Source organism: Malus sylvestris, chromosome 7, assembly GCF_916048215.2.
Source record: "Malus sylvestris chromosome 7, drMalSylv7.2, whole genome shotgun sequence".
NCBI lineage: Eukaryota > Viridiplantae > Streptophyta > Magnoliopsida > Rosales > Rosaceae > Malus > Malus sylvestris.
In genome coordinates, this window is record NC_062266.1 from 30,096,874 (window position 1) to 30,211,946 (window position 115,073).

The window sequence follows — 115,073 nt, forward strand, 5'->3', positions numbered from 1 at the left end:
GACAAAAGCAAATAAAAAGGGGGAAAAAGTCACTGTAATATAATTTTAGAAAATCAAAAAGAGGAAAAAGAAACAACATAAAAAAGTAAAGTTACCAACCAAAACGAAGTTTCCATCAACTTTAAAATGTCAATCATCACCTCTACTGGGTAATGACTTTCCCAAAAACCGCAAATCACGCTCACGATCCAAAGTAGGGCTGGAAAAAAATCCCAAAAATCCCAAACCAAACCGAAAAATTCCCAAAACCAAACCGAAAAAATCCCAAACCGAAATTCCCAAAAATTTCGGTACCCAATACCGAACCGATCCCGAAATTTCGGTACGGGAATCGGTCTCAAGTTTTTGGGATTTCGGTATTCCCAAACCGAACCGAAAAAAATATATATATATTATTTAATTTTTAAATATATATTTAGATCGACAAAGTCCATAGAAAATGAAGGCTTCAATAGTTGCACATATTTATGTATGAATGATTTAAATCGACAGAGTCTTGCAATTGTAGCATCTACATTTGAATCCAGATTGGCAGTCTTGCAATTGTAGCATCTACATTTAAATTGACATAGTCTTGCAATTGGCACATATTGCAACGGGCTTCTTAGCAGATTGCAGACCAAAATTGTTAAAAGGTTCAATTTTAGCCTAAAAACATAATATTTTAGTCCAAAAGCCCAAAAGCCTAAAAGCCCAAAATCATTTTGGGATTCCCGATTTGTCCCGAAATCCCGAAACTATTTTGGGATTCCCGAAAATTGGGATTCCCGAAAATTTGGTTTGGGATTGGTATTGAAATTGGGATTCCCGAAATTTTTCGTTTGGGAATCGGGACAAGCGTTTCGGTATGGGATCCCATACCGAACCACCCCTAATCCAAAGCACAAAAAAGAGACTAGTCAACAACCACATTTTATGTCCTCACTGATAGTGGCGGATCCAAAATTTTAATATCGAGTAATTTGAATATACACAACAGATTACAACATTTCATTTATATCTTTGTGCAAATAACATTACAAACTATAAAAATTAAATTTGTTCACGAATGTCAGACTAGGTGCTACACTGCTAGTGGTAGTCTTCGATGGTTGCCAGGGGAGGGGGAAAAGGGATCCTCTTCCTTTCCACCTAAGCCACCTAATCTGTGATCCAAGCCGTTGAAATTTGATCAAACGGCTACAAACATGAGACATCTTCAAAAGTAATAATAATTGTAGTTGTTGAATCAAATTTCAACGGCCCGATTCTCGGACTAGATGGATTACCTTTCCAGGATGGGGAATGAGGAATAGCCAAAAAAAAAAAAAAAAAAGGAATTATAATTTAGTAAAGTGAAGAAGTAAAATGGGATTGGGTTGGAATTGGTGTCTGACTTTACTTAAAAGTCGTTTGGGTTTTTTTTTTTTTTTGTTTAAATGCTTTGAACTCTGAATTAAAATGGAGTATTTTTGCTCACCATCATAAATTATGGTGTATGCTCACTATACACCTAATCAATTGACACGTGTCATTTCACTTAATCTTGTTTAATTTTTTTTTTCAAAATTGAAAAACTAACATTTAATGTGAAAGTTAATTAGAATTAAGTGAAATGACACGTGTCAATTGATTAGGTGTATGGTAAGCATACACCATAATTTATGGTGGTGAGCAAAAATGCTCCCGAATTAAAAATGGTGCTACTACTAAATGCTCTCTCTCTTGGATGCGAAGGGTCTTTCATGTCGTTGTGCTTTTAATTTTAGGAAAACTAATGAAAAGGGCTTGAAAACTTTGAGTTTTAATGATAAGGACAAAATAAAGGGTAAAGTGAATAGTACCAGAATTGACTTTTTAGTGTAAAAATGTGGTTTTTCGTTAAAGTGAACAATACCAGGTGCTTTTCGTTAAAGTTCCCTTTAATTTTTTGTTTAAATAACTTGTTTCAAAACGACTTCGTTTTGGCTAAGTCATTAAAAAAAAAAGTCTTCTTCTTTCTCCTTCTATTTTGTAGAACCTGCAGTATAAACTGCAATAATTGCTACTCTTCTCCTCCACCACAGTCCAGACTTGGGTGGTCCTCGAAGGTCCTCAAAGCCACTTATTCGAGTTTCCGGGTGGTCCCGGAAATACGGCCACTACACTAACTATCATAATATAAGTGGTTGGACAATTTTTTTTCTTCAAGTATCCAATTACTTGTATAATAACATTTGGTGTACCATACTATGTTTTGGTACATTAACAAAATCTCTCAATTTATAACTTGAGTGTATCGCTATTGTAGCATCGTGTATTCTTGTGATGATTATATAATATCATTTATAATATTTTTACACATAACATTATACTATTTGCGTCATAAAAATCCTCATCCCTTCCTCACCCGAAATCCTCAATTCTCATTTGAACTTCTCCGTTCATTTGCTTTTACGATCTTGCATCATGATTAATTATAAGTATAGTCTATTTTCTAAAAATTAATTATGCCAAAAATTTCAAATTCAAAATCATTTAACTCTTCAATTAGCATTGGTACAATCTTAATATTTTTTTAAGGGGACTAGCGAGTGGTTTACTACGTCAATTCACATTTTTAAGAGCCGAAAAGATTCATAGAGGAATTTCAGCATTTTCCTTGCCATCATCATGTGAAACATAATTCAACTATTATTTAAAACAACTGTTAATTTACAAAACACATTTGGTTTATAAGAAAGTTAAAATTGAAAGTGAATTTTAGATCTCTTATTTGCACAAGTACATAAACATTAGTATATCCTAAAACTTTTTTTTTATGAACGATAACGTTAATAAATTAGACAATTCAACTGATTTTCCCTCCAGCCAATCTCTCGTTCGGCACGTCGTTAATAATAACCCCCCATCACTTGAACCCCACTCACACTTTTTTTTTGGTCAAAAAAATCCCCACCCACACTGAAAACCAAAAAGGTCCTCTCTTTCCCGTTTCCACTGCAAAGCTTTACTCACCGAGTGGACCCAGCTGTACCGACCGAGTCACAACTCGGTCCCCCACCACCACCAGCTAAAAAGAATGTTTGGTTTTTCCATCACGGGCCTGCCCAAAATCTCCTTTTTAAAGCCTTCGTCTTGCTGCGAAGAACTGCGCTTCAACAATTTCGAAGCTTTCCGCAATGGCCGCCGAAGCGGTTCCGGGTACTCCCGGCATAAACGAAATGAGGCCCGAAACCGGGACGGAGTTCCGTTTTAACAACGGTTCGGGTCATGGACATGGAGCTCCCGGGTCCCCATGTCCGCCGGGGATAAGGAGGGTGGGTTTAAGGGCAGTGATTGATACGTCCCCGCCTTTCGGGTCGGTCGAGGAGGCTGTGACCCGTTTTGGCGGGAGGGGGTCTTGGATACCATTCTACAAGCTCGGAGAAAACTATGTAAGCCTACCTTCTTGCCTTCTTATATTTAAATTCTGGTTACATTGATACCCTATGAAATGCAGAAATTCTCGGTGCAGGACGTTGTTCGCATATTTTGTATTGATAATCTCGATAACGTAGACAATGTATGTCGACATTTTTTTGTAGTGACATGTAGTTTACCAAAATTGTTGCGATACTATACTGACCGTTCATCATTTAATATTAGTAAAGAACGAACGTCTTGTCCAGAGAATAACTAACGAGATCTATATACTATGTACATTATAGTACATATTTCTTCATATATCCTACTTAGTTATGATAATTTCTGCTTCTCGATCATGTTTGCTTCTTGAATTATTAAGCATTTCCAAAGTTTTTCGGGTGTTGAGGTGATTTTAATTCACATGTACAATAACATTGTGATAAGCAGAATGGGGTTGAGGAATTTGACCTGAAGAAAGTGGAGGAGCAGGCAGCTGAGTTGGAGAAGGATCTGATTGTGAAAGAACTGGAGACTCTTGATGTTCTTGAAGAACTGGCAACAACAAAAAGGATTGTGGAAGAGCTCAAGCGACAGCTGCAGAAAGAGGCATTGAAAAGCTTGACAGTCTCGCCGCAAGATTCCCATTTGGAAGAACACATGTTATCATCCCCTGCCATCAAAGAAATGAACAAGGAAATTTATAGGACTCCGGGAAACAACCATGAACACGTGATGGGAAATTCGAGTCCCTACCCGAATTCTCCTGATCTGATCTTGATGGAGTTGAAGCAAGCAAAATTGAACCTCGGTAAAACGATCAGTGATCTTGGGGTGATTCAATCTTCCGTCGAATGTTTGAATAAGAAGATGCGAAGCGAGAAAGTGTTACTTGAAAAGACCCGGGACAGGCTGACTTCGCAGTTTGCAGGGGTTTCGTCACTAGAGGAGGAGATGAAGAACATTAAGGTGAAGGCACAAATAGGCGATGATGCAGAAACAAATACTAAGAGTGGCTTTGGCAATTCAGCATTTGTTTCAAGGGAGCATATGCAGTTTAGTAAAATAGTGGAAGCTGCGAACTTTGAAGCATTTGGGGCAATGTCAAGGAATGGGCATTCCAAGAACATTATGGAGACTGCTGAAATGAGGTGGATTGCAGCTAAAAAGATGGAAGAAGCGGCAAAGGCAGCAGAGGCCGTTGCTCTTGCTGAAATCAAGGCTTTAACGAGTGGCGGGAGCTCGTCAGGGTACGTCCTTCCAGAGCCCGAGAAAATGAGTTTTAGTTCCCAGATGAAATCTCCTCTAAACTCGAAAGCTCAAGAAGCTGAGGGCTGGTTCAAGAAGAAGCTAGTGGATGCCATGCGCCAAATCGATGAAGCTCATACTTCTAAACTGGCTATATTGAGGAAGCTGAGAGAAGCAACGGAAGAAGTTAAACACAGCAAACAATTCTTGGAGGAGGCTCTGAACAAAGTAGAAATTGCTAATCGAAAGCAACTTGCTGCCGAAGAAGCTCTTGAGAGTTGGGGACCCGAGCACCATCAGAAGGGACAAGCAGCAGCCTACAACATTCACAACCTAAACAATTTCCGATCACCAGATTATAACCTGAACTCTCCGATGAATGAGATGAACAAGTCAGTCATAGTAAATGATAGCCCGAAGCCAGTTTTAAGGTCAACATGCTCGATGAGAGATGTACTTAGCAGGAAGCAAGTTCTCCCCGAAGATTTTGTGGCAACAAAGGAAGTGGATCGCGGCCAGACTGACACTCACAGAGTAGCCTTGAGTGAAATGCTTCATGCTCTGAGGGAGGATTTGACATTTCCTTCGAAAGTCGAGAAGGAAGGAAATGATCAGAAGCCGGTTTTAGCACATAGGAAGAAATTCGGGTTCATCCAGATTTCGCTTCCCTTGTCGAGGCCGAGTAAGAAAAAGATGCAAACTTCGAATGCAATGTGACACCATTAGATTGTTTAACTGTTTCTATCCAGTTCTTTTGCTCTTTGAGTTATGGTTTTGCCTATGTCTGTCTTGGAGGTGTTGTTTTATTGTTTGGCAGTCTGTATAGGTGATTTTATTAATATGTATTATGCAGTGAGTCTGGACATTTATTTTACTTTGTTTGATGGATTGGAGTGAAGTTTTTTAATAAAATACCTTCACCTTGTACATGTAATTATATTTCTTAGGTTGTACTTAAATTCACATGGGTTTATATAGATACAGAAGGCTTGGCGCAAAGCCGAGCGCATTAGTGTTTTAGAATTCATACAATTGATCTTATTTAGTGAGATAAAACTTGGTCGTTGTTGCTGTGTATTTATATAGATGATATGTTTACTTACGAGGATTGAGGATGGTAGGGAATCATAAAGCTTGTAGAAAGTAACAAAATGTGAATCAAATCAACTACTCCCGCGACTTGATTCCCCTTCTCAATTTTGAGAGTGTTTGATTACTAATTTTAAAGCGAGACTCACATCTTTAAGTGTTTAGTAAATGCGGAAGAAGTTGGGAATTTGAATCATCTTTTTCTTAGTGTATCTAATTCTAGTAAGTAAACATGGTCAAAGACGACACGTTCACTATAAAAAGATAAAATATGATGACTCATTCTTGACAAGTTTCTCATTCACTAGTGAAAAATGAGGTCTTATTATCACTTTGAACTTGATCTAAGTCCAAAATTTTCAGAACATCAATAACATATATTCATAAAAGTTTGTAAATTCTTTGATTTATATAAGTTATTGTGATGTATGTGTATTCTAGTAGATAAAGTGTTGGGTTTCCACTTATGCACAGTGACGAAGCCAACATAGGATCATTGGTTGTTGTGTATGTATATAGATGATAGGTTTACTTACGAGGATTGAGGACAGTAGGGAATCATAAAGCTTGTAGACAAAGAAAGTAACAAATGCGAATCAAATCAACTACTCCCACTGCTTGATTCCCCTTCTCAATTTTGAGAGTGTTTGATTACTAATTTTAAAGTGAGACTCACGTATTGATTCTTTAAGTGTTTAGTAAATGCGGAAGAAGTTGAGAATTTGAATCATCTTTTTCTTAGTGTATCTAATTCTAGTAAGTAAACATGCCAATAAGATTTTGTCCATTCGAGTGCTATGCTTATTGTACATGCATCGATAGTCAAAGACGACACATTCACTATAAAAGGATAAAATATGATGACTCATTCTTGACAAGTTTCTCATTTACTAGTGAAAAATGAGGTGTTATTATCACTTTGAACTTGATCTAAGTCCAAAATTTTCAAAACATCAATAACATATATTCATAAAAGTTTGTAAATTCTTTGATTTATATAAGGCATTGTGTCATATATGGTCTATTATCCTAGTAGATAAAGTGTTAGGTTTCCACTTATACGCAGCAACGAAGCCAGCATAGGATCATTGGTTGTTCATAACCTCAATAACTTCAAAAACCCTATGTATATTGTATTTGACCTTATAAACAGTTATGGTAAACTTAATTACAACCTCCTCCTACTTCTTCTTCTATTTTTTTTTTTTTATCACCCATGCCTTTCTTTTCTCATTTCTTGTGTGTGACTCTATTGTGCACCCCAAATGCTCAATATGCTTTAGTGGACAAGTCTTGTTAATCTTCAACATTACTTTATCTTTCCATATAGCCACCCTTGATAAGCCTTTACATAATAAGTCTTCAACGGATATTGGCAAGAATCGACATGCTCCTATCAAATGCTTGACGAAGTGGTCCAATGAAGCCTTTTTTTAGTCCAAATCATAATCCCATTATTTAATTTGCCACTACTCATGCATGCTAAGTTCAAAACACTCATATTTCTTAAGTTATTGTAATAGCTTTGAACTTGTCCTATCTCTTCAATAATAATAAAATTTTAAAAGGCATCGTGGCATTGTGCTTTCACACTAGTCACTAATTGTCGTTAAAAATCATAGTGCTCCATGCCGCCATTTCCACTTTGCGCGCATTCTAAGATTACCGCGGGAAACGTACTTTTTGTAAAGTGAGGATTCTCGTCGGAGTCTCTTTGTAAGAATTCCAGAATATTTCAATCACATTCGTTCATCGTATATCGTGCGGTTAATTTTTGTCATGTACTATTTATATTCAATTTTAAATATAAAAAAAATTCAATAATTTTTTATTGTACGATATACGATTAACGAATATGATTGAAGAATCCCTAAGATCCTCACGAAGAGAATCTGAAGAGGATCCTCCCAGCTTTATGTATTTTACCTCTCTTTTCAGGTAACTTTTCAATTTTACAGCAACCCCGCCCGCCCAAAACCCGCATGCAAGTTGGCAATCCACATAGAACTACACTAAACTCCGCTTCTACCCTAGGGACCACAACACGTGGGGAGAAGAGAGATTTTTCAATGTGACCGGTACATAGATGGTACATCACGTGTCATTTTACAAATGATAGATATGTGTGCTAAAAAGTTAATAATTTAAGAAATAAAATTTTTCACAACTTCTATTAAAACACGTGTTGTACCACTTATGTTCCTGTCACAATTAAAAATTTCTCTATAGTGGAAAAAAACTGCAAGTGGGTTGGCCCACAAAATGCATACTTATGTGCGCAATTTCTTCCACTAATTTACGCGAGTCCTATAAAATACCTGCAAATTTAACGTCAAAAGTTGCAGAGTTGCAGGGTGGTCCTTCAATGGGGAATCCGAGAAGGACCCGGAAGAGGGTTCGTGCAATCCGTCGAGCTCCCGATGGAAGTGTCTTTCAGAAACGGTGCGGCATAAAATGCATTATTTTTCTTTAATTTTATTTGGGTTTAATTACATTTGATTTTCTTTTGTAATTTAATTTGGATAATATTTTGGGATTTTGATAAATTGTTTGTAGCAATTCCTGTGGGGCTTCGGTCCCCATTGCTTTGGCTGGGATGCACGAGTGTGAATTCAACGAGAACGTGAAGAGGTTCAGAGGCGTTAGCGTGGATGTTAAGAAACAGAGCATTTGGGACCAGCTTGTAATCAGGGCCCCTTGCCATTTCTTCTTGTAAGTTTTTTTTTTTTTTTTTCTCAATTGATTCAGTTATTTGTAATTGCTTATTTAGAAAACAGTTACACTCATAATTACTTTCGATAGAAGTGTTTTTATTAGAAGCATGTTGATTTTTTTATTGAAATTCCTAGTGCTTCGTGCAAAAATATTGGGCACTAGCTTAATAGAAATCATTTCTATACGAGTCAGAAGCACTTTTAGGTATTTTTGTTGAACGCAATCAAGAGCACTTGTAATCCTTCGGTAAACAATCTCAAACAAAGCCGGATTTGTTTGGAAGTGATTTTAACTGTAGTTAAACCAAAAACACTTCTTACAACTTTGTTTAGGAGAAAGTTTAAAATGCATATGGGTTGCATATGTACTTGTAAGTTTTTTTCAAGAAGTACATGATAGGACTTTCAAGTGCTTTTTTAGGAATCACTTGTGTTTTTATTAAACCCTTATTTTGTGGGTTTATCAGGAAAGAGCTTACCAAGACAAGCAAGGCTGGAAATTGGGTTGCCATTAATCGAGAAGGGTTTGAGGCATGGAAGAACAAGTCCGACAAGGTAAAGATTGGATCTTTAATATTTATGAGTCCTCCCAAAGATTGGATCTTTAATATTTATGAGTCCTCCCAAGTTGTTATATTGTGGGATTCATGTGTTGTATTGTGTTCATTTGGAGTCTTGTTTTGTTAGGAGAGACAGCCATATGTTGCCGAAGCTGAAAAATCGACAAGGCTTACCTGAAAGCTTTACTTGAAGAAGCAAATGATAAGTTTAAGGTAAATTCACTGACATGAAATTACCAACTGTTTATGTAGCATTGGCTCTTAGCATGATCACTTGGGGAGAAACTTACCTATAACGGGGTTCCCACTGTAGTTTTATCTCATGCCAATAATGTATTTTTCGGCAAGGAAATGAAAATAATGACAATACGTGATTGGTTTAAACTACCATCATTGGGACATTCCCGTTCTAATCCCCAAATGATATCATGTTAGCAATGCCAAAATACAGCCTTCAATATGTAAATCCTAGTAAACTGAATTAAGGACGAGGTCATTGGTTGTAACTTGCAGGTAGATGATGAGGCAGATTCGGCCGCTGTCGGGAACAATGGGAAGCCTGGTGAGGTGTGTTTTCTTTCTTAAATCTCAGAATACAATTTTGGTCACGCATTACTGGTTGGTTTATACTTTAATCATCATATATCTAGTTTTAATTGTTCATAATATGGTTTAGCCACAGTTTTCTGAAGACTATGAGAATTCTGATGGCTCTCATGTATTTTGGGATCACTCTGCTACAACTGGATCTTGGCACACCTACCATAGGTCTCTAACTCTGCTACAACTGGATCTTGGCACATCTACCAGGTCTCTCTCTCTCTCTCCCCAATGTGTGTTTATGTTTGAAGCTGAGCGGATAGTGATTTTCACACTCCTAGTTTTTCTTTTAGGAAAACTAATGAAAAGAGTTTGAAAACTTTGAGTTTTAACGATAAAGACAAAATAAAAGGTAAAGTGAATAGTACCAGGATTGACTTTTTAGTGTAAAAATGTGATTTTTTGTTAAAATGAACAGTACCGAGAGTTTTTCGTCAAAGTTCAGTTTTCCTTTTGCACTACTCTGCTTGTTCTTGTCCTTTAGTTCTCTTTAACCCTAATTGTTAGTAAAAAGGCGACGAGTGCTGGAGGAGAACATAAGAGTGCAAAAATCACTTCCGAATGTATCGGTCTTGTTTCTTATTCAACATTGTCCTGCTAATTCTCTAAACTTTGTTACCTCCCGAAACAGGCCAATGGTGCATGAGTTCACCTCATGGAACTGGAAAATGGTGCATGGATTTTGAGGATTCGGAAGCTAAGAAATCGCCTTTTTTAGCTGATCGTTTTTGGGGGTAATGGAAGCGCCTCCAATCGATCAAACAAAAAAAGTGATTCAGTCCGACTCAAGCGAGTGAGCGAAAGGCGTGGCAAGAGAGCGAGTTCGACTCGTCATTTCTGAGATTACCTTTTTCCCATTACCTGTTTCTTCAAAGGCAAGTCATTTGGCTATCGTATAGTAAGTTAGTAACAAAGGGGTGGTTAATTTCCTATGTAGAGTTGAAAAGGTTTCACTTTTTGATGTGAAATACATGAGACCCAGAAGTTTTGTGCTCATAATATGGTCTCGAGAATGTTTTGCCTCGCACTTATGTAACAAGAAGTTTCAAATTTACTGCATTTGACTGTGAATCTCTATGATCATATTTATGATGTTCTTGGTACGTGGTAAATTTAACCTCTCACTTTAGAATCGTGCACGTAAAATTCCATTTTAATACAAATGTTTATATGTGACAAAGTTAAACCACTCTAAAATTCATTTAGAATTGGTTTTAAAGTAACTGAAAATGCTTTTAGAGAAAATATTTTTAGATACAAAAGCACATGAATTGCTTTTTAGAAGAATGGTGCTTCTTCTAGCAATCTTTAGTTGTTTTTTCTGAATTTACTTGCATTTTTTACTAAGGATTGATTTCAAAAATATTTTAAATACAACATTTTCAGTTATTTTAAAAACGCTTTTAAATGAGCTCCTAATCTACGAAATGAAGATGCGAAAGCAAGGGCACTAGGGATTTGGGACATTTCATCAAATTTCTGAACACGCTGGCAGCCTCGGTTACTAATTTTATATATAAAGGAGAGATTTTTTCTTATAATTACAATCAAAACATAATTTTAATAGCGTTACTCGTTATAGTTTTAGTAGCGTTACTCGTTTAAGGCATAGCAAAACTTCCCCTGTGAGAAGAAAATAGGGGACAAGGATTGTGTGCCCTCCCTATGCTCTTCTGTTTTGTGTGGTCACGGTTAAGCCACGTCAATATTTATATTGTTTTTTTATAGATATAAAAAGATAAAAATCAATAGTAATATAAAATATTAACGTTGCTTAACCGTGACCACACAAACAGAAGAGCACGGAGAGGGCAGACAATCGTTGTCCGAAAAAGGGTTTGGTGAAATGAGGATAAAAGGGAAGAAAACAAAAGAAGGAAAATTAGAGATATTCTCTTTTTTGTGCGAATTAAAATGACAAATATTTCATTGGAAAAATGTTGAAGTCGGCCCTGGGAAAAACAAGATAATTACACAAAATTAAAAATATGAAAAAAATACCAAATAAACAATAAAAATTGTAAGTACAGCAAAAGCTTGTTCGAAGGGCTTTCTAGGCTCCCTATATTCGTCTCTGATGGACTGTGCCTGCAGCAGTTTCAGAAGCTCGTCTTTGCTCCTTCCATGGCGATCCCCATCTCCTCACCCGCACTCCTCCTTCCCTTCCAAGCTCAAATTGTTGGTAAGCCTTCCTCTTTCTTTTGCAATTCTCGCTTTAATTTGTTGCTGATTGCTTCGATTTCACAGAGACTGAAGCGTTTGGGCACGGCGAAGTATCAAAGGGTGGTCAGGAGCTCTTGCGGGTTCAACGAAAATGGCTCCGTAAATGGGTTTCCTGCCACACCCAACAAGCTTTTCATGCAGGAGGTAGCGATTTCTCATGCCCCTTTACATGTTTTCTTTATTTGTTGGGTTTTTGTGTTTTATATGGTTTATAAAGCTTGGAAATTTTCCGTTTTCAATTTGCAGTTTTGCCTTAGTTTGCAACTTTTATGGTATTTGGAAACTAGAGCTTCTGGGTTTTGATTATTTTCCATTTTAACTAATTTTTGGGTGGTAATTTTGATGTGTTTTTCCTTCGCTTTTCGGTGTTTTCAGGCAATTGGAGCTGAATATGGAGAAGGTTTTGAGACTTTTAGACCTGATGGACCTCTCAAGGTTGATGTGGTAAGGAATTTATGGAGCTATGTGTCTAGTGGACAAATTGTTATTTATATTCTGTCGAATTTAATCTACTGGTTATACTTTCTGTTGCTATGACCTTACTACTGTTAATTTATACTCCGAGTAGGATTTTTTGAATGACAAACTGCAAGAAGGTTTCCTTAAACGAATACGATATGCCATGAAACCGGATGAAGCTTATGGTCTTATATTCTCTTTTGACAATGTCGTGGTAAGTTTCTATAACACTCATTAGTTATGTGTTTCAGGTTCTGATGGTTAGAAATAAAAATGTAATGAAGTGTGGAAAATCGTATTTATGATGTCTTACTTATCAAGAAAAGATTTCAATGTGCAATTAATAAAAGGAGATCTGATTGCGTAAAATATGTGTTTCAGGCTGATACTCAAACTTTGAAACTAAATGCTTGGAAGCAGCTTGCTTCCGAAGAGGGTACATATCCATTTATTCTCTTTAATTTGCACATTGCATGGCTTTCCATTCATGGATTATATGTTGAACTGGTATGTGATGATTTGTGTGCTTGTAAAACCTTTCTTTCATTCCCTAAAATTTAGACTCTTGGTCAGGAAAGGAACTTCCCGAAGATGGAGTTTTGCAAAGACGGATGCTTTATGCAGGTGCTGATCATGTGTTGCATAAGGTGTGGGATTAGTGTTCATTTCAGAAGTTGTGTTTGATTGTGTTTATCTATTTCTACTCAAATTTATGATCATTTTCTATAGTATGAACCATCAGTTCTTGATACTTTCATTGACTATAGCTCACAAGTTTCCGAAAACTTTCAGCTTTTACTGTGGGATAAAGCAGATGGAGAACTGGATAGATTGTCTTTGAAGTTTTCGCAATTATACTATGATAATCTTCTCAGGGTGAGTGCTAAGCCACTTGTAATCTTTTTAAGGGGATTCTATTTGTCTGTTAGATGCAACGATCTTACCGGCCTTTTCTTGTTTTTCAGCTCAGTGAACCTGTGGAGGGGCTCAAAGAGTGGCTAGATGCTGTATCCACAGCTCGTATCCCTTGTGCTGTAGTTTCAAGTCTTGATCGGAGAAACATGACAGAAGCCCTAGAACGAATGGGACTCAAGAAGTACTTTCAGGTTCATGTCCTTCTGAATTGCAGAAATGTTTCCGATGGAAGTTACCACTGAGTTGAATGCTTTCATAATCACGAACCGTCACAACTTCCACTTTTGATTTCTTATTGAGACGTAAACGATAAACCAAGAATCATTCATGTGTTTTTGTTGATTCGACTTATATGAACGATTTCATCTTTGTGCGGATACAGGCAATTGTGACAGAGGAAGATGGAATGGATTCAATAGCTCATAGGTTTCTTTCAGCAGCTATGAAGGTATTGTGCAACTTGCTACTATTAATTTACAAAGTATGGATTACGAGTGTCACTCTTGAATTGGAAGGTTGGATCTTCACTTAAGGCAGGCTCTGCATGTCTGGAGTCAGTCTGTCAGTCTATATATGTTCACGTGTTATAGCTTACCCAATTATTCCTGGTATCATTCTCTGACGAAAGTCATTCTACTTGCAGCTGGATCGGAAGCCATCCAAGTGTGTTGTGTTCGAGGATGAGCCTAGGGGTATAACCGCTGCTCACAACTGTACAATGATGGCTGTGGCATTGATTGGCGCCCACCCTGCGTATGTATTTTCATCCGCTTCACCCTTGATAGCGCTCTTTGTCTGTCTGATACAGAAGTTTTACTTATTATTAATACTTACAGAATAGACATTGGAAACGCATGTACTCATGTCCAAATATGCATACGTTAACTACTCCTTTATGAATGTTCAAAAGCGCGGCTCTGTATTGTACCGTGCTATCATGTATACTGTGAGATTGATTGAGATCGACGGTGGCAAATGCAGGTATGACCTGGTGCAGGCCGATCTTGCAGTTGCTAGCTTCAATGAACTTTCCGTGATCAATCTTAGAAGACTATTTGCAAACAAGGGTTCTACATTCATGGACTTGCAGAAGCAGATTATAGAGAAATCTCCACCGAAGCGGAAACTTACGATAGATACTATTTTCTGAATTCATTTTTTCCCTTTCTGATTCATCCTCTCTACCTCTCTCCATCCCTAATCTTAGAGTCTAGCAGCTGATCATCTTCTTTTCCCTTTTTTGTTCCTTGGTTTGTAATTGATCTCATAAATTTGTTTTTGTGTTCTTGATATACCAACTTGTTATAGCGAAAAACGTTCATTTCTTATGTGATCAAAGGTCTTCAAAGAAATCCTTATCAACGCCCCATTCTTCAAGTGGAAGACTGATTAGACTAATTGGCTAGAGCAGTGTGTCCGCAGGGCCGCAACTTTATACCCAAGTTCAAATCATCTCTTTATAGATTAGAATAAATCACCGATAAAAGTCTCAATTTTATTTTAGTATAAGAACAAACTATATGTAGTCCCCATTGATTTTGATTTGTGACTGACTAATTGTCCCTCTTTTCTCAGTGTCATGAGAGATTTTAAGTTCGATTTTCTTCTCGATATAAGATGTTTGAAGTTTAATTTGCGCTCCTTACATGAATCATGTAATTGATATAGTGACATATTCCAATTCAATAACACAATGATACATATTAGTGTCGCTTCACATGATATTTCGTCTCAATTCAAATTGTTATAGTACGGCATACGTAAAGCTATGTGAGTTGCTCTCGAAAACAAAACAACGGAATACGTATTTCTTGAGTCAATTGGAAATGGATAAGATTGGGGGGGTCCCAAATCTCGCCGTTCTTTAGTAGGGAGCCTAGAAAAACGGCACGTCGCAATAGCTTTAAACGACAATGGTCGGAACGCTTTCAATTTCGTTACCGTTGACCGTTGGTGACATGGCAAAAACCAACACCGGTGGGAAATTTCCTCTTATCGTTATTGTCATCCACCTCTGACTCCCCCTTCTTCTCCGCCTTGGCTGAGAGAGAGAAACACCAGAAAAAGCTTCCAGAGTTTCAGAGAGAGATGCGAAGAGATTCGGATTAGAGAGACTTCCAATCCAATTCCTCTTATGCATCCAATCATGTCTTGCATTCACAGCTACGGCTCCATAGCTTCCATCTCTCTCCCCACCTCCCCTTCCTTCACTCCAAGATCCAGATGCGTCCCCAGGCCTCGCTTCCTCTGCGCCGTCGGAGGTATTTCCGCTACATGATGTCGTTTGAATGCTTAATTTGGAGCTTTCGACGATTGGGTTCTGTGGGATATGGTCTGGTTGGTGTTGGGTTTGCTCCAATTTGGGTTCTTTGTTTAATGCTTAATCGTGTACTTAATGCTTGCTAATCAAGTTTGATAATGCCCACGTCCTTAATTTGGAGCTACTCCAGCTGGGTTTTGTGGGATATGGTGTAAGTGATGTTGGGTGTGTTCCAATTTGGGTTCTTTACTTACCACGTAGATTGTATGCTTATTGCTTAATGATTTGTTACGTTTGATAATGCTCAGTTGTCGCACTGTGTGGTTCATTTCAGGAAGTGTGGCAGAAGCCCAAGTTGCGTCCATTGCTGAGCCCCTTTTGCTCAATGCAGTTCGTGGGGACGATGTTGAGAGACCCCCAGTTTGGCTCATGAGGCAAGCAGGGAGGTACATGAAGGCAGGTTTATGCATATATCAGATTACTATCTAAGTCTCTGTTAATTAGTTCGGACTTTAGTGTAAATGCACCTACTAACTTATTTCAGCATTTTGACATGACAGAGTTATCAAACTCTCTGCGAGAGGTACCCTTCGTTTCGAGAAAGATCCGAAAATGTTGACCTCGTTGTTGAAATTTCGCTACAGCCCTGGAAGGTCTTCAAGCCTGATGGAGTAAGATGCCACTCTGGGATACAGTGTTGGTGGTTTTTCAGTTTAGCCACTTACCTGTTATAATCTTGTTACCCCTTCCGTTGGGTTGCTTGTTTATTTTTTCTCACAAGTCTCCCATGTGTTGTGACAGGTCATTTTGTTCTCGGATATTTTAACTCCTCTTTCTGGGATGAATATACCATTTGACATTGTAAAAGGTAAGGGTCCTGTAATATTTGATCCTCTGCAGACTGCCGATGATGTTGTTCAAGTAAGAGAATTTGTTCCACAAGAATCAGTTCCATATGTTGGGGAAGCGTTGACAATCTTGCGAAAAGAGGTCTAACATTTTCCCTACTTATTTCTGTTTCAACTTTGATTATCTTCTTCCTTTCATCGTAACCTTGGAATAGTTACATGTAATTCACTAAAAGTAGTACCTTGCCAGTTGCCACAATGGTGTTAATAATATTGCTATAAAAGGAAGCAAAAAGAGGAAAATATATCACATGGAATTTGGAAGCTAAGATCTGATCTTTTACAAAAGTGTCAAGGGATCCATTTCAGTCCTTACGATATTATGTTAGACTGCAGGGACCTTGAATATATAACACTGCATACCATTGTTATGAGTCTGAAAATGCTAAAATGCTGTAATTTAATTTTGAAGCTTAGTAGAGTTTGATATCGGATGTGATTTGAAACGGTTTCTTTGCTTCAGTCAGCATCATAACCTTTGGTATGCTCACTGATATCTTCACTTTTCCAGGTAGATAATAAGGCAGCAGTGCTAGGTTTTGTCGGGGCTCCTTTCACCCTAGCATCATATGTTGTGGAAGGTGGTTCATCAAAGCATTTCTCAAAGATAAAGAGATTAGCCTTCTCTCAACCGAAGGTAACTCTTGTGCTTGCTATATTTGGTGTACACAACTTTATGGGGTGTATAATCATAAAATGCAACATTAAAAATGTGTTTCAGTGGTCTACCATGGTGATACAACATTGACTACTTACTGGGGCTAATAGTATCGAGGGTTGTCGATGGTTGCAGCATTTTCTGTTTGGGTTGTTTTTTGTTGTGTGACTGGAGGTCTGAAATTAGATGCAAGTTGTTCCCCTTTTTATTTTTTAATCTTGTTTTCTAACTTGTTAATATCATGGTCCTTTAGCATCCATCTTTCTATCCATTTTTACGATAGTTCTACTTATGGTTTCACCTTGTCAATTAGTTAGTAGCTCCCAGGGTATTCCCACCTTCATTTGAAACCCCTCTTGCGATGTATCATTAAAAAATTTGATGTTTTTGTGGCCTGTTACATTGTTAACAAAGGGGTGATTATCCTTCTTATCTTTCTTATTCCAACTTTGTTGACCTTTAATTCTTTCTTCAGGTCCTTCATGCATTACTTCAAAAATTCACAACTTCGATGACAAAATATATTCGATACCAAGCTGATAGTGGAGCTCAAGCCGTTCAGATCTTTGACTCATGGGCCACAGAACTCAGCCCTGTGGATTTTGAGGAATTCAGCCTGCCATACTTGAAGCAAATTGTGGATGCTGTGAAAGAGACCCATCCAGATCTCCCTTTAATCCTTTACGCAAGCGGATCTGGGGGTTTGCTCGAGAGGCTGGCTCTGACAGGTGTTGATGTAGTTAGCTTGGACTGGACTGTTGATATGGCGGAAGGTAGAAGGCGACTGGGACCAAATATAGCAGTTCAAGGTAATGTGGATCCTGGTGTTCTCTTCGGTTCAAAAGAATTCATCACCAGCAGAATAAACGATACAGTGAGGAAAGCCGGTAGAGGGAAACATATTTTGAATCTTGGCCACGGCATTGTAGTAGGTACACCCGAGGAGAACGTTGCTCATTTCTTTGAGGTCGCTAAAGATATCAGATACTGAAAATACGTTTAGCTTGAATGGATTTTCTCTTGGTTGAGCTCTTTCCTTTGTAATTCTTCGTTCCAATTTTAGTTCGTGTTAATTCTTTGCTTAATTTATACTGCTCTTTGTAATTTGTTGAGGCCTTGACAGGCAAAGAGAGAAATCCAATCTCGATAGTAATGTTTGTATTTGTGTTGAGGCTCTGTTAGCACCCACTTAACTTGTGTTTTCTTTATCAAAAACGCCTTCAGCCATTTTAAAATACCTTCAAACGAGTAAGCTACTGAAACTAGCATATCAAAATTGTCAAAGATTTTTATACCATGGCCCCTAACCAGCACTCAACGACTCCTTATAATCCAAAAAAATCGTGTGTAATAATACATTTTATAATGATGATTAAAGCTATTCAATTGTTGATTGATTTGCTTAATGTGTCAGCCTTGTAAAATATTATTTAGGAAATAAATAAATTGACTAAACAAACAATTCATAACCCAACTGGCCTCGAACAAAAGATTTGTAACTTGAGTGGTTAAGAGTTTATAACATACACTCACCATTAACCCTAATTCATAATTTCATGTTAATTGAAGAGAAAATCCCAAATCACTAGCACAGTTCAAGTGGTTAGAATGATGCAAACTTCAATTAAGGCAATATATTTACTAGTTAACTTATATTAATTTAAGATGGAATTGGTAGGTTTAGGTATTTCTTAATCTCACCGTAGACTTATAATCAATGTGAGTTTTAAAGTTTGTTTCGAATTAAAATTATTACTTTCTAGTATCAATTCCTTGTCCTAATTTTATTCTGGAAGACAATCTTAAGGAGGGTCTCTTTAAAAATTTGGCACAAAGTCTTCGAACTCTCAGAAACAGCCCTGAATTTGTTCTTGTAATTGTTTATTGTTACAGCTAGGCTCAATTGGTTTTGTAAGGTTGAAGTGAAATGTGATCTCCATATTGTTCCCTTATATCAAAGCCCATGATTTGTTGGGCTTAGCCTTTATGGGCTCATACCATAAATCAGATTATCGGACTCATGATGTTGTTATAAGCATGTTTAAAATATCAAGTATAGATGGAAATATTGATATTCAAATTTATGGAAATATAGATGGATATATCGAATATCAATATCGATATAGGTTGTTTTTTATAGAAATGATAAAAATTTAAAATGAAACTGTAGGAATTTGAACGAAATATAAGAGTTTCCTCGATATTTAACAGATGTGTCAGAAATATCGATGATATATATCGATTTTAGCCTAAACTTAAGAGTTTCTCCAATATGAGATGATATTTAGACTTCACCCCCCATTTCCATATTTTTCTATGATTTTTTGGATATTTTCATGGAAATATCGACCCCATAAAAAATAAAAAAAATAAAAAATTTACACACTGATTATAAGTACCCATTTTAGTAAGGGTAGATCTTTGAACCGGAAAAAGATGAAGCACGGCAGAACCGAGCCAGAAAAAAAATCTAAAAAATTGATTTCACATGATCTCAGCTCGGTTCTTAGTTTTACCATGTAAAAACCAAACTAGACCTAATTTTTCTTCCAAATCTAATACCAAAACCCTTGCCTCCTTCACCTCAGTCTCCCTCACTTCCCTCATCTGAATCAGTCTCAAGCCTCCATCTCTACCACCGTCTCGCCACATCATTTATCATCGTTTTGTTGTTTCTCGTTGAGTTTGTTGATAGATAATAGATTTACGTAGAGGAGTAGAATTTTAGGTTTAGGATTCATAAGAGATGACGAGGCAAACCCAACAAATAAATTCGTCCAAACTAAATAGAGCTTGTCAAACCGAATCGAAATCGAACCATACCCGTTATGTTATTCATTTTAATTTTATATCAAGGTGAAGTATACTTAAACACATCATCCATGATACACACCACTACATTTTACGCATCCTTCTTGTATTAGTGCATGCATGCATTTCAATAAGAAGCCAGTTTATTACGCAAACCCTAATAGTAAGCATTAGGTATAGATACGAGTTGGATGGCCTTCACACATGCACTAATTGATACAGAGTACATCTAATGTTAGGGTCTGATAAGATAAATTTCACTTCGATGCATCACTTTCAATATTTAAAATATCGATATAGGTGAAAATGCAATATGCAAATTTATGGAAATACCGATAGATATATTAATATCAATATCGGTTGTCTTTGACGGAAATTATGAAAATTTGTAATATGTAGGTATATCAACTCATTCAAATTTAGTCAAAAGTAGAGAAAACTTGCTATAAAAAAAATCAAAAATTCGAAATCTGCAATGGATTCCAACAATTTTGCTATAGTAAATCGATAAATATCGTCGATGTTTATTGATTTTTCCTATATCTCACCGATATAGGATAAAGTTTGCATTTTACCTCTGCTTTCCATGTCAATTCTTAATTTTTTTGGATACTCTGACAGTAATTTCATGGATATTTTAAACATTGTTGACTTGTCAAGTTGTCATCATAAAGGTACCTAACTTCTATCATCATCATCATCATTTGGAGCAGCTGGCATGACCCCATGTTAGCATATTCCAATATTGAATGCTGCAGGGCACCGAAATGGAGCGAGACGCATAGAAAAAGAAATGCACAAATTAATACATGGAATCTTAACGAAACAATTCTGGTACTATTTATGTTTAACGTTAATAATTTTTACTTTAAAATGTCACTTATGGTACTATTCACTTGCAACATATTTTTGTCATTTTACTTAAAATTCAAAGTTTTCAAACGTTTTTAATTAATTTTCCTTTAATTATATTGTGAGGAAGCGAAGGATAAAACATATTTTCTGTTTTTGTTTTGCCACCTCTGAAAGTCCAGGAACTTAGAGGCCAACCATTTTTCATTAATCAGAATCTGGTCTACCTGAATCGACATGGGATCACATGCTTCGGCCACGTGACCCTTGGTGGAATAGCGGCAGGTATTTTGCTGTAAGCCTGTAACCCACAGGGATTTGACTCATGATTCAAATTCCGATTCGGAATTGTTTTTTCAGTATTCAAATTAATCAAAAAGGTTAGGGTTTGTCCTTTTGGAGATTACAGGGAAAAAGATTATCAACAGTTAGCAGTATCATTATTACTATGTTTACCATATTCTTAAGATTTTCGTTTTACTAAATGTAGGTTAAACTAGTTGGTTATGTTAAGTTCAAATCACCTTCCATCTAAATTAAAGTACTTTGTACATTGCTTTGCTAAAATAAAATTTTCCATTTCTGGAATGATTATAAACATTTATCAGTATCATTATTATTACGTTCATGTTCTTAAGTTTTTCCGTTTTAACAAAAGTAAAATTAAACTAGTTGATCAAGACATTGTGTTTATTTAAATTCGAATCATCTTCTCTATAGATTTGTTAAGAGAAATTTTCCGGTTCCATCAATGGGACTAATTACAATTAGATTAGAGGGTAATGATGAGCGAGCCCACATGATTTCTTCCATCATACAAAATGCTTTAGAAAAACCATAGAATAAAAAACAAAACTTGGTTCTCCACTGTCCCATTGGAGATGGACAAAGAAGACAGGAGAAAGAGATGGTATAAATATATCATAATTATCCTAAATTGTCTCCAACCCATAAGCCATGAGGGGGTTCTCCACTTGCTAAAGCTATAGCATCATTCAGTCTCTCCTCTCTTGAGTTCTAATCTTTTGATATGACATGCATAAGACACATATCACATGCATTATACTCTCTTTTTTCATCTTTTTTTTTTGTTTTTAATATGGTCCATGAACATAATTTACTTTAATTTAAAGATAATTAATATTGAAATAGATGGAGTGACTAAAAAAAATATTAAAAATTGGGCACTTGAAAATGTATAGAATCAATGGATGCATGAAACTTGACCTGCTTGATGTGAATGGGCTCTACTACTTTTATCTTAAAAGATTGAAAGTTTGAGTAATTGGTTTTGTAGGGTTAATTTGTTTCCTTAGTTCTCGAACTCAAAAATCAATGAATTCCATGATGTTTATTCTCTTGATTGTCATGTCACATGTGTAACCATCAGGCTACTATAAGTTATAACCATTTTAGCTATTATATAAACCACCAAAAAACGTTTGTTCCAAAAATAAAATAAATAAAAAAACACGAAAAACGTAGTTGCCAAGCAAACGACCGTCACACATTGAAGGAAGAAGCTACACCTCTTCGTTATTATCAGACGTCTTAGTTCTAAGCATCAAGCCCTAACCTTAGGATCGGAGTTAGTGGAGCAGATTAGAAAGAACAAAAAAATGAGTTAGAATTAAATTAGGTAACGATCTGCCGTCTAAACTTTGATAAAATGAAAAATGGTTAGGATTATAATGGATTGTAGATCCGATCCAATATTGTTTAAAAAGAAAAGTTTGGATCTTTAATTTGGATGGTCGTGGCTGGACGCAACAAATGGGATCGAGTCCTTGAGAGATAGAAAGATTGTGATATTTGGAGCAACTTGTACTTCAACATCAAATCACCTTTCACTAAACAAAGGAAAGCCGAAAGAGCTTTGTCCTGCTGCATGCTTTCAAAGATATGTGTATATAAGATGTAGAGTGTGGACTGTGGAGTGCCACAAAAAAATAAAAAGATAAACAAAACTCTTACTTCTTCTTGGCCATTCAAAGTCCCACACCATGGATGAATCAGAGAAAAGTGCCACAGTATGGAAATTGTGGGTCCAATACCAAGTGTGTAAGTGAATTTCTTTTTCTTTTTGTCTAAATTGGTCGGGAAATTCAGTGAAACTCCTCTGATTAGGGAATAAAAAATGTTTCTTAAATTAAGCACATCTCACTTAATTATGTAGTATGAACGAACTTTGCCTTATACAATGTGATAGTGTACGTACACATATATAGAGTGTGAAAATGCGTAAACTTATCACCAACCGTTGATGTATGCAAATGTTCAATAATTATACATCAAAGCGTAGTCGATGAAAGTGCAACCAATCGTTCATTTAAGTTTAACAATTATATCATCAAAATAAAGCACAAATTAATTCGCTAAGTACCTAGATGCCATGATTATACAAGTGGGCAAAAAACGGGGGTCCAGGTAACTAATGATAGTATGAGATGTCATTTTTCACAAACTAACTAAACTTCATGTATTTTTTTATTGTGCTCCATCAGTGTCCGTTAGACATTTAGCAGGAAACTTTGTACAATGTATTTCTCTTATTTTCTGGGGCTTTGAAAACCTTGAAAAGTTCCTCAAATGGTGGGTTGCTGGCACCCAACCTTTCATATCAAGAAAGAAATTACTGCTTAATCCGAAATCTAATCCTATGTGCTTGTCATGATCATCTAAAGGAAATTTCATATCACCTAAAGGAAATTTTACATTACCTCCATATAATTTATATATAACCCCACAGAAAGTAGCAAAATAATGCTATCCAGCTTAAGAAGCATAACCAATCATGCTTTGATTGCATAAACCATCTTATTATATAATTAATTACGATGGAAGCAGGTAAAAATGATTTGCCCGTGGAAAGTCGCGGAACAGGTTGGTCGGTTTGGCATGCATGGAAATTAATGGGCTCCTTCTTTTCTGAATGGTGTTTTTTCAACATCACTAGCTGGCAGCTTCTTAGGGTTTCTTTAACACACGAGAAATTTTTATTACTGGAAATACAAGTCACATGGTGTATTATTTTTACCTGTTATAACAAAGGTGGAAGATGTGGTTGATGCATCATACTTTTAATGTATATTAACAAAAAAAACAAGTTCACGTGTTATATAAAGTAATAACGCTAGTCACAAGGAGTTGGTTTAGTGCAAAACAAGCAAAGGTTTGAAACTCTAAACTCGAGTTCGACCTCTCATGAGTGCATTCCTTATGGCCACCATAGGCCAAAAGTACTCTACCATCTCATGGTTTATCTGGACTACACGAAAAAAAGATTGGCTTGCCATTAATGCCACGTGGTCATGCTTCGATACATAAAAAAACTGCTCAGAATACACCTAACTCGCACAACCTTGAGCCCGATTCATTTACTATACTCTTTTGGTCATATACTAATATGTACGTACATGTTTCTGAGCTGCTGGGTAGCTAGGACATAAAACCATATAATGCAATTTGATCTGATGAGAGACACAGAGTCTTCTTTTCTTGCCATATCTGGTCGAGTTTCCTATGGAAGTAGATGCAGCATTCAATACTGAAAGCCACTGTGCCCTGACCAACTAGGACACTACTGCTCTCGTGAAGTTGTCACCCAATAATTGAAGACCAAGCTTATCTTTACACTTGATGATGATGAATATCTGTTTTCACCAATTCAAATAATTAGGGTTTAAGGGCCATTGGTTAGTATTGGCTCTCATGAATCATGTTACGTAGTCGTAACTTTGCATGAATTACGATACGGAAGATTTCACTCCCAATTTGTCTTCCATAAAGCTTTGGAAGAGTGCATGGCTAATGACATTTAGCCCTCCAGTTAGAAATAAATTTGGTTGTAAACTGATTAAATTGAACAAGATTATGGGAACTATTATTAGCACGCTAGAAATCTAGTTGTGCATTACTTATAAGAGTTTTTTTTTTTTTTTTCCTTTCGAAAAATATAGAAACTATGGAGTGTCAATGTTAATTCCCAAGATTATTTGTATAGACAACTGACACTGTGGCATATGCATGTTTCGGACACGATACGACACCTTAATACAACTTGAAACATGCACTAATATATATGACTTATTGCATGTGGTTAATAATATTAACATTGTTTAATTAATACAATATATAAATAAGTAAACTGGAATACAGCCCATTGTCACGAGAGATTATTTCTTGCAACTAGTGACATCACGTGACAATTACATATCTAACGAAATATAATGTACTATTTGAATACATGATAATAATCTATTTCATCACTGGTGCCAATAAGATAATGCAAAGTGTATTCACACACCCATTTTTACATCTCATACACCCTTGTTAATTTTTGGTCATCGATCTTTTTCATTTCATTCGACCTGATAGCCGAACATTGAGAGAGATGTGTGAGAAATAAAAATAAGTGTGTGGATAACACTACCCTAAAATAATATATTGATGTCAAGATAAATTCTCTCCATTGCCACCCCTTTCATCATGCTATCATGATCAGTTCATAGAACGCGTTTTACTGGTTAATTAACAGCTTGGATTAAGAGTTAAACAATAACGTGGAATCCACTACTAGATCCTTGAAAGGTGGAAATCATTGCACATTGACCACTAGCTTTCTCTCTTTGCTTAATTGGACCACTTTATTATATATAGCTCCAGCCTCCTGGCTCCATCTGTGCACTGTTGCATGCGTTTGCAAGATGCATCATTTTCTTTAAGCAAGCAGCTAAGATTCTTAAGCAGATAATTAAGGTTTGATTCCGATTGGTAATTAGGCTTAAATTAATTGCTAGTGTTCATTTAAAAAATAAACAAAATACTAATAATAATCAAGACTATCAGCTGTTAAGAATTGAATATCCCCCATTCCCAATCCCGTTTAATTTTATAATGTGAAAAGGAAAATAATACTATTAGGGAGTGTTATCCAAGTTGTGTATAAAAGCCGCGTAAAAAACAAACATGCCGTAGTTTTCTTAACGATTTTTGGAAGAAAAAAAAATGTTAAATTAGTAACAAGTTTTGGTCGGCATTGTCTTCCGGAAATGTCTACTTGCCCAACGGAGTCTGAAATTCCTCAATTAAAATTTTTAAACTCCGATTTTGTGCAACAATTTTTGCCTGATAAATGTCCATCGCCTTACATGTTACACAACAAACCACTAAAGTAAACCACTGTACTTTAGCGGATGAATATTTTTCGTTCACAAGTGGTTTTTTTTGTAGTGAGTAATATATACATATATACATATGTGTGTATATATATTTATATGTACCGAATATCAAAAGGAAATTGTGGTACAAATTTTTTTTTTTGGGGGGTGGTGGGGGAGGTCAACTTCCACCTCAAGGTACTGCTGTGTTTTATTTGTCCCCAACTGCGATCACTTTTTAAAAATTTGGGGACAAAATTCGGAACTGGACAGCGGCAGCCACTTTGCTACGTCCTCCCACATTCTATGAACCAAAACCAGTACGTGGTTTCTTCTTTTGATGGTCAACACGAAAAGTAGTGGTTGAATTCTACTATCATGGGAAAATGAGAACATGAAACACAAGTCACTAATTTTTTTTTTTCTAGTATGGAGTGAGATTTAAGTGTTAGGAGTAGGTTAAATTTTTGTTTCGTGCAATATTAGGCTTGAATTTTTCACGGCATGCTTATTTTAACATAAAAAATTCTCATCTTTTAAAATTTAGGGTGTGCTGGAGCCTAAGACAACTACTAGCTGACTCCATTCTTGAGTCACGTGATATATTACTTTACGTGTTATAATAAAAAAGAACAACAAAATTATTTTGTTACGTTACCGCATTCCAAGTAAAAATTGAGAAAGATACCTTAAAAAAAACTAAAAAGTCCTAAAATCTTTATCAATGTGGGTAGGATGGATCATACTTTGACTTTCAACATTTTACAACCTTTGCCGTTATATAAACAAGCAGCGATTGGTCATAGGTTCTAGGTGGGTTTGGTCACTAATTTCATAAATCATTTAAAAGTTCGATTGGGAAAAAAGTTATGATGATGCTCCACATTTTCAAAAGAACTGCTAATATTGTTCACACCACATTCACACATGAAGAAAATTAAGTTACGTTACGTTTTTCTTTGAAGTGACTATCTATGCATTACTTCAAAGAGAAATGCTAAAGAGACTCCACGGATTCTCCGTTATCTTATCTATGCATTACTGCAAAAAGCCTACTTGCATGCATGACAGAACGTTGCAAGCACGAACCTTGAACGCAAAATCAACGCTATCCAACATAAATACCATTTTATCTCGGAGATACTTTTCACTGCATGAAAGATCCCCTCTCCCTCTCGGATTCTTATTTATATAAGAAAATGTTTTGACTACTATATTTTTAAATCATATTTTGCAGATTATGTGATATTGCGGTTAATAATTGAATTTTTTTTCAAAGTGTCACCTCATGTATTCAGCAAATTTTAATTCAGATTAGATAATCTCTCTAACATCACTAATTTGAGAAAATATTTTATTGTGCCGAGAACACGGCTCGGTACACAAACTGTCATAATACATGTGGTTGTAAATTTTTTTTTCAAATATTCAACAACTTGTATTATGACATTTGGTATACCGAACCATATTTCCACAAAATCTCTCCACCCATTTATCTAAAACCCCACACATTTAAAGGTGTCTTTAGCATCACACATTTATAAATAAAACCCCACACATACAAATTACAATACAAAACAACCCCACATCGACATCTCAATGTATAAACCTACCTAAACAAACAACCTACTCCCTAGCACTAGCAGAGGCTTCCGAGCTATCAATCTCTCCTAACGGAACAAAACAACAGAAACTTCGATGGACATGGAGGCTCACGAGTCGCCGCCACCGCCTTCATCCCTAACTCGGCTCAACAACTACGTCGCCAAAACCCGAGTCGGCAAGCACTTTAAACTCGCCGAGCGCAACTCCACTTTCACCACCGAGCTCCGCGCCGGCACCGCCACGTTCCTCACCATGGCCTACATCCTCGCAGTCAACGCCTCCATTCTTTCCGACTCCGGTGGCACCTGCTCCGTCTCCGACTGCATCCCTCTCTGCTCAGACCCAACCCAGTCCCTCCAAAACTGCACTGGGTCGGTCATCCAACCGGACTCCACGTGCAAATTCGACCCGGTCAACCCGGGCTACTCCGCCTGCTTGGAAAAAGTCCGAAAAGACCTCATCGTTGCCACCGTCGCCTCCTCCCTCATCGGCTGCTTAATCATGGGCGCCTTCGCGAATCTCCCGCTCGCTTTAGCTCCGGGTATGGGCACCAACGCCTATTTCGCATACACCGTCGTCGGGTTTCATGGGTCGGGTAATGTCTCTTACCAGAGCGCATTGGCCGCCGTGTTTATCGAAGGCTTGATTTTCCTCTTCATCTCCGCAATCGGGTTGCGCGCCAAGCTCGCGAAATTGGTTCCAAAACCGGTTCGGATCAGCTCCTCCGCGGGTATCGGACTCTTTCTGGCGTTTATCGGGTTGCAGAACAATCAGGGAATCGGGTTAATCGGGTACAGTTCATCGACGTTAGTGACGCTCGGAGGCTGCCCCGCTTCCTCGCGGGCATCTTTGGCTCCCGTCATGACAGCAGTTAACGGCACCGTTAGTTTGGTCCAGGGTGGTGCCGTTTCGGGGGATATTATGTGCCTCCGAGACCGAATGGAAAGCGCCACGCTTTGGCTCGGCTTGGTCGGCTTCGTAATTATTGCGTATTGTTTGGTTAAAAATGTGAAGGGGGCGATGATTTACGGGATTGTTTTCGTAACGGCCGTTTCATGGTTCCGTAACACCAAAGTAACGGCGTTTCCCAATACGGATGCAGGAGACTCGGCGTATGAATACTTCAAGAAGGTGGTTGATATACATACGATTGAGAGTACGGCCGGGGCACTAAGCTTTAAGAGTATCGGGAAGGGGTATTTTTGGGAAGCACTAATTACGTTTTTATACGTAGACATACTAGACACGACCGGTACTCTCTACTCCATGGCCCGGTTCGCCGGATTCTCAGACGAAAATGGCAATTTCGAGGGTCAATATTTTGCTTTCATGTCGGATGCTTCGTCTATTGTGGTGGGTTCCTTGTTGGGCACGTCACCCGTGACAGCATTTATCGAGTCCTCTACGGGGATACGGGAGGGTGGACGTACTGGGCTAACGGCGTTGACGGTGGCGGGGTATTTCTTTTTGGCGTTTTTCTTCACGCCGCTACTGGCTTCGATACCGGCTTGGGCGGTGGGGCCGCCACTGATCTTGGTTGGGGTGCTGATGATGAAATCAGTGGTGGAGATTGAGTGGGACGACATGAGGCAGGCGATTCCGGCCTTTGTGACGTTGATTTTGATGCCGTTGACTTACTCCATAGCGTATGGGCTGATAGGTGGGATCGGAACATTCGTAGTGTTGCACGTAGGGGATTGGGGCCATGAACTTTTGGTCAAATTAGGGTTTTTAAAGGGGGGAGGAGGAGGAGGTGTTGTGGTCAATGGGGCACATGATCAAAGCAGAGAAAAAGATGCAAAAGTGCTAGAAATTGGAGTTTGATATTTTTAATTTCACCAAATGTAACAAAATTGGGGTGGTTCATGGAAAAATGTACATATTTTACATATTGTTTCAAAGGTCTTGCTAGACTTTTTGGATTTATGTTAATTTTATTTTTCGGAATTGATAGTTATTTTGTTTTGTATACAAACGATGTTTAGTTGATTCACGTTAATGTTACTCACTTGAGCTGTTAGTTTTATTTTTCTTTTCATTTTGTATTTGGGTTGTTTGCATTGCTTTTATAGTAATGAGTGTGTTCATAAGCGCTCAGTTAGAAGATTTCATTATAAATATGTAAAAAATTTATTTTCAAGTGCTTCTTAGAAATGCGCTTGGAATCTCTAGAAGTGGTTTTACGATCTAAACGCGCTTTAGATTTTATCTGCAAAATATAGCTAAAAGCGATTTGGTTCTCTAAAATACTTTTAACTATTTAAAAAAAAAAGAAAAAAGAAAAAAAGAATACAATCACGAAGAAGCCCTTAATTATGTTCTATGACTTGGATCTTTTTATCTATTTGGTTTCTTTTTAAATCACCCGTGCTTATTTTCCCAAAACCAAGAACAAACCGGATTAAGATATTTATCGTTTGATCATCAAAATAAGTTGTAAAATCCTCATGACAATTGGTTTTGAGTCTCTCCCATGGTTATTGAGGTCTGGCAATTTCGTACACGATTCGTTAATCTGACATGAAAATAACGAATTTTAAGTATACATGTTAACTAGTCGGGTCGTTATCGAGTAACCTATTCAAAACACGTTAACGTGTTCAGTTGTTATTGGGTCATCTATCAAGAACTAAATAATATATTGTTTGTCAGATCTAGACATAGTAGAAATTGACATAACACAATCTGTTAACGAATTAGATCGTTCTTGGATCACTTGTTACGAACCTGTTAGGATACCTGTAGCATAAAAACGACCCAATCATGATAAACACGACCCATTTTTCAGGTCTAATTACTATATTTCCAAGGAGAATATAATAATGCAAAAAATATATATTTCTATATATGTATTTTTCCCTTTCTTTTATCCAGTACTATTTATGGGTTCTTCTTTGCCATTGCCTTTTTCTAGTAATTAACTATATCATATAATATTAAAAATAGAAAAAGAAGTTTCGCATAATCCATAAAGTAAGCTTTTTTAATTGCAACAAGATAAGATTAATGACATAAAGTATCTACTTAAACCAAGCAAATAATGGCACTAGCCACTTCTATCGGGCCAAGGCCAACCAGGACACGTGAAATCAAGTTCATATTCCGTGTAACAATTGATTCTCATCTCAAGGTTTCTCGACAACACATCCACATCAGAGTTTGACCATCGCAGACGAGCCAACTATATTTAGGTTAAACTATGTATCAATCGTACTTTCGTGTGAATTGGATCTGAGACTTCCTCTAACCATATGAACATCCAGAATAGTGCTCGACATAACAATAAAAGAAAACCGTATTTAGGATGACTGTTTATATCGATCAGACATCCTTATGAATAACACATGAGACTTTTTGTAACCAAGCGAAGACAATCGTTGTTTGAAATTTTTTCGATACAGTCAAATTTTCATGGAAATATTGAAAAAAAATCAGATAAAGATATGAAATATTTAGGATGACCGTTTATAACGATCAGACATCCTTATGAATCACACATGAGACTTCTTCTAACCAAGCAAAGACAATCGTTGTACGAAATTTCTTCGATATAGTCGAAATTTTCATGGAAATATCGAAAAAAATTAGATAAAGATAAGAAAAGGGGGTGAAGCCTAAACTTCACAAGATATAAGAGAAACTCTTAAATTTCGGCTAAAATCAATAGATTTCGTCAATAATTTTGACATGTTAAATATCAAGAAATTACATATACATTCTCTAAAGTTTTATTTTAAATGTCTACATTTTTTTAGCAAATTTTCACTATTTTTATCAAAGACAACTGATATCGATATCGATATCGATATTTCACAATTTTGTGTATCGACATTTTTATCGATACCGATATTCTAAACAATTTCTGCCACTAGATCAAAGTATGATTTGTGTATCAATATTTTTATCTAGCTTAGTCAATGTTCTAAAAATCCCCGCCTAGCGCCGCCTAGGCCCTAGGCGCTAGAAGGCTGGCAACCACGCCGATTTGTTCTTGAGCGTTTGAAAATTAAAAAAGTGCGCCTAGAACCACTTAGGTGTCCGTCTAGCCCGCCTAGGTCCCGACTCTCACTTAGGCAAAAAATCGATAACTTTCATGTTGCATTTTATTTTGTCAATAAATGTAAGAGACTTGTTGAATACTTGAATGAACACTAATTATATGTGTGTTCCTTATATTTTCAATATGGTCTAGTACTTCATGATCTATATATCATTTTATTTATCAATTTATGTATCTCAATACAATTATGTGCTTTTTAAGTATAAATGGGCACTTTTTATATAATATATCATAAATTTACTTAAATCCGCTAGTCCGCTTAGACCCTGCCTAGCCACCTAGAAGTTAGATTCTAGTCCGCCATCTAACTAACGCCTAACATCTTTTACAACCTTGAGCTTAGTAACTTTTGCTTATGCTAAATGGACTCTATAAACCACAACTTAAAATGCTCTTGAAAGGGGACCGACCATCTAAATCAAGCAGTCAGTGTTTATAGTGGGCGATTTTGATACCACTCCACTGACCAGACATCTGTCCTGTGTTGTTCTAGTGGGGATTTAACTGATTGATCGAAAAGTATGCTCCAAAGTCACAACCAGATAATTAATCCTCCTTTATTTTCTTCCCTTTTTTACTGTGTACAAATAATTGAGACTCAGATTATTTATATGTACAAACGTACATTGGCAGGAGACTTTGGATAGATCATTGGCTAGTTTAGCAGATAATTGACAGATGATAATATTATTCTTTTTGCTACTGCATGATAAGTTAAACTTGGTCCGTATAAGTTTATTTTATGTTGTCAGTTTCAAATTTGGATAAAAGAAAAGAGGAGGACGTCAGGCAGTCAACAACTTGTACTCCAAAAAATATCGTCCATATACTTTTATTTCAATTTGGTATGAGGACTTAAAGGATTGGAATAGAAAAATGCATGTTAAATGTACCTATAATGGCGTTCAATTATCAGAAAAAGAATTTCTCTTTACTATTCTCTATCTATTTTTTGTCTAAATTAGACTCCAAAAAAGGGGGAGGGGTAAAAATCATTAAAATATTAATAAGTACAATAAGGTACATTTCCGTTCTCACAACAAATCCTTATGATAATGAATCATAAAAGAATTGCAGTAAATTTCAACTGATTCTATTTAGTAGGATAATTCTTTGTTGTTGTTTGATAACCCTAATTGTTTTTGTGAAGTGAAAATTATAGAAGGAAAAAAAGGTTAGAGAGGATTGCAAAGTAGGGTTTCCAGAACATATTCTTGTGTTGATATGACACGAAACATCAAAACATGTTGGATGTGTTCCCTCTAATTCTAAAACAGTCATGTTTTGGAGGTTTTTTCCAAGACAAATTAGATTGTGATTTGATGATTTGTAGCCACAGTAGTGCAGGTGTGCAGGAAGTTTCATGTGAAATGACCCCAGTTTTGTTAGACATATGTTTTTTAGTGTTTCTGACACTAACTTGATGGTCTCCAACGGAATCCGATCCCCTCCGGATCCATATATACTAAACTTGTTAAGTAGGTGATCCGGACAGTTGAAATATGATTCAACGGCCACAATTATTATAACTTTAAAGGGCCTCCTATTTGTATTCGTTAGATCAAATTTCAACAGCCCAGATGACCTGCTCAGCATGCTCAGTTTTATTGGATCCAGAGGGGGATCTAGTTCCATCTCCAACCCTCCTGATTAATGGTTAAATTATATTAATTTATGGGTTTGGGTTTAATTTAAGGGAATTTTAACGAAAAACTCTATGTACTGTTCATTTTAATGAAAAACCACATTTTACACTAAAAAATCAATCATGGTACTATTCACTTTACCCTTTATTTTATCTTTATCGTTAAAACTCAAGGTTTTCAAGTCATTTTCATTAGTTTTCCTTTAATTTAATGATAACACAATCAAATTGCAGCACGTCTGTACCTATATGTGTGTAATCACATGCAGACTAAAAATTAATACTTGTTCTAGTGTTGACCCAAAACAGTTGAAAAAAGCGAATGTTATAGATTTCTGATGGTGTTAGCAATGTCTTTGTTGATGTAAAAATCAGGTTAACTTTAAAACAACGTAAATTGTTAAGGTGTGATTTTCATAAGATTGCTTCGATTCCAAAGTGAGTATAATATGTACAAAGAAATAGAGATAGAAAAGCTAATTAGAAATTCATTAGTATCTCGGGGCACATATGTGCGATATCTAACCATGAAGCATGCACCTTGGGATATATAAGAAAGTCCCTCGTGTGCAGGTGAAGCTTAGTATTTGCCATGCAAGTCGAGGAAACTTGCATCAAACATCTCACATTTACGTATACAATCATGTCATACTCACATAATGTTGTAAACACGAGAAAAACATCGCAGGAAAAATCCGTGCTTTATCAACTACTGTATGCAACGATTTAGAAAAGTTATAATATTAGATGTCAACCATTTCATGGCTGTAGACAAAAGGTGAAGACTTGAAAGCCACATGCTCAAATAGAATGATGAAAGGTTTTGGTTTTTAGCGAACCAATAATATGGTCCTGTTGACCCTAGAAATTACAAAGCCTACGTGGCGCGCAGGCCGAGTATATTCTAAGCTAACTACGTCCTTCGGTGATTGCGGGGCGTGCCAACTCGTCGGCCGAGGCTCGGCCGAGGAGTAAATTTGATGATGCTGCGTTGGGTCGCGCTACTGACTTCTGCGTCTTGCGATTGCGGCCGAGAAAGGAACACGTCTCGGCCTCTTGGGTTCTCGAGCCTGAAGACAAGGCTGCTATTTCTTACAAAGTTCACGAACCGAATTCGGCTTGCAATATGCCGAATGTAATAACTGTGACACCTCACCTCGCCGAGAAGGCTAATGAGATGACCTCGACCAACAAGGATTCGAAAACCCTTCTCGACCGAGACTTGGATAGGTAATCGACCGTTCTCGCCGCAGTGCTGTTGATGCCAACGGAAGATACTGCGAGACCGACCGACTCTACGGTGACAGAGCTATCTATGCCGACTTAAGATATCACCGGTTGCTTCCACAGTGCTGTTGATGCCAACGGAAGATGTGTCAGCGAAAAAAGGAAAAGAAAAAGATCTCAAGTTGTGAGAGTTTGCGCAGGGCAATTTTGTATTGATTTTGTCGGGCTTTTCCATTGCTGAATGTCTTGTATTTATAGAAGCAGAACACCGAGCCCGAGTTCTAATCCTATTCGAACTAGGTTTCCTTCTCCGGATTAACGTTACCTCAATCAGTCCTACCTCTGCTAGGACTACGAATCTAGTCCTTAACTGAGCCGGATTCGCCTTCTAGTTTTACTGATCTCGTCGAGGGTCCCTATTGTATTAGGACTCGACTTGCACTCTGATTTAACCGATCTAGGCCTAGAAGCCCATGAGCTGAAGCCCCCATGACTTTCTCGCCGTAGTCTTCCCGGGCCGAAAGTGATACCTCCCTCGGCCCAACTGCTATTTTGGGCCCAAACATTGCCCCCTCGCTTTTGAGGTCCTCGGCCTGAAACCTTCGGCCGAGTTTCGGCCTTGAAGAAGCGAATCTACCACTCAGGATCCCAATACCCGAGTTCCAAGGCGTATTTATTGAACATGCTCGCACGATCTTGATCCTGCTAAACCACTCGCCACGTGGCACCCCCTAACATGGCCAATCCCCGATAATGACGTCTGAAGCGTGCGCCTGCCCGAACCGTCTCGTCATTATGACCACTATCTCAATCCGCGAGCCATTTCATCAGTCCGTAAGCCCTCCTGTCATCGTGCAGGCGTCGAACCGTCTTTCGTCATTAACTTCGCCGTCACACGCGATCGTGCGCCCCCAAAACCTAAAACCGTCGGTCTTCTCAACCGCATTCCCCAAATGCTCATCATGATCAATGATTCCTCCGGTCGATTTTGCCCTTTGTTTTGAATTTCGAACGATTGCTCTTCCTCCCATTACTCTATAAATACCGAAATTTCCTCATTTGTATTTTACGTTCTCAAACTTCCTGAAATCCCCTACTCTTGCTCTCAAGTGCATTCCTCCATTCCAAGCTTTCGTCCTCAAATCCCCAACCCAAAAAACCTCCTTACGCTGTGCTTTTACAATGGCCTCCTTCATCTCCAAGCTTTCCCGGGAATGCGACCAGCATCAGAAAATCCTTGATCGGAGCTCGATCAAGAATATACGGTTCGAGAACGACATGAGCACCGTCCACCAAATCCTGGGTCCTCTCTTCAAGGCAACAATCCCGCCGACCATCACTGGTCTTCTCCAGGAACACTGCCTTACACCCTTGCTCCAAGGGTTTGAATGGTCGAGATGGGAGGCGGCAAAGCCCCAAGGCTCCTGGCCCTCGACGACCACCACCTGGGCGACCTGGGTTGTCCGAATGGAACGGCTCTTCGGCGAAAAATGGAAAATCCTGGGCATCTACGACGCCATCCTCCTTTCGTCGATGGACATTGTCCCTGACAAGGAGCTGCTCCTAGCCGCTCTATGCTTCTGGTGCTCAGCCACCAACACAATGGTCCTTCCCCTTGGTCCCATTGGTCCCACCATCCTGGACATCACCGCCATTTTGGGGACCTCGGCCACCGGGATCCCTATCGACGCGACCCTCTCCGGGTACCCGTCGAATATCGATCTGAAGACGCTCTTCGACCGTCGAGCCTTCGAGACCCTGAATAGTGACGGTCACATCCCGTCGAGGGATGAAATACAGAAGCTCCACAAGAACTTTCTCAACTACAACACCCTCTACCTTCACTTCGCCGGTCGAGGGGAAGAGGACCTGCGAGAAGGAGAGCATGAAGCCTTCCTCTTCTACTGGTACAATAAATACATTTGTTGTACCAAATCAAACAAATGTTTGGTCGAGAATATGCCAGTGGCCGAAGCCCTGGCCAGTGGTCGCGTCCTGGCGCTAAGTTCTAATATTCTTGCCCACCTCTTCCGTTGCCTGGCCGAGGCGACTCTCCACACGGTGGACCCCCACCAGAATGGCCCTCTCTGGGTCTTCCAGCTCTGGTTGCAGGTGTACTTCGCCTCCCTTCGGCCGGCTATAGCTGATTTCTCAGCAACAGAGGCTCTTGGTCCTCAGCTAGCCTCCCGACCAACGCCTCCTCATCAGGCCGAAGAGGTGTTTAGGTACCTCTTTGCCCTTGACGATCTCACAAGCGACGAATTCCTGATTTGTCGTCGTCGTGATTACCCCCCCTCCATCAAACTGCCTACCTCTACGTGGGCGGCAGATGAGGACGCCGCTCTTCGCCGAACCTGGGGGTCGTTCGTGCTTGCTCGCGACCTTCCTCTCGGCTGCGACGGGAAACGGTCGGGGTGGGAAGTGTACCATCCGAACTTCTTTGCCCGTCAGCTCGGCTATCTTCAGGGCTGTCCCGTCCCCCTTCTCTCTTCCCGCACAGTATTGAGCCGCGGACGCGAGCCTCGCTCTTCAGAGAACGAGTGCAGGACTGCCGCGAAGGAGTTTCAAGAGTACTGCCAAAGATTTCGCCTACGACCGGCCACCCCAGAAACCCATTGCACTGACACCTTCGGTGAGTGGTGGGAAAATTACACTCAAGAGTTCTTCGGTGCGCCGGTCGAGGATGTACTAAACAGGCTCTTCGGTAACCGACCTAAGAAAGCCCCGGCCCCCCATTCTCAAGGTAGTTGTTCAATTCCCCCTTTTTCTTCAACCTTGCCTGTTGTACGCCTTACTGAATTGTCTTTATCCTTTTAGGTAGTCGGCCTTTGAGAAAGACAGAGGTAGTTGCCGCTGCTATGGCCGGGAAAAAATCGGTCGTAGCCAAAAAGGACAAACCTGCTGGTAGGGCCGGGCTGACCAAACGGCCTCGCCAAGAGGCCGGGCCGGCTATCAAGCCTTCCCCGCCTGCCAAGCGGGTAAAGCAACTGGCGAAGAAAGGTGTACGGGAGATCCACGTTATTTCCAGCCACACGACGACTCCCAGTGCTTCCCCTTCTCCCGCCGCCGGCCATTCTGGGGTCAAGAAACAGCCGGCTTCAGCCATAGAGACGATCCCAGCGCGGCCTGCTTCTGTGGCCGGCGAATCAGTCGTACCTCCCTCTGTCGAGAAGGCACCTGTCTCACACCAGGCGGTTCCTACGACCGAGGAAACCTCTCCCAAGAATCCAAAGCCCACGGTCTTCGTGCTGGAAGAGAGTGAGGGGAGCGACGAGGTCCCGCTGGCGCGTCGTCCTCCTACTCGTCAACGAACTCCTCCAGTATCCGAGATGGCGGTTCAACCCGGCCCCTCCTCGGCTAATCGTGGCAAGCACACGGTCGAGGAACCGACCCCGGCGGCCGAACCTCTCGTTCCTTCTCAAGACCAGGACGTCCCTGCCTCCACTGAAGCAGCTGCGCCAATCGGCCCATCGGCAGCCGACCGTGGCAAACGCCTGCTCGAGGAACCCGAGGCCACGGCGGAATCGCCGATCCATCCTCAAGACCAAGGCTTCCACATCCCTCCACAAGAGGTTACCTCGGCTTTTGTAAGTACCTTCGATTTTCCTCCTGATTGCTTTTCTGCTTTAGAATTCTAAACAAGGAAAAACTAAATGTCAGGTGCCTGTACATTCTTTTCACCGTCAATTCTATGCGCCGAAGGGCGTTATCTATATTTCCTGGCCGCCTCAGTGGCCATCAAACGTAGATAACCTCCATCGGCCTCGTGAAGTGAGAAGCAATCTGAGACACTGGGCTCGGCCATTGAGTTCTTTAGGTTCGAGCAACGACCCTGGGGACATGGCCGAGGTCTCCTCTCAGCAGGTTAAAAAAAACGACACCTTCTTGCTATTCTTGTCATGACTTCCTTTAAGCTTAACCTTGTTTATTCGTGCAGGCTTCATGGGAGGTTGAATTCAAAGCTCTCCTCTCCAGTACGACTGCAGAGTCTGGCCCTTCGGCCGCTCCAACTGAGGCTGCCGATCCAAGCGCCCTAACCCAGTTGCGAGAAGTCCTGTCGCTCTCTTCATCGCAAGTACTTGAGCGCAACGGTCTTGATCTGCTCGGCGTGTGTCTGAACGACCTTGGGGCCGACGGTCGCCTAAGCGGAGATGCCATTGTTCGGGCATCGTCTGCTTTGGAGCGCGTTCGGGAGACATTTGGCATCTTCCAGACTGCTCTGAAGGCCGAACAGGACCTGCAAGCCGCCACGGCCGTTCAAGACACCCTCCGTCCGAAGATTGACGATCTACGGGCAAAAGGAGAAGCGTTAGCCGAGCTCGACCGTCAGATGGCCGAACTAACAAAACGTCGGTCGGTCATTGCTTCTGAACTTGCGAGGGACTTCGAGTCAGGCGGGAAGGATCGCCTAACTGAGTATGCGGCGGCCAAAAAACGGGTCGAGCGCCTGAGGCTAGACAAAAAGAATCGGCAAGCCGAAGTCATCATGGCCGACGTGCGGTGGTTGGAATTGAAAGCTCTGCTCAGCACTCTTCTTCCCTCGTCTCCTTGAATGTATTTAGACCTACTCATTTTTGTAATACCTGTCAATTTTAATGGAATGACTTTTCCTACAACAAACTTTTTATTCACGCATTTCCCATGTGACCGGATAGTATTTCTTCAAGAACTTCCCATTAATTGGTAATTTGTGAACTACTCCAGTCCGGTCTTTAAGATGATACGCCCCTTTACCGTATACCTTATGCACAATGAACGGCCCTTCCCAATTCGGCGACCACTTGCCGAACCTAGGATCTTTTATTCCTACGGGCAACACCGTTTGCCACACCAATTCACCCTCGCCGAACGTTTTCTGTCGTACCTTTTGGTTATAGGCTCGCTCGGTAATCTGTTTCTGTGCCACCAGTAAGTTATAAGCGTCAAGTCGCGCTTCTTCCAAATCTTCTAGTTCCTGTCTCATGGACTGATTATATTCGGCGCTAAACAAACTACTTTGTTCAATTAATCGCAACGAATTTATGCTCAACTCGACTGGTAACACCGCATCGTGTCCGTAAGTCAATGCGTACGGGGTTGTTGCAGTCGCCGATCGGGACGACGTTCGGTATGCCCATAATGCCTCGTTCAACTTCAAATGCCACATGCCAGGCCTCTCTTTTATTATTTTTTCGAGGATGCCAATCAACACTTTATTACTTGCCTCGGCCTGCCCATTCGCCTGTGGATAATACGGTGTGGACTGTTCCAGCCGAATTTTCAAATTGGCCGTGTATTCCTTAAACCTTTCGGCTGTGAAGATTGTTCCATTGTCGGTTATGATCGTTTCTGGCACACCGAACCGGGTCACAATGTGTTCCTCCACGAAATCGCAAACTTCTTTAGACGTTAATTCGGCATATGATTTTGCTTCGACCCACTTAGTAAAGTAATCAGTTGCGACTATTATCCATGCATGCTTAGCAGCTCCAGAAGTCGGCGTGATTTTGCCGATTACGTCCATGGCCCATCCTCTAAACGGCCACGGCTTAATGACCGAATGTAGCGATTCGGCCGGGACCCTTTGTATAGGCCCATGGATTTGGCACTGCACGCATCCTCGTGCAAACTCGATACAATCTTTCAGTATTCTCGGCCAAAAATAACCGTGTCGTCGGAGTAGCCATCGCATTTTCCGTCCAGACTGGTGAGCTCCGCATACCCCTTCATGAACCTCTGCGATCGCTCGAGCACTCTCTTGAGGGCCGAGGCATAGCAATAACAAACCATCTTCACCCTTTCGGTACAACTCGCTCTGGTACGTGACATAGTTCGTGGCGTGAGCCCGTGTCCTGCGACTGTGTTTTCCGTTAGGATTGTCAAGGTACTGCATAATGGGCTTTCTCCAATCATCTGGTACTGCCTCGGCCGCGCAAATTTCTATAGAGTCCTGGTCCTGCCGATCCAACAACGAAGGCAAGGACATGACCCTGGTGCGTATCACATTGTCTCGACGGAGGATTTGCTGATCAACCAAGGCCGGGTATAATTGTTGTAATATTGGTATCTCCCGGCCTAGCTTGCCCCCCAGGAGTTGTGCACCGGAGGCGATTTGAGCCAACTCGTCTGCGTCGGTATTATGAACCCGAGAAATATGCTCGAATGTAATGCCGTCAAAGGACTCGGCCAAATAGCTGGCGATCATGTGGTAAGGCGCCAGAGTACAACTCATGCAGCGAAAAGACCCATTAATTTGGTTAATTACTAGTTCAGAATCCCCGCAGACGAGGACACGAGTGGCATGTAGGTCAAGAAGGAGGCCTAGACCAATGACCAGAGCCTCGTACTCGGCCTGATTATTGGTACAGTCAAAATCCAATTTGAGCGAAAAATACCAACGATCGTTGTGAGGAGACTGAATGACGATGCCTGCACCGGCCGAGGACGAAGTACTGGAACCATCGAAATACATCGTCCAATAGTTGTCGCGGGTCACCACCATGCCAATCTCAACATCAGCACCCCCGAAATCATAAGGCGAAGGGTGCTGGGCAAGGAAATCGGCCAACGCCTGTCCCTTCATAGCTTTTTGCGGCACGTATTGCAAACTAAACTCGGACAACGCCATCGTCCATTTCCCAATTCGGCCCTTCACAATTGGCCGGGTAAGCATGTACCGGATAACGTCGGTCTGGGCAATGACTTGGGTGACCGACGGGAGCATGTAATGCCTAAGCTTGGATGCAGCGAAGAACACGGCGAGACAGAGCTTCTCAACGGCGGAATAATTGATCTCCGGAGGACTCAGATTACGGCTGAGGTAGAAGATAGCCTGTTCCCGGCCGGCATCATTGTCTTGCGCGAGGAGGCAACCGATGGACTCGGCGGCCGCCGAAATGTACAGCTTGAGAGGCTTACCGCGCTGAGGAGGGACCAGGACAGGTGGGTTTGTAAGGGAAACCTTGATCTGTGTGAACGCCGCCTGGTGCTCCTCATTCCACATGAACTTATCGGAGTCATTGAGCTTCAAAAGTGTGGAAAAGGCTTTCATTTTACCTGCCGAATTAGCAATAAATCGGCGTAAAAAATTGATCTGGCCGAGTAAGGACTGTAATTGTTTCTTCGTTGTTGGGGGTGGGGCGGTGATGATTGCGCGTGCCTTGTTCTCATCGACTTCAATCCCACGATGATGTACGAGGAAACCAAGAAAATTCCCGGCCGATACACCGAAGGCACACTTGGCAGGATTCATCTTGAGGTTGTGCTGACGCATACGGAGAAAAGCCTGTCTGAGATCGTCCAGATGTGTCTGTCGGCGTTTAGATTTGACGACAACATCGTCGATATAAACTTCGACGATGGTGCCAATTAAATCATGGAAGATGGTGTTCATCGCCCGTTGGTACGTGGCGCCGGCATTCTTGAGGCCGAATGGCATGACAACCCATTCGTAAGTGCCGAGTGCCCCCGGGCACCGGAAAGCAGTTTTGTGCACATCGGCTTCGGCAATAAATATTTGGTTATAGCCGGCATGTCCATCCAGAAAAGATAAGATCGCATGATTCGCCGCGGCATCGATTAACAGATCTGAAATCGGCATTGTATACTCATCTTTGGGCGTTGCCAGATTCAGATTGCGAAAATCGGTACAGATGCGCAGTGCACCACTTTTCTTTAATACAGGAACAATATTCGCCAACCATTCGACATATCGAGCTGTCCGAATGAACCCGGCTTTCAAAAGCCGAACTAATTCGTCCTTAACACTGAGTTGTACTTCGGTCGAGAATCGACGAGGTGGCTGACGGAAAGGCTTGAATCCGGGCTTAATACGTAATTCATGCTCGACCAAAGCACGATCTAAGCCGGGCATTTCATGATAACTCCAAGCAAAACAATCTTTGAATTCCGTAAGCAAAGCCCGCAACTCGTCCTTCATTTGTTGAGGAAGTAACGCACTAATAAACAAAAGTCGTGGGTCATCGGCCGTCCCAACATTAATCTCTTCCAAAGGGTCCTTGACAAGGGGCCGATAATCTTCGAGCTTGGCCGGGGCGGCTCGAATTTTATCAAAAGATAATACAGGCCCATTATCTCCCTCAGCAAGGAACTCGACGAGGTTGACACCCGAATTTGGTTGTTTGGATATCGTATACCAATGGGCCAGCAGTCGTTCCATAGTAGATGAAACCGCGGCCCTACGTGCTTCCCGATCGGCGTCAAACATCGGTTTCGGGGAGAAAGTTAGCTAATCCGAGTCTCGCCGAATCCTGCTGGACAGTCTCGGCGCCAACCTCGATAGCTTTCTGAACGGAAATCCGAGTCGGCCGTCCTTCTTCATTGAAGCCTTGCAACGTAATATAGCCGACGTGATCGTCATAATACCGTGCTTGAATCATGTTGGCTTCGAAGGGCTGGCTATCGGCCGGATGAACAGTGACCGATTTGCCGTCCCAAAAGACAAGCACTTGGTACAATGAGGAAGGAATACAGCTGGTTTGATGAATCCAATCTTGGCCGAGCAAGGCATTATACTCGGTTTTGGAATCAACCACAAAAAAGGCGGTCATATGGGTGCGACCGGCAATATTCACAGTTAACGGAAGCACACCTTTGGTGTGGGACTTGTCGCCGACAAAACTGCTCATTGTGATCCCTGACGGAATAAGTTCGTCATTGGAACGGCGTAAGGCCTTCATGATGTTCAGGGGCATGATATTGACAGTAGCTCCACAATCGACAAAAACCTTAGAAACCGGATATCCCTCGATGTGTGCCGTTACATACAATGGCTTTAAATGGTGAAGCTTGGCCGATGATAAACGAGGGAACAATTCGGCCAAAGCGGCCTTTAGGCTATCATCTCTTGCTGTTGACTCGCCTTCAGCAATCGATATAAAATCAACATGACCAGGTTCCTCGACAACCACATCTCCATCGAGGAAATTTGGTTGAGCCGTGCTTGATTGAAAATCGGCAGGTAATACATGAACCATACTAATTTCCATATTATCCAGGACGGACGGGCCCATCTGGTCGAGACCCTCCTCGTTCGGTTGGTTAGCGACTACGGACTTGGTTGTCGTCAGAGTCGGACAACGAGATTCTTCCGTCCCTTCAACAATGTCACCCGGCGGAGCTGCTTCGGCCACTTGTTGGCTCCGCGTGACCGCCTCAGGTAAGGTCGAGATTGACAATGAGCTTGGGGTCAAGTCCTGAACCTGCTCCTGGTAGTGTAGCCGAGCATCCCTAGTGTCAAGATAAGCATCAAGACGGGCAATACGGGCGATTTCATCGGTCGTAAGGCCGAAGAGAGAAACTGCTGAAAATACTTCAAAGTGATACCGTAAATACTGAAGGTCCTCTAGCGAGAAAGGAAGGTCAGCGACATCGATATCGGTATACGGGTCAACTTCAAATCCAAAGACACGAGCTTCTCGTATGTGCTGGAACCTTGCTTTCAATCCTGGATCTGAGGTCTTCTGGATGATCCGCTCAGCATCCGGACAAGCCAAGACAAGATCAATGGTGTCCTGACATGCCTTCGGCAAACCATACAAATCGTTGGCCGAATGTTCCTTATGAAATTCTCGCATATATTCCAAAGACTCCCCAAGGAACGGGGGGTGCAAATTCCGTCGAATTTTGACCAAAGGCTCTTGGATAGCTATCGGGGATAATTTGCTTTCGGCCTTTTGCCTGAAATGTTCAACACGTGCCTTCATTTCCCCTGGTCGAATGAGAAGTTTGATCCGCTTATCGGCTTCTTCAAACATGGTCTCGACGTCTTGACCGACCAGCCGTTTTCCCTGAGCCAACTCTGTCATAATTGGTGGAGGTGGTCGCTTTTCATTAGTGGCAACTGTATCCTTCGGTCGCCACTTAGGGGCCGAAGTTTCTTGGGCTGCTTGTCGGCGAGCCATGTAATCCATCCGTTGATGCCGGCGTTTCTGAGATTTGGACAACGCGGTATAGACGCCCTTCGAAGAATGGTACGTATACCAACGTTGATCTCTAGGCTCAGGAGGCTTGAAGGTCTTTTGACTCCGTGATGATCCTGAACTGCTAGAATTACGCTTATAGTAATCATCGTCATAAAATGAAGCATCAAAATCGAGGCGCCGCCTGACCGGGGGTGTTTCTTCCATCCGTACTTTAGGACCGAGCCTCCCAAAAACCCCATGGTGTTGGTCTTCATTGGCTATCTTTTGCCGAGTTACGGCCACGGGTTGCGAAGAAGGTTTCTCTTCTGGTTCACTGTCGACCTTCGCTTTACATTTCCTGCACAGAACCGCTGTCCCACTATCTTCATCGGCGCTATACTCCGTCAAAGATTTGACAATAGCGGGCCCCGTTAAGGCCGCAGATAGTTTATTTGAACGCGAATCGGCCATGAACCGTGGCCGAACATTCTGATTCCGCGGGCGTTGTGTCTCAACCACTTCAGCCTTGCCTTTCCCTTTGTCCTTGGGTAGGTACGCGTCGACCATATTTACTGTTGCCGTGGGGAACGGATCAGTATCAACACTCATCCTCTTCTCGGGGAACTTCAGTTTGCCATTATCAATCCAGCTTTGGACGTTATCACGAAATACGACGCAATTGTTTGTCGTGTGTTTGCTCGAATTGTGGTATTTGCAATACACCTTTCCTTTAAGCTCCTCGGCCTTAGGAATGTTATGACCAGGCCGAAGCTTAATGATTCTTGCTGATAACAGTTGGTCAAAAATTGCGTCAGCCTTGGTAATATCAAAAGTATAAACCTTTGACGGTTTCGATGTTCCTTCAGTGGCCGAGCGACTTTTGGCTTCTCTAGAATCAACCTGAGTTAATGCCTTGCAAATGTATGGTTTATCTATTACTATCTCAGCCGCATCCACACTAACACATTCATCCTCGGTTGATGCATAATTGACAGTAGGGTTCTTGTAAATCGTTCCCCGAGTTGGAGTCTTCGAAGTCTTTTCCTCGCGGAGCAAATAATCGTACTGCTCGACATGCTGGGCCAATTCGTACATGTCCCGAAAATTTGCCCCCAAGAATTTCTTTTTGTATTCGACGTCAAGACCATTCAAAGCAAGTCTGACAAATTCGACTTCGGGTAAGGGCACTCGGCACCAATTCCTAGCCGATTTAAACCTAGTAAGATAATCCATTGGTGACTCATCAGACGCTTGAGCCATCCGTGCTAATGAAGAAACTGACATCTCCATCCCCGGCCGATAAAATTGCTCGTGGAACTTCTCGACCAACTCCTCCCAGTTTTGGACGGAATTAGGCGGGAGATTGATGTACCAGGCAAATGCCGAGTCGGTCAATGAAAAATTGAACAGCCGTAACTTGTGGAAATCACTATTCACATCTCCACATTGCGCGGTGAAACGAGCCACGTGCTCCAACGAAGACAGGGACGATTCACCAGCAAAAAGACTAAAATCTGGGATCTTGAAGCCCTTCGGGTATCCAAACGTCTCAACGTAAGCTGGGTATGGATGAATAAACTTGGGAAACTTCGGCCCTTTCTTCATAGCGGAGTCGATCATCCGCTGAACTTCGGTCATATCAACAGATGCTGCTTCGACCCTTTGGTCGGTCCCGTCTGACCTACTGTTCGACCCTCCTCCCTTCTCTAAGTTAATTGTTTTGAGCGGGGAAAGAATAGGCCCGGCCGGTACAATCGGTGCCGGGTTGTTTTCTGGCAAGCAAGTTTGGCGAAGATCGAAAGGCCTGCTGCCACCAACTTGGCTAACCAGCATTTCGAGCAGTTTGGTTTGCCGATCATTGGCACTGAGTATCGCGTCCTGCAGCTTGTCAATGCCTCGACTGAACGTCTGCTCGACTGACCGAGACTGCTCGTCCAGTCGCTTTCGGAGGAATGACCTCGTTGGTGGGTCTGTTCTTTCACCACCATCCTCATCACATTCCTCTATTATCCCTTCATTGAGAACGCATGTGTTTCTGTTTGGGATCTCTAAACCACGGAGTTGACCGCCGAGATTAAGTTCTCTCTCTCGGCGAGTCGCGCTCGTGGACTCAGGTGTACCAACGCTAAGGGGATTCTGCGCCTGTGGCACACTCTGTCCTATGCTCTGACTCGGTAAATCGGCTGTCGACTTTCCCATAGCTGTTTTTTTTTTTACCGATCGTGTTTCAATTGGCATGAACTTCGTAGTTTAGCACTGGGTCCCACTGGGCGTGCCAAAATGTTGACCCTAGAAATTACAAAGCCTACGTGGCGCGCAGGCCGAGTATATTCTAAGCTAACTACGTCCTTCGGTGATTGCGGGGCGTGCCAACTCGTCGGCCGAGGCTCGGCCGAGGAGTAAATTTGATGATGCTGCGTTGGGTCGCGCTACTGACTTCTGCGTCTTGCGATTGCGGCCGAGAAAGGAACACGTCTCGGCCTCTTGGGTTCTCGAGCCTGAAGACAAGGCTGCTATTTCTTACAAAGTTCACGAACCGAATTCGGCTTGCAATATGCCGAATGTAATAACTGTGACACCTCACCTCGCCGAGAAGGCTAATGAGATGACCTCGACCAACAAGGATTCGAAAACCCTTCTCGACCGAGACTTGGATAGGTAATCGACCGTTCTCGCCGCAGTGCTGTTGATGCCAACGGAAGATACTGCGAGACCGACCGACTCTACGGTGACAGAGCTATCTATGCCGACTTAAGATATCACCGGTTGCTTCCACAGTGCTGTTGATGCCAACGGAAGATGTGTCAGCGAAAAAAGGAAAAGAAAAAGATCTCAAGTTGTGAGAGTTTGCGCAGGGCAATTTTGTATTGATTTTGTCGGGCTTTTCCATTGCTGAATGTCTTGTATTTATAGAAGCAGAACACCGAGCCCGAGTTCTAATCCTATTCGAACTAGGTTTCCTTCTCCGGATTAACGTTACCTCAATCAGTCCTACCTCTGCTAGGACTACGAATCTAGTCCTTAACTGAGCCGGATTCGCCTTCTAGTTTTACTGATCTCGTCGAGGGTCCCTATTGTATTAGGACTCGACTTGCACTCTGATTTAACCGATCTAGGCCTAGAAGCCCATGAGCTGAAGCCCCCATGACTTTCTCGCCGTAGTCTTCCCGGGCCGAAAGTGATACCTCCCTCGGCCCAACTGCTATTTTGGGCCCAAACAGGTCCATGAGCAACCTGATTTTATGATCCCAAACCAATCTGTTGTGTTAGAAAATATCATCTTGGAACTTGGAAGATCCACTGGCCTCACATTAGGAATTTTAATTGAATTGTAAGGAGCATTTTGGACAAACTATCTGCATGGTATGATTCTCTGGTTCCCAGAGGGAGGAGGAGAAGAAGTACTGGAGAGAAATGGCAAGTGTAGGCAACAGTTGCTTTGGCTCAGTCTTCATAGCTCCGCTTGAAAACGATGCGTTTTAAAGGTCTCCATGCAATTATTTAATGGGTTCCAATAATTCCCAGAAACCCAACAAATTTATTGTGGATTCCCAGAAACCCACAGCAGCAGACCCTCCAGTTCCAAGAACACGATGGAGGAGTACAACACTGCCATGAAGAAGATGATGAAGAACCCCTACGAGTACCACCATGATCTGGGTCAGTCTCGTAATTTCCCCACGTTTACATTTCTGTAATTTCGGCTTGCTTTTCACTTTTGATGGATTGATGATTCTGTATTTTGTTATCTTTTGTGGGCTTTTCTCTATTTTCTGATTAGTTGTGTGGTTTGATCTAAAGATTGAAACTTGAAAGCGCTAAATGCAATTTTTATACAAACCAAATTTAAGGCTATGTTACAACAACAACCAAGCCTTATTCTACAAAGTGGGGTCATTTGAATGAATTCTAGAACGTCACTGCGCTCAGTTTTGCATCAAGTCTTCCGTTAGCTCTAAGCACTCCATGTCTTTTAGTCTCTTTCAAAGTCTTCTTAAGTCTTCCTCTCGCCTTTTTGCTCTGACCCTCCGTCTCATAGTCGTATCTTTTAACTGGAGCATTTGTAGGTTTTTAGTTCATGTGTACAAACTTTAGATTATATATTATAACTCAGTTGCACACTTTTGATCTCTACTTAAATGTAGGATTAGTGCTTTAAGATACTAACTATTAACTTTTCATTGCACCTTTTCTGTAAGAAATTCTGGCACCAGTTCAACTTTTATTCCCCTAATGGAGGAGCGGGTGTCACAAGAAGAAAGTATGCACTGCATTGCAGAAACTGTTTTTCCTTTTCTTTTCCTTCTCTTTGGTCCAGAAAACTGTTTTTGTATCTGATAGGCGATGCGAAAAGTTCAGTACTTTGCAGTAACTTCGAATAATTAGCTACTTACGATCACATCAGATATCAGTCTGCGTAGATTACCACGATTTTGAGCAGCAGCACTGACATGTTGCTGAAGTTGTCGAGGATTAGGACGTTTCTTTTTGTAAGTGACTAGTGATTCAGGACGTCTTTTTACGAATTTGGAATGACTAGGGACAATGGTGATAAGTGAAGTTTAAGTGACCGGAATTTCAGGTTTTACATTTGGGATAAACGTTGAAGAAAATGAACAAATACGGTACTACGTAAGAGTAGAGAAATTAGTACCTTACTACCATGCAATCGATTCCAGTTGCTTCAACTAACGTGATTGCTCGTGTTCAATTTTCAGGCATGAACTGCACACTGATGACCGATGACTTGGAATCCGGCTCATGAGGAGACCCATATTTATACTAAAATGACCGGCATAACATAATCTTTCTTTCCTTGCAGAATGGTCTACCTAAAGCAGTTGCATCGCTCGAATGGGCCGTCTCCAAGGGAAAAGGAAAAGTGTGTGCGCATTGCACTGCTGGTTTGGGAAGGGCTCCGGCTGTTGCAGTTGCTTACATATACTGGTTCCTTGGAATGAATGTGAGTCCTTGTTTCTCTACATATTTCTGCTTCTTTCCATCAAGAAATCGCACAATGCCGGACCCTTTTACGGCCGTTTTAGTGTTCCGGACTTCCAGTGAAGTATTGAGGCCTCGATGAAGTCTAAATGGCATTGAGATTTTCCGTTTCTTCAGTTAACGAATTGTTTGAAATTGATAGCTACACAGTCAGTCTTACTTCCAAGAGACCTTGCGGGCCAAGTAAGATGGCGATAAGCGGAGCTACCTACGATCTGACCAAAAAAGATCCATGGAAAGAGCCCCTTGAGAATCTTCCTGAGTATGCATTTGAGGACATAGCAGATTGGGAAAGGAACTTGATTAGAGACCGCGTGTGTTCTCTCCGCGGAACTTGATCATTTCGGTAAGTACTTCTCGTCTTAAACTTCAATTTATAACCATAGACAGTGTGCTCAGGAACATTTGGGCCATGTCCGAAGACACTGGTGCCGGAAATTGCCCTGAAACATACTTTTTCGCGTTGTATGATTTCCGGCGTTCTCTACGCATGAACGAACAATGGCCTTTTTAAAGAAACTTAAAGAACAGAGAGATTATTTCTATCTTAATATTCCTCTTCTCATTTACTTTTCACAACTCATCTTTACACTTACATTTCGATAACTATATATAGTTAAGGCTATGTACCAAAATATCTATGACAGCCTGTAAACATAACCACCTAACTAAACTATACAATTGTAATAATACAGTTATAACAAGAATGATTTTCTAACTACAATTATATGAACTGTTATGACTTGGCATCTTTATCTTTACACCCCCTCAAGCTGAGCTTGGAAAGACTAGGAGTGCCAAGAGAGAGCTTGGATTGAAGGAAGAGAAACCGATGTTTAGACAGAGATTTGGTGTGAATATCGGCGATCTGATCCTGACTACAAACATACTGAATTTTAACCAGATTAGCAAGGACCAGCTCCCTGATATAGTGGTAATCGATCTCCACGTGCTTAGTGCGGGCATGAAAAACAGGGTTGGATGCAAGTGAAATGGCAGAGATGTTGTCGCACCAGATGGTAGGTTGGAGCGGGAGGGGGAAACCAAAATCTCTGAAAACCTTGCAGATCCAGGTAATGTCAGCGGCAGTGTGAGCAAGAGACCGATATTCAGCCTCAGTAGAAGAACGAGCTACTGTAGACTGCTTTTTAGCACTCCAGCTGACTAAATTGGAGCCAAGATACACACAAAATCCACTCGTGGATCGTCTATCAAAAGGGCAGCCAGCCCAGTCGGCATCAGAGTAAGCTGATAGAGTAAGAGGACCCTTAAGAAACCAGATGCCATGAGAAGATGTACCTTTGAGAAAACGCAAAATTCTCTTGGCAGCTTGCAGATGTAAGTCAGTAGGAGTATGCATAAATTGGCATACTTGGTTGACGGCAAAGGAGATATCAGGCCGAGTCCAAGTGAGATACTGAAGACCTCCCACAATGGATCGATACTCGGTTGGATTTGCCAAAGGTGTACCACTGTGATCCAGTTTGACAGTACCAAGAGGTGTCGAACAAGGCTTAGCACCCTCCATTTTTGTCTTGTGCAAAAGATCCAACAAATATTTCCCTTGATGTAAAAATAATCCGTTTGTGGTGCGTTGGACTTCAAGTCCCAAGAAGTAATGTAAGGGTCCTAAGTCTTTGACAGGAAACAAAGAACTTAGCTTCTGAATGAACAGATGGCAGGCTGAAGAATCCGGACCACTGACCAAGATATCATCTACATAGACAAGTACAACCACAAGAACTGGAGCCTTGAGAACAAAGAGAGATGCATCAGAGGAGGACTGAGTAAAGCCGAGAGACTGAAGAGACTGAAACAGCTTATCAAACCATGCCCGTGGAGCCTGTTTGAGTCCATACAGGGACTTTTTCAATTTACACACATGATTTGGATAGTTTGGATCACTGAAACCAGGTGGCTGATGCATGAAGACTTCTTCCTTTAAATCCCCATGAAGAAAAGCATTGCTAATATCGAGTTGATGAAGAAACCAATTAAACTGGACAGCAAAGGTTAACAGTATGCGAATGGTGACAGGCTTGGCGACAGGACTGAATGTCTCTTGATAGTCTAGACCCTCTTGTTTGTGAAAGCCCTTGGCAACAAGCCGGGCTTTATACCTGTCAACTGTTCCATCAGGCTTCTTTTTGATTCGAAATACCCATTTACAGCCAACAATATTCTGATTGGAAGAAGGAGGAACCAAAATCCATGTACCAATGGATTGGAGGGCATTAAATTCGGCCTGCATTGCAGTTCTCCACTCAGCAAACTTAGAAGCTTGATTGTAAGTGGTGGGGATATAATCAATAGAGGATGAGAGGGGATGTTTGGTAGCATTGTAGGCCCGAGGCTTAAAAATACCATTTTTCGATCGAGTGACCATTGGATGTGTGTTATGACTTGGCAAAGGTGGAGGAGGTGATGGAGATTGAATCGGGACTTGGGAGACAGGAGCAGTAGGAGAGGAAGCAGGGGTAATAGGGTTGATAGGAGGAGAGCATGTTGGAGCAGAGGTGAGGGTAGAAATAGGAAAATGTAGATCAAAGGTAGGAGAGATAGGAAGGGTAGAAGAAGAGAATGAAGATGTCTTGGTAGTGAAGGGAAATGAGTTCTCATCAAATTGGACATGCCGAGAGATGTAAACTCGGGCAGTGGCTATGTCTAAGCACCTATAACCCTTATGTTGTAAGCTGTACCCAAGAAAAACACACTGCTTGCTTTTGCCATCAAGTTTAGAGTGAACATAAGGTTTTAACCATGGGAAGCAACTACACCCAAAGACCCGTAGGCGAGTGTAGTCAGGGAGTGTGTGAAATAGTAACTCCCATGGAGATTTTAGAAGACCAGAAATGGGTAACCTGTTGATCAAGTAAATGGCAGTGGAGAAGGCTTCAACCCAATAAACTGAAGGGACTTGAGAAGCGACTAACAGTGTTCGTGCTGTTTCTACAAGATGTCGATGCTTGCGTTCTACACATCCATTCTGTTCAGGTGTATGTGGGCAGCTGTACTGATGAGAAATGCCATGCAAATTGAGATAAGACTGAAAAGAAGCACTAGTGAACTCACCCCCTGAATCAGAACGTATAGTCTTTATTGGATTGCCAACAGATTTTTCCACATAGTTCTTGAAATTTACAAAGGTAGAAAACACCTCAGATTTTCTTCTTAATGGAAAGAACCAGCTATATCTGGTGTAATCATCTACTAACAACAGATAATACTGAAAACCACTCACAGAAGTCACAGGGGCAGGTCCCCATACATCACAATGAATTAAAGCTAAACTATGAGGAGTTGATGACTTAGCAGGAGAAAAGGGCAGTTTGTGATTCTTAGCAATGGCACAATCTGAGCAGAAGAAGTCAACTGAGGATTTACCATGCAGTGCAAGACGATTACTAGAGATTACTTTCCGAAAAATGGTAGAGGAGGGATGACCCAATCGACTGTGCCAAATCTTCACTGGAGCTTTAATACTGACAAATGCTGATGAAGAAACAGAAGAGATACCTCTGGAAGGAAAGCTTTGCAAAGGATAGGATCCATCTCTAACGGGTCCCCGCAAAAGCATCTTCCCCGTAGAACGATCCTTTACAGAGGATCCATCAGAGTCAAGGGTTAATGAACATGAATTGTCATTAACAAATTGAAAAGCAGACAATAAGTTGTGCTTCATTTGAGGAACATGAAGTACATTGTTCAATTTAAAGGAATGATGAGGAGCATGTAACAAAGAGGAACCAGTATGAGTGATGGGAAGACCTTTACCATCACCAATGTAGACTTTATCTTCACCAGTATAAGGAGATGGAGACGAGATGTTGGAGATGTCATTGGTTATGTGAGAAGTTGCTCCAGAATCAATGAGCCAGGAAGGAGAAGAGGACTTGGCATGATAGTGCGCACACATTGCAGCAAGCTTTGCTGGAGGGATTTTACCAGAAATATCTGGATTCATGCGATCAAAGCAATCGATTGCCTCATGACTTGTATTCCCACAGATCTGGCAGGAATTACGAGCACCCGATGAAAATGAACCACGAGAGGAGGAATGCTGACCACGATTGGATCCAGAAGTGAAGCCATGAGTGTAGTTGCCCCGATGATTGCCTCTATGACCTCGATTATTAGAAAATCGATTATTCCGGCCACGATAGGAGTTATATCGAGAAGAGTTATGGAGAGGAGGCTGTTGAGCAGCAAAAGCCTGAGGTGGTGTAGGAAGAAGAGGCGGTGAAGCGTGAACCGAGAGAGCATGAAACGGTTCAGTAGGTGCAGAAGAGGCAAGTTGCTTCCGTCGATTCATGGAAAGCTCTTTGGTGAGTAATAATCCGTGCAACTCATCAAGAGATGTGGAAGAGAGACGAAGCATGATGGAGTCGATGAATGATTCGAACTCATCAGGAAGACCAGCCAGGGTAGCAGCAATTAGATCTCGATCTGAAATCGAAGCGCATGCTGCAGTGAGTGAATCTGAAATTTCTTTGATCTGCTGCAGATAATCCGCCATTGATTGAGAGTTCTTCTGAATGCACTGAAGGCGAGAACGAAGCTGATGAATGTGCGCATCAGAAACACCACCGAAGCGCTGCTCAAGTTTAAGCCACAGATCTCTGGAAGACGAAACACCGACAGTGAAGGGAATGACTTCTTCAGAAAGTGTTGAATTGAACCAGATGAGAAGATTCTGATCTTTCTCATACCAAATCTCGAAAGCAGGATTAATCGATCGATCTGGTAGAAATGGCGCCGGACAGGGCTCAGTGCCATCAATGAGTCCGAGAAGCTTGTACCGGCGAAGAATAGGGGCAAAGAGAGCACACCATGGTAGGTAATTCGAACGCTTGAGCTTGATCGGCACCATGCTGCCAATGTTCTGAATCGTGAGAGAAGCGTACGAATTGGACAAATTAGGGTTTGAAGAAGAGAAATTGGGATTCGGAGTCGGAGAAGAGGAACCGGTGGGCGACGCCATCAGATAACAAGATGTAAGATCCAAGATGCGAGATCGAAGAACAACACTAGTAATATCTCACAGATCGAAGATGAGATGAGTGAACGGAGACGAGAGCACGGCGGAAGAGAGGATGATCGAAGAGAGCGTGAGGCGGCGGCGATTAATACCATAAAGAAACTTAAAGAACAGAGAGATTATTTCTATCTTAATATTCCTCTTCTCATTTACTTTTCACAACTCATCTTTACACTTACATTTCGATAACTATATATAGTTAAGGCTATGTACCAAAATATCTATGACAGCCTGTAAACATAACCACCTAACTAAACTATACAATTGTAATAATACAGTTATAACAAGAATGATTTTCTAACTACAATTATATGAACTGTTATGACTTGGCATCTTTATCTTTACTTTTCACCTTTTACAATCTCCTGCTTGTTAATATTGTGAAGGTATGCCGATGATTGACAGGTTCCCATGCCATTAGAAGCTGAAAACATTGTTGATCAACGCAATGCAGCATAGAGTTGGTACAGGGGATAGGCGGCGGGTTAATTTCTGGGCAATACTCGATCCGCCGGACGCCTTTCAAGAATTTTAACTGCAGTTTTGTTCCCAGTACAGTTTCGTTTCAGTTTAGAACTAGTGATCCAACGGTGACTATTCGATTGCTAAATTTACTCACACATGAGCTGAAAGAACTTGCATTTCGTACATCATCGTACATCTATCTCCGAGCCAACATGCTCGATGTTATTTTCGGTTTTTCTTACAGTAGATAAACAGCAAAAAAATGTGTTCAAGAAACATTAGGAAGTGGAATGTGTCCGGAGTTTTGCGAGTTCAGCTTGACGGCGACCTAAATGAAACGCAATAACTATCCATAGCAAACAGACCTGGAGAAGAACAAGGAGGATCAGCATTAGTTCATCGTTGTTCGAGATAAATAACCCGAAACAAAAAAACTGCAAATGCTTCAAAATTCAAACATACAGGCAGGCCGTAGAGAGAGACAGTTGGCGCTCTTCCGTTAAGAGTGCTGAAAAGTAGCTTGTACATTCCTGCTGCTGTAGCATCTCCTAGTCGTTGAACAAACACATCGATGCAAACCTGCAATATAACAGACTCGGTTAATAATGTTTCAAATTGTTGGTGATCTGCTTAAAATTTCACGGTACATGATTAATGCAATATAGGGCACCAATAAGAAATCCTCGGTAGATGAACACGCTTGACAAAGAAATCAAATCGAAATTATTTTAAATGTCAAAAAGAATTCAGAAACTCGTGCCTTGGCTTTGTATTTTTCATCCTGCGAGACGACAGTAAACAGGAGTTCTCTACCTGGTCTGGTCAGAACATAAGTAACAAACTGCACAGAAACACAAAAAGAAAGCCGTAAGATCCAACTTCGCACTCCTCTCATATGAGATTTTGACCATCGTTTTTATCCAAATGAAAGAAAGTTCACCTATGCTTATTACATAAAATTAACATTTTTTAGCAAATTACATGCAGATGTCATGGTTGGATTAAGCTATAAGATAAACTGTGAAAGGGAAATCGCAACTCAGAAGTTAGAAAATACAAACCTTCCGCAAGGTCTCAGACACTGCGATGGCTACCCAAGTTGGCCAGACAGCAATAGCAACCAAATTTAAGAAGGCAACAAATGGAGCCGCGCATATAGCTGTAGTAACCCCCACTATAGTTAGAAAACGCCCCTGTGATAAAACACACGAAGTGATTATACCCAAATACCAATATTGATGTATGATACAAAGCATACACATCTGTGGAAACATTTGTTGGAATTTCATGACAGTAAATAAACAGTGTAACAACGTCGTAGATCAGTTGCATTGCACTTTCAAAGCAAAATTCATTCTATAACCACTACCAAAACCAAAAAGTCAGCACTATAACCACTCTCTAATTTGCTTTCAGAATTTTTAATTTTTCTTGTGACACCTAGAAATAGGAACGTGTTGATCATAAGTCATCCTCCTCCAGGCCTGAGACAAGCTTTCTTTCCTTCAGAAACATAACAGGATAGGACACTAAATTGACTTCAGCAGGAAAGCAGAAAAGTGATAATGTTAAAAGCAGCTGCATACATGAAACTAACTAAGGACCCGCTTTTAGCAAGCAATGAGCTAAGAAAATATTCTACAAAGGATATCTCACGTTAGTTACCATAGAAACTAGACAAAATATCAACTATAAAACAAAATCTCCGAAGAACAGCCTACTGTTATGGTAAGTTGTCCGGCAAGGATAAAAACAGCAATAAAGCTGTTTATCTGAGCCAGCAATTTTCTTCTTCCAAGAGAGGTAGTAACAGTCATGGCAATTACACTCACTTTCTGCAGTTACAAAAAATCAGAGATAAAAATCAGCTGAAAGACAGAAAGAATGAAAGACGGAACACAGAAAACAGGAGAAACGGAAAATAAAAATATATGGGGAGAGCAACATATCCGCAGACAAGAATCCATTTTGAGTCAAGTCAGGTAATATAGTATCAGATAGAGACGCTAATTTAGAATTAAGTTAGACCTTGTGACGTCTTACCTGAAAATAGAAGAATGAAGAGATAACTGCACTCAACCACAGGAACAAGGACACATACAACAAGTAAGATGATGACAATATAAGCCAAAATCCATCTAAAATGGTCCACATCTGAGGCTTCACCACCGGAGTAGGGGACTTGGGAGAATTTCCCTTGTTGTGCATGGTTTGCCCATCAGACTCATTCTTCCGATCGGGGTCAGATTCTCTAACAATGAAAAAAAGAAACCATGTCAAGAAATAAAGTTATATAACAACTTATATATTGTACATGTTACTTCAAAGAATGCAAGCTTATAGTTTTTTCAGGATTGTTCAACTGCAGTTGGGCTGGAAATAGTTTGAAAGAAAATTCACTAAATAATTTGAATCCCAATAAATTTCAAACTTAATTGGCACACGAAAATTCACCGCATGTCTGAACCCATGAAATAACATTCCAAGACAAGATCACTTACGACATTCTAATAGCTCATAATTTACTTAATATGGAGAAACAACAGATATTATTACAAATTGTAACAGAGAGTTCAGTGTCTTGACTCTAGGCTGTGCTTTATAAAATATTTAGTTTTTTCATGCAACAATATCGCAGATTCCAGTGCCAAATGAAATTGATAATATGATTTAACCTGATGGGAGATAATTCTCAGGGAAATGAGATAAATCCAGGGTTATCCCTTTTGATGACTGGGCAGCGAACTCCATTAATAAAGCAGAAAATAGCAGTAGAACTGCAACAAATCAATCCATGGTTTAAGACATATCACACACAGGTACTATCAAATTCCAAAAGACTGAATAAGAAAACATACATGGCCCCAACCTAGCCATTCCCGTCGCAAACAATGACCCAAAAAGCTGGCCTAGTGTGGCACCGGCACCAATAAAACCAAATAATCTTGAACCTGACTGAATACACATCTAGTTACAAGTGTAACAAAAATTCGTATTGCAATCACATTTGTGTGGCAGGGATAGGATACATACCTCACAGTCCATGACATCGATTATTCTAGCCCAAGTCGAGGAAATTGTAATTAGATTAAGTAGGGCAATCTTCAAAATAAAGCATAAATTTTTATCACTACATAAAGTTTGATAAACAAATTACTTTACATATCCGAAATAGATCCCAATAGATATTAAAAAAAAGCAATTAGATATATTCATCATACCCAGAGGAACAATGCAATTCTGACCGAGACATAGAACCGGCCAAGGTTCTCCCATGCTACAGAATATGCTGTACCAGCTTGATTAACAACTACCTTTTCGTCATTTACTGACGCGGTGTCTATACTGACCAAGCCCTAGCCATACACAAGGGAACCATTCGGTACAATACAAACATATTTCAAGAGTGTAAAAAGCAAACAAATCAGAAACAAACTGTACCCTAATGAGATATCATCTCACCTTCACCTCAGCTTGTGATCCAGCTGACGAAGCACGCCATAGAAAGAAGAATGCAACAAGTGATACACTAAAAAACCTGAGCATCAAAACCAAAGCCTGGAATTTCAAGAAGCAACTATTACAGAGCGATACGCAAACAAACACATATCGAAAACCTGGCACGAACCAGCTATACCCTTTTACTCTTCAACCAAAAGTTATCAAGTTACAGAAGCACCCCATATCAAAAGAATCAATTTTTATCACAAAAACAACAATTTCGAACTGCGCATGTCGTAAAATGGCGGAAACACACGCATATCAAAATCTGGCATGAACTAGCTACACGCTTTTGCCTTTGAACCAAAACTATAAAGTTACAGAGACACCCCATATGAAAATAATCAAATCTTTACCACAATTTCGAACTCCCTATATCGAAAAAAAATGGCGGAAATACACACATACCTTGCCTTTCGAAACGTTGGGCAAAGAGAAGATGAGAGTTGCAACTGGTGCGGCAATCGATGTGAGGACCAATGACCCCACAAACAGGCTCGGCAGGTTCGACAGGCCTAAGGAAATTGCACCCTCATCGCGCAGCGGGAGCACTACAAAGTAAGCGCACAAAATCTGCATTGGGAAATCAAAATCTAGCTGAAAGAAAAACAACACAGTTTTCGAAATTTAGCAAAGGGACTGGAGAATTAGGAGAGCTTACGAAGAAGAAGCAGGATGAGGAGTGGAGGAGAGCTGAGATCTCGTGAGGGTGCACCACGACGAATGTGGAGAGGATTGTATCCAATCGGGACCTGCTCATGGCTCCTGTGTAAATGGAGGACTGGATTTGTTCGATTAGTGGTGTCTGAGAGAACGAAGAAGAAGAAAAATGAAGAGTTAATTAAAATTTGGTCCCTGAAATCTGCGGTGGTTTTACTTTGGCCCTCAATCTATTGTTTTTGTCTCAAATTGATCCATGCATTTTTTTTAAATGTTAAATAAAAACAACAGTGACGTCAGTTTTAAAATCTGATCACATTGACTTGTTGTTAGATTAATCACTTCTTAATTTAAGTTGTAAGCGACTGACTGATTGACAGATTAATCTCTTCTCAACTATCATATTATTTCAGATATTCGTTCGATGAATCAACCACAGTACATTTATCTAAAATTAAGGAGTTTGTGAATGACCTAGGGGAGGTATGTATGCTTGTATCCTACATTTTCATGGATGAATTTGTGGAAGGCCTTACTAATACGATCAATCCCTTGATCAATTGAATGTTCTTGAAAACTCACGGGCATTTTCATTCGATATTCGTTGCAGGTGCACTTTGTTTGGTTCGCGGATGATGTTTGCAGTGTTTCAGTGAACAAGGTCAATCAATTGTTCAGAGCCTAACAGTACCGCGCAACGAACTTTATGTCGTCGTATGTGGATGCAAAACTTTCTGACTTGTAAGACGGATCCAGAAATTTTTTCTAGTGAAGGCAACCGAAAACAACTAAGAAAACCTTATTATAGTATGGTTATACACAATATGATATTAAGGATGATTTCAAACGATGATGTATCACAATTTCAATGTTACAAAAATTTCAATATAGTAGTGAAAAGTAGCAAAGTGATGAGAAAAATATAAGTACATAATAGGTGAGAGAGTTTTTTTCGATTTGAATGATAGAACAAGAGCACTATTGCTCACATAACATTTGATATAGAGTATAAGTAGAACGAATGTATGTTGGATATTTGATACATATATTTTCTTCAAAGTTAACTTATATGTATTATATAATTGTAGTCTACAACTAAACAAACGAATCACTCGAGTGGGGGCATCTGCCACTAGTGAGCCTTAGTTGGCTCCATCCATGCTTGTAACCGCAACGAACTTTATGTCATTGTATCTGGATGCAAAACTTTCAGACTTGTACCGTGCAACGAAATGGTGAAATTAAGCATATCATAGATTGCCAATTGAAATGTTCACTCGTTGAAGAATACCTCAAGTTTCATATCCTGACGGAACATGAACGAAAAGAATGGAAAATTATGCCAGGCCTTGCATGAGGAAGCGGCAGCGAAGTATGCAACATATCAATGACTTTATAACGAAATATCAAACCTGACAGTACGATATTGATGACTAAGCGTCTGAATCTAAATGATCCGGATTACGAATCTTTGTCCTTGGGTACATTTCTGGGAAGTTTGTTGAAAACACCATCATCCACTATTTTATAATGCTTTGAAAACTGCCGGTGGATCTTTCCGCAACACCTATCCACGGTCTCTTCATATTTGCTGTATAAGGCTGGAAGTGTTATCGACAAGATTGAACCTGCGACCACGAAAGAACTTTCTTTAGTATAAAACGTCACAAGGCACATGAATGTATTCAGACCTGAACGAATAGTAAAGCAAAATCAGGAAGGGAGAAGTTCTCCCGGAGAACTGTCATACAAACATTGCATATAGCTACATGATATGCCAAATAATACCAATAAAACCCCATACAAGACATCACAGATCATTCATTTGATAGTCCCAGGAGGATGAAGCACACACCGATATAGGCAAGCGTAAAGAAGGAGAAAAAGCTGCCAATGACGGACAAGAGCCACAAACAAACCACCACCTGTCAAAAATATAGTAGCTTGGTAAGACAGTAATAGCTACAGATGCAAAGTAGCATGTGAACACCTTGTAGTTTCAGAAATAAAATAGATCCTGCAAATATAATTCAAACCCAGCGATTCCTGTATTATTATCGTAACATTAATACTGACCTTGAAGAATAGTCTAAAGTCTTTGCCAAGAGTGATGTCATGAGCCATAAGCAGCACATTGTTGATTTTAACACGGAACGACGCTGCAACATTATGAACCATTTCCTCTGATACAACTAGCTCCGGTAATGTTTGCAGTTGTCTACACAAAGAATATGATAGTTATCCTAATTGAAAACAGTCCCAATTCTAGGGAATATGATAGTTATCCTAATTGAAAACAGTTCCAATTCTAGGGTAATAAAATACCAGGGAAGAGGGTAGAAATTCTTACTTATTTCTGAAATCAGCATAGTTGGCACAAAGGAATAAGAGTACAACCAAAATCAGCAAGACATCTGCACAAATTGATAAGAATGATAGTCCAGACCGCTCGAACACAAGCCAAGAAACTGTAGCAACAATGATAGTGCCAAAGGAAACACGCCCCCGCTTCCACAACAAAATATCAGCAGCTAAAAAGAAAAAGAGATACAGTGAAGAAAAGAATAAAGACAATGTTGACAAATCAAGATAGGCATATATGCAAAGACACGCTGCAGGTAAGAAATGATGTAAGACAGTGATATTGGCAGCCAATTTCATGTAAACTAACTTGATACTTTCTATTTTAACAAGTGAAAACCATTCTCGGGTCAGTCACTACAATATTCAGATACTTAAAATCCAACTCCTACATTCAAGTTGTTCACATATGCATGAATGAATAACGAGGGAACAACAAGCCTAGCCATTTACAAAAGACTCTTCAGGAAGAGCAAATGTGACAGGAAAAGAACCAGGCAATTTGTACACACATACTGAGAGGCAAATGTGATATTCCAAACAACTGGACAATGGGGCATACTGGGTGAGCACAACTAGAAGCCTAGGATATATCTACCAGATTCAAACTTGTCTGCATGCATCAGATCATAACACAAATATGCTGTGCTTAAACCTTGCATTATGGAACGATGGCATTTGCTCCTCTATCACAGATTCACGATACTTCGACTCTTGTAAGGAATGTGCTGGTAGAGTCAATACGATGCAAATTAACTCAACGAAACGAATAAAGTTAGCTTGCTCTTCTGTTTCCCCAAGTCTAACACATAATTCAAGGAGCAAGCTTTGCGACACAGCGCTCTCCTACAAAAAAATGCAAGTGATTCCGCTCCAAGAATGCCATTAAACCCTCCTTCTTCCCCTCTTTAACTCTCAGGCATCCTTTTTCCTCCAGCAGTTGCAACTAACCACACATTCTTTTCAACTAAAGAGCACAATAATCAACTGCCCGCTTTACCGCAACCTCTACATTACGCCTTTACTCATCCGTTGACTCTCGCCATCTAACGCCGGTCTAATTTCTAATCAACCGGCAACATAGACACTTCAAGACAAACCAGAACTACATTCAAGTTGACCATTCAATTCTACAAACTAAATGCAACCCAATATTGCTTCATCTCACATAATTAAGAACCCAAAAGGCATAACATTTTCGTTTTCGCAAGAAGCTAAAAACACAACATTTTCATTTTCGCAGATTATCAAGTGACAAAACCCCCAAAATTTAAAAGATGGAAAGGAAATTATAGAGATACCCCACAAACCCAAATTCCAGAAATGTTCTAGAAGTTTCAATCTTTCAATAATTAAAGTCAAAATAAAACAAAAAGTTTCAATCTTTGCCCACCTCGACCGCCGCCCAAGCAATTGTGCACTGACTCTTGACGGCCAAACAACCGATACGCAGCGCCGCAGGATGCGGCGGTGTAAGAAGTGGAAGGCACCGCCTTCCGTCCATCCCCATCTCCCTCTGTGCTGCATAATTCTTGTGAATTCTCCATCAAGCAAAGCAACGAAGAGTACGCAGTTATGAAATTCGTCGGTGTTCCTCGAATAACTGAAACGGAGAGAACAGGTTCCTCTGTTATGATCTAAATCATCTGACGTTTGAAGACTTTGGTCTGCACGGGATTCTTTGCCGGGACACCTGTCCAATTGAGTAACGACAAAAACAGGGTACCAAAAGAAATTTGGAAAAATACAGGAACTTTAACGAAAAGCACTCGATACTGTTTACTTTAACGAAAAACCACATTTTTACACTAAAAAGTCAATCATAGAACTATTCACTTTACCCTTTATTTTGTTCTTATTATTAAAATTCAAAATTTTCAAACATTTTTCATTAGTTTTCCTAAAAATATATCTGTAAGTTTTTAATCGAGGTCTCAGAACTCAGGTACCTGGCACGTGGATGGGACGGAAGCAGTGGGACTTGATTTTAGTCAAGTTATCTGGAATGCATTGTTTCGTGGAATAGATTTTAATCAATTTTTTGTACCTTTTTTCCAACACAAAATTATAATTTTTTGGATAACAATACTTCTCTACTTTTTCATTAATTTCACTGTCTACTAAGGGTGTATTTTTTTGCCAAATTGCCGTACCAACCGTGCCATACCAATTTTTTGTACCAATCAGTAATGGTACGGTATTGTACCGTACCAAAATTTCATGGTACGGTATTGGTAATGGATACTATTACCACGATATTACCGTACCATACCGAAAATACAATATAATATATCATTTATAAATTATATAATAGATAATTATATAACACATATTTATAATATTCCAATAATTTGAAAATAAAACCCTACTTATATTAGTATTGTTGTTGATGACTTTGATCTCTTGAAATTGTGGAAATCAAACACAAAAGAGTTCCTAATTTTTTCACAAATAGCCAAAATATCTTTGTAACCTCCACTTCTACTGTTGCTAGTGAAAATGCATTTAGCCTAGAGAGGAGGGTTGTGGACCCTTTTAGGGTATCCTTGACTCCTAAAATAAAGGAGGCACTAGTGCGTACTAGTGGTTGGCTTAGGGCAAATGAAGTAAACTTTTACAAGGAACCAACGGAAGATATGCTTCAATTTTACAAGGAAATTGAAGAAGAGAAAACAAGAAAGATATGCTTTAATTTTTTCAGTAAAATTGTTATTAAATGGTTTTCAACTTTAATTCTTCTTGCTACTAATTAATATGTTTTCTTTGTTTGTAATGTAGGCTTGACACAAACTCAATCTTCTACAAGTTCAATGCCTCCTCCAAAAGCTTTGACATCTCAAGCTTGAATAACTGATCAATGAATTCTCCTTTTTAAAGTTTACTTCCAATTTTCATTTGGTTTGAAACTTTAATTTCTATTTGGATTATTAACTTCTATTTGTTTTGGTTCGTAACTTCTATTTGGATTGTAATCTTAATTTTCATGATGAATCTTGATGCATCATTTGAATTATTATGTGTGTGAATTGTGAATGATGAATTTAATCTATAATGTATGATATAAAGGTACCAAAAAAAAAGTTTTGCCCTTGAATTGGGTTAAAAAAACAAAAACAGATTTTGTCTCAAAACAAAATGGCAATTACTATTGTCATACCATGCCAATCGAATTGTTGGCAATACCGAACTTCGGTATACCGAAAGTTTGGTATGGTAATGGTAATAGATTTTACCAAACCGAAAGTTTGGTACGGTAATTGGTACAAGAGTTTTAGTACGATAACCGTACCGAACCCACCCCTACTGTCTACCCTTTCTCATGTAGCCTCATCTTTCTCCTCCACCATAAACGCAGCAGCCCAGGCTAACCCAATCTCAGTAAACCCATCTGAACCCAACCCCACATTCCTCTCGCCGCCTTCCTTCTTCCTGCTAGTGCCACGACAAGACTGTCACCCTCCACCGCAAAAACCTCAAGACCACCCACTAGCAAGACGTGGTCGACGTTGTCGCTCGAGGGATGGGACGGCGAGGATTAGGCGGAAGATGTGAGGGATGACGTTGGACTCATCGGCAGTGGCTCGGGTAAGGTTGAACTTGTCAGAGTGTGCGTACACCAAACGTAGCATGGACCTTCATTTCCATTCCGTTCTGTCTCGTTCCGTTCCGTCTGCGTACCAAACGGTATCTCACTTAATAGTGATAACAAATTCAGAAATTCAGATAATTTATGTTAAATTTTACTGTAATTATTAATCCATCTTTTCAGTCACCTAACACAAACTAAAAGCCGAATTGTTCAATCCGCCAACTCGTGACGCAAAATCCGAAAGAGAATCTGAATTTGTAACTTTTTAGTCGCTACGTTTTTCAAATCTACAAAATTCTAAGTGCCATAAAGTTTGGATATTTGGCCGGACCGTAGTAGACAATTAGACATAAAATATTTAATCTTCAATACAAATGAACATGTAACAACTATTAACAAAACAATTTATATTCTAATCCACCCTTCACCATGAAATTCTTTGCAAAGAAAGCGAGACTCCCAACAGTAAAAATGACATTGGCCGTATTCCCAATCGAGAGAGTTTTCTTTGTTCGTGATATACTCGCACATATGATTTAGAGGTCGTTGATTCAGTCTCATTTTTTGTTTTCTATTTTTGGTTCGAGATTTCTATAGAATATTCAAATAAAATTTTTTAAGTCACGGCTTAACCATCATCTTTAGTATGGAGTATGATTATTTTTCCTCTAAATTCATTTCCCTTCCCTCTTTTCTCACTTTTATTTTTGTCTTTCTCTCAAAAAAGACAATACAAAATGTTGATGTTGTTTAATCGTAACCGTTCAAATAAGAAGATAAAAAAAGATTAAAAGGAGAAAATTTTGGAGATAGGAGAATTAACCACCATCTATAGTAGGGAGTATGATTCTTTTTCGTCTAATAAGACAGCATCAAGTATTAAAGTGATTTAATCGTGATCGTTAAATAAAGACTGGAAAATAAGAAAGAGGTATTTGCAAGTTTGTCCTCCGAACTTGTATAGTTTTTCCTTGAACTTTAATTTTAGCCAATTATTCTCATGAACTTTTATAACTAGCCAATTTCCCCGAACTTTAATTTTAGCCAATTATTCATATAAACTTTTATAACTAGCCAATTTCCTCATGAATTTTAATTTTAACCAATTACCCCCTAAAATTTTAAAAATAGCCAATTTCCCTCATAGTGTTTAGATTTTAAAATTATTCATCCAATTTTCATCCATCCAATCTTCCATTCTTATGCCACCATACAGTCATCATGTGTTGACCAGATGATCAAAATAGATGGAAATTTTAAAATCCAGCATAAGGAGGAAATTGGCTATTTATAAAAGTTTAATTTTCTGTCAGCATAAGGAGGAAATTGGCAATTAAATGCGAACTCAAAGCCTTCACGGCAGGCCTACGTGATTGTTTCTTCAAGTACATGATCAATGCCAACACTTGGAAAACTTGCTTTGAAGTGATGGCACAGGCTTACAACCACGTATATGCCGAAGCAAAGACATAACAAGGGAACCCCCATATGGTTAACCCCTATCAACAAGTGGAAAGTAGAGGTCAAGTTATACCAAGTGATAAGATATTGGCCATTCAGATACTCATTGCATCATCTCATGCCTCATTTAGCTACTCGCTAAGTCACCAAACGTATCTGTCTCTTGGTAAGAAGAAGGATTTTTACTCTCAACAAGCACATTACAACAAGTGGGATAAAAGTTCGTATCAAGACAACCAGAGGTGAACGTTCCGTCGACTATTATGAATATTGGGCCAAGCCTTACTCTTTCAAAATGGAGGACTAGGTACTGAAGGAAATGCTATTATAAAAAAGGCATACACATTACAAATGTTTTGACTCTCAACTGCTTGAGATATTTTGTCACACAAGCCATTCGACAAATATTTAAAGAAGATGGAATTCAGACAACTTCTTCTGAGTCTTTTGCGTTCCTAGCATTGGAACACTTGGTCTATGCTGACCTACCCTTATACTCAAACTCAGAGCTTCAACGTGCGTACCTTGACACAAAGTATATGATACTAAATGTTACAACCAACATTGTTCACATATCAAAAACATGGATCCTTTCATGCATAGCAAAACATTCATAAGCATCACTCATATCAATCAACGTAAACATCATACATTCTAACACATTTATACATAAACATCATACATTCCAACACATTCATACATAAACATCATACATTCCAACACATCCATACATAAGCCAACCGTGCTTCGAAAGGGTTCAACATATTTTGTGTCTTCGACACTTGCTACAATGTGCATCGACACCTTGCCCTTATTTTCACCAACCAGGTGATGAAATGTGAAGAATGAACTCATCTTCATGCCACCAACCAGGTGATGAAATGTACAACATGTACTCTCATTCATACCACCAACCAAGTGATAAAATGTACAACCTGTACTCTAATATCATTTGGCAACTTGCCACTCATGCCACCAACTAGGTGAAGAAGGAACTCATCTTCATGCCACCAACCAGGTGATGAAATGTACAACCCGTACTTTCCCTCATGCCACCAACCAGGTGATGAAATGTACAACCCGTACTCTCTTTCATGCCACCAACCAGGTGATAAAATGTACAACCCGTACTTTAATATCATTTGGCAACTTGCCACTCATGCCACTCATGCCACCAACCAGGTGAAGAAAGAACTCATCTTCATGCCACAAATCAGGCGATGAAATGTACAACCCGTACTCTCCTTCATGCCACCAACCAGGTGATGAAATGTACAACCTGTACTCTCTTTCATGCCACCAATCAGGTGATGAAATGTACAACCCGTACTCTCCTTTATGCCACAAACCAGGTAATGAAATGTACAAACCGGTACTCTAATATCATTTGGCAACTTGCCACTCATGCCACCAACTAGGTGAAGAAGTAACTCATCTTCATGCCACCAACCAGGTGATGAAATATACCACCCGTAATCTTCTTCATACCACAAACCAGATGATGAAATGTACAACCTGTACTCTAATATCATTTGGCAACTTGTCATTCATGCCACCAACCAGGTGAAGAAGGAACTCACCTTCGTACCACCAACCAAGTGATGAAAGCAACTCACCATTCATTCCACTTATCAGAAGACGAGTGCTACAACTTGTACATGTGAACTCCTAGCATTCACAAATAATAAAAAATCCTCAAGCTTGACAACTCAACTAGGGGAGCACTTATGCCCAACAAGAGTTATAGTCACCAACAAAGTCTTATTGCAAGCCAACAACAACTTCAGTGCATGACAAACGAAGATCAAGCTATTCAACCTTCTTGCATCTGCTTCAGACCTTTTTTCTCTGTAACAATGCAAACACTACAACTCGTAGAAAGCTTCACACACTCTTGATCAAGACAATGTGAAGCAAAACCAATTTATGGTGCCAACAAGAGCTTCATCAATGGAGGGCAACCACAATTCTCAAAAGCTTCACACACTCTTGATCAAGACAGTGTGAAGCAAAACCAATTTATGGTGCCACAAGAGCTTCATCAAAGGAGTTCAACCACAATTCTAAAAAGCTTCACACACTCTTGATCAAGACAGTGTGAATCAAAACTAATTTATGGTGTTAACAAGAGCTTCATCAATGGAGGGCAACACAATTCTCAAAAGCTTCACGCACTCTTGATCAAGACAGTATGAAACAAAACCAATTTATGATGCCAACAAGAGCTTCATCAATGGAAGGTAACAACAATTCTTAAAAGCTTCACACACTCTTGATCAAGACAGTGTGAAGCAAAACCAATTTATGTTGCCAACAAGAGCTTCATCAAAGGAGTTCGACCACAATTCTCAAAAGCTTCACACACTCTTGATCAAGACAGTGTGAAGTAAAACCAATTTATGGTGCCAACAAAAGCTTCATCAATGAAAGGTAAATACAAATCGTAGAAAGTTTCACACACTCTTGATCAAGACTATTCGAAGCAAATTCAATTTATATGGTTCATCCAAACCTTCGACTACTACAAGGTGTGACTTGCATCACAATCTCTTACTCAACAGTGTGGAAGTAAAATTTGTATATGTTGTCTCTCCCACATTTTTAAATTTCTAATTTTCCCAAAAAAAAAAAGGAAATTGGGAAATTCAACAAAGCTTCATCAATGGAGGACAAGTACAAATTCTCAAAAGCTTCACACTATCTTGATCAAGATAATGTGAAGCAAAATCAATTCATGGTACCCAACAAAGCTTCACCACAAAAGCTTCATCAATGGAGGACAACTACAAATTCTCAAAAGCTTCACATTATCTTGATCAAGATAGTGTGAAGCAAAATCAATTCATGGTACCCAACAAAAGCTTCAACTCCAAAGTTTCAACTACAAAGCTTCAACTCCAAAGCTTCACCTACAAAAGTTTCAACACAAAGACTTCACCTACAAAGCTTCAACTCCAAAGCTTCAACACAAACACTTCACCTACAAAGCTTCAACTCCAAAGCTTCAACTCCAAAGCTTCACCCATAAAAGCTTTACCCACAATAGCTTCACCTACAAAAGCTTCACCCATAAAAGCTTCACCTATAAAAGCTTCACCAACAAAAGCTTCACCAACAAAGGCTTCACCCACCACAAAAGCTTCACTTACAAAAGTTTCACCCATAAAAGCTTCACCAACAAAAGCTTCACCCACCACAGAAGCTTCATTTACAAAAGCTTCACCTACAAAGCTTCACACTATCTTGATTAAGATAGTGTGAAGCAATATATATATATATATATTTTTTTTTTCTTTCAGAAATTCGAAAATTCGAAAAAAAATTGTCTAGGCCTCCTCTTCTTTAGGCCTAACAACTTTCATAACAAATATATATGAAGGATGAATTTTGGGCTACCACTTAGAAAGGAAATGCCTCATTCGTCAACTCCCTCGACCGGAGACTTTGAGGACTCCTATTATATGCTACTGCACCTTGATACTCGGAAGTCTCACGACCACTCAGTGACTTGGATTTTTCAAGTCTCCAACCGAGAAGTTTTCCTCACTTGGAAAATTAAGGGAGCACTACCTCAACATACATGCTTCACTCACAAAGCTTCAACATACAAGCTTCAACAAAAGAAAAAATTCAAAGAACTTAGTGAAAAAGGCATTGGTGTATTTAACACAATACGTTGAAATGAAGCAAAGCTTGATAACTGGAAATTCCCTATGTGTGTCAACCTCCATGCTTTGTGGCAAGGCAGATTGGCAAAAATGCCCAACCTTTACTCATATTCGAGAAAACACTCCCAACAAGATTGTTTGCTCAAAAATCGAAGAGTCACTGCTATCCAAATTTCGAGAGCCAAACTCCCAACATGATTACTTGCTTAAAAATCGAAAAGACACAACTCTCCGAATCTTGAGAGCCAAACTCCCACCAGGATTGTTTTCTCAAAAATCGAAGAGGCATCGCTCTCCGAATCTCGAGAGCCAGACTCTCAACATGATTACTTTCTCAAAAATCGAAGAGACATTGCTCTCCGAATCTCAAGAGCCAAACTCCCAACAGGATTGTTTTCTCAAAAATCGAAAAGGCACCGTTCTCTGAATCTCGAGAGCCAGATCCCCGACAGGATTACTTGTTCGAAAACCGAAGAGGCACCGCTCTCAGAACTTCGAGAGCCAGATTTCCTTGGATGAAGCTTGTCTGCAATCTTCACACGCAACATTAGTTTTCCAGATACTACAGACCACTTTTTCAAAATGCTTTGACAAAGTTAAAACATGTAAAGCTTGCAGCTCCCACTACATTGCTATGACCAAGAAGGGTAAAGGAATAACATTACTACTTGTTGTTAGGGAGACTCTTACATATGTCGACCTCCATCCTTCACGGACAGGCAGACCTGCAAAAATGCTCAACCCTTCCTCATATTTGAGAAGACACTCCCAACGAAGTCTCTCGAAATACTCAGTTTTCTTCCCCCTCAATAATATCTATGCAAACCAGCCACACCAGAGCAAGAGTATCTCATATCATCAGGGTCAAAAGTAAGAGTATCCCATATCATGCTTTTTCCCTGTCTTTTCCTTTGTCCTTGCTCTTACCTACAGGACAAAGAGAAAAAACACAATCAGTCGGAACCTAAAATCAAACTTCCAATCTGGAACTAATTGCCCAGAATCTTTGCATGGTTGTTTGCCTAACATTGCTCTCGAGTACTCATCCTCAACTGTTGTCAAGGTCACGAAGTCCTTCGACAAATACCTCAGAACAATTGATACGATATTGACGCTTTACACTTAAGCTGCCATGCATGGATGAGTAGCTGAGAAGTAGTGCTCTGAATGACTATTTAAATGCAAAGGTTGCATTCCACTCCTGCATCGGGGACAAATGATGTAAGAGATTGAAGTAGAAGGATCAATGATGAGCTAGAACAGATCACTACAGCACGATGCCTTTCCTGCAGAACCACATAACCCAGACAGAGGAGTCTAAATTAAATCCAAACCCAGCATTGCTGCCCTATCCGAATAACTCGAGAAGCTTCAACAACCTTTCGCTTACACCATCACCAAAGAGTAAAACCTCGCCATACCACACCCACTACTTTGTCGACAGCAAAAGTATCTCATATCATTAAGGTCGAACGTACTCTAGATTTGATGGACTTGTTTTGACTCTCAAATTCTTGAGTCGGCCTTATACTCTGGAAGAAACCAGAAAACCCTCCAGCCTAGTTCAAGAATAAGCATGTGGAAAGTTACTTCTTCAAAAGCAAAAGTATCTCATATCATCTCTTCTCCATTTGCTTTTCCTTATCCTTGTTGTTGTTTACGAGACAAGGAGAATGAGAACAATCAACCGAAAGCCGAAGTCGAACCTCCGATCCAGGTTACTTGCTTGGAAGTCTGATTGCTTACTTTGTCTGTTACCTCATTTGGCAAATCTCCTAGCTCGGCGACTTGGGGGTAGACCTGTAAACGGGTCGGGTTTATTAGGTTTGTGTCGGGTTTAACCCGACCCGTTAAGTTAACGGGTCATCCGAACCTAACCCGTTAACACCCGTTAACAATTATTATTATTATTATTATTATTTGCATAAAGTTTATTTTTTGTTATTAAGATTTTACTAAAATTACTAAAATATCATCAACTAACATGTGCTAACGGGTCTAACGGGTTGACCCAAAGTGACCCGTTATTTAACGGGTTCACCCATTAGTGACCCAACCCGTTAAGCATCCACCCAAATACAAATATTAACGGGTCGGGTCGGGTCGGGTTAACAGGTTGGGTCCAAAATGCTAGGCCTACTTGGGGGACTCCTACTATAGGGTTTGTATCGCGCTTGACCAAGCCTGAAACTACAAGTAAGCTTAAAGTAAAATTGATGCATTACCTTGTGCATTTCCACCGGTTAAAGATACCACCCATGGCTGGATGAAGAATACTTCCAGAAAAGATACCACATCTACCTATGAGACAGATAAGGCAAGTGAATACGATACCACACTTCGGTACTTAGAAGTTTCGTGATTACTCAGCGGCTTGGATCTTGCAAGTCCCCAACTGAAGAGCTTCCCTCACTCGGGAACTTAGGGGAGCACTGTTTGTACCATACTTGACCAATCCCGAACTACTGAGCACCGGTCAACGTTATATCGTCAAGGACCTAGAAGAGTTTCCCTCAAACCAGGAGGCCAATCACAGTGCGACACGTGTCAACATCAGAAGCCAATCATAACACGACACATGTCAACATCAGAAGCTAATCACAACACGACACGTGTCAATGTCAGAACAAAGTTAGAAACTCTTCTATAAAAGGAGATCATTCTCCCATAATATTTCCTTATATCATTTATACTAAATCATTCACTTGTACTCACTAAAGGAGAGCTTGAACCTTTGTACTTGTGTAAACCCTTCACAATTAATGAGAACTCTTCTACTCCGTGGACGTAACCAATCTGGGTAAACCACGTACATCTTGTGTTTGCTTCCCTGTCTCTATCCATTTACATATTTATCCACACTAGTGACCGGAGCAATCTAGCGCAGGTCATAAACTTAACATTTTCTATTGTACCAAAGTCCTCACTGATTTTGTACACCAACAAAGTTAATTGGCTAGAATTAAAATTCAAAGAAAAATTTGATAGCTCTATACATGTTCGGAGAGCAAGTAAGCAAAGGCTTATTATACAAAATAGTCTTTGAGATTGTATGATCAATAGAAATGGTATCTGAGATTGAAAATTAATAGAAATGGTCCCTGAGATTGTCCACCATCCATGATTTTGGTCATTCCGTTAAAAATTCTTTGGGCAATTTTTAAAGCTTTGTAACTCAATCGATTTTTAATCAAATTCGACCCATAATATATCAAAATGAAGATAAGAAAGTGTAGAACAAGATTATACCTATTTGGAAGCCCAATGATTGCCAGAGATGGCCGGAAAATAGCCTAAAAGGTGATTGGTTTGCAGGAAAACTGGAAAACTCGCCGGAAATTGGGTAAACTTTAAACGTTCATAACTTATTCAATACTCAACGAAATCGAGTGATTCAAAAATGAAAAATCAGACTTCTCGACGAGATGAAGAAAATGGCATCTTTCTTGATTACTAATTGACCGTAGATTGGCCGGAAAACGGCTCGAAAGTGGCTAACTTGAAAATGGTTAGCCATTTTTGAGCTGTTGTTTGACCAAACCACAATGAGTTAACCTTTGAAAAGGTACCGTTCTCTTCTTCTCGTTAAGAAGTATGATTTTTGTTTTTGAATCACTCGATTTTGTTGAGTATTGAAGAAGTTATGAACGTTTAAAGTTTACCTAGTTTCCGGCGAGTTTTCCAATTTTCCCACAAACCAGTCACCTTTCAGACTATTTTCCAGCCATCTCCGGCAATGGGCTTCCAAATAGGTATAATCTTATTCTACACTTTCCTATCTTCATTTTGATATATTATGAATCGAATTTAGTTAAGAAACGATTGAATTACAAAGCTTTGAAAATTGTCTTTTAATGGAATGATCAAAATCATGGATGGTGGACAATCTCAGGAATTATTTATATTGATTTCTATTGATCATGCAAACCACCGTTATACCGTAAGCAAATATGCCAAGATGAAAATTATGAGGAGAGAGAATCCGTAGAATCTTTCGTACGTAACTCCCACCCAAGGCCAAAGCTTTTTTTACCGTCCGCGTCCTCTATCATTCTCCAGCAAGAAAAGAGAAGGACAGAGACGCGAAAGCCACCGACCACACTCACTTCTGTCAGCTGTGAGACCTCTCTCTCCATCTCTCCATCTCTCATCTCTCATCTCTCTCACTCAATTTTGTATTTCTGATGTTCGACGCATATTGTTAGGTGCATCTCTCTCTAATCAGCCGACCCCAACAGTCCAGTTCCACAAGCAAATCACAGAGACAGACAGCACAATTAACTGGGCTTTAACGTCCAATTATATCAGCCATCCGTCAGATCTGAGACTCTGATCCCTTCCAAACAACTCACCTTCTGGTTCTCTGATTGCCCATTTCTCGGTTTCTGCCACTCTTAGTGAGTTCACTTGCTATTCTGTATTGTTTTTCTTCTGAGTTATGGACAAACATGATGAATTTCTAAGATTCTGGGGGTTTTTGTGACCTAAGATCCATCAATATATGTTTCTTTGATTGCCCATTTATCAGTTTTTGCCACTCTCAGTGAGTTCACTTCATTTTCCGCATTTTGTTTCTCATTTTATGGTAAAAAGACTGGATTTTTGAGATTTTGGGGTTGTTTGATTCTGTGATCCCCTCAAATCCCATTAATCTCTAGTTCTATGATTGCCCATTTCTGAAATTTTGCCACTCTTAGCGGGTTCGCTTCATATTCTGCATAACATTTTATGTTTCATTTCATAGAAAAAATATTTAATTGTTATAATTTCGGGGTTGTTTGAGACTGCGATCCCCTCTAAACCCATTAATCTCTGTTTCTATGATTGCCCATTTCGCAGTTTGTGCTACTCCCATTGAGCTCACTGATATTCGGCGGTTTTTTTCTTCTCATTTATTCGAGAAAAAGGATTTTGAGTTTTTGGGGTTGTTTGTGGACAGGTTGAAGTTCGATTGGAGGCAAAGAAGATGGGGGAAGGCGAGAGGTTTCAGCTGGGGACAGTGGGAGCGTTAACCCTCTCTGTGGTCTCATCGGTCTCCATTGTCATTTGCAACAAGGCCCTCATCAGTTCTTTGGGTTTCACCTTTGGTAAGCTTTTCACTTTTGGATAGTCTCCATTGTTGCCTTATTTTTTGTTGGTATTTCAAAATTTGGACCATGTGTTGTATTTCATTCAATGATGATTTACCTGGGTTGCCTTCATTTTTAGAGATCTAAGTTTGGTAAGAATGATGAGCTTTGAAGGTTTCGTGTGCAAAACAAATGAAATTGATGAAGTTGTTGCTATTGAACAATGAACTTAAGTAGAAACAAAAAATTAGAGCTTTTGAAACAATTGTAAGTGTATGTTCTGTTTTTAAAGGGTATGGTTGGGGTTATTGTTGGTGATTCCACATTTTATTGCTTTCGATTTGTAGTTCGACTTTAATGAGCATCAAAATATAATTCAACCAGTATACAGTAAGGAGATATAATTTGGGTTCTTAGCAATTCAAAAAGGTCCCATTGGTAAATCCCACCACTTCATGTTCTTTTTTGAAGAGAAATTACTGGAGTGCACTATTGTTAACATGTGATAGATAGTTGCCATTGTGTTAGTGTTTACTTGGTTTATCAGAATTGGAAGTGATTACTGATTAGATTCTTATACATATTTGTGCAGCCACAACTTTGACAAGCTGGCATCTTTTAGTCACCTTTTGTTCCCTTCACGCGGCTTTAAAGATGAAATTCTTTGAACACAAACCCCTTGATCAAACAACTGTTACGGGGTTTGGCATTCTGAATGGAATCTCAATTGGACTGTTAAATCTGAGCCTGGGCTTCAATTCGGTTGGCTTTTATCAGGTACATTTATTTCCTTCAATTGTATTTTGACTTTGTAGCTTCTCTAAAAACTTTGGCGTTTCAGCATTTTTCTAAATATTAGAATTCTGAAATCCTCTATTGTTCTTGCATTCTAGATGACTAAGCTAGCAATCATCCCTTGCACTGTACTATTGGAGACCCTTTTCCTCGCGAAGAAATTCAGGTTTAGCCTTCTTTTGACTAAGATGCTGATTTACTGATTCATTCAAGCATATCCAAAATATTAAACTAGTTACAGAGCCAATCGTTTTCCAATGTTACCTATATATAATCATGTTATATTTATATATTATGCGTTTTTATTCTTGCTTTTAGTCTGAAACATTGATTAATCCATAATCTTATATTCTGATTTCCTTACCTATAGACTATACTTGGTCTCGTATTATCTTGACTTTAATTCTTATTGCAGTAGGAGCATTCAGATTGCCCTCCTTATTCTCCTCATTGGTGTTGGGATTGCAACAGTCACTGATGTTCAACTTAATGCTCTTGGAAGTATCTTGTCTCTTCTTGCAGTTATTACAACATGCGTTGCTCAAATTGTATCCTCAATAGAGTTTTCTTTTTTTGACCGTTATCTGTGTCTAGTTTGTGTTATAATATGAACCATTGATACATGCGCCACTGGAAAATTAAAGAAAGAAAATACTTGGGACTTAAGAATTCTTGAATAATATTGTCTAATGTCATCGATGCATGGTCTCTGAACCACTTCTGAATTTGACTGCATTAGGCAAAAAGTTGCATGTATGTTCCTTATCAGTAAAAGAATTCACCAGCACTTCCCGTATATTTTGTTTCCGTCTTGTAAAACATATTTAACGTACCATAGAAGCTGTTCAGGTCTCGCGGTTCATATTGCTGAATACTTTCCATTATAAAGAGCTGATGGGGACGCCCTTGTTAAGGTCTTTATGATAGGTCTTAGTAGGAGGCTATATTGTAGTTTCGCCTGTCTGATTTTGTTACCTTGACTAGTTTCTTTCAGATGACCAATACCATCCAGAAGAAGTATAAGGTTTCTTCAACGCAACTCCTGTATCAATCATGTCCATATCAGTCAGGAACTTTATTAATCACTGGCCCATTTCTGGATTGGTTCTTGACGAATCAAAATGTATTTGCTTTCAAGTATACAACTCAAGTGTTGGTGAGAATATGAACAGTTTGTCTTTTTCCTGCTTTTCTTTAAAAGAATTACTGATTGTGTTTTCTCTTTCTGATTTTGCAGGTTTTCATAATTATGTCCTGCCTGATCTCCGTCTCGGTAAATTTTAGCACATTTCTTGTAATTGGAAAGACATCTCCTGTCACCTATCAAGTTCTTGGACATCTAAAGACATGCCTTGTGCTGGCATTTGGTTATATTTTGCTTCATGATCCATTTGACTGGAGGAACATCCTCGGAATATTCGTCGCACTTGCTGGGATGGTTTTATATTCGTACTTTTGCACTCGTGAGGGTCAGAAAAAGGTTGCTGAAGAAGCAACGCAGCCATCACAGGTTCTAACCCAGTTTCCTTAATCTCTGTAATTGCACGACGTACTTTCTAGGTATTGAATCATTCTTTTTAAACATCGAACAACGAAGTTATGTGTGAAATCCTCTCTTTTCGTTTGAAATGGTTTCAGGCAGGGGAAGGTGAGTCGGATCCTCTGGTGGCCGTGGAAACTGGAAGCGGGGTAGGAACTGATTCGACTCCCCAAATTGGCCCTGTATGGAAGTCGAACAAAGATTTGCATGCGTGATGGCAACCACTCAGTCGTCCATTTGCACACCTGATAGAACTAGCAGCAGCATATAGAGCTGTTAGAGAGCAATGGCAATATTATTGGTGTAAAATTCTTCACCCTTCTGTCTCTCGTTCGAACGGGTGTCGGTCCCGCCCTTTCTTCGTTCGTGTTCGTGTTGATTACGAATTACATTAAGTTGATACATCGAAAATTAGTTCAAGTGAGGGATGCATATAATATAATGGAATATTGTTACTAATCCTAAGGTGCCAAGAGAATATGGTTCAATTTTGTACGCATTTGTGTTTTAAGGAATTTTTTTGATGATTTGGTCTTCCAACAAATACACTCCACGCTGTTCGCAAATCTATTTTCTTGCAATTTACTCTCTCGCATAAAGGGTGCTAAAGTAAATAATTTATAGCTTAGTTAGTTACGAACATTCATTCTGATGTACAAATTCAATCCTTCCACCACCCCGATATCGCCTCCATTAAAAATCAAAATGAAAAACTTGGCAGGAGTTGTTGGATTAAGCCCACAAATAATGAGAAGCCCAATCATTTTCATTTGATGATGGATCTCAAATAGGCCCAAGATATCTGGCCCATACCACAGATTTGCACCTACCGACTCCAACAGTCTCACTCTCGCTCGTCACATTTCTCTCACCTTCTCTCTCACTCTTTCTCTCTCCTCTCAGTTCATCGCAAGCAGCATTTCCATGGCTCTCCGAGCTCTCGTGACCAGGAAAGCCCTCCGATCAGGGTTCCAGAGCGAGCCCAGAATCCTTGCCCATTCTCGCGGCCTGCAGACCTTCTCGCTGCCCGACCTTCCCTATGACTATGGCGCTCTGGAGCCTGCAATCAGCGGCGAGATCATGGAGCTCCACCACAAAAAGCACCACCAGGCTTACATCACCAACTACAACAAAGCTCTCGAGCAGCTCCACGACGCCATCGGCAAGGGCGACGCTGCTGCCGTTGTTAAGTTGCAGAGCGCCATCAAGTTCAATGGCGGAGGTCAAACATCTCTCTCTGTATCCCTCTGCTATTTTTTTGTAATTATTTATTTGTTTTCGTTTGTTGCATTTTCAGATTAGGAAATTTTGTATAAATTTGTTAAGAAAAAAGCTTAAATTAATTAAAATGTTCAAATATTTTGTTGAATTATAATTGTTTGTTGAAGTAAATTGATATTAGAAGTAGCAATTCAATTAGGTAGCGTTGTGTTAGTTTTCCCATAATTAGGCTGCTACTGATACTAATTACCGTGATCGAAAGTGCTGATTTAATTGTTTGGTTTCAAGTTCTTGGATGTCTTGTTCATCTCAGGATTTAGCTTATTTGCAATCATCCTGCAGCCCGAAAGATAATCTAATCTTAACAAAAAGGAATTTCCTTTCTCTCGCAGGTCATGTCAACCACTCAATTTTCTGGAAGAATCTGACTCCTATTAGTGTAAGTTCATAGTTCTGTATCTCTCTATCTTACATGCCTGTTATTAAGCGTTCGTCTGCCTAATACTGTAATGCTTTATTTATGGCAGCAAGGTGGAGGTGAGTCCCCTCATAGTAACCTGGGCTGGGCCATTGACATGAGTTTTGGTTCTTTTGATGCATTGGTGCAAAAGATCAACACAGAAGGCGCTGCTTTGCAGGGTTCTGGATGGGTGGTAAGTTTTGCATCTTGTTGATTTTACAGTATTTGTTCCATGTCATTCAACTAGATGCTTCAATCGATATTCAACCTGTTCACATGCCCGTTTGATCTTTCTTGGCAGTGGCTTGCTCTAGACAAAGAGTTGAAGAAACTTGTGGTTGAAACCACTGCAAATCAGGTAAACCCCAAAATATTACTTCAATACCTGACATTACTTGTAGCGATATTCAAATTGCACAAATCCATCCTGCCTGTTGTTTTACATTGATAACAACGATAGCCTCTCAGCACATGTAGTATTGACTCCTCATTATTAGTTCCTTACGGAATGGTATATCTTCTTTCTGGTAATCATGTAGGCTACTGTTGGCTGTTGATTATGACGGTTAGACTTGATCTGAAACTTTAGCTCCAGCATAGAACTCATGATGAAATTTTTTTTGTTTACTTGTTACCCCATCTCAAGGGTTGTTCAACTTTAATGACTTTAGGATTTACGAAGGTTTTTGTTCTGCATCTCTTTGTCCAAAGAACTCGTGGTAGTTAACTGATATGCAGCATGCAATTACGGTTTTTGTTACATCTGAATATTCTTTAATTTGAGTAACTTGTTACAGGACCCATTGGTTACTAAAGGAGCATCTTTGGTTCCATTGCTTGGTATTGATGTTTGGGAGCATGCGTACTACTTACAGGTAAATTTGAGCAAAGGCGATTTGCATCATCTATATTTTCATAACATGTATATCCTTCAATTATTTTCACTTATCAGTTTGTAAGTGTAGTATATAAGAGTCAATACAGATTGACACACTCTCTTAATTGCCCAATTGGTGAGCCTTGGAAGTCTAAGATATTGTTTATCTTCGGGAGTACAAGTGGATTAGGTAGGAGGGTTGTTAAAACTGTCTTTGTGAAGGACAAGTCAGTTTTTGCTCCTTGGAGTTGAATTGTTTATGGGGTATAGGTCTTTCCGTGTGGTGAAGTTTATAGTTAGGTTCTCTTTCAGACACAAAGGAAGTGACGCCGTTCTTGTTTTCCTATAATGTTTGGTGTCTGTACACAGCCTCCATCCTTTTTCTGTCAGTTCTTGAATTAGCATCTGAAGTGCCACGGTGACCTCAAACAAGCTTATTGTTTATTCAATTTAAAACCGTCATCACTTTTTACCAAGTCCGATGATTGTTTTTGTGGAATACGCGTCAGTGGTGTTTGCTCTTGTTAGCTGTCTGTATTATTACATTTGTTGATGCACAAAACCGGATGTCTTGGAACAACGTAAATCCGACCGTGAATCTGCATAAAATGTAAATGACACAAGAGTTATCGTGGTTCACCCCAAGGTTTGGGCTACGTCCACACTGATTGTATTATATTTGAGGGAATAGAGAGGGAGATGGTGAGAGCTTCTGAGAGGGGGTGAGAGGCTTCAGAAATGGCCTATGAGAGTGAGAATGAGAGTGAGGCCTCTCCAATTGTGAGGGTAGGAGTCCCCTTTTATAGAATAAGGGGCTCCTCCTCCTTTACAAAGTATGGGCTTTAGTGTGAGGCCCAAATACAAGGCCCAAGGCCCAAATATACGAGGCCCTAAATATGGTATAAACAGTAGTCCCCCAAGTCTTCAGTCAAGAGAGTCTTTTGGCTGGAGACTTGAAATTCAGTCCATGTGTGGGCCGAAGTAACTGATGCTCGATATGAGGCGGTGCCCAATCTGAAATGATGCTCAACTAGAAGTAGCACATGTTGTGAGGCCGCTTTGCTTGTAGCTTATGTTGCCTTGGTTGGCTTGGCTTGTGGCGTTTGAAGGTGAGGGAGTCCCTTTTATAGAATAAGGGTTCACTCCTCAGTACATGAATAATGGGTGCTCTCTAATGAAAGTGAGGGATTCCCTTTTATAGAATAAGGGCTCACTCCTCAATACATAAGTGATGGGTGATCTTTCAATGAAAGTGAGGGAGTCCCTTTTATAAAATAAGGGTTCGCTCCTTAATACATAAGTAATGGGTTAAGTCCCCCAAGTATTTTTCATGAGGCCCAGTTGAGGCCCAATATATGGTACATAATGTAGTCCCCCAAGTCTTCGGTCAATAGAGTCTGTTGGCTGGAGACTTCAAATTGAATCCATGTATGGGCCGAAGTGGCGGTTGTTCGGAGGCGGTATTTGTATACCCTGCACTGAAGCTTTGTAGGTGAAGCTTTGCAAGTGAAGCTTTGAAGCTAGAGCTCTGTAAATGAAGCTTTCGAAGCTGGAGCCTTTGTAAATGAAGCTTTTGAATCTAGAGCTCTGTAAATGAAGTCTTTGAAGCTAGAGCTCTTGTAAATGAAGCTTTTGAAGCTAGAGCTCTTTAAATGAAGCTTTTGAAGCTTGAAGCTAGAGCTCTTGTGAATGAAGCTTTCGAAACTGGAGCTTTTGTAAATGAAGCTTTGAAGCTAGAGCTCCGTAAATGAAGTCTTTGAAGCTAGAGTTCTTGTAAATGAAGCTTTTGAAGCTGATTGACATGAGTGATGCTCATGAATGTTTATGTTGATTGACATGAGTGATGCTCATGGATGTTGTCATGAGTGATGCTCATGAATGTTAACATGAGTGATGCTCATGAATGTTGAGATGAATGATGATCATGAATGTTTATGTATGATTGTCATGAGTGATGCTCATGAATGTTTATGTATGAATGACATGAGTAGTGCTCATGTATAATTTGGAGTACTAGGCGTACTTTTGATGACCTGGTTGGTGCTATTTCAGGCCTATGGGCCTTTGCCCTCCACAACATGTCAGCCCATTTGTTTTGGGCTTTTCCTTTTTTTTTTTTTTTTTTTTTTTTTTTTTTTTTTAACCCTCTGATGGGGTTTATACAGATGTTTTCGAAAGATAAGGAAAATAAATTACATCACTCTGATGAGGTGTTTATTCCTTACTTTTGCTTTCTCTTTTGCTTTCTCTTTTTCTATTTTGCTTTTGCTTTTGCATGGTCCACAAGTCCCCTATGTGCTGGTTGATGATTTTCTTGCTTGTCCCGCTTCACATGATTTTCTTGCTGGACACTAAAATGACAGCTGCTTTTCTGCCATGCCATGCCGTTAGGTTTCCCTTTTTGCTTTTACTTTTGCTTTTTTTTTTTTTTTTTTTTTTTTTTTTTTTTTTAATATTTTGTGGTAATAATTGCAGCCAAAGTAACAGCTGCCTTCTGCATGTCGGTGAGAACACCGATAGACTCAACAACACAGTCAGCACCGGCCTCACCCCATGGATCTCCTATGGGATCCTGATTCTGAAAACAGCAATAGGCTTCTCACCGAAGAGAAGGGTCTTGGAGTCCCTGACCTCGAGCTCATGGTGCTTCCATGCGCCATTGACTATGTTGTACTTGAATATGTGGGTCATGTAGTCGGTGGTAATGAAGGGATCGTTGACAGCAACGAGCTCAACATCGTCATTCTGAAGAACAATCCCAAACACCAATAGTAATCATCCAGCTGTCCATGAAGTCAAAAAAGTTTCTCCTTCTCCAAGATGGTAAGGGAGTCCCTCACTTTGAAACTCGGCGTCGTCGTCGGCGATGCTCTCTCTTTCCGCTTCTGGTTATCGGCAGTCAGCGGCGACTTGGGAGACGAATCCTGCTTAGCATTCGCACTGGCGCTCGCGCTGGAGCCTCATGGAGACGACGTCAGCGACATCCCACAGGTGGTCACTTCTTTTCCAGGAAACGACGTTGCAGCGGTTAACGACGTCACTCCATTAGTCAAGCTACCACCAGTGTCATCGGGCCTAGACTTCAAAGCCCTAGAGCATGGGCCCACTAGCGGAGTGTCTCTGGAATCCACTACCGTTGTCGTCTCCCTTGCTACATCCTTCTTCGAGCTTGATGGCGTCATTTCTGGAATCATAGGCATGTTGCTGTTGGCGTCGTTGTTGATGGTCCTGTCGGACTGCAGGAAGTTCTGGAGCTCGGTCTTCCATTCATATCCTCAAATCCGTCACAGAGGAGGACATCGTCGCTACCAACGAAAACCACCAAGTGTTCCTAGCCTCAACACTTGTTCCTTCGCTGCAACTTTAGGCTTCGCCGAAGCTGCTGCTTTTTGATCAGCTGTTTTAACCTCCAGTGGAAGTGGATGATTCTTGCAAAGTAGACCAGGCAATGTTTCTTTTTCTTTGAGATGCTCCCACTTTACTTTTCATCATTTCTTGATCGTTTGAGGTCTTCCTTTAAAAAGGAAGGCAGGCTGATGGTTTGGGGAGAGCTGAGAACTCTGCCAAACGCTTTCCATTTTGTTGCTTAGTCGTCGGGTCCCGCAGATCCCTCGTCGCCATAGCTTTGTCTCCCTGGAATAAGCCCTTCGTTTTGGAGGAGAATAATAACCATGACTGTGAGATCGAGATCTTACACAGTATGGAGGTGGAGAACAGGAATACCGTGGAAAGCATGAATAGCAAAGAGGAGACCGTCTTTGATCACGATATAGACTAGTAGTCTTGGAGCTTAAACGGAGCCATTGCTTTTGATCAGCGGTTATGATGATTGAATGCGTTGATCGAACGATGGAGAATGAACGATACGGTGAGCAGGTGGGTGTGAGAGGGGAGCGTTTGGTGTGCCGGGGTCTCGCCCCCGTCGCCAGTGGCCTCCTTACGTACATCACCAACGTGCTTCAGTACAATATCGGGTTTTGCAGATTCACGGTGGATGGACAATGGTGAGGTTGTGAAGGTTTCACGGTGGTGGGATGAAAAATTGAGAGAGAACCGACATAGCTTTTTGTACCATTCCCACAGACGGCGCCAAATGTTGATGCACAAAACCGGATGTCTTGGAACAACGTAAATCCGACCGTGAATCTGCATAAAATGTAAATGACACAAGAGTTATCGTGGTTCACCCCAAGGTTTGGGCTACGTCCACACTGATTGTATTATATTTGAGGGAATAGAGAGGGAGATGGTGAGAGCTTCTGAGAGGGGGTGAGAGGCTTCAGAAATGGCCTATGAGAGTGAGAATGAGAGTGAGGCCTCTCCAATTGTGAGGGTAGGAGTCCCCTTTTATAGAATAAGGGGCTCCTCCTCCTTTACAAAGTATGGGCTTTAGTGTGAGGCCCAAATACAAGGCCCAAGGCCCAAATATACGAGGCCCTAAATATGGTATAAACAACATTCTTGCTATCCTCTTCGCGTATCGTTTGATATGAAATTATGAATTAAGATGCATCTGTTATTCACGTTGCAGTACAAGAATGTGAGACCAGATTATCTGAAGAACATATGGAAAGTCATCAACTGGAAGTATGCCAGTGAAGTGTACGAGAAAGAAAGCACTTGAGCCGAACAAGGTGGCCGCATTTGCATCTGGTTGAGTAGATGAAAAATAAAACGACCAACGTGACAAGTGAGGACGCTTATTTAATCACGTATTCACGTGTATGAAAACCAGATTAGTGTATGAATTTGCGTACTTATTTAATCTCTGTTTTTTGAAGTTTCAGTATTTGGTGGTTTGATACAATAAGCTTATGTCATTGGAGCTTTTGTCTATATTTTCTGGCTGAAATGTGCTTCTTGTTATGATTGAGGGGTTTCCGGTTGGTTTGTGATGAACGGAAAGTGATTTTCGCACTTTCTTTTTCTTGCCGCACATAAGAAGAAAACGGGCTTAAAACCCCAAGTTATATTAAAATTATAGGAAAATAACCAAAAATAAAGAGCTTCAAATTTCAACTCATCTCAACCAAAGATACTGATGCTATTATACCAAAATTAGGTCCCGGTACCTCGTCATCCAAGTAAATAAAACCCGAAACTTTCCATTTCCAAGTTTCAAGTGATTAAGAATATCATTATACCGTTGTAATACTCTTGTCCGATCCTTTGGAGGATAACAGCTTTGATTTTCATCAGCTCTTTTATTTTTCTTCTTCCCAACTTAATATTAAAGGAAAACTAATGAAAATTGTATGAAAACTTTGAGTTTTAACGAAAATGACAAAATAAAAGATAAAGTGAATAGTACCAGGATTGATTTTTTAGTGTAAAAATGTGGTTTTTCGTTAAAGTGAGTAGTAACGGGAGATTTTCTTTAAAGTTCCCTAATATTAAATTCTGTTTCTAATTAGAAGTTATAGGGATCAAAACGTAAATATACAAAAAGATTGGGGATGCGATTACAAATGTGCAATAAACGAAGGGCCGTTTTGTTGGGCTAGGGCGCCAGGGCGCGCTCCATATAAAAAAGAAGCCTTCCCGACGCCACTCACCTTCTGGCTTCTGCAGCAGCGAGTAAAACCCTACATACTCCATTGCCGACGGCCGCTGAACGTTCAGATCTCCTCCCTCTCTCGGAACACCATGGTCAGATCTCCGCCCTAAACGCCGCGTTTTATCCATCTCGCCGTCCGCCGTTTCCTTTCGCTTAATTTTCTTTTCTTCTTTTCTCTGCAGACTTTCAAGCGCAGAAATGGAGGTCGCAACAAGCACGGCCGTGGACACGTCAAGTTCATCCGCTGCTCCAACTGCGGCAAGTGCTGCCCTAAGGTATGCATACACACACGCACACAAATGTATACATTTATACGTGTCTGTATATCTATACGTATTCGAATTGTATGAATACGTGATTGATTGGGTTTAATTTTGTATTGGCGATGAACTAGGACAAGGCCATCAAGAGATTCTTGGTGAGGAACATCGTAGAGCAGGCTGCGGTGAGAGATGTTCAGGAAGCCTGTGTCTATGAGCGTAAGTCCCAATTTACCCTCGCATTACTCTGTTTTTTCTTGATTTGGTGTTGATTTATTGGTTTGTTTTTGTTCGAGTATCGCTGTGATTGGTTAAATGTGTAAATGTTTGGATTTGGTTGTTGTTTGTGGTGTGTAGAATACACTCTGCCTAAGCTGTATGCCAAGATGCAGTACTGTGTTTCCTGTGCAATTCACTCTCACGTTGTGAGGGTGCGATCGCGCACCAACAGGAGGAACCGCGAGCCGCCACAGCGATTCATCAGACGCAGGGTGAGTTCGCGTTTTCGATTTCTAGATTTTGGATGTTTGTTATTCTATGTAACACTGCTCATTGATTCATTGCTTGTACTGCGTCTTGTTCAGTTATTTACCGAAACCAATTTCTCACATAAACATCCCAAATAACCCATGAAACCTGCTCCTAGCAGCTCCGTTTCCTACATGGAAATAGGACCCGACAAAAATTTGCTAATTCATTGTTAGGAAAACTAATGAAAAGGGTTTGAAAACTTTGAGTTTTAACGATAAGGACAAAATAAAGGGTAAAGTGAATAGTACCAGAATTGATTTTTTAGTGTAAAAATGTGGTTTTTCGTTAAAGTTTCCTTGATTGTTTGTTTGCTTCTTCATTCATTGATGACGATGTAACGAATGATTGAAAATTATTTTAATTTCGTCAAGGGCAGAACTTTAACCCCTTAGATTTGTGGTGTTACTAGAAATAATTTAATCATGTAGTATTTAGGTTTATCTCCTCAAGTTTTTGGGGAACCCTTCCATCTCCGTTGGCTGGTTCGAAACTGTATGTTCATGGCTGTAGTGTTAGTATACTTCAATATGCTTTTCCGCAACTGATTTTAAGGCTTTCTTAGCAGCATGGGTTTTGTCATATATTTGTTTTATGTGGCTGCCTATTTCATATTCTGTGTTGCTTGGCATTTCAAGTTCCTTGCATGCTTTTGGTTCGTGCTTGGCATGTACATGTTAGTTAGCTCAATGTCTATGGAGGCTAATGGCCGATGCTTACAGTATTGATACGTTATTCTAGTTTACCTGATGTTCTTATATTTGGATTTTCAGGATGATGCCCCAAGGCCCGGCCAGCCTGGTCAAGCTCCCCGACCTGCTGGAGCTGGTGTTCCTGCTCGTACTTGATTTGAGCATATCAGTCCTTTCATTATGTGATATGGATGTTTCCCAGTAGCTACACAATCTTCTGCACTGAGTTGTGTAGGACTTTTTTTGTTATTCTCGCGTTATTGTTCAGACGTTTTGAGGATTAAACTACAACGTTTATGGATGTTTTTTTTATGATAATGAAATCTTGGATGACATAATGCCCAATTTTGAATCCCGTTGCACCTTTTAAGTAGGGTTATATTCCATTTTTGTTTATGGTTAGTTCTACAATCGCAGGTTTATACGGTAATGCAAAATCGTTGCTTACAAGTTTTCGATTACATTGATATGACTTTGGAGTAGTCATTCTCCCCAACAAACCGATTCTCACATGTAACTATTTGTTCTTAATTTACGATCGGTGTTTGTTAGACCATTGCTCTATATGGAACCTTGCAATGTTGTCATGAGTTCACGACTACTGAAAAGTGTCGAAATCATTAACCTTGCAATGAGTTCTCGACTACTGAAAAGTGTCGAAACCATTTGTTTCATGCTCAGAGAAACGAAGTTTAAAGCTTTCAGACTCTTAATAGGCTAAATAGTCAAAATGATCTTTGAGATTTGTATAACTCATCACTTTGGTCCGTAACATTTCAAATCGATAAAAGTGGTCCCTGAGATTGTCCACTAGCCATCATTTTGGTCTTTCCGTTAAAAACTCTGTTAAAGTGTCCTGGAGCTTTTGGCTTGAAGTTTGGACAATTTTCAAAGCTTCGTAACTCAATCGTTTTTTAACCAAATTCGATCCATAATATATCAAAATCAAGAATAGGAAAGTGTAGAATAATATTATACCTATTTGGAAGCACAATGGCTGACGGAGATAGTCGGAAAATAGCCTCAAAGTTGACTGGTCCGAAGGAAAACTGGAAAACGAGCCGAAAACTGAGTAAACTTTAAACGTTCATAACTTCTTCAATACTCAACGAAATCAAGTGATTCAAAAACGAAATTCATACTTCTCGAAGAGACGAAGAGAATGGTACCTTTGTTTTACGCTAACTCGCCGTGGTTTGGCCGGAAAACGGCTCGAGAGTGGCTGTCTTAGTCTCGAGTTAGCCACTTTCGAGCCGTTTTCCGGCCAAACCACGGCGATTTAGCCATCTACAAAGGTACCATTCTTTTCGTCTCATCGAGAAGTATGATTTTCGTTTTCGAATCACTTGATTTCGTTGAGTATTGAAAAAGTTATGAATGTTTAAAGTTTACCCAGTTTCCGACGAGTTTTCTAATTTTTTCTCAAACCAGTCAACTTTGAGGCTATTTTCCGGCCATCTCCGGCATCCATTGGGCTTCCAAATAGGTATAATCTTATTCTACACTTTCCTATCTTTATTTTGATATATTATTGGTCGAATTTGGTTAAGAAACAATTGATTTACGAAGCTTTGAAAATTGACTAAACTTCCGACCAAGAGCTACAGGACACTTAACGAATTTTTTAATGGAAGAACCAAAATGATGAATGGTAGACAATCTTAGAGACCACTTTTATCGATTTGAAATGTTAGGAACCAAAGTGATGAGTTATACAAATCTCATGGACTATTTTGGCTATATAGCCCTCTTAATATGTTACATAAGTTATCAAAGTGAGCCTGCATTCTAGCCTGAGCAGAGCGCAACGGCATTTTCTTCTCTCAATGAGCAATACCACCTCCGGGAGTTGCTCGCACACAACAAAATTAGACGATGCTTAACTGGCCCAACGAGAGCTCCCTGCTTTTCTTTGATCCGTCTCAGGGCTGAGCGGTGCCCTCGAGTCTCGACACTAGTGGAAGTGCGATGCGTCTGGAAACTCATCTTCTCATTCAGCGCTGATGAAGTTGCTCGACAATTCTAACGCAGTCTTCCATTGGACAGTTCGTCTTGATTGCATTGGATTCAATGTGTGACCGACTCACAGCATATCCCTCCTGCAGGAAACCCAGCGTAAGATATATGGTCGAACAAAAAAAACGTCAGGACTCGAAAAGGTCCAGCAACACTCAAACCCAGCAGCCTTCCCTGCCGTCCAATAACAACTCACACCAACAGCCTGCTAAACTCAATGCCATTGAGACTTTGCTCAATTGGGCCTCGCATAATTCTGGGACAAAACGTTTGTATTCGACTCTAAATAGGTACAACTCTTGATGCACACAATCTCGCCCTTCATGCATGCTGTCAAACATGTAACTAATACCCAAAAGTGTCGAGCGTGCACTTGCACTTATAACTGCCCTATCCAAGTTTTTCTCTTTCCAAATGCCAAACATGCAAAATCATACCCAACAAATGTCCAACATGCATTTGTAACTGAGTAGGCTGTCTCACTCAAGTTTCTCTCCGTCCAATTGGCAAACATGCAAAACCATAACCAACAAGTGTCCACCCACCATGCACTACAAATCAAACTTAACGAGTGTCCAACATGCATTTGTAACTGACCAGACGGTCTTACCCAAGTTTCTCTCCCTACAATTGGCAAACATGCAAAACCATACCCAACAAGTGTCCATCGTGCACTGATACCCAACAGCTCCTAAAACTCCAAGTGGAAAACATGCACTCATATGCCAAAGTGAGTAGTGAAAATTACCTCTTGAAGGGCGGACACCACGGCTCTCAGCGTCGGAGAATTTACTTTCGCGCGGCTTGCCACCTGGTATGGTAAAAACAGAAAACCCATCATTTTTCACCAGATTAATAACTTCTTGGAACAAAATAAGAGTGGTAAAAAGTTTTTGACTGAGGGAGAACCTCGTCCAACTTGATGTAGCCAAAGGGTAATTTTGGATCACTCTCTGCCACCATTTGGTTCAAAAGTTTGTCCAAATCAGTTCCTGTTTCACTGCCTGCCCATCCCCACTCCTCGGCCAAACTTAACATTTCTGTAATGTAAGCAGTGTCATGCAAGGGCCCTGTCCAGAGAGGGCCAGAAACAACTAGTGCCTTGGAAACCTAGAAAACACCGAAACAAGTCTTCATTTAAGATTTAGAGTAAATTTGGAACATTGATCCTTAACCTATGACCGAATTATAACTTTAGTCGTTAAACAAAAAAACATATTGAAATTGGTATCGAAATTTGATAAAATATGAACTATTAGTTCTTGATGCCAGTCCATGAATATTTCCTCCAAACTTAAGCACGTGACAGATATGTATGTAAAGAGGCACATGCCCTATTCCTCAACTTACTCCTTAAAAGGGATTCACATGCTTAATTTTGGCCGGAATTCTTTTCGTGACTGTAGTTCAAAAACCAAAGCTACAATTGAATCATAATTCAGACCAAAACAAGGGTTCAAGATTAATCTTTCTTAGTGAAAAGAAAGAACTAAAACTTAGGAAGTAAAAAAAAATGAAATCATACGACCAAACATCTCCAAACACCTTTGAGTCACTGCAGGGGCAACTGATCCGACCAAGTTCAACCCATGAGTACTCTTTACAACTTCCACAGCTGTTGCAGTAACCGATGAAACCATAATGTCTGTCGGACTATGTACAACAATTGATCAGCACCAACACAAGAGCCCTACAAAATCACACAGCTTTCAGGAACATACAAAATCATACAACCCCTTTACTTGTTATCCGGAAGCTTTCCACGATTGACTTGGAGCATTACTCTGAAAATAGGTCCATGATATGAATAGTATGAAAACAATGGAGTCACTCGATATCCCAGCACAGAAGCTTCCCGCACGGCTCCTCCGATAAGCATTCGTAAGCCGAGCTCATTCAAGTATGGCATCGGCTGAACATAAGCTCCATATGCAGCTAAAGTTCTGTAAACAAGAGAAAAACATATCAGAATTGTCTGCAACAAACCAATAAATCCTTCAATGCGTAAAGTTTTAAACTTTTCATTCAACTGTAGAACTACATTTGATTACGATACCGAATTCGAACCCATCAATGCGAAATGCAAGTAGTGCTGCAATATCAATTGGTCAAGAAATGAAAAATTATTGTATAAAGCATCAAACTTTAAAGGAATCATAGACAATTGAAACAACCATTTTGCTTGATATCAGATTTGACACTCACTGTTGAGGCCGGTGACCGTCGGACCATAACCCATCAGTCGAAGTAACATACAGCAAACCATCCAGCTTCAAAGCATTAAACGACGACCTCAAAAACGACGAAACACTCCCAAACGAATCAATATCAATCAAATCAAAGAAATCCCTTTTCAGATAACACTCCGTCATGACCCGATTTGCATCCGTAAGCGACACCGCCCATCTCGCCTCGTCCCCGGAACCACTCTCCACCTGCGACAAGTTCTCCGTGATAACTTTCCTGTTCTCATCATTCGCGTCATTTGCCAAAACAAAATCGGCCTCCGCCTCGACGAGGTACCGGACGGACCGAATGCCGCAGCCGCACAGTGCATCGAGAACTCGCAGTTTTCCCTTGGACTTCTCGTACAGCGCGGCAGCGAGCAAGCCGAGGTCGCGGCCGGTGGCGCTTTCGTGGCGGAAGAAGGTCCCGCCGACGTCGAATTTAAGACCCCTCTCAGTCTGGAACTCCGATTCGCAATCGGAATCGAGAGTTGTCTTTGAATTGAAGTTTGAATATTGGGTTGCGACGGCGAATTTAGGGTTATCATGGCGGGAAGTAGGTGGGTTGGATTTGGGTCTAATTTTGGCGGGTTTTAATAATGTGGGTTTATTCACTGCACACCTGTTACAATCGACGGCTCAGATTCGATGGTTGATCTAGGGTTGTGCCACGTCAGCTGGGGAGTCCCGTGTGCTTGGGTTAGTGGGCCCCACCGCACCGTCGAAATTATACTGCCATTGGAGGAGCACCTTCACTCTTGCGAACATTTTCTTCTCTTTGCTGGGTTTTTGCTTTTGGGGGTCTCTGCAAATTAGAGTTTTGACCAGCGAAGAAGATGGTGTGGGTAAGCTTGCTTGAGTTGGGTGGGTCCCACGGAGAAGTGGCCTTTGGACAAAAGAGGAAGATGAAGCGTAGGAGAAGGAATAAACCGCCATGAAAGGTAAAAATCTCCGAACTTTAATGCTGTTTTCGTTCGCAGTGAATGCTTTCCCCATTTGGTTGTTTGTTGAAATATTTAGCTGGGTTTTGGAGAATTTCAGTTGTAGTTTTTGAATATTGTGAAAGATTGGATTGGTTTTTCGAAATATTGCGACTGTTCTGTTTGGAAAAGTGCTTCTAGCTGGTTTTGCAATAAGCAAGTTAATGATAGATTAATGTGTCTGTAAGACACCATAATAGTAGATTTAGTTGTGTTGGTTTCCTTTGTTTTTCGGTAGGCGGCTTTCCTAGTTTAGTTGTTACTCAAAACATCGTAATGTTTCTCGTCTTCCCAAATAGGGAAATCACAGACATGTTGCTAATTTGAGAGAATTACACCGAACCCTTAAATTGAATTTTGAATGTGGTTTTTTCTTTCCAAGATAAAAGTTTGTGATGGAGAACCGACAAAAGAGAACGAGAAATAGAAATGAGAGGGGACAATAAAAGGAAGTGGCTAAGCTTCAGTAAAATCCTAAGTTCAAAATCTTAAATCAAATCTCAAAAGTTTTTTTTTTTAATCACTGACCTAATGGGAGACCTAGTGTATTAAGTTTTTCAATCGTAGTTAGCATCATTGCATATTATTCCTAAATAATAGTCAGCCGAAAATGGAAACTTGTTGGCGAAATGCCACGTGGGTGTGAGGTGCATGAAGTATTAACTCTCACTCTGCATATTAACCTATAATGTAAAGGCCACCTTTTAAGTCTGGAAACCATGAAGTGCAAGAGTGGGAGTGGCCTATAGCTTAAGAGATTTGTTGGCAAACGTTAGACCATAGGGCCTGGTTAAGCTTCATGGATACATTACAGGAGAGATCTATATGATAAGTGGAATTCTCTATTAGCCTTAAGTCTCACCTGATTTTGGAAATGATTTATTGTTTCGTAACCTATGAAAAGACAAAAAGTATAAGAAAATCCATTTCATCCCAACGACTCTGAAAATCAACTTATCAGTAAATAAGAGAAAATGGGAGTGATCTTAGCATGAGTTGTCTAAAAGCATAATATCCAGGTGATTTTAAGTCCTTTTGGAGCCTTTAATCATTTTCAGTGCAATCTTTTTTAGCTTGGATCAAAGGATGTTTGAAAAGACAACTGAAGTCCAAATTGAGCTGTTTCTGTTCTTTACAGCCAAGACAGGATTGTTAAGTACGTTATAGAGCTCACCAGCCAACAAGGAATTTATTTTGTTGGATATCACTACCCTAGTTGTGCTTTACAGTTTTGTAGTACATTAGGGTGTCTAGAAAATTCATTTGTTCATCTTCTTTTGGCAGGTACATGTCCAACAATCGTAGTTTTTCTTATATAACTGACGTACCTGTATTGTTTTCTCACACCTGTGCTCTCCGAAGTTGATCTAAGATGATTTTCAGGCCAACTTGACTTGCCTAGTCATGGGTTAATTTAGATACATTGCAGCGGGATCAAATAACAATGTGGAAGGCCCACCAACTTTGTTGTAGGGCCCGTTCGGGGGGGGGGGGGGGTGGGGAGACGTTCGCTAAATTTTTCTGGTCATGAGCCCGAATTAAAGGAGAAATGTAGAGATGCCTGCACACAGAGCAACTGGGTGTGGTCAATGTAGCATAGGCGATTGTGGGCCTAAGGAGTGCCCCTAGGTTAAACTGACGTTTTTGGTAGGAAGACAAGTATTTGGTATGACAACAAATTCTAAATCTCTTTGCATCCAGTGCAATTAATATTTTACTCAGGAAGGAGAAAAATAGGATTTGATATTAATGAGGGTCATGCATTTGGGGATTTAAGTAGAAAACTTGGAGAGGTAAAAGTGAGAAACAGCTGAGTACCATATATGCAAGCCACAGAAATTTACATTCTTAACCCAATTACAGTTATCTTTGTTTGTTACCTCATTAATGGAGAAGAATCCAGTCTTCAGAAAACTGAAAATTTGAGAAAAGTGAGACTAAACTTTTATATGGTAGTAATCCTTGATTAAGACCGTTCCATTGGATTGTATTTGAGTCCCTTGGCGGCAAGATGTTTTCGCAGCAAGAGTTCTTTGCCTTTCTTCATTTTGCTTCTCTTCTGCTCTTTTGCTTCTAAGTTGGCCTTGGAGCTTGGAGCTTCCTCATAAAGGAGTGTTTTCCATTCTTTTACTGTTTATATCACTTCTGAGTTCTGTCCTTTTCTTCTAAATCTTTTCATGCTTGTAGAGTTTCTTCAGATAATTTCCCTAAAGGACTTCAGAATCTTTTCTGTTTTTCATCAGTTATTTCACGATTTCTTTTCTCCTATCCTCATAGCACACATGTCAAAATAGCCCCAAAATACATAATCTTCAGCATTTACAAGGACTTTAAATATGGAGTCCAAGGGTGTAACAGATATGGACAAACTCTGCATAAAGTTTCAAGCATCTAATTAGCTGTTTTTTCTCTCCTTCTGCTGAATACACATCCTGGATAAGCTCTACTGATCTGTGTGCTATTTCCATTGCTACTCATCTGCTAGAGGTGCCCCGGTCTATCCTTCTCTCTCTATTCTCATGATTTTGTTTACGAACCCATCTCATTCCTAACCCTCCACCAATTTTTTATTTTATTTTTTATTTTAAAATTCTTAGTTTTGCAGGTTTCTAAAATCGTGTAGACATTCACTTGTTGAAATCATCACTGGGGAAGTGTTTGTGTGGGTTTACTAGGTTGCATTTTTGAAGAGTTGAAAGTCTCACCTTTTGAAGAGTTGAAATTCTCAACTTTTATATTTAGCCTTATATTTATGGAAGATTGTCAAGTAAGGTTATCATATTCCCCCTATTTTCAATCTTCTTCCTCCTCTCCTAAGACCTTGTCGAGGTCGATGGATGCAGAGGTATGGTCCTTACTGGAAGAAAGGACCCAAGAGATTTTGTGGACTATTCAATCAAATGTTGAATCTGAGTTGAGAAGGAAGATGTTTGCTGATTATGTTCAGAGGCTTCTTGTAGGTCGTCTTGCAACTGAGGTGAGAAGTTCCCCAGCTCCCTATTTTTCTTCTCTCTATTTTTGCTTCTTGGTGCGAAGAGAGATCAGCAATGGTAGATTTTTTATTTTATTTCGTTTATTTTATTTTATTTTTTATAACTGCAATCCATGCTTCTTTGAAGTCTGTTTGTATGGAATTAAAATTGTACTTCATCACATTGCTATAAGTCTGCTTCATAATTTAGTTTACTTTGATTACCTCTGTATGTTGGCTAAATTGGTAATTCTCAATGTTTTAAGATGGAAGAATGTTTGTAAAATTAAAATCTGTAAAAGGGCGTGGATTTATTTGCGTGTACCCTCCCTAGCATTTCGAAACATTCCCTTTGCTACCTTTATCAGTTGGGTTATGTAAGTATAGTCATCATACCTAGATAATTTATTTGATGTCCGATTTGCGCGGAAAGTGCTGCGCTACACATATGGAAGTGTGGTTTGTCGTTACAGCCAAACAAAGCCAACTAAAGCTCTAAGCATCAACATGAAGTAACTATTTGACATTGTAGCATGTCTGGATAAAGAATTTGGTATTTCTTATCTGTTACTATAAGAGTACAGAGTCATTCCTTAGATTTTGTCTTCCGATGCCACTGCCACATGACCTACCGTCATAGAGCTTTTTATGTCCCGCTTTCAACGTCATCTTGGAGGGTTTTGTGTTTCAGTTTTATTACAAGTTGTCTTCTTAGGTCCTAGTTCTGTGAATATCTGACCTATCTTCAGAGAACTTATTTATGCAGCTTCCGTAACATTAGGCATCCAGTACATTAATTGTTTGTGCTGGATACGCTTTTAGGGTTTGGCATGGAAGTGTTGGATATGCTTTTATGGTTTTCCTCTGCTTTATTTTTTGATCAATATATAACTATGTGGCCATTCATATTGGAATCTGTTTGTCACTCATTTGAATTCCACGTGTTTCATTTTGTGTACCTAAAATTAATATAATTGAGAGATCGGCATTCCTATTTGTAACTTCTAACTACTACTTGCAATAAGAAAACTCTGCTGGGGGAAGTCTATGATTGATTCATTACAATTATTATATGCTGCTATTTTAGTATCCCTAAATTTATGCGGGCTTGTCGAACAGCTTGCGTTACAGGTCTTCTCCTTTGGCTCAGTACCATTGAAGACCTATCTTCCTGATGGAGATATTGATTTGACTGCTCTCTGCCTTCCAAACTTGGTAGATATGCTTGCTCTAAAAATCTGTGCGATCCTCGAGGATCACCAACCACAGGACTCCAAGTTCCAAATTAAAGACGTCTGCTACGTCCGCGCACAGGTTGAGATCTCTTAGATCCTTTTACCCTTTCCAATAATTGATCTGCATGTTTACTATATATTTTTTTATATATTACACGTATCCTTTTTAGTATTTTCCTCCCTCATTCTTGTTTGTCTGTTATTTCAGTTATTCACGTAAAGGACTAGTTACCCTTTTACTTTCTCAAATGAAAATATCCAAAAGCTATTAGTCTGTCAGTTCTTTCTTTTCTTCTCATTACAGTGCTAAGCATGAGGGCATCATTCTATCCCCTTATCTCGAAATTAGACCAACATTAGTACCCTAGACCCCGATTGCTCTCGGTACTCTCAGAGTGACTCCTGGTCTTCGTTATGTAGGATTTTTCTCCACCTTGACATGTAGTGATTGCCAAAAGTGTTTGATAAAATGAAGAAATATCTACTCAATCAATCCTCACACCCTGGTTCCGCATCAACCATGGCTACACCTGTAAAAGCACTCATATGTGTGCATGCCTAACACCTGTTTGGCACTTAAAGGACAGCTTTAGTTTATTTTCATTGTATACGGCTTGTGCCTTGTTCTCATGATTGGTCTGCTCCCACTGTCTGATAGTCCTTCCTGATGACTAAAAAAACTATCCATTTTTAACTAAGGTCATTTTCATAGTTTCATGTAGACCCACTTGACCGCGTAGGACGGGTATTTTATGTTAGAGTTTGCGTGTCATTTCCAGAGCATGATGTAATCTCCATGTTGAAATTCTTATTAGGTTGTGAGAACTTCAACAATAAGTCAATTTCGTGCTGAGGAACCTGAACCATTAATGTTTCAGTTCTGATATGGAAAGGGTGAATAAGTTTGGAAACGCATGGACTGCATGCTAATTGTGATATAATTATTTTCCATTTATAAGAAAATTGTGTGAACCAGTTGATTTAGTACATTCCAGGAAAATAGATCACTCAAATAGAAAGATGGGGGATGATCAGGGGATGTGCACAGGGAAAACCAGAAATCGGCAAAGATGGTATACATCACAACCTCAAGATTCAGACCTAAGAATTGAGATCAAAAGTCCATTGCTCCACCTCTTGTTCCTCTTCTCCTCCTTGATATCCTCTATCCTACTTTCCGACTTTGCTCAATGTCACCTTCTCTTGGACTTATTTCTTCTGTCCTCAAACTATTGCTAAGCCTAAACTGTTTGAATTTATTTTTTATCTGAAATTTTGTTTTCGGTTGCTGCTGTTTTGTGTGAAATTTTTATTGGTTAGGTAGACAAATTATTTTAATGCTTTTTTTGTAATTTAAGGGAAGCATTTTCACTGCCTCAGTTGGCTTTTTTTTTTTTTTTTTTAATAAATCAATCATGTTGCATAAGGGAAGTATTATCGTTTCTTAACTTTAAAAGGAGGGATCCACTGTACTTTTTTCATAGTGTTCTTGTTGGAATTTTGGGTGGTAGGTTAAGGTAGTAAAATGCATTGTGAATAACATGGCAATCGACATCTCCTTCAACCAGACTGCCGGTCTCAGCACACTGTGCTTTCTGGAGCAGGTTAAAATCTTAACCCTTACATAATATGAAGCTATAGTTTTTCCTCTTTAATGATAAGTAGCTAAGAGAAGTAACCAACATTCTTATAAGCTGTCCTTCAGCTAGCTTGAATTTTTTCGTAAAAGCTTTGTTAATTTTGTACCATTTTTGCAAATATAAACTTAGCTGCACTTATAATTTTTGCACTGAATTACAATTGAAATCTTCTGTATACGTTATATGCTTTCAACTTTCTTTTCTGATCTGTTGGCAGGTTTGAAATTGGTTTATCCCCATTTTTTGTTGCTATCTTTGCTTAGCTCTTTGTTCACATAAATAGACAATGTTTTGATGGTTCGGTAAATGTAGTCAGCTCCATCAGATTTTTTATTTTTTTATTTTTGTCATTTCGAGCTCTTCATTCACATAATAATTCTTGTTCCACATTCAAACATCTTAATTTTTTTGGGACATTGGTAAACCAACAAACAATTTAACATGAGTCGAAGATCTTGAGTTTGAATCCTTCCAGCTTAAAATTTTTGTAGTTGTAAACCAACGAAACTTAAAATCTACACTTGGCAATACTTAATATTAACAAAAATTAACACGTAAACACACACACACTCTCTCTCATTTCAAAATTCTAATGCTTGTAACTCTCCTCTTCAACTGGCATGCCTGGTGCTTTATTCAGGTTGATCGACTGTTCAGAAAAGACCATCTTTTCAAAAAGAGTATTATCTTAATCAAAGCTTGGTGCTACTATGAGAGTCGAATTCTTGGGGCCCATTATGGCCTGATTGCAGCATATGGACTGGAAACGTTGGTGTTGTTTATCGTCAATCGCTTTCATTCATCGCTCCATGGTCCTTTGGAGGTATTTCTTTTGTTTTGTTTCTTCAGTTCAGCGGTCACATTTGCATGTGTAAGTGCTCAAATACGACTTTGAAATTGTGTAAACAGGTCCTGCTTATATTTTTGGAATACTATAGCACATTTGATTGGGAAAATTATGCTCTCAGTATAAATGGTCCAGTTGCCTTAGCTTCCCTTCCTGAAATCATAGGTAATTTATGCTCACATATGTGAATGTGTAACTGATCTGTTTACTAATTTGACTAGAATCTTTTATCTGTATTATTTGCTACAGTGACACCCCAAAACGAGGGGGAAGAATTTCTCCTGAGTGAGGAGTTTGTAAGAGAGTGCAGGCTGGCGTTTCCAGATCCAGCAGCGGCAGAGGCAGATAGTGTTGATGAATTCCCAATTAAGTTCCTCAACATAGTGGATCCTCTAAAGGACAACAACAATCTAGGCCGTAGTGTTAGTAAAGGTATTCGACCACTTTAACTGCTAGATCAGTTTTATTTCACTTTTTTTGAGATGACTATATTTGCCATATATCCCTCCGTCATAATTAACGTGACAATCTTGTATTTAAGATGTTTTCTTAACAAGGTATGTTTTATAAACGCATAAATTTGGTATCTTTTCAATAATCTTTAATCCATATAGATTGCGCTTTATTAAGAATCTCTTATTCAAATTGCATACTTTCCATTCTAGCGTATATCTTGTTCTTACCGGTTCTGTCTTGTAGTTAGCTGAATGTTGAACTACCTGTCTTCTCCAGGAAACTTCTATCGTATAAGATCTGCTTTTTCCCTTGGGGCTCAAACACTTAGAGAGGTATTAATGCTACCGGGTGAACGCATAGGCATGGCACTTGAGAACTTCTTTGTGACCACTCTAGATAGGAATGGGCGTGGAGAAAGGGCAGATCTGACAACTCCTGTCCCTGCATTTGGTACTGGAACATCTGTAGAATCTGACCTTACTGGGGACTACGACAAACATTGTGATAGCATGTTGTTTGCAAATGCATATCAGTTTTTTAATACACACAACGGTGCTCCACCTTTTGTAGACGATGATATGAGCAAATGGAATTCCCTGGTTTATACGGCTCAACTATATGGGAATGTCATTTTTCAAATGGCAGAAAATGCATACCAATCTGCTGCTACTTTTGGTGTTGGGGTGATAAAGAAATCACACGGAACAGGCACATATATACCTAACCTGGTATATCGAATTCAACTTTTCTTTATTCAAAATTAAGTTTTCGATACTGCTGATTTCTTCTTCCTCTTTGGTTTCAACTTTGGACTGTGAAAGATGACTGACTGACTGGCTTTCTCATCCCAAATGCTTCAGGCACTGCAAAATCAAAATGATTCCACAAATGTGCCTCCAAGAGCGAGGAGAATGATTCCGGAGTCTAGCAATTGCGGTCTGAGGATGAAATCACCTCGAAAGACAAACCAAGTTGAGGTTTTCACAGAAGCAGGCCCGAGTGAAAATGTTCACCAGTTTAATTTTTCACCTGAAGAATTCCCACAGCTTCCCGGCATTCAAATACCCTCACTGTCAGAAGTACATCAATCTGCTCAGCCTGAATTGGCGTCTCCTCCAGCCAAAGAACTGAGGATGAAATCACCTCGAAAGACGAACCAAGTTGAGGTTTCCACAGAAGCAGGCCCGAGTGAAAATGCTCACCAGTTTAATTTTTCACCTGAAGAATTCCCACTGCTTCCCGGCACTCAACTACCCTCATTGTCAGAAGTACACCAATCTGCTCAGCCCGAATTGGCATCTCCTCCAGCCAAAGAATCCTCTCACACTTCCGGGAAGTCTAAGTTGGGGAATTCTGAGCATTCACTGTCACTACCGGAAATGCCTTCACCTGTAGCAAGCCCACAGGTAAATACTAGTGCTTCATATGCTCAGAACTTTAGACCTGGGGTCCCTGCGATGGGAATGCAGAAGCAACAAGAACTGTCAGAGGTTAACGAAGCGACGTAAGGCCATTTACATCCCTTTAGAATTTCTTGCCATATTTAAGATAGCACCTGATTTACCCTTGTAAATGGTTTAACCCTGCAGGGTTTGCTTGAACAAGTTCAAGCTAGGCAATGACAACGACTTTCCCCCCTTGGCTTGACGGAGGCACCGAGGCGGCAAATGTGGATTAGGTCGGTTGGCCAGCGCAATGTGTCTGCCCCCCTTGCATCCAATCTCAAATCCTATTGGCGTTAATTAGAGTAATTTAGAATATTGCATTTCAACTTAAAAACAAAAGCATTGAGACATCAATTTCGTTTTTATGCGTTTCCAGTTGAGTTTCCGATTTCGCTCCTTGAACTTGTGTATGAATGTTGGAGTTTTCCATTTGGTGTCAATACAAACTTTCGCAGTTAGGGTTTATAAAATCCTTCTCATTGTTTCAACAGCTGATGGTTCCGAATGAGAACGTGGTCATATACACACTGAAATATGATACTTTTACGTGAGCAAAATACATTACAGATTGGCGCTTAGATCGTCGCCGAGTTCTGCAAAACCCGAAGATTACAGCCATGAACTCTTGCAGACAACGGTGGACAGCGCCTTTTTCGGAACAATTTTAAGGCTAAGCTACATATCTGAGCGAGCCGGTCCGAGGAGTAAAAATGTACATCCGGCAGTCGTGAGCATCGACCTGAGCACCAAATGACGATACCGCGTCTACCGCTACCTCTTTGTGCTGCAAAATATTTGGATACCATATAAGCATAAAACAAATAAGTTCATACAAGGAAAAAGAAAATGATACAAATTAGAAGTCGTAGAGGTCAGTTTCCTCACCTGCCACAAATCTCTCACTGAGACACTGATGCCGGATTCAAGTCCAAGTACTTCCCAAGTAGCTGTTATAGTCTCTGATTTCGAGCACCGATTCCAGAGAGCAACGGTCAACCGATCTCCTGATAGAGGACCTGCCCAAACCTGGAAAACATAATCATCACCAAACAGTTGATATTCTGCCAGCGTACCATAGGCACTGAATTGATCGCAGACATACTAATTTTATCTATCTTTCGACTAAGCAATCATTGCGACTTTGTACAGCACAAGAAAGGCGAAAACCTGATAGCAACCATCTGTTCCAGAAACATAAACTTTCCTTCCCTGAACCCCAAGTGGATCTGCAAGAACAAAAACATTCCTCTCTTAGTTTCGAAACTTCATAGTTGAAAAGGCGGATATGGAAAAATTATACTTTCAACCAATTAGCACCAATTCTCACCTTGGTTTACAGCAATAATCTCCTCATTGCTTAGAATCTCAAATGTTTCTGCAGTCATGTTTCTTACATCACAACCAATCAAAAGAGGGGCCTGGATATCCAAACGCCCAGTTATCAGTATGTGAAGAACTAGAAAGCAAATGAAAACGAGCCAAGGACAAAACCGTTCATATGCAACATGTCTTATGATGCCCCTTGTGCAAGCTACAATTAAACTAATTCGTTCACATATAAGATTCGTTTTTGACACAACTCTACAAGACAACGAATGAAAGTTCAATCTGAATTATGGGATCAATATGCAAACGAGGAAGAAAGGAGCAAAAGTTGAAGCACCTTCATCAAAGCCCAGATGCTAAAATGAGCACGGTACTCCTTGTAAGTCATGCCTCCATTGCCAACTTCCAACATATCCGGATCTGCCCAAAAGAAAAAGATGGAGTATGAAAATTAAATCTTTGATGCCTTGAAAAATCTGTTTCAAAAAGCTCGTGTTATACCATTCCATCCACCAGGTCCTGCATACGCTGCCCACTTGTCATTCAAATCAGCAATTGTTGTCATGCTTAACAACAGAAGAACAGCCAACTTAATCAGTATGACCACTGACGATTTTATTAACAATTTAACAGTAAAACTACAGGATCGTGTATATAAGACCTTGCAGCCAAATAATAACAGCCAGAAACAATGATAGACAACAAATGTGAGACATTCTTGTACAATTACTGAGACAAATGCATATATGAGCACCATCAACTTGGAAGTTAAGAAGCACTTTTAAGGGTCCTCTAAGGTGAAAGCATATACCACAAACCAGTTCTGACGGTATAGTACAAATTATGGTTTCAGTGTGCACAAGTAGAACTATGATATAACCCCCGACACTGTGAAGTTACTGTCCTTGTTAATGGGTAAAGAGTTATAACCTCGCCCAAGTATCATTAATGTCATCTGTAGTACGCCAACTATTTCCAACCTTTCCAGCCCACAAAGCAGGGTCGTCAACACCCCTGTCAAATAAAGAATTTATGAATCAGGATTTCCATAAACTTAACTAATCCAAATACTATAACACAGATCAATAAACTGGATTACCATTCACAAAGCGAATAGAAAATTGTGCGCCCAGATGCATTTAGGGCCTCACGCATTGGTGGGTATCTGGAATGTATGAAACCACATCAAATCAATTTATAGCTAAATCCAATTCCCTCGCCATTAAAATCGAGAGTAAGAAGAGCCAATACCGTTCTTTTGGTGGGATCCCCAGGTTATAACAGTTGTCATACTTCAAATAATCCACATCCTGAAAATACAACTTACTAATTATCAACGAACCCATGCCTCCCAAGTTTAGATTGCAGACAAATTGTTTATTTAGAAGTGGAGATAAGGGGAATAGGTTATACATTGTGACACTGTCAAATATTTAAGCAACACCACTTTTTTGCAAACATCGATTAAAGTCTATTAACATTGAGAGTAATCAAAATATACGGCTTTAAATTTAGTAGAAATGAGCACAGTATTTGCATGGAGGTCAATCTGTTCTACATGAATTTCAGTCTTTCACTTACACAAGCAATATAAAATGCGGAAACAGTGTCCAAGGGTGTTGAATGGATGCCAAACCAAAGATATACACATTCAACAAAAATTGAATAGAGGAAACAGAAACTGACCCAAGAAGCAAATAGCTTTGCATCCGCACTTTCATGATAAAGTGATCCTGGTCGAACTTGACATGTAAAAACCCTACAAAATAGAATTGGTGATGAGTAGCCAGGAAATTGTACTGAGTATAGCACTTGATATTCGAATAAAAATACATAAGAGTTTCATTCATCCTACCCAGCATCAGAATAAATTCCAAGCTTGAGTCCTTTTCCATGTATATAATCAGCAAGAGCTTTAATTCCCGATGGAAATGTTTTAGGTTCAGGGACCAATTGACCCTGAAACAAGAACAGTACGGAGTTCAAAATTTTAGCATACATCAAATTCACAGTTTTACAAGTATATGCTTTTCCATGCAAAGAACCTACATATGAAAAGTCATATTCTTCCTGCCATGACAATCCATTGTGCACATATATTCATAGAGGGCAGAAGAACTTATAGATACTGTACTGAGATATGATTTTGACAAGTTGCACTTAAATAACTCAATGCCGAAGTGTCTTCTTATACGACGAAGACAGTATTCCCCACAGACAACAAGATCAACAATTACTGATACAAATTATAGAGACGGGGAGAAATACATCTTGGTTTAGGTAATGCAATTCAACTGACCTCAGAATTTCGTGTTGGAGAAGACCAGCAATCATCTGCACTCATTGACATTGCATTACATCATAAGTACGAGCAAGTGTTTAAGTTTACCAAATACTTAAGACATGCCAAAACGATACCTATATTGACATACGCATAACCTAATTCTGCTAGGCCAGTTGAGATGAGCGCATCAGCTGTCCATCATCAAAATAAACGTCAGTACTTCCGCAAAACTCGGTTAAGGATGAAGAAATGTTGATACATTGAACCGATCGAATCATCGAATCATGTTGGTCTTTTTTCCCAATTAGTATAAGCATATATTTACCATGTGCCGGATACACACCAGCAAAACAAACATTGATGCAATAAGGAAATGCAACCAATAATCTATAAATGGTATCGGAGCAAAATCAATCGCAACGAAAAGAGTACCGGTTTCCTTGATCACGGTTTCATTGATATTGCAAGCAAAGAAATTCCAGCTATTCCACCTGCCCACATACAATACAATGCGTATCAACAAAAAAAATTACAACGTCAAGAAGTGAACTTTCATTTCATATATGCAAAAACAAGTAAACCACCAGAAAGGTAATTAAACTGAAATTCCCAGCTACCCAACTCCAAAACCCCACAAAAAAAAAAATCCAATTAACATAAAGATTTTATATTTTCCATCAAATACAAACAATCCAAAAGCTGGGTAGGAGTAAGCAGACCAAGAAAGAACAAACTTCAAACTTCTAATACTACAAGTTAGAGAGAAAGCGAGAGAGGAACCCCATCTGAGGCGTTTGAGCCAAGCCGTTGTTGAGCTGCAAAATGCCATACTTGGAAGTATCAAAAATGCGATTAAATGTTGGTCTTTGAAAACTGGGTTTCTCCTGGGTTTGCAGGAGAGGCGTTACTCTGACTGCAATTGCCAAGGAAACCACCGACAGAGAGAGAAACAGAGTGTAGAGAGAGAGAGTGATCCTCCTCTTCGCCATTGTTGAAGGAATGCTATGTTCTTTTCCTCCTTCTGTGTTCTTTTGGCTTTTTCAAACTGTGAGTGTGAATTGGGAGGAACCGAGAATGTTCGACGAAGAAGGAAAATACCGACGTGGAATATCAAATCCCCCTTTATCCGCTTAATTTATGCACATGACAGGTCAGCACTCGCCAATTTTTTGTCTTTTAATTACAAATTAAATTATTGGATTACGTTCCAAGAATCAAGCATTAAACAAGGATTATCCAATGTTATGAGTCATCCTCTCTCTTTTTAGATTGATGTATCTTTTTATTTGAGAACTGTTATTAACATTTAAAAAAAAATATTTTACACTCTTTATAAATGTATTTGTCTTTCTAATTATAAAAAATTTAGAATGCGGAATAAGATTTTTGAAGTGTCAATAACAATTAATTTTTATTTATTCATAGCAAAATTATGACTTTGATCTTTGTAGTTTGGATGAAGTTTTGTTTCGCTTTTTTTGTAGCGCTTGTTACATGTTACATGTTACAATTCAAGGACACTGAGTGGAATTCCACATCACTTCATATAAGGAACGGTTTATGGTTGTTTAAATTTTTTTAAAATCAGTTTTTTTAAGAGGTTGGGGTCTTAATTGTGTTTGTAAATAGAAAATAAAAAATTCTTTTCAAGATCATAAATCCAAAACAGCGTAAAGCAAAATAAGCACATACTTCTCAAAAATGTTATTTTTTCATTGAAAACAATGAACAATACCAATTATTATTGACAATCATACCTCCATTTTTTATTTTTTTATTTTTTTTCGCTAAAAACACTTTTAGCATTGTAGTTTACCAATATTTACATGTTTTTTTTACAATTATTTTTTCTCACAACACAACCAGGGGCGGATCCACAGTGGGGTCGTCGGGGTCGCACGACCCCTTGGAAAGCATGGAAACAACCTTGAAGCTCCCATACGCGACCTCTTGGAGCTGGGGTCGTCGGGGTCGGAGTCACACGCCAAGTGTTCGACAAAAATCCTGAACGAAGCTCGGCACTGCAGGAAGAGGAAGAAGAAGAAGCAAGCTATTACTATGCCATACGGATATGCTTGAGTTTGCATCCATTGATGAATTCTGCAATACCACATTTGATCCGTCTTTTGTTTCCCTAAGCCGGATGTTGGATGCTATGGCGCTTCTCATTCCTCACCTTAAATGCAATTGTGTGCAGGTGATGAAGAGACCCGGTGTAATTATAAGACCGCTCGAGTTTGAGGAGGTGAATCCTCAAGGAAAAGTAGAGGATCACAAACAGAGTGGAAAGAAACAGAAACAGAAAAAGAGGAATAAGAGTAACAAGAGTAAAAGCGGTAGTGACAGAATTGTGACAAAGGTGAAGACTAAGCTCAAGAGTTGATTAATACAAAACTGTTTTTGGGTTTTTTTTTTCTTTCCAGTTCCATTCTTTCCATGGCGTAAGCGTCATCAATTTTCTACGTTTTGGAAGATGAAAGAGTTAGAAGAGAAGACAGATCGAGCGGGGATGCTTAATCTATGCGTGCTGGTAGAAATTCAATTGCCATAATTTTTGTATCTTTTAATTCTTTTCTCTTCTCCTGTGTTGCATGCAGTAGTTTGGTAGAAACTGTATCAGCTATGTATTAAAGCCATTTAACTTATCCGACACTGCACCAAACGCCCGACTAATGGAGTTAGTACTATCCGACGACTATTTATCTTATCCGACTGAAATAGTCAGTACAGTCCGAAGTACCAAACGAGGCTAAAAAAAAATTTCGCGCTGCGCGCGCTATGACCCCACAAACATTATTTCCTGGATCCGCCACTGAACACAACAAAAACAATTTTAAATAAAAGCACATCAACTCCATATTAACCCGAATTCATTTATGTATATACGTCAATTGCGATTAGCAGTTTTGTAGATAAAAAATAATGAATCATATACATAAAAGATGAACTTTTTCTTAAGTATAAAATTACTTTACAGACGTGGCATTTGGAGATGATATCGAGCAATTGACCATATGACACTTGATGAGTTTCTCTGCTAATTCTTCAAAGGGTGGCAATGGAAGAGAGATTATCATTACTTGCGAAGCTTTCTAAACCCAAAGAATAATAGACTAATTGACTGGCAGGTAGGTTTTTACAGTTTTGTTGGTTAGGTAGCCAAGCAGCTGCACTTTCACCATCATCTTTCAAAATCTTGATTAGAAAACCAACCCACTTTATAATCGCATCACTAATCTAATTAGAAAACACTAATAATATAATATTCATTGTTTCCCTTGAAGGTCCTTCTTTTTGTGAACTGCAGCTACACCTTTCAAAGTCAAATTTGGACAGCAAACATTGATTTCTTAATCTTTAAAGTAAAGAATGACCTCCATCTTCACAAGAAATGTCAACTTCTTTACAGTTTTTTATTTATATATTGTGTGTTTTCTATTCACAACCAAAATTTTCAATCAAGTTCGTAGCTATAGATCATGGTCCGCAGCCAGTGAGGCACCCTTGACTGTTAATTGATTGTTTGAAACTAGAAGTAGACTTGACAAATGAATAAATTGGATTTTTATATTTCAACCATGTACACACTCAATAAGAACATTTTCATGCATGAGTCATGATGTTACACGTTACGAATTTGATTTATCGATTATTATAAATTGGTATGATTGGAGGAAGCCCTAGACTTCATTCAGAACTTTGTATTTGAAGATTTTTTTATCAGTCTAATTGTTTTCAATTGAGGCCATTTTCTTTCAAAAAGATCAAAGAAACAAAATATCCAACCCGCTTAATGCTTGACTCATGATATGATAATTAGTGGATAAACCTTGCTTAATGCTTGAGTATTAGGACGAATATTTCAACCCATCAACATAGTACTCATGATCAAAAAATATAATGGTTAGGTTCGGAGGGAAGATTAAACAACTAGAATTTTTAGTCTCACAACCAACTTGCTAATTATTTTCCTTGATTATTCTTTGTCCACCATGCCTTTGATTTGGAAGTTTCAACATGTAACCCTTTTTATTTATGCATGCCTACAACGCGGTTTTATAATCGATAATAAAATTTAATTAGTTCTTCAATGTTCACGAAAGAATGTAGAAAATTAAACTAGAACCAAAGATAAGAACAATTAAATTCCCCTCAAATGGGTGTTTTAAGTTAGCATAAACATCATAGCTGATATGAGAAATGTTTTTAAATAATTGAAAACGTTTTTAGATAAAATGTTTTGTGGATACCAAAAGCACTTGAAGATTAACTCACATTTTTAATAAGGATTGATTTCGAAAACATTTTTTTTAAAACCCTTTCAATCATTTAAAATCATTTTTCAAACGCGTTAAAAGAACAAAAATAAGTAATGTGTAATGTGATTTATTGTATTCTAGATATAACTCAACTACAAAACCAGGATAAACTAAAGGATACAAAAGAATTAAGAGATCAATCAGATCACCCTAGCTAGCTATCTATAATTCGTGTAACAAGTATTTACATATCTAATTGGAAATTAAGAAAGAGCAAAAAAACTATGAAAAGAAAAGAAAAGAAAAGAAAATAAGATGCTAACAAATGTAAGGAACAAGAAACGCAGAGAAACCAAATCTTCTTCCATTTGTATCACTTGGAAGTGTTTAGTTGTTGAGGTCGTTGGTTCCTTTGCTGGGTCCAGAAGGCGGCTTTGTTCCTTTGGGAAGAAGATTCAAAATCAGCGGTCCATACTTTGCAGCTGCTGCAGCACCAAACCTTGGAGTTTCAGCAGCAGAAGCTTGAATATTACTGTCGTTTGTGTGGCATGGCAGCACTTGCTGTTTCTGTGACTCTGAAGGGTTTTCTAGTAATAGCGTAAGGTGGCCGTTCAAGAGCCTAGCGGATGCTGAAGAAGTTAGCACCGATGCGAACACTACGAGGAGAAGGAGTAATACCAGTTTTGCCATTAGGGTTTCTGTGAAAGGTTTTGGAGGATATGAACTGGTTTGGAGGGAATTAATGGGACTGGAAAATGAGAAGCAGCGGTGGTGTGAGTATGTGAGCCAAATGAAGCTGCTGGTTTTCTTTTGGGTGCAGTGTTGAAGAAGATGAGAGGTTTATGGGGATTTTATACGTGAAAGTTTGGCCGAAAGCGCGTGAAGGGGACGGGGAGTGGGAGAGGAGGTTCCCGCGATGACAGACCAGATGAGATGCGATCGGCAACACGTCAGCTGGAGGGAGGTTTTGACCGCGTCCGAATTTGCCAGCTTTTGGTTCCGTCAAACAGTCCGCGTCCGAAGTAAGCGATTCTTCCCGCCCACGTTAGCCACCGTCACGAACTCACATCACAAGTGCCCTTTTTCTTTACTCTTCACAAATTGTGTTTTGATATAGGCGTCTCAATTTTGAAATTCTTAGATTTAACATCTATAACTTTTAGATTTTTGGTCAAACATTCTTATTAATTTTTAATAACAAAAATTGCATATATTTGGTTTACCAATCAAATGACAACTTAATATCACCTAAATCTTAAAATCTAGGAGATATATTATCCCATAATTCATTTCAAACGACACTTTTCATTACTCAAATAAAAAATATCATTAAAATTCTAAAAATACAACTAACATGCTATTAAACACAACGTACCAATTATGGACTTGATATATGAATGCACATATGTATTAAACATAATGTACCATTAACTTGGTACATAATTGGTACATTATATAATCTTAGTTTTGGTACGTATTAATATTTTGGTACATTACAAATTACTATTTTTGGTACGTTATGTTATTCTTGTTTTAGTATGTACCATGGTATTAGTACAATGTGTTAACTTAACTTTGGTACGTATATATTAAAACTTTGTACTGAAAATTAATTATATCAAATTCTTAACAATTAATTATTGGGATAATGACTCAATCAAAATTTCAAACTTATTTTCTTTCCAAGAATTTAGGGATTTTAGATATGATCAGTTTCAATATAAATAACTCTTATTTTCATATTTTTTTCTTTAAAATTTACTTAAAATGATGAGTTGGAAATTAAAAAATGACATGGATAAAGATGGAAGCACCTTAATCAAAATACAATGCGTTTTAATAAAAAGTTGAAAACCCACAAATGTTTAATTAATAAGATGTAGAATTGGAGCGCTTTTATCTAATTTTGCCCAAATTGTAATATTGTATTTTTGGACATTTGGGCCGGAGAGTAGGGAAAACTGATTGCTAGGCCTGCTTTGAAAATTTATTTACCATGACGCAAGAGAAAATCCCAAAAATGTCTGCTATGATCGAATTCTTCTAACTAGCTGATCTAATCTTATACGTGCATTCGAGTTCAAGACGAATAACACACAAATTGTAAAAAGAAATTGAATTGCAACGGAAAAGGGTTGACGAATCAACAAGAAATCTATAAATAATTTGTCACTACTTGATTGGATTCATATGGAGCATAAGTGTGACCCAATTGGAGATAATATTCGAGCATGGGAGACTTGTTTGACTTCATGACCCTCACCTTACCTACCCATTAATTAATTCATACGTTTTAGTTTGGAGGTAGGGATTGGAGAAATTAGTCCGCGTTGATGTCACAACTTCCATTGACGAAGTAGTATACAACATATTGAAATTTGAATCCAACTACTTATTCAAAAGTGGAGACACTATGAGGGTTCAACCTCAATTCCAATATATGTGCAAATTAGTCTCCGAGATGCATTCATTCATTTCCTAATTGAGCATCTGCAATGGAAGTCCTTATTTAGAGACTCCTACCACCATCCTTGAGTACTCATTTAAGGACTTAAAAGGGAATCTTTTTGTCCCTAAAGGAATATTGCCTCCAATTGGAGAGTCCTTTTAGTAGAATCCCCAAATTTGAGGTTTTTACAATTCTATGCTATAATTTGATTAGGTACACATTTTTTGTTTATGTTAACATTACATTATCGTAAAATATTTTTGTGAACATTTTAACTAAAAAAATTCAAATTTTGACACCAATTTTTTTCTTCACAAATACGTAACTAGAATGAGGGAATTGAGCATGAGTGAACTGAGTATAGGAGATGAAGTTGTGATAAGTTTTGGTTAGATAATTTGGTATTTATAGGAATGATGAGAGAACAAAATGAAAGAGTAACCCAAATTGAAAATAATAATATTTCAATGGAGGCATTATGAAAAGAGAAAACAAAAGAATTTGAAAACCAACATGAGAGAGTAACCTAAATTGAAAAGGTTATTTAATTAGAACCGTTGATCTTTCAATAGTAAAAAAATTTGAAAAGCAAGAATCAATCTGGACCCTCCATTTTAAACGGTTGAAAAGAAAAGAAAAAAAGACAAGGCCAAGTGACTGGTACTCACGCCTGCTTCTTCACTTAAATTGTCCTATTATGTCCACTATTTCAGTCCCTATAGAGTCTCTATATGTGGGTACATACACCAAGTATCCGGTGAGTCCCTATGCTTTAGGAACTCACTTTCCGATCCATTTGAGATTTATTTTGTCCCTATATTTGTTTTATACTTATTTTATATGGTGGTTGTCCCTATATAGGAACTCCACTAAAGATGCTCTAACAATGTGACGAGCTTTCTTGGAGAGTGACAAGCTTCAAATCACTTCATCTTTACATGAGCTTTCAACAAATATACCTCATATTGGACCTATAATAGAAGATGCTAAGTTTTGTTGCATATGGTCACTGAAGCTTCTTCTTCTCACATCCTCCTCCAAGCAAACTTTGTAGCACATAGGCTTGCTTGTTTTGCTCTCCATTTGGGATGTGATTGTACTTGGTTAGAAGAACCTCCTACTCTAATTTGTGATCTTGTTGAGGAGAATATCTATTTCCTTGTGCTAAGTAGCCTTTTTCTGGCTTTGAATGAAATTTATGCCGTCTTCTATAGATAAATAAAACAATCTGACGATTTCATCATAAAAATATCAAAACTATGAAAACCTCCCAATTAATCGCTAACAAAGTGGATACTCGATATATCATCAGTCATATTATTAGTATTCTGTCGATATTACATTTATATGGTTTCATTATAGATGCGAGTAGGCATATTTTCGCAACATGTTGTCAATAGTGTCTTGATATGTTCTCAATAGATGTTGTCAAAAATGTCTATCGATATGTTACTAAATTCTCCAGAATAATTGTTATTAACACTCCAAAAATCTCATTTTGCACTCCAAACTTTCTATAATTAGTAAGAAAATTACACTTGTGAGGAGTGTATAATGAGATTTTTGAAGTGTTAATAATAGTTATCTTCTCCGGAGAATTGACTTCTACACGCAAAATGGTGCCAATTAATCTGAACCCATTTGGCAGATAATTAGCATCCATACCCGAATGAACACATAATTTTGACTACACATGTCATTCCCACGCAGTTGTTGCGTCATATTCACGACAATCTTGGTCTTAATGTCTAGTGTACAAATGATATGTTAGGAAATTAGGGTTAGAAGTTATCACTATATTTTGGACGTTAATATCGAAAGAATGCGTGGCACATTCCATTCAAAGTAAAATATATATTATTTTATGTTAATTAATAATTGGTGATTTAGGAAATTAAGTCATCATCAATCAGTGATCAGTTTTCACGCTCAATGAGATTAATGAAACTTTTGTTGTTGCTGTTGTGTGGAGAATTTTCAATGTATTCGAAATACGAGATAGAACGCGTCATGTTGTTATATGAGTAAAGAGATATTTTTTGTTTCAAGAATTAATCTACTTGTATAATAACATGACATATATGTTTGTGTTCCGAACATATTAAAAATCCGTTGTTGTTGCGGTCAATGGCAGAAGGCGATTGGGTTGGACTGGTAACCGAGAGTGTATGATTAGCTATTAATCAAAAGTGGAAAACTATAGTAATTTCTAAAGGAAGAAGAAGGAGAATAACGGAAAGCAATCCAATGACTTGGAAAGTCATCCTGAGGGGACATTAAACTAACCTCAGTCCCCCACTCACCCCTTTAAACCGCCTCCTAATCTTATATATTTATTGTAAAGGATGAGAGGAATTTAGTCTAATCAAATATTATTCTTTTGACAATCCTTAACTTTGACCCTGTCCGCATGTTTATGTATACACGTAGACTATAGGCGACTGTCGTTTGAGGTAAACCTTTATTGGTTGCGTACTCAAATGAAGGTGTGCAAAATTACTTTGGTGGTTTTTCTTATTGTGTTTTTTACTTACTTGCTTTGTTTGTAAATAAATTATTTCGTTGCCGGTCCTCGCGGGTGGTGGACATAGTTGGTGGGTTTGGTTGTTTCTTTCATTGGCCGAGTATTTTTGAAGAAATTTAAATGTATTGTTTGTAAATCTTAGATGTTGTGAAATTAATATTTGTTTTGTTTTTAATTTAGGGTTTGCATGTGATCCAATTTCCTAGTAAATAAGGTATTGTTGGGTTTCTACTCATGCGTCTCGAGTTTGAAAATCTCCCTCTATATATCTTGGGGCCTATGGTTTTTGTTGGTGTAGTTGACGATGAATCCATTGACCCGAGTAATGGAATTGGTACACGATGATTGTGGTAGTGACGACTTCTATCAACGGACAAAGTCTGGTTGGATCCTTTATGTGTTTTGCTTGGGTTTCTTTGTCTTTTGATCTAATTACAATTTATTTTTATGTTTATTTTCTGTAACATCTTTTTCTATCAATAAAGTTTTTGTTTAACAAAATAGTAGGCTTAAATTGTGAGATTTGTTACATACCTAGAATTAGTGTTAGAATCGGTTCAGATTTTGCACCGACATGCCCGAACCAAAATTGAATCAACTATCGTCATATTGACTAAATTGAAACAATTATGGCCAAACTAATGACATGACATTGGTGATGCTTTAGTGGTTGGCTGTCAACACTGATGTAAAGTGGTCTAGGGTTCAAATAGTCATGGCTCTTACTTTTTAGAGCATCTTCAGCAGTTACCGATTGCTCTCGCAATTGGGTTGAACTGCCTTGCTGTCCAAAGAAAATGGCTCCGCCGGTGAACAAAGGAGGGGCAATTGGGTGGAAGGTAGGAGCCCTTGTTGCTGCACTGCCAACTGTAGTCGAGGCTTACGCCCGTGTGATGTGCAGCAGAGCTATGCGGCTCAAATTTAATCCATTTACAACCGTTGAATTTTTAATCTTCTGTTGATCAGGACTGTTGAAAGAAAAAACAATTGAAATTTTTTTATGTTGCGTCACTTGTCGCTTTTGAAGCCTCTAATTCAAAAAAAAATTGAAAAGTTTAACAGTCAGGATTAATCCAACTTAAAAAAATAAAAAAAAACATAAAATTACCAAAAAAATTATGTAAAAAATAAAAAAAAACTTACAAAGTTCACACTTAAAAAATCTTACAAAATTCAACACACTTGCAAATTAAACATTTAAAATTAAATAAAAATCTACGGTGATAATAACATGGGGAGGATAAGTGAATAATGCATTAAAAAGACAAAATATATATATATTTAGGCATGCCCTTTAGACCATCTCCAACCATGGGCTAAAAGCCAAATTACCCCCCAAATTACCCCCCCCAAACACTCTCCAACCCATGCTAAAATTTTAGGCTAAATGCCAAATGCTATTTCTGGGCCAAATA

The 115,073-nt window shown here is 39.5% G+C and overlaps 13 protein-coding genes, 1 long non-coding RNA gene and 3 pseudogenes across 24 annotated transcripts; 11 read left to right on the forward strand and 6 right to left on the reverse strand.

The window, feature by feature from the left end:
• Window positions 1-3,033: 3,033 nt before the first annotated feature.
• Window positions 3,034-5,545, forward strand: LOC126627887 (WEB family protein At2g40480-like). The gene is made up of 2 exons (XM_050297459.1): window positions 3,034-3,395; window positions 3,814-5,545. Exons 1-2 carry the CDS (start codon window positions 3,141-3,143, stop codon window positions 5,326-5,328), a joined length of 1,770 nt encoding a protein of 589 aa, XP_050153416.1. The 5' UTR covers window positions 3,034-3,140; the 3' UTR covers window positions 5,329-5,545.
• A 2,470-nt stretch (window positions 5,546-8,015) lies between these two features.
• On the forward strand, window positions 8,016-10,645 carry LOC126627895 (uncharacterized; annotated as a pseudogene).
• Window positions 10,646-11,553: 908 nt separating this feature from the next.
• On the forward strand, window positions 11,554-14,499 carry LOC126627891 (5-amino-6-(5-phospho-D-ribitylamino)uracil phosphatase, chloroplastic-like). 2 transcript variants are annotated; one of them, XM_050297463.1, is made up of 11 exons: window positions 11,554-11,756; window positions 11,822-11,941; window positions 12,173-12,241; window positions 12,366-12,470; window positions 12,638-12,692; window positions 12,830-12,903; window positions 13,049-13,132; window positions 13,222-13,362; window positions 13,554-13,619; window positions 13,815-13,924; window positions 14,153-14,499. In XM_050297463.1, the coding sequence occupies exons 1-11, from the start codon at window positions 11,652-11,654 to the stop codon at window positions 14,319-14,321; spliced, it is 1,098 nt and encodes a 365-aa protein (XP_050153420.1). In that variant the 5' UTR covers window positions 11,554-11,651; the 3' UTR covers window positions 14,322-14,499. The 2 variants fall into 2 exon arrangements, with proteins under 2 accessions (XP_050153420.1, XP_050153421.1); XM_050297464.1 differs by having other exon boundaries at window positions 11,560-11,752.
• Window positions 14,500-15,134: 635 nt separating this feature from the next.
• Window positions 15,135-18,160, forward strand: LOC126627890 (uroporphyrinogen decarboxylase-like). 2 transcript variants are annotated; one of them, XM_050297461.1, is made up of 6 exons: window positions 15,135-15,432; window positions 15,766-15,887; window positions 15,992-16,102; window positions 16,233-16,421; window positions 16,851-16,976; window positions 17,473-18,160. In XM_050297461.1, the coding sequence occupies exons 1-6, from the start codon at window positions 15,306-15,308 to the stop codon at window positions 17,986-17,988; spliced, it is 1,191 nt and encodes a 396-aa protein (XP_050153418.1). In that variant the 5' UTR covers window positions 15,135-15,305; the 3' UTR covers window positions 17,989-18,160. The 2 variants fall into 2 exon arrangements, with proteins under 2 accessions (XP_050153418.1, XP_050153419.1); XM_050297462.1 differs by lacking the exon at window positions 15,135-15,432 and adding an exon at window positions 15,456-15,642 and having other exon boundaries at window positions 15,740-15,887.
• Window positions 18,161-27,353: 9,193 nt separating this feature from the next.
• On the forward strand, window positions 27,354-29,444 carry LOC126627888 (adenine/guanine permease AZG1-like). Its single transcript, XM_050297460.1, has one exon. It carries the CDS (start codon window positions 27,518-27,520, stop codon window positions 29,246-29,248), a length of 1,731 nt encoding a protein of 576 aa, XP_050153417.1. The 5' UTR covers window positions 27,354-27,517; the 3' UTR covers window positions 29,249-29,444.
• Window positions 29,445-47,672: 18,228 nt separating this feature from the next.
• LOC126627894 (phosphoglucan phosphatase LSF2, chloroplastic-like) lies at window positions 47,673-49,597 on the forward strand (annotated as a pseudogene).
• LOC126627896 (uncharacterized) lies at window positions 48,138-48,776 on the reverse strand. Its single transcript, XR_007625163.1, has 3 exons — window positions 48,685-48,776; window positions 48,446-48,592; window positions 48,138-48,310 (listed from the first exon to the last, which is right to left on the reverse strand). It is a non-coding gene; the product is annotated as an uncharacterized LOC126627896 (long non-coding RNA).
• A 5,322-nt stretch (window positions 49,598-54,919) lies between the features above and the next one.
• On the reverse strand, window positions 54,920-59,526 carry LOC126627889 (uncharacterized; annotated as a pseudogene).
• Window positions 59,527-59,885: 359 nt separating this feature from the next.
• On the reverse strand, window positions 59,886-63,000 carry LOC126627893 (reticulon-like protein B16). The gene is made up of 5 exons (XM_050297465.1): window positions 62,678-63,000; window positions 61,274-61,454; window positions 61,000-61,141; window positions 60,779-60,848; window positions 59,886-60,551 (listed from the first exon to the last, which is right to left on the reverse strand). Exons 1-5 carry the CDS (start codon window positions 62,829-62,831, stop codon window positions 60,385-60,387), a joined length of 714 nt encoding a protein of 237 aa, XP_050153422.1. The 5' UTR covers window positions 62,832-63,000; the 3' UTR covers window positions 59,886-60,384.
• Window positions 63,001-73,979: 10,979 nt separating this feature from the next.
• LOC126627740 (UDP-xylose transporter 3-like) lies at window positions 73,980-77,933 on the forward strand. Its single transcript, XM_050297270.1, has 9 exons — window positions 73,980-74,119; window positions 74,208-74,399; window positions 74,942-75,089; window positions 75,664-75,848; window positions 75,965-76,032; window positions 76,282-76,414; window positions 76,861-77,022; window positions 77,104-77,376; window positions 77,505-77,933. Exons 3-9 carry the CDS (start codon window positions 74,969-74,971, stop codon window positions 77,619-77,621), a joined length of 1,059 nt encoding a protein of 352 aa, XP_050153227.1. The 5' UTR covers window positions 73,980-74,119; window positions 74,208-74,399; window positions 74,942-74,968; the 3' UTR covers window positions 77,622-77,933.
• A 174-nt stretch (window positions 77,934-78,107) lies between these two features.
• On the forward strand, window positions 78,108-84,800 carry LOC126627741 (superoxide dismutase [Mn], mitochondrial-like). Its single transcript, XM_050297271.1, has 6 exons — window positions 78,108-78,628; window positions 79,020-79,066; window positions 79,155-79,280; window positions 79,389-79,445; window positions 79,885-79,962; window positions 84,496-84,800. The coding sequence occupies exons 1-6, from the start codon at window positions 78,331-78,333 to the stop codon at window positions 84,586-84,588; spliced, it is 699 nt and encodes a 232-aa protein (XP_050153228.1). The 5' UTR covers window positions 78,108-78,330; the 3' UTR covers window positions 84,589-84,800.
• A 571-nt stretch (window positions 84,801-85,371) lies between these two features.
• On the forward strand, window positions 85,372-87,353 carry LOC126627744 (40S ribosomal protein S26-1-like). Its single transcript, XM_050297275.1, has 5 exons — window positions 85,372-85,613; window positions 85,704-85,796; window positions 85,916-86,000; window positions 86,139-86,272; window positions 87,083-87,353. The coding sequence occupies exons 1-5, from the start codon at window positions 85,611-85,613 to the stop codon at window positions 87,155-87,157; spliced, it is 390 nt and encodes a 129-aa protein (XP_050153232.1). The 5' UTR covers window positions 85,372-85,610; the 3' UTR covers window positions 87,158-87,353.
• Window positions 87,354-88,650: 1,297 nt separating this feature from the next.
• On the reverse strand, window positions 88,651-92,238 carry LOC126630270 (tRNA (guanine(26)-N(2))-dimethyltransferase-like). The gene is made up of 7 exons (XM_050300365.1): window positions 91,962-92,238; window positions 91,223-91,880; window positions 90,760-90,960; window positions 90,563-90,662; window positions 89,927-90,127; window positions 89,766-89,828; window positions 88,651-89,100 (listed from the first exon to the last, which is right to left on the reverse strand). Exons 1-7 carry the CDS (start codon window positions 92,236-92,238, stop codon window positions 88,996-88,998), a joined length of 1,605 nt encoding a protein of 534 aa, XP_050156322.1. The 3' UTR covers window positions 88,651-88,995.
• LOC126627738 (uncharacterized) lies at window positions 91,865-101,286 on the forward strand. Of its 9 annotated transcripts, none has more exons than XM_050297265.1 (11): window positions 91,865-92,183; window positions 95,041-95,199; window positions 96,313-96,507; window positions 97,940-98,032; window positions 98,709-98,891; window positions 98,978-99,080; window positions 99,165-99,347; window positions 99,648-99,821; window positions 99,942-100,099; window positions 100,232-100,875; window positions 100,961-101,286. In XM_050297265.1, the coding sequence occupies exons 2-11, from the start codon at window positions 95,056-95,058 to the stop codon at window positions 101,016-101,018; spliced, it is 1,935 nt and encodes a 644-aa protein (XP_050153222.1). In that variant the 5' UTR covers window positions 91,865-92,183; window positions 95,041-95,055; the 3' UTR covers window positions 101,019-101,286. The 9 variants fall into 9 exon arrangements, with proteins under 9 accessions (XP_050153222.1, XP_050153217.1, XP_050153218.1 ...); XM_050297264.1 differs by lacking the exon at window positions 91,865-92,183 and adding an exon at window positions 93,737-94,709 and having other exon boundaries at window positions 94,820-95,199; window positions 99,648-100,099; window positions 100,232-100,348; window positions 100,538-100,875; XM_050297260.1 differs by having other exon boundaries at window positions 94,828-95,199; window positions 99,648-100,099.
• Window positions 101,220-105,518, reverse strand: LOC126627739 (alpha-galactosidase 3-like). The gene is made up of 15 exons (XM_050297269.1): window positions 105,207-105,518; window positions 104,859-104,917; window positions 104,561-104,617; window positions 104,442-104,476; window positions 103,998-104,101; window positions 103,829-103,901; window positions 103,394-103,452; window positions 103,242-103,307; window positions 103,073-103,156; window positions 102,644-102,708; window positions 102,480-102,562; window positions 102,144-102,234; window positions 101,984-102,042; window positions 101,702-101,842; window positions 101,220-101,600 (listed from the first exon to the last, which is right to left on the reverse strand). The coding sequence occupies exons 1-15, from the start codon at window positions 105,413-105,415 to the stop codon at window positions 101,487-101,489; spliced, it is 1,299 nt and encodes a 432-aa protein (XP_050153226.1). The 5' UTR covers window positions 105,416-105,518; the 3' UTR covers window positions 101,220-101,486.
• Window positions 105,519-106,295: 777 nt separating this feature from the next.
• On the forward strand, window positions 106,296-107,088 carry LOC126627742 (uncharacterized). The gene is made up of 2 exons (XM_050297273.1): window positions 106,296-106,785; window positions 106,900-107,088. The coding sequence occupies exons 1-2, from the start codon at window positions 106,498-106,500 to the stop codon at window positions 106,975-106,977; spliced, it is 366 nt and encodes a 121-aa protein (XP_050153230.1). The 5' UTR covers window positions 106,296-106,497; the 3' UTR covers window positions 106,978-107,088.
• A 1,708-nt stretch (window positions 107,089-108,796) lies between these two features.
• Window positions 108,797-109,526, reverse strand: LOC126627743 (uncharacterized). Its single transcript, XM_050297274.1, has one exon. It carries the CDS (start codon window positions 109,373-109,375, stop codon window positions 109,073-109,075), a length of 303 nt encoding a protein of 100 aa, XP_050153231.1. The 5' UTR covers window positions 109,376-109,526; the 3' UTR covers window positions 108,797-109,072.
• Between the last annotated feature and the right edge of the window lie 5,547 nt (window positions 109,527-115,073).

What these genes read in the sequence shown, in the direction of transcription:
- LOC126627887 (XM_050297459.1), top strand. Translation starts at nt 3,141, where the DNA reads ATGGCCGCCGAAGCGGTTCCGGGTACTCCCGGCATAAACGAAATGAGG. An exon ending in ACAAGCTCGGAGAAAACTAT is followed by an intron (nt 3,396 to 3,813) that starts GTAAGCCTACCT and finishes TGTGATAAGCAG; the next exon opens with AATGGGGTTGAGGAATTTGA.
- LOC126627891 (XM_050297463.1), top strand. Translation starts at nt 11,652, where the DNA reads ATGGACTGTGCCTGCAGCAGTTTCAGAAGCTCGTCTTTGCTCCTTCCA. An exon ending in CTTCCAAGCTCAAATTGTTG is followed by an intron (nt 11,757 to 11,821) that starts GTAAGCCTTCCT and finishes TCGATTTCACAG; the next exon opens with AGACTGAAGCGTTTGGGCAC. An exon ending in GCAGCTTGCTTCCGAAGAGG is followed by an intron (nt 12,693 to 12,829) that starts GTACATATCCAT and finishes ACTCTTGGTCAG; the next exon opens with GAAAGGAACTTCCCGAAGAT.
- LOC126627890 (XM_050297461.1), top strand. Translation starts at nt 15,306, where the DNA reads ATGCATCCAATCATGTCTTGCATTCACAGCTACGGCTCCATAGCTTCC. An exon ending in TGACAATCTTGCGAAAAGAG is followed by an intron (nt 16,422 to 16,850) that starts GTCTAACATTTT and finishes TCACTTTTCCAG; the next exon opens with GTAGATAATAAGGCAGCAGT. An exon ending in TAGCCTTCTCTCAACCGAAG is followed by an intron (nt 16,977 to 17,472) that starts GTAACTCTTGTG and finishes TTCTTTCTTCAG; the next exon opens with GTCCTTCATGCATTACTTCA.
- LOC126627888 (XM_050297460.1), top strand. Translation starts at nt 27,518, where the DNA reads ATGGACATGGAGGCTCACGAGTCGCCGCCACCGCCTTCATCCCTAACT.
- LOC126627893 (XM_050297465.1), bottom strand. Translation starts at nt 62,831, where the DNA reads ATGGAGAATTCACAAGAATTATGCAGCACAGAGGGAGATGGGGATGGA. An exon ending in TTGCTTGGGCGGCGGTCGAG is followed by an intron (nt 61,455 to 62,677) that starts GTGGGCAAAGAT and finishes TTTTCTTTTTAG; the next exon opens with CTGCTGATATTTTGTTGTGG. An exon ending in TATGCTGATTTCAGAAATAA is followed by an intron (nt 61,142 to 61,273) that starts GTAAGAATTTCT and finishes TTCTTTGTGTAG; the next exon opens with ACAACTGCAAACATTACCGG.
- LOC126627740 (XM_050297270.1), top strand. Translation starts at nt 74,969, where the DNA reads ATGGGGGAAGGCGAGAGGTTTCAGCTGGGGACAGTGGGAGCGTTAACC. An exon ending in ATTCGGTTGGCTTTTATCAG is followed by an intron (nt 75,849 to 75,964) that starts GTACATTTATTT and finishes CTTGCATTCTAG; the next exon opens with ATGACTAAGCTAGCAATCAT. An exon ending in AAGCAACGCAGCCATCACAG is followed by an intron (nt 77,377 to 77,504) that starts GTTCTAACCCAG and finishes AAATGGTTTCAG; the next exon opens with GCAGGGGAAGGTGAGTCGGA.
- LOC126627741 (XM_050297271.1), top strand. Translation starts at nt 78,331, where the DNA reads ATGGCTCTCCGAGCTCTCGTGACCAGGAAAGCCCTCCGATCAGGGTTC. An exon ending in TGCAGGGTTCTGGATGGGTG is followed by an intron (nt 79,281 to 79,388) that starts GTAAGTTTTGCA and finishes CTTTCTTGGCAG; the next exon opens with TGGCTTGCTCTAGACAAAGA. An exon ending in AGCATGCGTACTACTTACAG is followed by an intron (nt 79,963 to 84,495) that starts GTAAATTTGAGC and finishes TTCACGTTGCAG; the next exon opens with TACAAGAATGTGAGACCAGA.
- LOC126627744 (XM_050297275.1), top strand. An exon ending in GCGGCAAGTGCTGCCCTAAG is followed by an intron (nt 85,797 to 85,915) that starts GTATGCATACAC and finishes GCGATGAACTAG; the next exon opens with GACAAGGCCATCAAGAGATT. An exon ending in AGCGATTCATCAGACGCAGG is followed by an intron (nt 86,273 to 87,082) that starts GTGAGTTCGCGT and finishes TTGGATTTTCAG; the next exon opens with GATGATGCCCCAAGGCCCGG.
- LOC126630270 (XM_050300365.1), bottom strand. Translation starts at nt 92,238, where the DNA reads ATGGGGAAAGCATTCACTGCGAACGAAAACAGCATTAAAGTTCGGAGA. An exon ending in GGAAAGCTTCCGGATAACAA is followed by an intron (nt 90,663 to 90,759) that starts GTAAAGGGGTTG and finishes ATAGTCCGACAG; the next exon opens with ACATTATGGTTTCATCGGTT. An exon ending in TGGTGTCCGCCCTTCAAGAG is followed by an intron (nt 89,101 to 89,765) that starts GTAATTTTCACT and finishes GGTTTCCTGCAG; the next exon opens with GAGGGATATGCTGTGAGTCG.
- LOC126627738 (XM_050297260.1), top strand. Translation starts at nt 94,975, where the DNA reads ATGGAAGATTGTCAAGTAAGGTTATCATATTCCCCCTATTTTCAATCT. An exon ending in TAGGTCGTCTTGCAACTGAG is followed by an intron (nt 95,200 to 96,312) that starts GTGAGAAGTTCC and finishes CTTGTCGAACAG; the next exon opens with CTTGCGTTACAGGTCTTCTC. An exon ending in TCTGCTACGTCCGCGCACAG is followed by an intron (nt 96,508 to 97,939) that starts GTTGAGATCTCT and finishes TTTGGGTGGTAG; the next exon opens with GTTAAGGTAGTAAAATGCAT.
- LOC126627739 (XM_050297269.1), bottom strand. Translation starts at nt 105,415, where the DNA reads ATGGCGAAGAGGAGGATCACTCTCTCTCTCTACACTCTGTTTCTCTCT. An exon ending in CTCCAACACGAAATTCTGAG is followed by an intron (nt 104,102 to 104,441) that starts GTCAGTTGAATT and finishes TTCTTGTTTCAG; the next exon opens with GGTCAATTGGTCCCTGAACC. An exon ending in CAGTGAGAGATTTGTGGCAG is followed by an intron (nt 101,601 to 101,701) that starts GTGAGGAAACTG and finishes AATATTTTGCAG; the next exon opens with CACAAAGAGGTAGCGGTAGA.
- LOC126627742 (XM_050297273.1), top strand. Translation starts at nt 106,498, where the DNA reads ATGCTTGAGTTTGCATCCATTGATGAATTCTGCAATACCACATTTGAT. An exon ending in GTGACAGAATTGTGACAAAG is followed by an intron (nt 106,786 to 106,899) that starts GTGAAGACTAAG and finishes ACGTTTTGGAAG; the next exon opens with ATGAAAGAGTTAGAAGAGAA.
- LOC126627743 (XM_050297274.1), bottom strand. Translation starts at nt 109,375, where the DNA reads ATGGCAAAACTGGTATTACTCCTTCTCCTCGTAGTGTTCGCATCGGTG.